This window comes from Lemur catta, chromosome 1 (genome assembly GCF_020740605.2).
Source record: "Lemur catta isolate mLemCat1 chromosome 1, mLemCat1.pri, whole genome shotgun sequence".
NCBI classification, from domain to species: domain Eukaryota; kingdom Metazoa; phylum Chordata; class Mammalia; order Primates; family Lemuridae; genus Lemur; species Lemur catta.
The window spans coordinates 74,514,213-74,646,850 of NC_059128.1; the positions used below are offsets into that span (position 1 = coordinate 74,514,213).

General features: G+C 36.3%; 1 protein-coding gene and 1 pseudogene across 2 annotated transcripts; one reads left to right on the top strand and one right to left on the bottom strand.

Moving 5' to 3' along the window:
• The first annotated feature begins 16,575 nt into the window (after window positions 1–16,575).
• LOC123623290 lies at window positions 16,576–17,483 on the top strand (annotated as a pseudogene). Its single transcript, XR_006729828.1, has one exon. The product of XR_006729828.1 is annotated as a 60S ribosomal protein L6-like (transcript).
• A 39,158-nt stretch (window positions 17,484–56,641) lies between these two features.
• LOC123633251 (fibrous sheath-interacting protein 1-like) lies at window positions 56,642–119,816 on the bottom strand. The gene is made up of 11 exons (XM_045544376.1): window positions 119,610–119,816; window positions 112,056–112,188; window positions 108,199–108,382; window positions 104,355–104,509; window positions 103,049–103,142; window positions 85,204–85,302; window positions 82,637–82,761; window positions 80,994–81,104; window positions 66,935–67,093; window positions 56,776–56,913; window positions 56,642–56,677 (listed from the first exon to the last, which is right to left on the bottom strand). The coding sequence occupies exons 2-11, from the start codon at window positions 112,185–112,187 to the stop codon at window positions 56,642–56,644; spliced, it is 1,233 nt and encodes a 410-aa protein (XP_045400332.1). The 5' UTR covers window position 112,188; window positions 119,610–119,816.
• Window positions 119,817–132,638: the final 12,822 nt, after the last annotated feature.

The window sequence follows — 132,638 nt, forward strand, 5'->3', positions numbered from 1 at the left end:
TGATGTTTGTTTCCACTGTATTAGTCTTATGCAAAAAAATCTTACTCTATTCTTCTATTTCTTCTGTTCTTGGAGGAAATATTGGCACACCTTTAATGCAGTAGTGAACTTCCTGTGTTTGGGGAAACTTAAATAATGTTTATAAAAATAGCAAATAAAGTATTACTCCACCATTCCTTCCTGAAAATAATACGGTACAGTACCAAATTCCATTCATTCTTTCACTTACTCATAAAGCAAATACTTTGGGAGCACCCATGATATGCCAGCACTGTGTTATCCTGGAGGCCGTAAAAATGAAGACAACCAAAGTCTCTACCCTCTGATCATAAAATTAACATGAATACAAATCATGGGCAGCAGATGTTGGCTGAAGTGATTATGTCCAAGAGTATAAGAAAACGCCAAGAATCATGAATTATGAGTAAAAAGAAAGTTACTAAAGAAAGGGGTGTCTGTACAAATATATATGAAAGAAAATAGGAACAAAAAAAATTCTGAAAATGTCTAATTAGGGCTTGGGCCATTCATTCAAAATCAGTGTATTTAGTAGAAACAGTGATGGATGGTCATCACAAAAACTCTGTGACAGTAACTGAGTTTACAACTTAACAAAAGAGTATCGACTACGTACTTTTGTTTTTGACTATGTACTTTTGACATAAAACAAAATACGTGGATACAGTTCCACAATTTTAATATTTATATGGTGTTATTTTACCTTATCCTTTAAAAAATAAGGAATCTATTAATGTTAGTTATCAGGTTATCACTTCAGGCAATGAAATATGAATAATCAATGCAAATCAACCAATATTTTACTAAGAAATTTGATTCCTCTTTCAGCCTCAGCAGACATGACAGTCTATTCCTTTAATCAACATATACAGCCAAATTAGTCTTACTAAATTCTCTGTAATTACAAAATAAGAATGTTGCATTAAAATAAGATTTTTAAGTTAGATATAGCAATACTTATCTCATCTCAAATAATCTAATCCCAAAATCCTGCCTATATTTGATTGCTTCCTATTCAGAAGTTGTACTAAAAGTCAATAAATTCTTTGAAAAGCGAACCTTAGCATTGCCATATGACCCAGCAATTCTGCCCCTAGGTATATACTCAAGAGAGCCAAAAACTTATCCGTGAAAACTTGTATACCAATGTTCACAGCAGCATTATTCATAATGGCCCAAAAGTGGAAACAATCCAAATGTCCATCAAGTGATTAATGAGTAAACAAAATGTGGTATATCCATACAATGAAATATTATTTGGCAATAAAAAGGAATGAAGTACTAATACATGCTACAAAATCAATGAACCTTGAAAATATTATGCAAAGTAAAAGAAAGCAAACACAAAAGACTACATATTGTATAATACTTTTACAAGAAGTGTCCAGACTACGCAAATCCATAGAGACAGAAAGTTTAGTGGTTGTGGCATGGGATAGGGAGTGATTGCTAGTAAATCTGGGGTTTCTTCTGGGGGTGAGAAAAATATTCCAGTATTTGATAGTGATAAAGGATGGACAACTCTGTGAATATACTAAAACCACTGAATTGTGCACTTTAAAAGGATGAACTTCATGATATGTGAATAAATAAAGCTGCTATTGAAAAAAAAAAAGATAATGCCCTTTCAAATGCTTCCTGAAATTTGTTGGTCTCTTCTTGCCATTTCTTATTTGTGATTGGTTTAGTTCCTTGTGTATAATAAATAAAAAACATTACGTGAATAAATATGAGTGCTTTGTCAATGTGTGTAATACTCCAACATTCTCATTCTGGAATTTTACTGCAAGTTTACTTCCAAAATTGGAATACTTAAGTAAAATTTTATTTATTTAGGATAAGAAAACTGGAAATTAGTCATAAAAATTTTTAATATCTGCATCCTAAATCTTAGTGAATTTGCTTATGTAGATACCCTGATCCAAAAGCAATAATTAAGAAAATTAATCATTTGAACACATATTGCCTTCTCTAGTGAAAAAACACAGTAGATTGTTGGTTTGCAAACTAGGGACTTAAAAATATTAAGGAGCTAAATATTTCCCTTGTAATTTTTTTCTCTCACTTATTTTCTTAACAAAATTCTCTTTAAATATGTAGAACACGATGAACTTCCACTTAACATCATATGTAAATGATGAGATGGCTTTCTTTATACAACAGATCTAGATAAATAGTTGGGAAATAGCATCTGCTACAAATTTTGACTCATCTGAGCCAAAGGCTACTAGCTTAGCCAATGTAAAAATTTCCCACTGAAATCAATCCCAGATTCTTTTGTACAATCTTATTATTTGGATCACTTTTTATACTAGGACCTAAAAACATGATTACCTTGAGAAAAATCTGAATGATATGAAGATTAGAATGTAATTCAAAAAGAATTTGGTTCATGCACCTTAAACTCAAGACGGTTGTATTTTTTTCTGGACAGTGTTGGTGAAAATTCATTTTGGCAAAATTGCTAAAAATATGACAATCTAGACTCAAAACACTATGGATTTAGTTACAGATGCCAGAACTAATTTTATTACTTTATTCTTTCCCTTAAATCATACACAGAGAATATTTGCCTCTGTAAGAGATAACAGCTTCCTAATCACACATACTAATTTTTAGGCCATATCAAGTAGAGTACTACCCCACTGGAAATCATTCCTTTTTCCACTAAGATTGCTTGGTTTTAACATTACTTGAAGATATAAAAATATTATTTAATCAGCCATTCAGGAGCCTGCTCTCCTGCATTCCAATAGCACCTTAATACAGGGTAAGCACTGTAAATGTTATATTCTTACACGGGCCAGGATGTCTTTGAAAAATTATTAGATCTCCTACAGAAGGGTACTATAACACAAATGAGTGAGTCACAGGACTAACTAGAAGCAGGGTAGTATCCAGTTTTCACAAGTACTATTGATGATAATATTAAAAGACTTCTTATCTAATGTTCAACTGCCAACTGCTTACCTCTCTCTGGCTGGAGTAGGAGTGGGAGAAAGGACTGTAAGGAGGGGGGAAGATCATTATTCAAAGAATATTAAGCAAAAAACTTAGGCAAGTTGTATTATTTTAAAATATTAATAAAGTTATACTGGTTAGCAGGAGTCTAGATGTACTGTGTCTGAAATAAATCTAATCAAGCCCCCAAAATTATAAATATAATTTATAATCATAAAGTTTTAAAGTTTAGAATAAAGTTTAGAAAAGTTGAAAATCCAGCACCTAAAAAGATTCTTTAGAAGATGAATTATCATGAGGCTTCCAGCATGTACCCAAAAAGGAGAATGAAAGATTTAGCAGGTATGATGTTTTGAAATAACAGATGTTCTGGAAATTAAGGGTATATAGTCACAGGCCCTGAAACTGTTTTCTCAATTAATTTACAGAATGTTGCTCAATGAAAATAATGAGGTGGACACATTAATAGCAGTAAGGTCTTCTTCAGCCTTCCACACTGAACAGTACTGGGAAATCAAATTGACTTCCTTCTGCCTCAGTTAGACAGGGACGATTATCTTACCATCCAGCATTAGACTGTAAGGTTAAGAAAACTTCATTGTCACAGGAAAAATGGAATCCAATTAATACTTTGTATTAATTCACTTTAAAAGGCAGTCCATTAACTAATAATAGAATGAAGTGTGAAGTCTTATTAAATAGCACCTAGGAAAACAAAATTCCCTGCCAATTGCAAATATAAGGGAATATGGTTAATGTCATAAAATAGGAGACTATAAATCAAAACACAGCCAAAACGTCACTGTCTCATGTACTCTATACATTTTCTCACTGGCAAAGAACTTATCCAGCAAAAATACAAAATGACACATTAAAAACATAATCTTACAAAACATCTTTGCTAAACTCAAGCAAGCTCGCTTATTAAAAATGTGGTTTGAAAATATTAATTCCGCCGAAAACTTGAAAGATTCATAATGTGCAAAATAAAAACCCCTTCTCCTCACTGACAACATCGTTTTCAAATCCTCTAAACACCATATAAGAGCGACTAAATTTAATCCAATTCCCACTTGAAAATGAGTGAAGCACATTACTATACCCACTTACACTTGTGCATAGTTTTTCAGTACACCACAAATAACTGATATCACAAGGGAAGAAATTTACTCCCTAGAGAATGTAACATATGAATATAAATAAATATATATATTTTAATTTGTATCTAAGTAAATACAAATAATCTCTATATCTATTTGTATTCAAATCTAGGATAGATATACCCAACTCAACACCCAGTCCAATTTAATTCTGACATGCAGTAGAGAGAAGGTAATGAAAATTCACTTAGGCCTCTATGGTAGCTGCAGTTATATTCAAATCAAAACAATAGGAACTGTACTTGGCACACTCATAATACAGCCTTATAATATAAGGTTAGGAATGAAAATGGACTAAACCATTTTCATTGAAGGTAACTTGGGCAGAAGTAACAATGTGCAATGTATTGAGAAAAATAAGGTGTGAAACAAAAGGGGTTGCAGAATTAATTTCCAGGATAAAATACTGTCCAAAGGGAGATAAAAAAGGAAAGAGAGACAAAAGTCTCAAAGGGATAACTAGGTTTTTAAAATGTTTCTTAAAGGCATTATTCAGTGATCCTATGCTCTATTTAAACTCTACTTCACTGGCAAGAAAAGAATTTCATGGAGATAGATATTGTGCAATGGAATGTAACAAAGCATTGTACAAAGGTATGGTTTATTAATTTCTGTCACTGATTTTGGATCCATTCCTAATGGTAACTAAAAGCTTTTTGAATTGAAAACATTAAAGGGCTGTTAAATGAAACACATGCAGAGAGCAGTGCAGCCCAGGAAATAACAGCCCAGGGTGGGTGGGGGAAGGGTCTTCACATTTGACAGCACTGGCAAAAAAGCAGGGGTTTTTTCATACTACTAAAATCATACCAGTCTTCAAAAACTAAAAACGTTCAGCAGTAACAGTTTCACTTGATGTAATTTATTCCATTTAGAAAAGAAGCCTGATGAATTGATATGTCAATTGAAAAGAGGGTGAGTCATATATGTATCATCAATTTGCAAAAGTCTTTCTGCTCAAAAATAATTAGAATTAAGAAATCTGTTATAACTTTGGCTAAATGAGTATATTTGAAAGGGTTTTTAAAACAAACATTTGGGTTCCATCAGACCTACATAAAATTGGTCAAGAATCTATCCATTCGTCACATTTATTTGCAGCTAACCAAAACCTCAGTCCTACAGGGCTGTATCTAAACCCAGCAATCAACCAGTAGCCAAGGAGTTGAATAATCATAGAGAAAAATCAAATAAGCAAGAGGATTTATTTTATTTTAGATTAACGATCACCACCTCAAATGGACACTCAGCCCTGCTATATTTCTCATAAGCATTCACTCCCATTTCAGATAACTGTGTCACACCAGCTCTTCTCTTCTTTAACTACCCCAGCACATACACTTGACTCCAACCTTAGCTGATGGCCTCACACTTTGCTGGGAAGATAAAACCCTTTAGATAAGAGCTCTCCCCAAACCCCACAATCCAGTTCCCCTGTATCTGTCGTGTTTCTGGGGAGAGGAGTCCCTCCTTCAAACAAAACTAAGCCCCCCGACATGTGCTTCTGACCTTCTGCAAAGTGTAAAAGACCCATTATCCAAGGACAGAAAGTACAGAGATGGCTAGACATGACCTCCCATATCTCTATCTGTAAAAATACTACTTATGTTTTCAAGGTAGCTATTTCCTCCCACTAGAATATAACGTGGAAGAGTGCCCATATATAGTAGGAATGCACTAAAAATTCCTTGAATATTTGTTGAAAGTCACATCTTCTGTTCAGCTTGTCCCTCTCCCACCACTCCCACTGGCAGGATCATTAATTAGCATGACCACAACGGCATCCAGAGAAAATTAAGCACTACATCTTTTGGGCTCCCATAACATTGTATCCTTCCTACAACACAACAGGGATATTTTTATATACTGTATATTCTCCCTTTTTCTGACTCTCATTCCACACTATAAAATCAAACACTATAAGGGGAAAGACTGCCTTATTTACTGTTTATTGGATTCTAAATCAATGTCTAAATGAGCTCAAAGAGTCTCTTTAACTGAATTGAGGGGAAAGTCCACACTACTTTATGAATTAATTTCTAACTTGTCCCCTATTTTTTCCACAAGAAATATGTAAGATAAAATACTTATTTAGGGGCAAATAAAAAATACCTATTTAATAAATAACAAAAACTTACTTTCATTTGCAAAAGTCACTTAAACATGTAGATAAGTAGAGTACCACTTCATTTGATGGAAGGACAGTCTAAGTCTGTAATCAGAAAGCTGAAAATATTTTTCTCCTCAAGGTCATAGACTGAGACCATGGGCAAAGTCAATTAACTACTTTATCTCACCACCACCAAAAAGAGCTTTCACTTTCATCAATCCATATTCACAGATTTTAAGATCTTTATTATTACAGAGTTAGTTGATAATTTTGTCTATTAGTAAAAGTGGAGTAAAGTTTTAATTAATTATGCTAAATAAAATGCAGGGGAGGGGGAGCTATTAAAAAGAACACACAGATTTTTCTTCTGGGCCATACTACACAGAACTAAACAAAAGCCACTTTTAAAAAACACCCTCAGAATACAAGAGCTGCCTTTCTCTATGGATTTGTACAAAAATAATGACTATACAAGAAAAACACCTAATATCCCTTTTTTATTGAATTCTTTTATTTCCCATGAGAGAGTACATTCACAATGTGGAAAATGAAGCTCTTAAAAGAATCTCACATACTTATTAACTCCAGTAAACTTAAAAATTAAATAAAATACAGTATCAGCAATTTGGAGCCTCTGGTTAATTATGAAGGAAATAAACAGTGAAGCAAAAAACTTGTTAATCAACTCTATCGATCTGTCAATCCATGTTTCCTCAAAGTGAAATTGGCAAACTATACTGAAAAATAAAATAAGATAAACCTCTGTGAGACTAAACAATTCAGCCAGCCTAGTTTCTGGTTCAGTTAACATACATGGCAGAATGACACAGTCAAGACTTGAAAAGACTAACATTATCTATAAGCTTGTAATTTATAAGAAGTAATTTGAATAGTAATATAAAGAAGATAAGAAAAAGTTCCAAATAAAGTTATTCTCATTATGATTTCAATATTGTTACTTGCATGAATGATTATGAACTACCTTTTAGTCCCTTAGTTCTGGCATTCATATACAGAAACTACTGGAATGTCACAGAGGCAATAATTAAATTAAACTCCAATTATTTTAATGTATTCAAAGTGAAAATAAATATTCATATGGAAAGCTTTATAAAGTACATAGTTTCAAAATAAAACAAAAAGATAAAATGCCAGTTAAATCACATTATCAAAGTGACATAAATTTTTAAATTTTTCAGACTAAATATATAGAGTCCCTCTCATTTTCAGTTGCTCCACATCTCACTGTTCTCATGTTTTCTTAAAGACGCAGTGTTGAACTTCAGAGTCAATCATGTCCAATTTTTAGGATGCCTTTGGAACTGAAGTCTTAAGACCACAACTAACAAAAAGCAAGCACTTTGCTGCTTCACAGCAGGGTGCAGATTCCTTTTTCTAAGCAGAATTCCAGACATTCCATGAGTTTCCTATAAAAATAGATGTCCACTTTAAAGTAGGCCAGCCTGAACTCATACTGACATGAAATAGCCAAGAAACGTACTCATTACTAAGAGGTTTATATTTGCTCTTGTAAGCAAGGTAGAGATTTCCATTCTTCAGTTCCACCTGTAATCTTCCACGTAGCTCTTCCTAACTCTCACCAGACACTGCACACTGTAAAGAGATGGCCTTGTGGTTCACAGAAAAACAATATATTAAGAGAACTTTTAAGAGAAAACATGGAAGAAGTACTTGATTCTCCAAACTGCTCCCTTAAAAAAACTGATTCAATTCAAATAATAATTATTTAAAGGTTATCACTTCGCATAATTCAATGACTTGAATAAGGAAAACAATTTTTTAAGTAAATCAAAAATACCAAGAGTTTTTTAAACATGATATGAACAGCATATTCTAAACATCTTGAAGGGTACAAAGTTTAAGCAAAGATAAGAATTTTTTTTAAGTGTAGACATCAGAGTAAAGACCTGGTTCCAGTCTTTGTGGTAGCATATGTGTGTAAGCAGGATTTACACTGGTCTCTGTCCATCCTTGGAGGGCCCCAGCCATGAGGTGGGAAGCATGGGCTGGTCAGAAAAGGATTATGTGATCCTTCTAAACCCTGTATTCAGAAAGTTTCTTCAAATCCCTTCCCTGTGCCAGGACTGTGCTTGACAACTGTGAGCCAAAACAGACCCAGTCACTGCCCTTGTGGAGCTGCAGTCTGCTGGGGCAAATAGACAATCACACAAATAAACATACTACTACTTTTTGTGATCAGTTCTAGGAGGGAATGTTAGAGGAGAATAAGACAGAGACCCAATTTAGGCTAGAGTTCAGCAAAAGCTTTCCCAAAGGGAGTAATGTTCACACCAAGCAGAAGTAAAGCAGGCATATAAGGAAAGGGAAAGGGCATTCCAAGGTCAGAAATCAGTGTGGGCAAAGGCCAGAAGCAAGAGAGGCAAAGCCTGCCAGAGGACCAGGAGCAGCAGAAGGATGGAAAGGCAGGTGTGGAGGGTTTGGGTTTAGTTATGACAAGGGTGAGAGCTGAGGCTGGCAACAGTCAATACTGAGTATTTTCGGCTTCATTAAAGTCCTGGGAAGCAGGGAATAACACCATCAGAATTTCTGTAGAGTGAATGGGTTGAAGGAGGGCCTACAATAGATCTGCGGCAAATAGTGGCTAGCTTACTGCAGTAAACCTAGGATAATAACAGTAGCCTAAACCAGGACGGTGCAGTGGAAAAGAAGGAACTGGACAATCTTTAAGGAACACAGATCTGGAACTTTCAATGATCTTCTAATGAACTAAAGCATTAAAAGTCAAAAAAGGCACAGCCCATAATAAGAATCCCATGAATATTTGTTGATTCACTCAATCTTTTTCATTCCATGCTTCTTCTTCTCCTCATGCCTGTCTGGAGTGGCCCCATATTGGAGAAGCAATTTCTCCTCCAGAAAAATCTGCCAATTCATTTTCTAATACGTCAGCCCTAAAGGAATGAGAGAGATACAAAGGAAAAATACTAGGGAGAAAATTTCTCTCTGTCTTCAAGTTCAAATCTTCATTTCTCTAACCAACATTTTACAGCTTGACTTGTTTTGGGTATTTAAGAAAATTAGCCTATATTGTGTTTCCTGCTATGAACACCAGGCAGCATACTATGTACTTTCATCTACACTACTTAATGGATGCATCGACTTCATTCCTTTTATTGCTAGATCAGCTCCCTGAAGGTCACAGTGACCCAGTGACTTGTCTGCTCACAGAGCCAGAGAGAACATGAACTGAGAGGTCAGGACAGTTGAAATCTAAACTAGTTTACCACACTAGTTCTTGAGTAGCTACAATTCCTTCTTCTCACTTTTTCCTAACATACATTGATTGACCACTCATTTAAAAATAATAAATATGTCCATTACACCATGATGTTAGTTCGATGAAGGCTAGGAATAGGACACAAGTTGTTCTTTCTAGCTTTGCCCAGAATTAACCACGAGATCTTAAACGAACAATTTTGCTTACATTTTTTCATGGGTCAGATGAAGATAATGATATAAGTATAGAAAATTTGAGTATTATTGTTTTGTTACTGATGAGAGTCGTACGTGGTGGACAGAGAGTTGCCCCTCGGGGCCTTGAAGAAAGGACTTTCTGCCGGGCTATGGGGTGGGTGGTCCACAGGCAGCAACTTCAGAGCCAGCCTCAGCCTGCAGGGTGCCGTTTGCCTGAGGTCACACATTTGCCAGAAAGGCCTGCATTCAGTGACTGAGCAAGGGCCCAATGAATTTGGCAGATGAAGACTATGCAGGCCACTGCTGATGAGGAACCTTGCTGTGTTCAGAGGCTCACTAGGCCTGCATGACAGTTCAGCTTCTTCCTCTGTCCAAACCTGCTTCCTCCCACTTCCTTTTACAAGTGATAATTCCTACTAAACATCCTGCACCCCAAACTCCATCTTGGCACTGCTTCTAGAGAACCCAAATCGTCACACTCTACTTACTTACTCTGGAGATATTAACCAGGTAATCAAAAAACTTAACTGCTAATTTGAAATGCCAAGAACAGGCCTGTTGAGTAATTTGATTTGAAGTTGTTGTATTAATTAACAGAAGTATATCTTTATTTCATATTTTAAGCAAATCGGGTACTAGCTGATACTTTAAAAAAAAAATCTCAAGTTTAATTTAATTATATGCCAAGTTTGACCATTCAACTTTTTATCCAAAACAACTTTGGAAGAAAGTTACAAAGCTGAAAATAAAAGGATAAAACTAAAATGGCATACCTAATATAACTGTAGTGTCACTGCAGTGAGACTGCTATAGTACCACCGTATGGCTGAGATCTACTGTATTAAAAATAGGCAATATTCCTTCTGTAACCACTACAGAAGGGACCTTTTAGCCTCTCTACCATCTGCATATCTAATTCAGAAGTCATATATTTAGGGAGTTTACAGTGAAAATTTCCCTTCATATCATATATCCTATCAAAACAAAAAAAGTGTACTTAAAATAGCAATAACACATGTATTTTCACTACAATAGATTATTTTGGGTTATCATTCAAAGAACTTGTCATTCTACTCTTACAGAACATAAATTTTAACTATATTTTGAGAAAATAAATTCTGAAATATAAAAAGAGAATTAATAACATCAATAGGATTATTTTTATAGGTACATATACACTTACATGATGTAAAAGAATATAAAAACAAAATAACCAAGGCATTTTCAGTCTAGCTTTTAATGTATTACACAAAGCTGGTACTATAACTGCTTGACATCAATAAATTAACAATCAGCATTTCTGCCAGCAAAGCCAGCAACATGTATATAAAACCAACAAGGGATAGTAGATTCACTCATGAGTTACTGCCAAAGCTTTATGCAACCAGAGTCACTAAATTTAGTTCTCATATCAGAGTGGAATCATGCTTATCCTGGGAAAGTTTTTTTTCTAACTCTCCTAGAAACCAGAAATGAATATGTTTACCTGCTTGCTTATAGCCAACACCACAATTTTATCTAAATCTGGAGGTAATGTTTAAAGACAGGAATTTTAAGCTATCTAAATGAGCATAATTTTTAAAACATTACATCGATAGCCACGACCTGAAGGGAAATGTTCATTCTAAACCCCCAAATAATATGGTCACTGAATTAGATATGCAGAGAAGCCAAAAGGTCCCTCCAGTGAATGTTCAGCACTCATTCATTCAAACATTAGTTATTGGGTAACTCCTATGTGCCAATGAATGTCTGGGTGAACAGATCTATTCTAATAGTGATTACCTTGTTTGGTGAACAGAGACAGAAATTCAGAAAACAAACTCTGCCAAAAGATCCCCACACTTAAGAAATACCAGAAAATGTATTCCTACATACTAAAAGTAAACTAAAAGAACCACATATCAGAGGTAAACTAAAAATTCATGATTATTACTTTCTTAATGCTGTCCAAAAGAATACTGAAAAAAGGTAACCCTGGAATGTTGAACCTCGCTTCTTTCATAGGCAGAAACAGCTGTCAGCTTTTGGTCAACTGTTATCTTACTAAGATAAGTGCTTAAACGAAAAAAGCCTAATAGGGCTGCCATAGCATACTGTATGTTATGCAAATGTTACCAATAACTTAAATTCACCATAAATACTTAATGTTTTGGGATGTTATAGAAACTCTAAGGCGTCACAAACTTCTAAATGTGTTGTAAACACTTATACAAATAGAATCTGAGAAGTATGATATTATTTTTCATTTCAGAATTCAGTCATATTCCTCACTGAATTCAAAACCAAACCAAATATACACTACTCAAGCAAAAGGGAGGCTGAAAAAATAACACTTGACAAACCAACAAAAAAATGTCATCTCCTGCAGAGAATTAGAGGTGTTGAAACAAATCAGGTTGATTCTTGTTTTTATTAATGTTTAATCATTTACAGGACATACTTCATTTGCAATGAAAATACTTGTTCAACAAGTTGAACGACAAATGATAGTTGCTTTTTGAGCATTTTATATTAACTGGATTAAGGTAAGGAACTAGCAAAAGGGCAAAAAACAAAATTTAACAATTCTTCCTAAAATTTCTGTGTCTCTTTTTGGTGTGCTGGAAAAGGAAAGAATTTTAAGCAGAAAATTTTTATTCTTTTATCCTTCAGCTAATTATGATAAATTAAATACTTGGTAGAAGCAGAAAAGTAGACTATCTTTTTATGTTGAATTTCTTTTTCAAAAAACCATCTGTCTGAGATGAGAGAATCAGGGATTCATTCTATAAAGACTATGTTAATGTTTAATTTGGTTGTGTTTTAAAGAACCTGAAGGCTCCTGCAGACTGTTTTCATTCTATGCTACTACCCTACTCCTGGGCACAACCACCAAATTTTAGTGCCACCCCCATAAAAGCTAAGGGAGTAAGTTTATTTTTCCCAAGGTTTAACAGAGATCTCTTGTGCTTAGTATGAGAGCAGCGGATTCCTGCATTAATGCATATTTTTATTAAGTGCTCACTTTATTTCAGCATGCTACAGATATTTTCCAAAGGTTTTTATAAACCTTCTAGTTTTCTGACTTAAAAATTCAAGATACAGTCATATACCCCACATATCTAAATATTCCTGCTCCAAAGTGAATAATGCAAAAATCTCTTAAACCTACCATTCTTAGCATTAAATCAATTTAGACTTAATTTTCAGTGGAAAATGACCAAATAGCCCCTAAAGTTTCCAGAGCCTCTCTTCCCTAAGCAGGGAGCTAGCTCTCCCAAATAGCACAGAAAACTCAACTAGTCACCTACCCACTAGGTCTCATCAGGTACAACCTCCACATACTTTCCCGAATCCAGAAATAGGGGGAGATAAACACTCTCCAGGGACTAGCATCTGCACAGGCAACGGTTATGACTGTGGGTTTTGAAGTCAAGGAGACCAAGTGTCCCTGGTTTTGCTAATTACTATATGACTTTGGGCAAGTCTTTGAACCTCTCCAAGCCTCAGCTTCCCTGTTTCAAGATAAAATTATTAAGATGAAGGTCTGCTTTATGGAATTTGGCAAAAATCCAGCAAGATGCTGAGGGTAAGGCACGCAGCACAGTGGCTGTCCTAGAGGTGCTCTGTGCTGAGGAAATTGCTATGATCATTACTGTGTTCTCAGCACTGTGATCAGCCCAGACACCTCCATCTGTCAGCTGTGCTAGGAAGGGCTTGGCTGTCAGCAACATGATTGCCTGTCTCTCCCTTCTCCCCAGAAATAGTACAGACAGAATAGAAAAGTCACTGGTTGAAAACTAAGAAGTAAGAATATTTTGGCACTGTGGTTCTTTTAATAAATCAGCACCTGTAGCTGGGAAAATCAAGGGATTTTCTTTCAAGGGAAAATCTAGATCAGTGGCTTAAAACTGCATCCAGTATACTTGGAGATGCAAAAATTAATTTATATAATGGTGATATGATAAGACTAATAGTAATAACAGATACAATTTAACACTCACAACAACCTCAGAGAAAATGTCATACAAATGTCTCAGATAACTGACACTCAGAATGGTTATTAAAATTTCTAAAGACCACACAGCTGGTAAGAAAAGCCAAGATTAAAATCAAAGTCTGTTTCATTTCAAATGTTCATAACCACTATAATACACTACAAATGTTCTCCTCACAAGCTATAAGCCACACACAACAGCACTACATGATGGAATGAGATGTATAGGATGGGGTAGGATGAAAATTCATCACATATCCAATACAGAACTGTGTGGCCTAAGTAACCAAAAGAAAGGGTCAGGCCCTCTATACTCTCCAGAACATTCTGTGCAATGTCAACCTAAAATGAGAGCCATTAATCATCTGGTAATTTTAGGACTAAACAACTGAGAGCATGAGATAATAATGGAAATTTTCACTCCTAGGATGTGCAGACCCTAATGTACATGTGAGATATGACATCAAGTTTCACAATCAAAAACTGCCCAAAGGTCTCTAAAGAACAGGAACTGTTCAGGAGTGGTGGCTCACACCTGTAATACTAGCACTCTGGGAGGCCGAGGCAGGAGGATTGCTTGAGCTCAGGAGTTAGAGACCAGCCTGAGCAAGAGCAAAAGCATGTCTCTACTAAAAAAATTAGTAAAGCAACAGAAATAGAAAAAAATTAGCCTGGTATGGTGGTGGCGCCTGTAGTCCCAGCTACTCAGGAGGCTGAGCTAGGCTGACGCCACAGCACTCTAGCCCGGGCAACAAAGCAAGACTCTGTCTCAAAAAAAAAAAAATGGGGAACTTAATCAATAATAATGAGGAACAAACATGGGCATTTTAAAAGAGCCTTTTGAATATCCTAGGAATAAATGCAACACAGTCTCATAATGGCAAATATGAAATTTCTTTTTGTTTAAACTACAGAGTTAATCATAATTCTTAGTTCATAACACATATTTTTATCTCTCCTTAATGGTCCATGTGTGGCCCACTTTTCTATTCAATTGTTTTTATGCATATTAATGTATGTTTTAGATAATATAATACACCCTTATGAACCCTCCACCTGACACAAGAACTAAAACATTAACAAACAATTTATATCTACCAAGTGTTTCTCTCTAATCCATCTGCATTAACTGTTATCCTGAATCACATATTTATCATTGACTTTTTTTTAATATATACATTTATCATATATATGCATATCTTAAAAGTATATTGTTTAGTTTTATTTTTAATTTTAACACATAAGTTTAAAGAAGAAAAGGATGTCATATCAATAAATTTTAAAAAGCATTTGGTAAAATTTTATGTGAATTCTTGATATAAACTCTTAGTAAATTAGGAATAGAGAAAGGAACATCTTTAACTTGATTTAATTTTTAAGAAACTATAATATTGGCCAGGCACAGTAGCTCACGCCTATAATCCTAGCATTGTGGGAGGCCGAGGCAGGCATATCGCTAGAGGTCAGGAGTTCGAGACCAGCCTGAGCAACAGCAAGACCCCATCTCTACTAAAAAATAGAAACAAATTATCTGGCCAACTAAAAATACATATAGGAAAAAATTAGCCGGACATGGTGGTGCATGCCTGTAGTACCAGCTACTCAGGAGGCTGAGGCAGGAGGATTGCTTGAGCCCAGGAGTTTGAGGTTGCTGTGAGCCAGGCTGAAGCCACGGCACTCTAGCCCAGGCAACAGAGTGAGACTCTGTCTCAAAAAAAAAATAATCGAAAACAAAAAAAAACACTATAATATCACACTTAATAGGAAAACATTAAAAGCACAGTCTTTAAAATCAAAATCAAGAAAATAATGCCCATTATCATTACTTCTCAACATTATCATGGAATTCCTAAACAGTATAAGAAAAGAAGGCAAAAGGAATGGAAAGATGGATATTAAAATGTCATCTGTGCCTGTATACATAGAAAATCCAAAAGAATCTACCAATAAATTATTATTTTAAAAAAGGAAAATTTAGCAAGATGGTTAGATACAAGATCAAAATACAAAAAATAATCACATATCTATACACCAGCAATAAATAGCTAGAATTTAAAAGACATGATTTATAATAGCATCAAAAATATCGAGTAACTAGGAATAAATATTTTTCAAAGAGATGCAATATTCAAACACAGGAATTTTTAAAACTTTATTAGTATACATTAAAGAATGTCTATTAATGTCTACTAAATTGAGAGATATATCAGATTCATAATTGGGAAGACATAGTATCATAAAGATGACATTCTCTCCAAATTGACCTAAAATTCCAATATCATTCTAACCAAAATCATAAGAGGGTTGTTCATTTTTAAATGGAAAAATATCCAAGATACCTCAGCAAAAGAATAGCAAGGAGAGGTGCTACACTGTATCAGATATCAGGACTTCTTATGAGGCTAAGACAATATAACTCTGAACAGGAATAAACATATTGGCCTATGGAATAGAAGAGGGCCCAGGAAAAAAAAAAATCCCATATAAAGTTTATATGTATATAAACTTTGATATATGACAGAGGCAGTGAATTTGTGTGATAAAAATGAAGACTTACCCTCTATTTTACATCATACAAAAATTAATTCCGGATGAATCAAGAACTTAAAATATTAGAAGCAAATCTTCAAAATTTTTAGTGGAAATTATGTTTTAAAAACTTTTTTCTGACATGATAGAGAAAGCTTTTTTAAAAAGACATAAAAAATGCCCATTATAAAATAAAAGACAGCATTAATAAATTACACTCTGTTAAAAGCAAGGATGTGTGACTATCAAAAGTCACCTTGGACAAAGTACAAAGACAGTTACAAACTGGGAGAGGGTAGCTCCCATCCATATAATCACCAAAAATTTAGAATCAAGAATATACAAAGAATTTCTGTTTTCCCATCTTGCAAGATGGCGGGTGAAAAAGTTGAAAAGCCGGATACTAAAGAGAAGAAACCTGAAGCCAAGAAGGCTGATGCCGGTGGCAAAGGGAAAAAGGCTAACCTCAAGACTAAAAAGGTTAAGAAGGGGAAGCCCCACTGCAGCCGAAATCCTGTTCTCGTCAGAGGAATCAGCAGATATTCCCGATCTGCCATGTACTCTCGGAAGGCCATGTACAAGAGGAAATACTCAGTGGCTAAATCCAAGGTTGAAAAGAAAAAGAAGGAGAAGGTCCTTGCCACTGTTACAAAACCTGTTGGTGGTGACAAGAATGGTGGCACTCGGGTGGTTAAACTTCGCAAAACGCCTAGATATTATCCAACCGAAGATGTGCCTCGAAAGCTGTTGAGCCAGGGCAAAAAACCCTTTAGCCAACATGTGCGGAGACTGCGAGCTAGCATCACTCCCGGGACCATCCTCATCATCCTCACGGGGCGCCACAGAGGCAAGAGGGTGGTTTTCCTGAAGCAACTGGGCAGTGGCTTGTTGCTTGTGACTGGACCTCTGTCCCTCAATCGAGTTCCTCTGCGAAGGACACACTAGAAATTTGTCATCACCACCTCCACAAAAATTGATATCAGCAATGTGAAAATCCCTAAGCATCTCACTGATGCTTACTTCAAGAAGAAGAAGCTGTGGAAGCCCAGACACCAGGAGGGTGAGATCTTCGACACAGAAAAAGAGAAATACGAGATTACGGAACAGCGCAAAGTGGATCAGAAAGCTGTGGACTCCCAAATTTTACTGAAAATCAAAGCTGTTCCTCAGCTCCAGGGCTATCTGCGATCTCTGTTTGCTCTGACAAATGGAATTTATCCTCACAGATTGGTATTCTAAATTTTTACAAAGAACCTAATTAAATAACTGAAAGATAAAAAAAAAAAAAAAGAATATACAAAGAATTTCTATAATAATAAGAAAAGCTCAGCCAATCAAAAAAAAACTAGGCAAAAGACATGAACAGGCATTTTTTTTAAAAAAGAGACTATATATGGCAGTAACTATTTGAAGAAATATTTAACCTTATTAGTGATCAGGGAAATGCAAATGAAATCATCATAAACCTACATAGTTGGCAAAAATTTAAAAGTCTGATAATACCAAGTGTTTCAAGAGAATATGGATGAACAAGATTTTTTAAGTGTTGCTGGTAGGAATGCAAACTGGTACAACTACTTTGGAAGGCAGTGTTGCATTATCTCGTAATATTCAGATACTCTATTATCCAGCAATTCCACTCCTAGTTGGAAACTAGAGGAACTCTTGTACACATTTAAGCAGGTAACATGTACAAGAATGTTCATGACAATAGCATTCATGATAACAAAAATCTGGAAATAACCCAAATGTCTAATTGGGAAAACATGGAAATCAATTTAGATATATTTCCACTACGGAATTTTATATATCTCTAAAAAAGAGTACACTACTGCTGTATGCAAAAATATAGATAAATTTTGGCAACATAATACATACTGAAAAATTAAGTTCCAAATGATTATCAATACCAAGATACTCTTTCATCAAATATAAACTTAAATATAAAATGTAAGGATATATTAAACCAGGAGTCAAAATAACAATTAAACTGAAAACTCTAACTCACTAAAAACTTCTCCTAAAGTACAAAACTCCAGAATTTTAATGGTGTGATATGCAATCTTCTTCACTTATTTCATTTTCTACATAAAATTATGCACTTCATCAAGATTAAAAGAAATACAAATGGATAAAACCACAAGTGTACAGTGGTAGATGTTATTACCATCATTCATTATTTATTAGGAATAGTTTGCTTGTTCATTTAAGGATGAATATCATACACTCAGTCATAAAGGCAGTCTTGAGAAACTCTAGTGGACCAGAAAAATATTAGGTATATTATCCTGAAAAAGCACACTCTGGAAAACAGCTCAGTCACATAATTTATCTTGCCACACTCAGTACAATGTCCATCTGTGGCCATTTTTGAGTGAATGGGGAAGGTCATACATTTGCTCAAAGATCAGTTTTTGAGCCCAGTAAGGAAATCGCTTTAGCTCCTAAATTAGAAGCCAGAGGAGCTTGGCAGCCTTCACATGTGGGAAACCTATTGAGCAGTGAATAGAATAATTATTCGCAAGGACTGTGTGTTCTGGACATGGGAATGCAGCTCAATGCTCCATGAAAGCCACATTTACCCTCCCAACTCTCAAAGAACACTAAAAATATGGGGGCTTTCCCTTCCTAAATGTCATTAGTGTATTCTGGTGACAAATAATTGTATTTGATTGCCAAATATTTAATATGCTAGTTATATAGATGTACGCAATCAACCTACTGTCCTCAAAACTGGAAAATCTGTTCTTTCTATCCTGAAAATTAAGGCAGTACATAGTAAGTACTAGAGAATCTATAAATTAAATGTAATAGCATTACCATGAGTTTTTACTCCTGCAGCTATTTAGGTTCTACTCTTATATGACTTATCCACATTTATAAATAATACACATAAAATAAGGGTCTTTCTGCCTTTGAAAAAGAGAACAAAATAGTGGTAAAATAGTTTTAAACAATGTAAGTTCAGTATGATTTATTAAATGTTCCAAGTGTCAGAGTAGTGATCTAGTTGTCAGTGGCAGAAAGCATAAAGACATTAGGAGAACATGGTAAGAAGCCCTTCCATAAAACTATAGAAATGAGAACATGATATAATATAAATGTAGACTGATGTCTTGTTGCAGAAATGATGATACTGAAATGGATTAGGTTTTCTAGATCAATAATGTCAAAAATTATTAGGTATGTGAATCACGAAATACAACAACCAAAATAAAAATATTTCTTATTTCCTAGAAAGCATTCCACAATGCACTAATTTCAAAAGAACACACATACTCATTCCAAAACTACTTGCATATATGGGCAATGTTAGTGACATGTAAATTAATACAACGTTCCCACAGAGGACAGGCTTGAGCTTCATCATATATGTGTCTGTCTCCCAGCTAGACATGAGTTGAGAACAGGGACTGCATCTTATTCATTGTTGTATTCCAAGGATGTCATACAATATTGGTGCTTAGAAGATATTATTTGACTAAATTTTTTGAATGAACTTGGCATTATATATCGAGCTTTTAAAATTTTTTCATACCCCTTTAAGCCAGTAATTCTACTCCTAGGAATTTATTCTAAGTAAATAATCAGAGACACAAAGATAAATATACAGATGTTTGTTGCAGCATTATTTCTAATAGCACAAAATCTAAATATTCAACCACAGGGGAAAGGTAAAAAGTCATAAATGACACAACATAATGCAGTACTACATAATTAAAAAGTGTGTTTACAAAGTATAATTATTTACAGGGGGAATTTTTGTAATATAAAATAATATATCCAATATATAATGCACATATATCTATACATGTAGATTCTAATTTATTACATAGGTATGCATGAATATATTTGAATCCATAGAAAAAGAACTTGTAGCAAGAAAGTACACCAAAATGTTAAAAAAGTTAACACATTTTACTAATAAGTAGAACTTGGCAGTCAATATATTTATAAACTTAAAAAAATAACTAAAATTATGCTTAACAAATGAAATTCAAATAAATTTAGTTAATAAATATACTCTATTTTTTGTGTTCTATCTAGAAACTACCCAACAACTACAAAAAAGTATTTGATATTTAGTCTTGTAAGTCAGAAATAAGACATTCATAAGGGAAAGGAAAATATGCAAATATGGTTTAAACACCACAAGAGCAACTCCACCAAAATGAGCACATACTTTAAAAATAGTCATGTAAGTAAAATATCTCATTGGAAAGGTAAATATTAGCAAACATTTTGTTTGAAATATAGAAGCATTCATATGTAGAGTAATATAATGGTGAAACACACTTTACAAAAATATTCTAAAATATTTTAAAATAATAAATACCAGAAAACAAATACAGCTGTTTCCAAATTTTACTTTCTAAAAATAAAATTCTTATCAAGGGTATGAGGTTTTCCTTTTTTAATGTTGTTTTATCACTACCTAAAGTTAATAACTGTATCAGAATTCCAGGCTTATCCGATAAAAACATCCCATCCCTATAGGAAAACAATCTGAAATCACATACCCTGGGTCTGCCTGCCTGTATAATCTGTCCACACCAAACCACAAAAGCTGCTGAAACTAAATAGTGGAGACTTGATTCACTGATAGGTAATCAAAAGGTTTTCAGGTCTTTTAATTCTTTGGGTATTATTTTATTGTTGTATTTTTTTATTTATTTGATCTAGGAAAAGTCCCCACTATAAAGGTTTCCAAGCAGAATGCAAAAGCAAGGATGGGTCTCGTCTGGATACTCAGCTACCCATACGCACACGTTCATTCTTCAGCAGAGTTGACTAGGCTGTTTTATGTCTTTGAATCAGATTTTCTTTTTATTAATTAAACTAAATTACTTTTCATGAAATTTTAGGAAGTTCTGTACTTGGACAACCTACATTAAAGTTTTAAGAAAGATGAAGTATTATATTCAGAATAGTTATTACAATAGCCAAGGAGTCCAAAAAGTCTAAAGGTTAAGCAACGAGGAACCATGAGTACCTTAAAATCCAGCTTTAGAGACCAAACAGATCTAGGCAAATACTGCAAGGCCTTATACATTTGTCTGACTCATTGCCCTGGCAAACTGATGTGGGGAAAAGAATGTCTGCTCGATTAACACCCAAATTCTGATCATAGGCTCAGCTACCATTCAGTGAAGACAACCATGGAACCTAATTTAAAAATAGAATTCTGCTATATCTGAGATTGCACAGAACCTTGTATAAATATAACCTGATCAAACAGGAGACTTTACCACCATATGCAAGAATATTGCAATTACTGACAGGAATATTTGTGCCAAAGTATTTCAATGATTAGTCAATGCCAAGAAATATTAATCTATTGAAGGGCAAAACAAAATAATGTCAACATAAGCAATGTCACCACAGGTGTTTCCCTAGCTATATAATTTTCCTTTTGTCACAGACCCAAATTTTACCATTAATCTATGAAATAGTCACAAAGGTACCAAAACTATTATTTGTAAGATTATAAACATTCAGCTTTTTCAGGTCTGAATCTTTTAGCATACATCTGAACATTTATAATTATGTAACTGAAGTCTATGAACATTAATCTGAAGTAGTAAAACTCTTGAGCCAGCTCCCACAGTACTTGACTAATTTCAATGAATAAAGTATGCCTCTTAAAGCATGCAATGATAGAACTGGTAAATGTGAAGAATAGGCCCAAAATTCTACACCCTGGAGAGGTCTTGAAGCAAGAAAAAAAAAAGCAATGTTAGAATAAAAGGAAATAGTTCTTTCTACAAAAGTTTAATAAACATATGACAATCACTAACCCAAAGAATTAGTAAAAGATGAAAATATAGGCCAGGCGCGGTGGCTCATGCCTGTAATCCTAGCACTCTGGGAGGCCAAGGCAGGAGGATCGCTCGAGGTCAGGAGTTCGAGACCAGCCTGAGCAAGACTGAGACCCCGTCTCTATTAAAAAATAGAAAGAAATTAACCAGACAACTAAAAATATATAGAAAAAATTAGCTGGGCATGGTGGCACATGCCTGTAGTCCCAGCTACTCGGGAGGCTGAGGCAGTAGGATTGCTTGAGCCCAAGAGTTTGAGGTTGCTGTGAGCTAGGCTGATGCCACAGCACTCTAGCCCAGGCAACAGAATGAGACTCTGTCTCAAAAAAAAAAAAGAAAATATAAACACATTTACAAAGATGTCTGATAAATGCATAGATAATAAAGCAGGAACTAGTTCTTAAAGAGAGCATATTCACAGCACCTGCCTTACCTCAGAGACAATGCTATCGCTGATGTGACAGGGACTGAGTTGTCTCCCAATGTCTCTTCTCTTCCGATTTGGTATAAGAATTTTTAGTTGGCCATATGGCCACTTAGCTAAAGACTCATTTCCCAGCCTCCCTTGCTGTTGGGTATGGCCATATGACCAAGATTTGGCCACTGGGATATGATTATACATATCATATGCAACTTCTCAGTCATGATCTTCCCCCAGTTGGAATGTGATTGGAATGGTCAGAGCTATAGCAGCCATCTCAGACCATGAGATGATAGATAAATGAGCATCAAGGTGTAAGGAACCTGGGTCCTTGGTAACTATGTAGAACCATAGTCAGCCATGGACCTTCTATCCAGCCATGTTTATATCAGAGAAATAAACTTCTATCTTGTTTTCACCGTGATTATATTGGTTTTCTCTATAAATAACAATCTATCATTAGTCAAAATAATACAACAGCTAACATTTATTCAGTGTTTTCTACATATCAGACACTGTACTAAATGTTTTACATACAATCTCTCATTTGTTCCTAACACCACTTTTAAGCAATTATTACTATCCCCAGAAAACCAGGCCTTATAGAGAAGAGGTAAGTTGCCCAGAGTCACTTGGTTACCAGGGCTTGAACATAGGCCTATCTGATGCCGATCCCATGGCCAGACTGTGAGCCATGATGCCTTACATGATAATTTCCTTTGCCTGGTATGGACAGCAACCCTGATCCCCTACTACAGAGCATTCCAAGAACATAGAGTTCTACGTCTCTCAGATTTGACTGGCATACCTTCAGGACTGTGAAGAAAAAGAAGTAAAAATACCTCACAGCATAGAAATGAGAAAAAGTTATTTAGCCAAGACTCACAGAAGAAAAAGAAATCATTCCCACTGCTACTCCAATATAACATAACTTAAAGTCACGCCAAAAAGCTATACACCAAATAATTTATGGTTTTTTGGGTTTTGGTTTTGTTTTGTTTTGTTTTGTTTTGTTTTTCTTGGAAGGAGGGGATTATAGATGACATTTATTTTCTATATTATATATTTCTAAAATATTTGAAATTTGTATAATCATCCAGTATTACTTTTAGCATCTGAAGAGACATAAATATTTCTTAAAACATGTCATAATGAGTATCACAAATTTTCCTACTTGGAATTTTATCATTTAAGAGAATGCAATTGTAAGTTAGAAAAAGTGCCAAAGTGCTAGAGAAATGTAATTATGTAGATGAAATAATAAAAGAAAAATAAGGCAATTTTTAAAAATTCTATATCCAACTATATTATTCCAGTATGGATTTAAAGCAGCTTATAACAATAATTATAATATAGCATGGGAGGAGAGTTAAGTGAAAAAATTGAGGCAAAAGGAAAAGTAAAAGTGAAAGGAATAAGATGAAAATGATTCCAGACACACAGTCAGTGTGTAAAACACATGGGCTAAGGTTTTGTGGCCTTGTTAGAGATGGACTGGATTTTTTTTCTGAGCTTCCTAGCAGACAGGGCAAAAAAGAGCTCAGACTATCAATCTGTTACTAGGAAGTGAGCAGTTCAGAAGGAAGCACAATTGATTTTGGCACCAATCTACTGAGATGCTTTCTCTAGTGAGTCCACAAAAGGAAGGCACTTTTTCACATAATGAATTGTGTCTCCCAACACAAACAGGATTTTTGAAATTCTGAGGCCCAGTTTCAAGTATAAAAGTTTAATAATTTTAGGTCAAAATTTGAATAACTAAAAGCTGAAACATATGCATATATATAGAAACTCAAATAAAATGCTCTCAATGTAGTTGCTGGACTAGTCTCCAGCTACCTTCTTTACATAAATGATATATTGTAATTTACTTTCCATAATTTACTTTCTCTGCAGATACTAATATCTTAAATATTACTGGCCATTTTAAAATATGCAGCACTAAAATCATTATGGTCTGACATTTTTATGTGCTTATAAAACACATTTTGTTCCAACTGTTTTTATTAGAAGAAATGTGGCCTGCTGAAAACTAAAACCTACATATTTTACTTTAAAAAAAAAACGCAGCTGGAAATATAAAAACCCACACATTTGTTTTTAACACTGCTTGGGAACTAAAACCTATAATGTGTACTTCACATCTATTAATGGTTTGCTCAAAGAAACCGAGACTATGTTTTAAGAGAGCAGCACTCTGATCTCAGGCTACAACCCATGGCATTCTCACTGCTCCCCAGGAAGTGGGTGAGTGGTGTGGCCATGTGAGCACTGAAGCTCCTGGGATGAGGCTCCCTTTCATAGGCATCTCTGTACTATTGTGTCTCCAGACTTAAGAAATCAGAAACAAATTCCTTGGAACTTAGCCTCTGGGGAGGCAAGCAAATTACGTTAACCACAAGCAAACATCTATATTACTTTCTGGTTTGTTTTCATTACCTTCCAAAATAAATTGCCATTTAAAATCAGATCTTAGAAGACTACATATGACAAGACATCCATATATTTTCTTTATTTGCCCCATGAAAGGACAAAAATTGCAAAAAAAATTTATTTAATATAATTTAAATATTAACACTCTAATCACAGATAAGTGTTTGTTTCTTAAATTATAATTTATCCCCAAACTCTCCTGCTATAAATTAAAGCATAAACGGAAGAAGGAGATGCCCACAGGTGACCCCCAATAAATGGAAGTTCCTGGTCCAGTATAGGCAGGGAAAGAGAATGCAAATAAATATAAGTTGACAGAAGAGATGAGGCAAAGTATATTGGCAGTAGAGCCACAGTTGGTCCTGAGAGGGTTCTTGGGAAGCAGGTCAGCAGAAGCTAATGGGGTGGTCAACAGCCCAAATAATTAATTGTTTTCCAAAATATTAGCCCAAACATAAGTCTACATGCTCTCTGCTAGCCGATCCCTTATTAGACATTTCTAGCTGAACTTCAAAACTTGCCACAAGCCACGGCCAAGTGGGCTTTGTCATGGGAATGCAAGACTGGTTCAATGTTCAAAAACCAACCAATGTAGTATACCAGGTTAGCAGTTTAAGGAAAAAAATTATTATCAATTGATGCAGAAAAGCATTTGAAAAAATTCAACAACCATTTGTGATTTTTTTTTAAAAAAAAACTCTCCACAAAGTAGAAATAGAAGGAAACTTCTTCGACCTAATAAAACCTACATCTAACACCATACTTAATGATGAAAGATTGAATGTTTTTCCCCTGAGATCAGGAGCAAGGCAAGAATGTCCACTCTCACCACACCAATTTAACATTGTACTGAAATTTCTAGTCAGTACAAGAAAAAAGGCAAGGAAAAGAAATAAAAGGCATACAGATTTGAGATAAGTTATTCCTATTTACGGAAAACATGGTTGGCTATGGAGAAAATCCCAAGGAATTGGGGGAAAAACAACTGTTAAAACTAAGTGATTTTAGCAAGTTCACAGGATAAAAGTCAACGCAAAAATTAATCATATTTCTATATCTACTAGAAGTATACAATTATTATAGAAACCAAAAAATACCACTCACTGGTATTTTTTGAAATAGTTCCAAGAAAATAAAATATGTAAGTATAAATCTCAAAAAAGCACATACAGGATCTATATGCTAAAGATGACAAAATTCTGCTGAAAGAAATCAAAGACAACTAAATACATAGAGAGGCATACTATGCCGATGGACTGGAAGATTCAACATAATAAAGATGTCAGTTCTCACCAAATTGATCTATAGATTTATGCAACTCCAATCAAAATCTCAAGATGATTTTCTGTATAAATAGACAAGCTGATTCCAAAATGTGTATGAAAAGACAAAACAACTAGAATAACCAAAGCAATTCTGATGAAGGGAAAATAAACTTGGAGAAATCACATGACCTGATTTTAAAATTTAATATAAACTTATAGTAATTAAGACAGTGTGGTATTGGCAAAGGGATAGATGTATGCATGTTTGAAACTTTTCATCATAAATAGTTTTTAAAAATAAAACTAAAAATAAACTAAACATCAGGAATCTGGAAAGGACACTGAGGCACATGGCAACAGTATTAAAAGTTCAGAGGACATAAACTACAACTGTGATTCTTGCCTGCCTCACTCACACAAACACAATGCTTGGCACATAGGACATAGTCTATGAATAGCTGTTGAATGAATAAAAAATTAACAATGCACAAAAGGAGAGCCTATTCTTTGTCCTTAACCCTATAGAAGGAAATAGCACCAAGAACCATAACGAATTAGGCTCCTGAATTAAAAACCAAATAGGGAAAACAAGTTTAAAATTAAAATTTATTTTGGAATGTTCAAAATCCAGGTCCATTCCTCATTCCTTCTTTTCCAAAACATCCCAGCCTACATTGGTTTATCGTTTGTAAGTCCTCTAGTAAGTGTCTGAAAAATTTCTTACTTGATAAAACATAGTGCTGAACTGTCCTCTCATGTGTGGTGCCTAAGCTTTGGCTTCTTCACCAGACAGTGAGGATGGGAAGAGCTAATGTGTACTGAGTGTCCACCATATATTCAGGCACTATTCTAAGCGCTTTCCATTCAACCCTGCAAGGCAAGTTATTATCCCCTCTCCCAGATAAAGAAATTGGAGCACAGAGAGGTCAAGTAACTTCTCCAAGGTCACACTGCTAGCAAGGGGCAGAGCGGGGACTCAAACACAGGCAAAGTTGGCTCCATACTTGCCTCAGTACTGCCTCCTATAAGTACCTTGAGAACCCACACTCCACCACACTGTTTTTGTATTCATCTCAGCAACTAACTACTACCTACTACAGTATTGAGTATGCAGCACACACTTGAAAATCTAAAGGACTTGTATGCTATCTGGGCTGTCCGCAGATTCAGAGAACATCTTTAGGGAAAGCTTTTAGCCAAAGTCTGCATTGTTCTGAAGAGCCCTTGTAAAGTTTCTATGTTTTATTTAATACCACCATGAGGATTTTCATGACAAAAAAGTATTCATTTGTAATAAATATAAAATATTAGTATTTATCAGATGTTTAGATTTTTTACATAAATATTGCCCAAAACAATACCAGTAAACTAAAAATACTCCTGGGGAAAATTATTTTATATCTCAGGGAAAGTTCTTTCCTACAAATGCTCCCCCCACAACACACACACACACACACACACACACATACATACACACACACACACACACACACACACAGCCTTTGATAACAAAGGAAACTTCAAAGATATCTTGTCACTGATGAGAGAAAATATACAATACCCTCCAGGAATTTTGATCATTCTTAAGATCTCTGTCACTAATAGTTTATTTTGGAAAATCTCAATACAGGTATTTGTCACAATTCTGGATTACATGTGGTTTAAGGGTAAAGAAACGATTGTTGAATATTTCTCATCTGAAAAACAAATTTTTTACAAAAGAAGAATTTTCCTATTGATCCTTTTCTTCTACAATATTCTAATAAAGAGAGGTCAATCCTAAAATAACAAGAAAGGCTTTTAATGAAACCTCACTGCAGCTGGCCACCACCCAGGCTGCGGTTAGGTCCCACACACTGCAGACGTCCTGCATGTTCTCTGTGTATTACATGTGAAAACGTTTCAATGAAATGGTAAAATATGACTAAACTATGATTTTCAGGTTTAATCCAAATTTTTGCTGACATTATTAGCTAAAAATATTAGCAAAAAGGATACCAAAAACTATCCAGCTAATACAACTAATTTCAAATAATGATTTTGAAGCAGCAAAACTTTAGTGACCATAAAGATAAAAAATTTTATCCTATCAAGGACAACAATATGCTAATCAATTTCACCGCTTACATCTTACAGGGGTTCTCCAGGAAACCTACTGGCAACCAACCACTGGTAGCCAATTTCCACTGGCAAGAAAGAGTATACAGACATGACAATGTGACCACTAGGTGGCACCTCCACACTGTTGCATCTCAAAACCGTATTTCCTCCTTTACTCTGACTTTCCCAAAGAATTAGCAGTGCAAAATTTAAAACAGGTGCCTCATTTTAACAAAGAAAACAAATAAAAACAAATTTATAAAACATTTTTAATAAAAATTCTTCCTGTAACTTCTACATACAATGCTTTGGTATACAGTCACGGAAGAATATCTCACTAAACTGAATTATAAATTGGCATTCTAACTCCCTCATTCTTTGGCAATGTGTTAATATCATTCTAGTATTACAACATAGAATTGAGACAAATTTATTTTCATTCTTTCTTACCATAATTATCTTCTAAATGTACATGAGGAATCCTTTTTGTACCTCCCCATATAAGGTGGTTATTCGAGAATGAAATCTTCCATACAGAGTGCTGCTGTCTTTAAAATGCTTTGACAAAGGCCATTAACTGAACTAAACTTCTTTACTTATAAATACACACAAAAGGACTTACCAAAATGATTCTGGAGACTGTTCATTTTATGGAACTTGGTTTGATACAGTAGTTTTGACTGTGTGTGCAATTGAATTAAAATAATTTCAAAAGCCCTGGGAGCCGCAAGGCGCAAGGCTGTGTCTAACTGAAAAAAAAAATGGCAGCCTCTAACACTTCTTGAGTCTCAGCCTAGGACGGTAAATTACAAGTAACCCTGCAGATTGGGTAGAATGTATATCATTTCTTCAACCATTTTAAATAAACACTGTAGAGGTTGTAAAAGGTATTTTAAAACAGGTCTCTAGACTATAACCTTGTGGCACCAACAATCAGCAAATTTCCAAAAACTTAGGTGATGTTATTATATCTAAAGGGAAAGTTTGAATAATGGGCATTTTGTGTTTTTTTTTTTTTTTCTGGTAGCAGCATATGAGACAGGCGTTTCTGCCTATTCATTTGTATTTATTTGCAAAATATCAACTAAGTTTCAGGTAGCCACAAATAGGCTGTGTCCCAAGTAAAATTTTAAAATGTATATAATTTCTCCTTGGCAATCTCAATCTCTCCTTTACTTCCCCAACCTGTGTCCTTCCCTGCTTTGCAGCCTCTTGCTCAATCACACCTCCTGCTTTTGATACTCAATGGCCTTTCCTCTCTCTAAACTGACCAAGGCAAAGGTCTAGAATCAGCCATTGCCATTCTAAGGTAAGTATGTAACAGTCATTTGCACAGTTGGCCCCTACCTCCCATGTGGTCCCCTGGCACTTTGTATCTACAGCTATTTTAGTTTGGATACTTTTAATATCTCACATTATAATTATCTGTCTACATCAGGGTCTGGTCTCCTCCACCAGACTAAAAGTTTGTCAAGAAAGAAGACCAGGTCTTAATATGTATCACCAAACCTACTATGGTGTTGGCAAACAGTAAGCCCTGAATAAATGCTTGTTTAATGAAATGTACCCCCTTGCCTTGCCCTGTTTACATTTAAAGACTCTTCTCGAATGGATTAGTAAACTGTGGTATATGTATACCATGGAGTACTACTCAGCTATAAGAAATAACGATGATACGACATCTCTTTGGTTCTCCTGGAGAGAGCTGGAACCCATTATATTAAGTGAAGTATCCAAAGAATGGAAAAACAAGCATCACATGTACTCACCAGAAAACTGGTTTCCCTGATCATCACCTAAATGTACATCAGGGAAGGATACCAATTGGATATCAGACTGGGATGGGGGTGGGGGGAGGGGATGGGTGTATGCCTACATGACGAGTGCGTTGCACACCCTCTGGGGAATGGTCATGCTTGAAGGTGCAGACCCGGGGAGGTGGGGGGGAGGGGATGGAGGTATGACTACATGATGAGTGCCAGGCGCACTGTCTGGAGAATGAGAACGGACGCGCTTGGGACTCTGACTCGGGGGGATGGGCAGGACATGGACAATGTATATGACCTGACCTTATGTACCCCCATGATGAGCTGAAATAAAAAAAAAAATAAAATAAAATAAAGACTCTTCTCTAATTGTGGAAATAAAAGCTTTACCTCCATTTAATATAGGAATTCTTAATTTTAGAGCTCAAGAGCAGGTTTTTATGTACATATATATATATATGAGTATTTTTCCAGGAAAGAGGTTCATAGCTTTCATTAGATTCTTAAAGGGACCTGTAACCCTAGAAATTTGGAACCAAATCATGCTAAAGAACTTGCGGTACTAGGAATCAGAAGGGAGGTATATTACTAGGCAAAGGAGCCTTCCAAGCATTCATGGAAACATTTTGATAGGCAGCTACCTACTCTGCTTATAGGTGATGTCTCTGAATACAAAATAGACAGACTAGCCCCTACTACGAAAACCAGACCAGTTGATGCAACCATATATAGTCACAAAATAAGTATTTAAAAGAAACCACAACTACAGGTAGAAGACAATGGTTAAAATACAGATGCTCCTCAAATTACAATAGGCTTATGCTCTAATAAACCGATTGTAAATTGAAAATATCATAAGTTTAAAATGCATTTAATACACCTAACCTATTGAACATCATAGCTTAGCCTAGTCTACCTTAAACGTGCTCAGAACACTTACATTAGACTACGGTGGTGCAAAATCATCTAATACAAAGCCTATTTTATAATAAAGTGTTGACTACCTCATATAATTTATTGAATACTGTACTGAAAGTGAAAAACAGAATGGTTGTATGGGTACTCAAAGTACGATTTCTACTGCTTTTGCACCATTGTGAAGTTGAATAATCCTAAGTCAGAATATCTTAAGTCAGGAACCACTTGTACTGTGATTTCTGGAAAGTCACAAGCTTTTAAAACTAAGTATCAAAGGTATAGGACTGTACAGAAAATATCTGTTTCCATCTCAGATTCTCAGTTCTGTGCTGAAGCATAGCTAACTGTCACGTTGTGTGTTCAAATACAGGCTTCTTCCTCTAACACTCTGCTTCATGTAGCTCTGATCCAGCAATCAGTCTTTTTGCCAAACACCTGGGGGTGAGGTAGCGTGCCTCTCCAGCTCTGCGCCTGCTAAGGAGGGCCCACCGCTGGAAAGATTGTCATAGGCTCGGTTATAGTGAATTACTAAGAGCAATTTAAAAATGGGACAGTGTATTTTCTCTAAGCAGCATTTTTGGTGATATTAAATAGTTTGGATGAGTTATTTGATATATGATATATGAAGATGTCGGTTCAACACAGCCCAGGCCTCTCTCATACCTCTGACCATTTGGCTATAAATCAGGGGTTCCCATGATCCACTCCTTGACCTCAACAATTTGCCAGGATGGCTCACAGAACTCAGGAAAATAGTTTACTTACTATTACCGATTTATTATAAAGGATACAACTAAGGAATGGCCAAATGGAAGAGACGCATAGGGCAAGGCATGTGAGGAAGGGGCACAAAACGTCTTTGCCTTCTTTATGCATGCCACCATCCCAGCACTTCCCTATGGTCACCAACCCCATTGTATAGGGGTTTTTATGAAGGTTTCAGTATGTAGGCATAATTGATGGTCAATGGTGATTAACTCTATCTCCAGTCCCTTTCCCCTTCCCGGAGATCTAGGCCAGGGCTGAAAGTTCCAACCCTCTAATCATGCACGGGTCTTTTTGGTGACCAGACTTCATCATGAAAATATCTAGGATCCTTCAGATACCAGTCATCTCATGAACTTGCAAAGATACTCTAATTACTCCAGAGACTGCAAGGGTTTTAGATGCTCTTGTGTCATGAACCAGGGACTAGGACCACATATTATAACAAAAGTTGCTCTTATCATCTCTATCACTCAGGATATTACAAGGTTTTAGGGGCTCTGTGCCAGGAACTGGGAACAAAGACTAAATGTATATTTCCTAGTATATCATAATATCACATACACTTAATCAGATTACATTTATAATAATAACAAGAGTAGTTATCAAAATGTCCAAGTGACATATATGACTGACGTCCTCAAAAAGAAAATGTTGGAAATAAATAGAGAATCATTTGGGTACCCTATTATTTTATTTCTACCTTTCTTTTTCTGATAAGTTGTTTATTTCTCATGTTGAAAATACACTCTTCCACTCTCCCTTTAACAACATCTAAACCATCAGCCAAAACCAGCCTTTCAGGTGGGAGGCCAGGACATATGTATTAGGCTCTCAGGTTTGAATTCAGATGGTTTGGAGTGGAGTTTTCCTGTCATAAAGGAGAAGATACTAGAATATACCTTTAACAACGAGAAAACGGGAAATAACATGCAAAGACTTAATGGCACGAAGAAGCTTTGTATGTCAGAGAACAGCAAACAGTTCACAGTGGCAGGTGCAGTGGGCAGACTGGGAGCTGCTGCAAGAGATGAGGCTGCAAAGAGAGGCCATGACCAGAGAGTGAAGGCCCACATGTACCCCACTAAGAAAGCTGGGTTTTATCTTAAGGGTTACAGGGCCATTATAAGATATTAAGAAGGGGAGTGACATATCACATTTGCATCCTAGAAAGATCATTTTTGCAGCAGTGTGCAGTGTGGAAGTGCACTGGAGAGACTGGATGCAGAAGGATCAGTTCATGTGTGCAATAGAAATAAAGGATTTGAAAGATGCTGAGGAGGAAGAATATACCGCCATGACTCCATAACTGTGGGGTAAAAATACAGTTCCATCTCTTATTTTCCCAACTCATTGTTTTTAAGGCCCATAAACCTATTCCAGTTTCTCCCTCCAGAAGCTGCTCATCATCCCTGCCCCCAAATTGTTCAAAACTGTTGTGGTCTGTCCTGCCTCCAAACCTCAGGCTGACCCAGAATGGAAAGTCTGGTCAATCCAAAATGACTTCACATTTCTAGCTGCTGTGACTCCTGGTAAAGCCAAAGAGTTGCCATTATTGTCCACTGCTGCCATAAACCCTGGTGTTGTAGAGCTCTACAAAGACTACAGCGGTGTCTCACACTTGAGACCCCAGGGAACTGCTGATTTACCTTAACTCACATACTCTGTCTAAGGACCAGTGCTGACCAGGACCCCATGCTCAGCCACAAGCCCTCCTGCGTGAGCCTAGAAAGGCCCTCATGTTAAGCCTGGGTCACTAGTTTCACCTCCTCTCTCTTCCACGGTGAATTTCCCTTTGGGCCCCTTGAAATCCTTTCCTTCAAAGATACCTCAGCTGGGGCAATATCCACCCAGACAGGTTCTAGTGAAATTAAGCCAAAAAAGAGAATGGGGTTAGAGTCTGGTTCCCTTTCCTCCCAGGAAGCTTCTTCTCCCCCGTTCAGGTAATCAGGAACGCGTACTAAGGGATACTAGGAGTGGTGACTTTTTCTGGCCACTGATTTGTTGTCAGTCTTTTCCCAGGATAATGGTTACTTATTCGCCTTACATTTGCTTAATTAATAGGGTCCAGTCAAGTGTTTAGGGAAGGGTGACTTTCCATGTCCACCTAAAGAGCAAGGTGCCTGGACATTCCTCTCCATTTAGAGAAGAAAAGGAAAAGCCAGGTACCTGTAGTCCCAGCTACTTAGGAGGCTGGGGAGGAAGGATCACTTGAGCCCAGGAGTTTGAGACAAGCCTGAGCAACATAGTGAGACCCTATCTCAAAAAAAAAAGAAAGAAAGAAAAGAAAAAAAAATGTGAAGTGTCTAGCCTTGCTGACTAAGTAGATGGTAATGCAACTGCTCCCACTCTGAGTGCCATCAGTGGGGCAGTGCCCATATAAAGGATGCCTTTGGGTAAATTGGAAAAGGTGCCCCCAGATGGAAGCAACCCCATTGAAGGACGTGGCCAGTGACTAGCACCTTCTGTGTAATAAGCAGCGTGCCAGAGAGCACAACTCATCAAGTGAAACACAGTGGCTTTCAGCCCCTTCTTGTCCTTAGCTAGTCACCTCTGGGCAGTCCACAGCAACCCAGTGGCCCTGCCTGAGAGTGGCAAGGCTGAACGCTCTTCTCCAAGAAGCTAATTTTTAGTATGAGTCTCTGACCTTGGCAAATAAAGGTCCTTTCCACAGAGTCTCATCTGTTAAAGAAGAGAGATCCTGATGAGGTAAGATAAAGACAGCAGCAGAATTTGATGGGTGCACATTATATTCATGGGAGCGGGGGAAGCACTGGCCTGGAAATAACGATGTCTCTCAACCAGTTCGCTTCTTTCCTACTCCGCTCTGAAAAGGGACTGCATCTGTGTGATTCCATCCCCCACTCTGAACAGCCCGTTCTCAAGGGGATAGTCATCAGCCTGTCTTCTTTAAAATTCTTTCAAGAAGCTTGAAGCCCTGTGAGGTGATAGATGACAGATAGACAGATAATTTTTTTAATAATCTAGGATAGCAATTACTTGCCAAAGAGAGAAAAAAAATTCTGATTTTATGCTGTCAGTAAAATGTAAAATTTTGCAGAATGCCCACAAATGATTCTCTCAAAATGCTGTAAATTATGATGATTTTCCACAAAGTCTAACAGAAATATAAAGAATGCTGATAGGAAAAGATAATTCTGTTAGGAAATTTATAAGCATGTAAGCTTAACGGGGCGAGGGGGGGGGACCTCCAGCCAACAAGCAGCATGAAGTGGAAGGAAAGAGCCCCTCAAGGGAAGATGGGATGTAAGTGCCAGCACCAGCAGTTTTACCAACTAACTGTGTGGCCTTCAGTAACCACCTCACGTTAATCCCCAAATTACCCACGTTGAGGGTTATTTAAACACCAAACAAAATAGTTTGTGTGGGAAATGCTTTGCAAATATAAACCATTATTCATCTGTAAGTATTATATAATCATGTTCCTACAAATTGTGCTTATCATTTCACAACCCAAAAGTACCTATGCATTAGACATCATTTTACAAATGTAAAAAGGACATTATAAATTTGGAATTACACTCTGGTGAGAAGAAAATACACAGCTCTTTAGGAGAAAAATAATGCATCATCCACGTCTTCAATTCTACAGTCCCAAATAAACGATTTAATCCCATCACATAACACAGCAAAGCCTGTTATCCTATAAAAGGAAAGTGCTAAACCCTCAATTTAAGGACTAGTTACAACTGATTAAAGTAAGGATACTTATAATTTAGTGCGTAAGAATGTATGCTGCAATATAATTAGTGCCTATGAATTAAAGCAGGATGGATTAGGCTAATTTGTGGAATGCTGTTAGAGAGAAGACCCTAGGTTTAAAAAAAAGAAAGAAAGAAAAGAAGGGGAAAAAACAATGATCCTGTGTTTGCACAGCAGCTAAGCCGCTTAATGTTCCTCTAATGGATCTGAATGGGAAGAAAGGGGAGAAGGGGAGCGAGGCCCTCTCCATGGCGTCAGCCCACACTACGCCTGCCTGGCACTGCAGCCCTGGAAACCTGGGTACAAGCAGAAGGGGCTGGGCTGCATGCCCTCAGCTCACTTCCCAGCTTAATTTATATGATAATTAGAGCTCTGCTGCCAGAAGGGAGAGCATCTGCCAAAAGTAAAGTCCTCACAATAACAAATCTGACATACGCTGTGATGCCATCAAAGTGCTGACTAAGAAATTTCTTTTATCTCCTTTTGAAGCCATAAAGTGCATTCATGTTATTACTAGCTGGGAATTTTTAACAGTCTTGCACTGACAGCAATTATTTAACACATGCACAAAACAATAGAGTTTCACACCACTTAATAAACCTTTGAGCTCTCTGACTTCCAGTGCTCTCACTGGCTGGATTTTATGGTCTGGTAGCTTCTGAACCGTCAAGTGTACAAGACACAAAAACAGTATAAAAATGATTTGAAACAACCGTTTTTTTGTGTGTGTGTGTGCCCTTGCAGATCTATTTAATGACTGAGGAACACTCCATTATCATGGGCCAATTAAAAGATTTGTCTGCTCACCTTATTCTCTGTGCTTAACTGCTACAATAAATCTCTGTGAAGGAATCATGCTGAATGCATGCTTGTTGACCTATCCCTACATCTAATTCTTCAAAACATCTGCCAAGGTAAGAGTTAAGTATTTTACCAAATCTATGTAAGGTGGAGCTACATTATTACCTTGCTTGGGAAAAGAATTCATTCCAATACTGTATTTGAATACAAATTCTTCTAAGGCCTGAAATAGAATGGCACATATAAAGAAGAAAATGAAGACTACCGCCTTCTAATATCATCTGATTGAGGAGCTATCATCAAATAATGGTGATACAGACCATACGTGTTTAAAGAACTCTCCTACAAGGCAGGAGATGTGGGTTATGGGCAAGTCACTGAAGCCCTGTGTCTTGCTGTCCCCACCTGTAATATTACATTGGTGCAAAAGTAATTCCAGTTGTAGCATTGTTGAAATTTACTGTTTGATATTGGAATACATTCTTAAATAAATGTGGCTATGTTATATATCATTTTAATGGGTATTTCTCGCTTTATATTTTTTGTTAATGACTTATGACTTGTTTATTTTATATTTATTTTAGACTATGGAAATGATGTTAGACAGAAAGCAAATCTGAGCAATTTTCTTATGCGAATTCAAAATGAGAAGCAGTGGAGATAACTTGCAACATCAACAATGCATTTAGCCCAGGAACTGCTAATGAATGTACAGTGCAGTGGTGGTTCAAGAAGTTTTGCAAAGGAGATGAGAGCCTTGAAGATGAGGAGCACATTGGCCGGCCATCGGAAGTTGACAACAACCAATGGAGAGCAATCACTGAAGCTGATCCTTTTACAACTACAAGAGAAGTTGCAAAGAACTCAATGTCAACCATTCTACGGTCGCTTGGTATTTGAAGCAAATTGGAAAGGTAAAAAAGCTTGGTAAATGGGTACCTTATGAGCTGACCAAAATAAAAAAAAAAAATTGTTGTTTTGAAGTGTTGTCTTCTCTTATTGTATGCAACAACAATGAACCATTTCTCAATCAGATTGTGACATGTGACAAAAAGTGGATTTTATACAAATAACCGGCAACAAAATGACCAACTCAGTGGTTAGACCAAGAAGAAGCTCCAAAGTACTTCCCAAAGCCAAACCTACACCAAAGAAAGGTCATGGTCACTGGTGGTCTACTGCCAGTCTGATCCACTCCAGCTTTCTGAATCCTGGTGAAACCATTTCATCTGAGAAATATGCTCAGCAAATTGATGAGATACACCGAAAACTATAATGCCTGCAGCTGGCATTGGTCAACAGAAAGGGCCCAATTCTTCTCCATGACGATGGGAGACTGCACATTGCACAACCAAGACTTCAAAAGTTGAATAAACTGGGCTACGAAGTTTTGCCTCATCTGCCATATTCACCTGACCTCTTGCCAACTGACTACCACTTCTTCAAGCATCTCAACTTTTTGCAGGGAAAACACTTCCACAACCAGCAGGATGCAGAATATGCTTTCCAAGAATTTGTTGAATCTCGAACCACGGATTTTTACACTATAGGAATAAACAAACTTATTTCTCGTTTGCAAAAATGTATTGATTGTAATGGTTCCTATTTTGATTAATGAAGATGTGTTTGAGCCTAATTATAATGATTTAAAAGTCTGACACCGCAATTACTTTTGAACCAACCTAATAATAGAGGTAGTGACAGCTATGCCACCTACCTCCAAGGTTTTCAGGAAGAGCAAACCAAAACTGCAGGAACATAATAGATTTTAAATGTTCTCATCACAAAAAAATGATAAATAGGTAAGCTGATGGATATGTTAATTCGCTTGATTTACTGTTTCTACAACAAATACATACATCAAAACATCACATTGTATCCCATAAATGTTTACAATTATTATTTATCAAACAAATAATTTTTTAAACTCCAGCAATAAGCACTTTGAAGACTATGATGCACTATATAAATAAAGAGAATGATTATTCTCTGCAAATAACACCAAGTGATTTTTCTTTTTTCTTTTTCTTTGTCTTTTTTTGTCACTGATTCAAGGATTTTTGATATGAAGCCATTTTAGCCATGGAAGTCTTGAAATCACCTTCATTTACTATGAGTTCTCACCAGGAATTCCCTAACCCAATATCAAGAATATAAAAATTGGACCAGGCACGGTGGCTCATGCCTGTAATTCTACCACTTTGGGAGGCAGAAGCAGGAGGATCGCTTGAGGTTAGGAGCTCGAGACCAGCCTGAGCAAGAGCCTGTTTCTACAAAAAATAGAAAAATTAGCTGGGCGTGGTAGTGCATGTCTATAGTCCCAGCTACTTGGGAGGCTGAGGCAGGTAGATCACTTGTGCCCAGGACTTGCACCCAGGAGTTTGAGGTTGCAGTGAGCTATCATGATGCCACCACACTGTAGTCCTGGCAACAAAGTAAGACCCTGTCTCAAAAAAGAATATAGAAATCAGAATATCAAAGTTTTAAGAATTATGAAATTTGTCTAAAGGGAATCTATGGTTTAAAATGGATGGCGAAAACCAGCAAGCATTATAAAAACAAAGTCCACTTTTAAAAGATCCAAGTTATATATACAAAATTCTCAGTCAGTATATAATTTAGTGCCTTTATATGCATTTATGTGCAAAGTTTGAATTATATTATGATCCATTTTTTAAAGACATTTTTAGTCAACTAATAAAAGAGGTTAAAACACACCTAATGTAAGTTAGGGGCCATAGAAAAATCACAGCCAATCACATAATCTCTTTTTTTAGCCCATTTATTTGCCCATAAATTTGTAGTAGAGATGCACTGTCAGTAGGGTTTACATTTTTCCAGCAAGGAGGATCATAGAACGATAGTTTCAGAGCTCTGTCTTGCTCATGTGCATGTTGTACTTCTCTAATGTTTGCATATGTCCACATTTTACCAATTTTCTCAAACTGCATGCAAGAGCCATGCCATGCCCACCATTTTAAAAAGGTACTAGCTGCCCACCTGAGGTTAGCCCTTGACCTCTAATCAAGATACACTTCTGGTCACTGCCTTTGGTATTCTCTGCCAGCCTTCCATTCACTGCTGCCAATTCCCATCTATATCCTTGTGGCACCCAGTACCTAATTGTTCCTCTTCTGCTTGTCTCACTCCACTCCTTCTCTCTGAATAATAACTCAAGCTCTGCCTATAAAGTTTTCTTTGCTATTTGCCAAAGCATCACATTCCACCTTCCATACTTCATCCTTCTAAGCCTTTAAATATTGTTTAATACTCCTACTGGTTATATTTATTTGTCTTGTGTCCTCTATTGATTTTAAATTCTTAAAGGTGCAGAGTTAATGTTAATACGTTTCATAGTCAAACTTAATATTACCACATTATTATCATACTCAAAAATAAACAGTGGGTAGATTTTCCACACTATGGAAAGCCCTGTTTTCTAACAGGTATTTAAATCTCAGTACACTTTTAGGAGTTCACTGAAGACTGGACTCAAGTAGTTGGCTAAGAAAATTTTCTGACATATAATCTTAGGCCATTGATGTTGATTATCTGTGTTTACATATAATGTAGAGAAAGAATAATAAAAATAAAAAGAGTGAGTTTACTACTTCTCAGTTAACATTAAATTTAAATATTAAAAGCAGACTCACTCAAGAAAAAAATTACATTCTTCTATGTGTTTAATTGTCACTGCTTATCTAAACCTTAGATCCTAAGAACTGTAGCTAAGAAGAGATTAGCAGCAAACTTCAAAGCTAGCAGCAGGCACTTTAGCAAGAACATAATTAGATGGTTATTTCCTTGACATTACTTACTCAAAACATACTCTAGAGATGATGCAGGGCTTATACATGAAAGTATATAAATACTTTTGATGGATCATTTCAAGAAACACAAAGCAAGTTGCAACACCCAACATATATTTCTTATAAATGACTCCATATGAAAATAAGATGGAAAATGGCACCTTGCAAAACTTTCTAATATTGGAGAACAGTAAATAGAATTAACATTTTGAAAATAGTTAAGTCTGTAACATGCAACAAAGAGTATATGTTCTAAATATATATAGTTTTTCAATAGAAAAAGATAAGAATATCTTAATTAAAAAAATGAACAAAGATACAAACAAGCAATTCACCAAAGAAGAAATAAAAACTGCCAATAAACATTTGAAAACATGTCCAAATTCACTAGTAACCAAAAAATATAAATTAAAGCAATGACACCATTTTTAAATTATCAGATTGGTAAAAAGGATATTAACATTATAGGCATAGATATGGCACTCTGGAATACTATTAGTGCAAGTATAAATTAGACATCCTTTTCAGAAGGACAATTTGGCAACACATAGACAAACTCTTGGCACATACACTCTCAGCAATCCCACTTAAGAACATATCCTAAGAAAGTAATTTAAACAAACACAAACAATGATGTTCACTGCATCATGATTTATAACAAGAAAAATAGTGGACATAACTAGAAATGAAAAAAGAGAGGCCTCATTCAATAGACACTCATAGTAGCATATATTAAAAATAATGAGGTATGTATATACTTTATTAGCATAGGAATTTATATTAAGTGAAAGAGTAAGCTATAAAATGTATGTAGAATATCATCCTGGTTTTATAAAAAGAAACAAGGAAGCAAGGAGAAAAGAGGGAAGGAGATAGAAGAAGGAAGAGAGAGGTTATATGGTGGGGTGGGGGGTGTTGCCGAGCTGGGGGAGGGGTGAGTATGTGGGGAGTGTGTGAATAGGAAAAATATCAGGCAGGATAATGGCCAAGGGTTAACTCTGGTTATATGGGTAATTTTTCTTTTCTTCTTTATATTTTTCTGGGTTGCCTGAATTCTCTAAAAAGCCATCTTCACTATGAAAATAAATTTAAACCATAATCATGTTTGCATAACCACTTTATAATTAAAGAGAAATCTTTCAACAAATTTCCCTTCCTTATCTTCAGAGGCAGTCATCTATTATTGGCAACACATAGAGAACCCTTTGTATTCACAAAATGTGTTTCTACATATACTAAAAAAAGAAACCTAAAACTTGCTGTATGTCCACAGAGATTCTTTAAAAATGTTCTCTACTACTTCCGGTGGGAAGTGTTTTAATGGAGGCAATGTCTAATGGAGGCTGGTTGGCCAAAAAGAATAAAGAGTTAAACATTCTTCTAAAATACTTCATTTATTAAAGGACCTTGGATAAATATTAAAATAATCACATTAGCAAACAGTGCCCAAAAAAAGATTGTTGAGATATTTTAACTTCAGGAATCAAATACAAAGAGTTGATATCAAGCTCAACAGCTAGAAAAATAAAATAAGACAGCCTTTCCTGTCTGTGTCCCTCAAATTTGTCTTCTTTCATCTCTCCTAATTTAAGGAATGGAAAAGCCTGTAATACCAGAATGGCAGAAAAAGGAAAGAACATTTCTGTCATTCTAGATAGATATTGTGAATAATTCTAAAAAGACACTTTCCCATTTCTTAATACCCAAGAGGTGAAATTGAGAGCATTCTTTCTTTCTTTTCCAAGATTACACATGTGGTTTCAATAAATCTTTGATTTCAATATTCATTTCTTGGCCACCATCTTCTAGATCAAATCTATTAATAACAACCCACATCAGACTCACTTTAAGAACATAAAGCTACACACAATTCTTCACCTTTTTTAGACTTTTTTCTTCACCATTTTTAGACTCTCCTACAAATTTACTAACACCTTTTTCTTCTACAACCCTAGAAAACAGAATTTGATAAAAATGTTACTTTTAAAAAATAAACCAATGTATCTGCATACTACAAAAATCACTTTCTTCTCTGCAACTGCTCTGTCCTAGTCACTAGACATCTGTGGCTATGGAGCACTTGAAATGTGGCTAATCCAAACCCAGGTATGTTATAAGTGTACAAAACACACTGGATTTCAAAGATTTAATATGAAATATATAATATTTAATTAATAATTTTATATTAATTACATGTGACAATGATAATATTTTGGATATATTGGGTTAACTATAATTTTACCTGTTTCTTTTTACCATTTTAAAATGACTATTAGAAGATTTAAAATTACTTAGGTGGTTTGCATTGTATTTCTATTCGACCATGCTGGTCTAGAATGTTACTTCATCATGTCAGGGTTCTTATTACCATCTGTCTAACTGCAAATACTCAGTATTCTCTTTAAATAATGGTTCTTTGTCAGTGGCATTCTGCAGGAGATTTATTCCCGCCACAACACTTTGCAAAACACCTCTCACTAATTATTCATTTGCCCCAAAAATGACTTCTATGCTTACTGGAAGCTCCAGATCTACTTTGAGCACACTGTGCTCCTTGTGATGAGTGTTTTCCACCATGCTGTTCTGCCCCTCTGTGCCATATACACTTGAGAAATGGAGAGCAGTTATAGTCTGCTATTGATGGTGGAAGGTGTAAGTTTCATTTTGGGGTTCAAACTCACTTCCCACGGGGCAAACACACTGAGGTGCCATGGCACTTCCCCAGCAAACCTCAATTAATTCCCTGAATTCCTCCAGCACACCAGCAGGAAATGTTAATCATTTTATACCTGCCAGGTAGGTTGCTACTATATCAGTTAGGATTGCTTCCATAAAAGAAACCCAGCAACCTGCCTGGCATAACCAAGGTTGGTTTATTTTTCTAACTTAAGAAATCAGTCAGAGGTAAACAGACAAGAAGTGATGCAATGGCTTCATGATGACATCACTGCCCCAGCCTCCTCTGTCTTTCTCCTCTGCCCTGGTGGTCTCAAGATGCCTCCTGAAGGTTCAAGGAATATTTGTATGCTTCAGACAAGAAGAGAAAGGATGAAGGGCAGAGGGCATATGTCAACTGAGTGTTTCTGTTTTTATCTGGAGACTTTCGCTTTTACCCATTGGCCAGAACTGGTTCACATGGCCACCCTAGTTACAGGGGAGTCTGTGCAGTGAGTATTTTAACCAGGCACATGGCTATCCCAGAGTTTTATCAGTAAGGAGGAATGGCAAATGGATTTGGGGTAGGCAATTGGTAATGGCTACCACAGCTACATTTTCACAAGTATTCTTGCAATTCTGTTAGACAGCTAGGAATAAATGCCTAGAGAGAAGGAGATTACAGAAAAACTCAACAAAATCCACAATCTTAATGTTGGACACAAAGTTGGAAGAATGGAAGCTTTGAGAATATAATGTCTATTATGTGAATCATTTAATTTTACTAAACTTATATTTGTTTGAATAGTTCTTATAGTAACTTTCAGCATGTATCTTTGTTGATAGTAAAATCTACCTGCCAACAATAACTTTTCTAAAAGTTCAGTTCAGATCATATCAAACAGCTGCTCAGAAAATTTTATCAGCCAGTCATAGCCTGCTATACAATATGGCCCCATTCTACTTTTATAATAATATTTCCCTCTATTTCCTTCCACCCAAACTGGACAAAAGCAGACCCTCAATATTAAAAAGAGTTTTTCCCAAGTCATCTGCAAAATTCCAAACTCATGCCACCAATTTGATCCAATAGCAAATTCAACATTCCATTCAAATTTAGGAAGCATTGTTGTTGTTGTCAATAAGTACCATTGTCTTTGGCCTCTTTGCTTTTTAGTCACTACCACTAGAAGACTTTTTTTGAAAAGACACAGAAACATAGCTTTTAACACCTCACAAATGTTACGGCCCATGCCGTGCCAAGTTGAGAACGGGTGAGCTGCGCTGGCTGTGAATGCTGGGCCCTCAGCTAAGAGCACTCACTCACTCACCAAGTGACTCATTCCCAATCAAAGCTCTGCAGAAAGCCTGACACAAATTCTTGCTTTAGCAAAATTCAGGTTTCTAAAATGTCATGTATCCTTATGTCCTTGACAGAAAGTCAACATTTTATATGATTAATCCATAAATGTGACTGATCTTTCTGTTCCCTAAAATGGCCCAAGCTTTCCCAAATCTGGCCCTTTTCCACAAAATGTTTTCTTTCTATAAAGCCCATCCCCATCTCCACCAAGTGAAACCCTACTCACTCCTCAAGGTTCAGCTCAGATTTCACATTTTCCACAAAGCCTTTCCAGATCCCTCTACTATAACTGTTTTCTATTTTAAACAAATATACCATTATCTTTGTGCTTCTCTCATATCATTTATTTTAGTCTGCCTTACACTTGTTTATTAGTCCCAGCCTCTCCCACTGGATCAAAAGCTTGACTCTATACTTTCAGCAGAGAGTTTTATACATAGTAAATACACAGAAATTTGTTTGCATTGAATTAAATATGTATTTGTCTTTTTCTATTTGACAAAACAATTAAAAGTAATCTTGTAACATCATTGACCACAGTGGTTTTTAAAATCTGGTCATGAATTATGACTCTCAAATAATAATCAGCCCATTGATTTACATTTTGAGGTCCAGAGAAAACTATTACAAATGTCTGAAGGGATGTCCCATGGCTTTGGGCAGGGAGGAAAGTGTCTATACAAAGGACTCACTATGCCACAATGCAACCCACAGGCCCCACATAAACTCAGCAGCAGAATCTAGTTAAACAAAGATTCTCGAATATCTGCAAGGATAGATAGAATTCCTGAACCAAAAAATCAGAACACAGAATTTTTGTACCATTCCCAGGTGAGTTCCCATTTAAAATGTAGCTTTAAGTGGCAAGAAGTCTTAGAATAGCTGGGACATTTCAATGGTTGGTAATGAAAGCAGTTGAAACCAAAGCTATATTTGAAAATTGAGGCTGTGTGATTATAACATCTACATCTGCTTTTGATTCCAATATGATCTTAATTTCTAACAAGAATCATCTCAAACACAAAATAATGGTTTGTTGCTGATGAATAGTACATATGCAGAGAACTGTGGAGAAAGAACTTTGGTTTCTATTAGGTTGAACTATACAAAATTGCCAATATTCTATTATTTTTTGACCTAGGAAAAGAGCAATTACATATGGTCCAAACTAATTTTTCTAAACTCTGGTATTTCATATTTGCTTTTAAATTATATTCTAGAAGTTTTTTATTTGTAACAAGAAAAAGACATAGCCCCTGAAAGCAGGGGAAAATGTATCAAACATTAAGAGAATGAAAAGACAAGCCACAGACTGGGAGAAAATACTTGCAAAACCCGTATCTGATGAAGGACGTATATCCAAAATATACAAAGAACTTTTAAAACTCAACAATAAGAAAATAAACAAGCTAATTTTAAAATGAGCAAAAGATCTAAACAAATACCTCACTAAGAAAATATACAGATGGCAAATAAGCATATGGAAAGATGCTCAACATCGCTTGTCATTAAGCAATTGAAAATTAAAACAATGACATAACAATACAGACCTATTATTATAGAATGGCTAAAATCCAGAACACTGACAACATCAAATTCTGGCAAGGACAGGAAGCAAGAGGAACTCTTATTCATTGTCAGTGAGAATGCAAAATTGTACCAGCCACTTTGGAAGACCGCCTAGCAATTTCTTACAAAGTTAAACACAGGCTTACCATAGGATCCTGCAATCATACTCCTTATATATATCCAAATAAGTTGAAAACTTATGTTCACACAAAAACCTGCACATGAATATTTATAGTTACTTTATTCATAATTGCCAAAACTTGAAAGCAACTAAGATGTGTTTTAATAGAATATGAATGTGGTACATCCATACAATGGAATATTTCTCAGTGATAAAAAGAAATGAGTTATCAAGCCATGAAAAGACAAGAAAGAATCTTAAATACATATTGTTAAGTGAAAAAGGCCAATCTGACAATTCTATACTATATTATTACAACTATATGACATTCTGGACACGGCAAAAAGACAAGTGGTTGCCAAGTGCTCCTGGGGTGAGAGAGGAGGGATGAATAGGTGAAGAACCGGGGATTTTTTTAGGCAGTAAAATTATTATTTTATACGATACTATTATGGTGGATACGTGTCATTAGACATTTGTAAAAACCCACAGAATCTGCAAGACAGAGTGAACCTAATACAAACTATAGACTTCAGTTAATAATAATGTATCATATCGGTTCATTGATTACAACAAATGTACCACACATTGCAAGACATTCATAATAAGGGATAAAGGAGGTAGTGATAAGAGGGTATATGGAAACTCTCTGTACTTTTTGCTGAATTTTTTCTGTAAACCTAAAACTGCTAAAAAATATAATCTGTTAAATTTTTTTAAAGAGCTACATATTATTCCAAGTGAGTGATATTTTGGAAAAGGTAAAACCATAAAGAATAAAAAGATCAGTGGTTGCTGGAGGTTCCAAGGAATAAGGGAAGAAATGTATAGGTGGATGTGGAAAGCATTATGGAGATACCTTAAACAGATTCAAGTAGACCTACCATTCGATCCAGCAATCCCATTATTGGGCATATACCCAGAAGAACAAAAGTCATTCTATAACAAAGACACCTGCACCCGAATGTTTATAGCAGCACAATTCACAATCGCAAAAATGTGGAAACAACCCAAGTGCTCATCAATCCACGAATGGATTAGTAAACTGTGGTATATGTATACCATGGAGTATTATTCAGCTATAAGAAATAACTGTGATACGACATCTCTTTCGTTCTCCTGGAGAGAGGTGGAACCCATTATATTAAGTGAAGTATCCAAAGAATGGAAAAACAAGCATTACATGTACTCACCAGAAAATTGGTTTCCCTGATCATCACCTAAATGCACATCGGGGAAGGATACCAATTGGATATCAGACTGAGACGGGGGGTAGGGGGAGGGGATGGGTGTATGCCTACATGAGTGCGTTGCACACCATCTGGGGAATGGTCATGCTTGAAGGTGCAGACTCGGGGAGGTGGGGGGTGGGGGGAGGGGATGGAGATATGACTACATGATGAGTGCCAGGTGCACTGTCTGGAGAATGGACATGCTTGAGGCTCTGACTCAGGGGGATGGGCGGGACACGGACAATGTATATAACCTGAGGTTTTGTACCCCCATGAAGAGCTGAAATAAAAAAAAAAAAAAAAAAAAAATGTATAGGTGGAACATGGGATTTTTTCGGACAGCAAAACTATCCTGTATGATACAGTAATGATAGACACATGACATTATGCATTTGTTAAAATCCATAGAACTATACAACACAAAAAGTGAACCCTAATGTAAACTATGGATATTAGTTAATAATAATGTATCAATATTGGTTCATCAATTGTAATAAATGTACTATACTAATGCAAGATGCTAACAATAGGGGTATATGAGAACTCCGTGCTTCTTGCATAATTTTTCTATAAACCTAACACTGCTATAAAAAAAATAAAGTCTATTTTTAAAAGTTTAAATATATCAGGGAGCACACGTATTTGTTAAATCTGGTATATGTTCCTATTAAGAAACTGTTCAGTGTACAAAGTTTGAGTAATAAGAACTAACACTTTAAGGAACTAAGAGCTGAAGTTTAAAAGGGCAGTAAACGAGGCAAAAAACAGTTGGAGAAAATCTCTCTCATTCGGAAAAAAAATAACAGTGATGTATTCTTGCAAATGTCGGTGTGTGTGATTATAATTTATCTCCTTTTCTTCCTTCTGCCCTAGGGCTCAAAGGCTGATATGCTGTTCTAGAAAAGCTACATAGCAACTTTTTCTGTCACTAGTTTGAAAATATTGATGCTATTCTCACTAGAGAGATGATGCAAAGTTTTAGAAAAGCTATAGAACTAGATGAGAGGAAAATAGATGTGAGTGCCTGGATCTTCTACAAGGGATCAAGGAAGGTCTAACTCCAAGAATTTCCACTTAACATTATATTTTCATTTCTATGAGTTCTATATGGTTCCATTTCAAATCTTCCTTTGTCAGACTCTCAAAAGTTCCTTTTATTTCTTTAAATATATTCAACAGACTTATTTTACATTCTGAAATAGACCATTCCAAACTCTGCAGTCTACGTGGAACTGATTCTATGATGTGCTTTTTCTATTAAATCTTTCTCATAGTGACTTATTTCCTTATGTATTGGAGGTGGGGAGAGTTCTTTATTGTAGACTCATGGTACTTAAATTTTATTTGTGGGAATTCATTACAGTCTAGATTTAAATTGCGTTCTTCCAGAGAGATTTCCCTTTCCTTCTAGTAGGCGCCAGGAGTACTGCCAACCTAAGACAACCAAATATTCACCTTGGGTTTTTCAGGCCCTGCAAGTAATGTGGACTCAAACCCAAAACCTACCTTCATACAGGCTTATAGTTAGAAATTCTCACAAGAGACTTTTTTTCCCATTCCACCTACAACTAAAGCAGAGACAGTTATACATATATCCCCACCGCTCCCTCCACAAAACAGGGTTTTTCTCCTTCATCCACTGAGGTGTTAACCATTTGGTGTGCCAGTTCTATGTGGGATTTGACCTCTCAGTTTGTCCTGGGCTCTGATTCCTGAGCCCCCATACACGGCCTGTTAAAACCCATGCTTTAGGCCTTTGGAAATCAACTATGGGGACAAATGATTCTTCCAGTGGTCACTTAGCCCTCCTGATTCATATTGTCTTGTCATTTTTATCCTCCAAGGAATTCTCTTACTTTTCTGCCAGCTCAGCCATGCTATAAAAACTTTTTTTAAAATACATTTTATCCAGCATGTTTAGGCTGCTCTGCTAAGTGAGTTTCTCTAAATGTCTAATCTGCCATACAGCTAGAACTACCAATCTCCCGTTCAGAGATTTGCACAGGGGCTGTAAACAGTATTACTATCCCATGTTAACAGGCAAATTACAGGCTTAATTTTAACCTCCAAAATTGTCCTAATTTTTAACTACATATACATTCTACTTTTACCTCAATAAATGCTATAATAGTTAAACGTGATTTGTGCATTGCATATTATAATTTTTATAAAACTTATATAATTATACTTAATAATCATATTGCTTATTTCTTGAAGCATGTACATGTACTTGTTCCATATAATGTAACCACATCCATGTCACGTGGCCTTCACCAATGAACTTTGAAAACTAATTCAGAAAGCAAAAGGTGAGTTATGCTAAAAACCTAACTAGCTTTATTACCTGTTTCTGAACCCTCTGCTCAACAATAAGGCTTTAACGAAAAACAGGTAATACTATAAAACAGAGTTGTCATCATAATTAAGAAGCCTTTCACCATATGGCATATTATCACTCACAAACAGCACAATACCTACACCTTCTATGATAATATCAGGTCTGCATTATTAGAATACATGTGAAGAATCGTGATCTAGAAGCAAATATCCTTAATAATTTTAAAAACGTTTTTATAATATAGGTAGAATACAAAGTATATTTATAACCCCTCATTTGTTCCAAAATGAATTTGAAACTGAAATCTACTAATATATTTTATAAATGGATTAAAAATTATAGTTGAAACAAAATAAGTTAATGAAAAAACATCCAATTCCTTAAAATCTTGGTCCCAAAGTGCTCCAGCTCATTGTGTTTTCAATTTATTCTAAATTATATGGAAATATTATACATAGCCAGTAACTTTTAAAAGGTTACTGGCTCATTTATTCATTCCAGAGTACTTCATGAATATCAGCCATGTACCTATAACTGTACTACATGCTATTTCTCAACTATTAAATGTTAATATTCTGTTTGCAAGGAATTTTGTCAAGATTTCTGTATCAAATAATGTAGAAATATACACCCTAATGAAAATTTTATGCTCTACTTACGTGTTTCAAAATGTACCTATAATTAAGAGCACAGATTTTTAGATTTTTTTAAGTTTATCTGCTAATGTACAAATCTCACTCTCAGAATTTCATAACCAAATACTTTGCATTATTATTGCACACACCTGCCATCACCTATAGAAGGAAGAACAAAAGTACACACTTATAAAAATGCCAATTTTATGTGGCAATGTTATTTTATCCATCTTTCTAAAGGCTATTCCAAATGAAAAAAAAGATTAAAATAATTTCTACAGTTCTAAACAATGACACCAAAGAGAGAGTATAACTATTTTTCCAATTCAGGCCTTAGTTAATGTATGAATACCAAAGCACACTAGTTGGTCTTCCTGTTTAACCACAAACATGTCAGGTTTGTTTTGTTGACTTTGGAAAACATGTATATCTGGTTGGTAACAGCTTAAAGGTTTTAGAATGAAGCTTATATTTGTGGGTGGCCACAAATCTTAGCTGAAAATTGGCTGAACTATACAGATGTGACTTAGAAAGGTCAGATTTATTGAAATGTTCACAGATTGAGGTGTCAGAAGAATTGGGCTTCTGATGATTTTTGAAAATCATTTAGCTGTTCAAGACTTTGGTTTCTAATCCATGGAATTGGCCCACATGACCTCTAAGTCCCTTCAGCTCTCACATTGTAGAATTCTGATTCTATAGCATGTTTAACAATTGAAGGTAAACCCTCCATCCATTCTCTGAGCAGAAGAAATTCTCCAGTCTTCTGATTGGGGTCCATATATTCTTATACCAGGTTAAATGACAGGAGCATGTCGAAATAAGAATCAGAATGCAAGGATTTATCATCCTTTGTGAACCACATTCTTATCTTCAATGCTCAGCAACAGGGCTTAGAGTGCTCAACATTTTGATGCAATAATGACAATACAGTTCACCAAAGAAGGCCAAGCTCCGTGGTTTCCAGGAAACTGAAAAGGGAAAGAATGTGGATAGAAATAGCAGAGAGTTCAGATGATAAAAAAAAATGAATAAAGTTCAAACTGAGAATCAAAAAGAGACACAATAAAGACCTGAAAAGTGTGATCAATGCATTTGGAATGACTGGAACCACGAAAAGCTTTTCCTGACAATACTAACAAAACAACTTTGAGTATGTTCTTTTCATTAAGGGAATCAATGGGATAAAATCAGGTTGATGATTCTTTCTTTAAAAATACAAAAACTAAAATTTGGTTCTTTTGATTTGTAAAAGGTAGAATTATTATGCAACTTTATTAAAGGCAATTTTACCTAACCCTAGAAGTTAAAAATGTTCCTTATTTTTAAAAAAATCCTATCATCACAGTACAACACTCAATACCTCAGAGAAATTAGAGAAAACATGAATTATTTTTACTATTTAAATTACCCAAAAAGCCCATCATTATATTAATGGGTTAAAATATCTATAAACAAAACAATGAAATAATAAAATTATCCCCTTTAGTAACAAAAGCAATTTAATAGAAAATAATCTAATAAAGCTAAGCTATTAGCACATATTCTATTGCCCTTCAGATTGTTTTTAGCATATATACACTAATACATTAATGCACATATATACATTACACAGTTATAGTTAATAAAATCTATCTTGAATTTTTATTTTTATGTTTCATATCATGCATTTCTAATTAAAAGTCCTATATTGACAAAATCCATGTACTTGTCATTTTTATCATCTTACTATAGTATTAAATGGGTTAATATTGTATAAGTTGCTTTGGCATTGCCTTAAGTGACAGCATTTAAGTTGTTTCCTCTTTTGGTTTTCCTTGGGTGCTGTTACTTTGAAAATATCCCTAAAAGTGTAATTATACAGGTCAAAAATATAAATAATGTTATAGCTGTTGTTATATCTATTAACCAATTGCTTTCCAGGGGAAAAAAAAAACAATTTTAAAAGCTACCAATAATGTTCAACTATTGCTGTCCCCGCCTCTATCCCCCCCAGCTAACCCATAATTATCTCACATTTGTCATTATTTCCACGGGTCTGACAAGTGCATATAGTGCCTGTTTAAATATGAATTTCAATTTCTGGTAAGGCTGAACATCATTCCTTGTGACGACTCACTGTTTTTCTAAATGTATAAAGACCACTTATTGAGAGACAATAAGATCTTTTGTATACATCAATGCTTTCCACATTTTTAAATATTAATTTTTTCTGTTTATAAACATAACACATGTATATTACAGAAAGTCTGGGATATGGAAAAAAGCACAAGAAATAATATAAAAATCACTCATAATCCCAACACACTTTTCCCTTTAAGTAGTGTGTGTTATAAAAAGTGAATCTCCTTTCTTCGCCTCCCCATCCATCCCCATCCCCACTAAAAGTAATCACAGCATCTGGTATTATTCCAGGATTTTCTATGACTCTCTTTATAAAAATGGAATCACACTAATCATTTTCTTCTGCAACAGGCTCTTTTTCTTTAATGCTCTATCACAGACATCGTTTCTTTTGATAGCCATATGGTATTCTATTCTGTGTATGTACAATAAGTTATGAAACCAGGTCAAAGAGTGGCAAAGGGGTCCCACCTGATATCTGGGGTACATACATTACATTTATTTCTTTTTATCCAGTTATGGTCTCATAGGTACCTACCACCTGTTCCCTTGCCCCCTTCATCTGCCATTGCAACCACCCGACCTCTCCTCACCCCTGCCTCAACTCACCACTCCTTATCTCCAGCTTTAGTGAACTGCTGAGGACTGTCAGAGAAGGCTCCCAGCCTTGCTGACTGGCTCCATTTCACAACGGGGTTTCCAACCTCAGCTGGGCGACCTTCATTGTTCACCAGTGCTTTTTTTCTCATCCTCGCACGGTCTATTCCACTCCTTTCCTACCCTTCTTCAATCTCCACTGTACCCTCTTACTCTGACCATATGGCTTGATCTCTAATTGACAGAGCAAGTAGAGAACATTCAAGCATTCTCACCTTCTTGTCATCTCTAAACCTGCCTTTCTTGGCCCACTTTTCCTTTCTTTCATCCTGAGTCAGGAAAAGGGCATCTTGGTTCTTTCCCAAGGCTTACCCCTCCGTCTTTAATTCTGTCCTCTATACTATATCCTCCCCTTCCTTACCCTAGAAACAAGCTTATGTAAATTCCATATTAATAATAACTAAAAATTCCACACATGCTACTTCTAGCAGCCATGACTCATCCTTCCTCTACTTATGAAGCTGCTTTTCAGGGCCCCATATGCCTGCTGAATTGCATATTAAATTTGAGCTTCAATCTCATTTCACTGTGTCTACTTCCCCTAGCTCCTAATGCCTAAATCCATTGATACCAACAATACTAGCACTACCTATAGACTAAATCAAATCCCACTTTCTCAACCAATCTTGACCAAGAAAAACGTGTATCAGCAGCCTCAGCCTGCTACTATCTGAAACACAGAATTAAGTTACTTTTCCAGCCTTTACTGACAAATCAATCCTAGGATCCAGGTGTCTCCAGTAATATCCATCCCTGGGGCTCCTATATCGCCCTTAGCTCACTCCTGCTCCCTTCCATCTCTAAGACCAGATATGGATATGATCCTTAAATCACCAATGGCCACAGATTACCTCTTTTGCCCAGCCAGTCATTTTGAATGGATGCTCCACTGCAGGAGGAAGAATATGACAAAACTGCAAAATTAGCCATTTCTAGAAGCTATCATTCAGAAACCATATTCTCTGGTTGGTAGACAACGGACTAATTTTTATATATAAAAGACAATCTCACATTCTCCTAAAAAGTGTTACTAAACTTCCAAAAGTAACTTTCAATAGAAGATTTAAGCCAATTCATATCAAATATTTAGGAAGCTCATAAACTGACCTTTAGATACCATATGTTATAAATAACATCACTTCTCATCAAAAATAAGTATGTCAAGAATCACAGGCAAAAGAACCAAGGTCATCTAGCATGACTGCCTTGATCTCAAAGTTGTAATGAAACAAAGTCTTTGAGAAACTAAGTGATTTATTCAAGGTCACAGAGCAGGCTATTGATAAAACTAAAACAAGGACTCAGGCCTCTGGATTCCCAATCCAAAAAGTACCTAGATGTCTATGAGGTACAGTGAGTTTGACAGAGTATGAAATGAACACAGCACCATCCCTTAAAAAGTCACATGGTACACAATATGACTCCATAGAATATCATGCAACACTAAGTAATCAAAACATAAAAAAAATACAGATCAACATTCATGTCCCTTTATTGTTCAGATAACAGCCTCTGAAAGTGTTGACTTAAAACACAAAATTGTGAAATTAAAACTTATACGGGGAGGCCAAACATTTTATTCATGAATATTACTGGTTATAACAAATTTATCATATTTTAATTAATGAAAAGCAATATTAACCATGAAAAGAAAAGCAAATGATAATAATTACCAGAAAGGCAGTATACCATAGTTGCTAAAAGCTAACCATTTGAACCCTGTCCTCCACTTACTAGCTGTGTCACCTTGAGTAAGTTATTCAATCTCTCTTTGCCTCCATTTCTTCAGCTATAAAATGAGAATTGTGGTATACAACTCATAGGGTGGTTCTGAAGACTAGATAACCTGTATTTGTAAAGTACTTGGAACAGTGCCTGACACATAGTTGGTATTCAATAATTGCTCTTCTCCATTCACATATTATTCTTTTCCACTTAGATAACAACCAACTCTTTCCCACTTAAATAAAAACCAACTCTTGATACTTATATCCCTTTAAGTGTAGCTAAACCTCATAAGGCACTAGAATAATATATAAGATTTCTTACAGGCCCAGGTTTTGAACCAAAAATTAAATGATGGTAGAGACATGGTAGAAAGAACAGATACATGTCCCAGACATGTGATAAACGGTCAGTGTCTCAGTCTGTTTGGGTTGCTATAACAAAATACTATAGACTCAGTGGCTTACAAATAACAGAAATGTATTTCTCACAGTTCTGGAAGCTGGGAAGTCCAAGATAAAGGAGATGGCAGATTCAGTATCTGGTAAGGGCCTGTTTCCTGGTTCATAGATGGAGCCTTCTCACTGTGTCCTCACACAGTAAAAGGGGTGAATGAGTTCCCTTGGGCCTATTTTGTAAGGCACTAATTCCACTCATGTATGCTCTACCTGCATGACTTAATCACCTCCCAAAAGATCCCACATCCTAATACCATCACCTTAGGGCTTAGGATTTCAACATGAATTTTGGGGGAACATATTTATGCAAACTATAGCAGTCAGAAATCTGGAGAATGAGTTATAGAGATGGAAAGGCTTTCCCTGCCTTGGATTGGCAGACGTGGCGTAAAAGGAAGTGCCAACAGTTTTCAAAACCATCAAACTACAGATATTTTATCACATCAAGTATGCATTATCCCATCACCACCACAACTACTGGCCAAGAACCCCTATACACTTCCTTACCATTCCTACTTCTACATCTTGACCATATCAACACAGTCGGGGGGTGAGGGAATCCCTCAGAAAACAGAAATAGAGGTCACCCTGAAATATAATTCCCATGAAATTTCCCATAAGCAAACAAAACTGAGCTACAAAGAGAAGCACCATGTATTTATCCCTTTTGGATCTGTTGCCTGACTCTCATCATGTGGCCCTAGATCTTTGTTAGGCTCTGAGTCAGTGCTGCCGTCCTTGGCCAGCAAGGGGTGAGAGCACTTCAGCTGGACACAATCACGAGGTGTGAAGACTCTGAGGATTGTTGCACACTCTTGGGGGCTCTGAGGAGGTCATAGCTTAATCATAATCACTCACCTGGTATTTACCCATGGAGTAGCATATAAAATAGAATAATAAGAGAACAGAGTGACTGGATTCAAGAAATCCCGCAAAGACCGGATTATAAGTGGCTAGTCACAAGGTGACAATGCTGAGAGAAGGGTGATAAAAGTGGGGACAAAAAAATATTTTGAAAGAGTCATGAGAGACCCTGGCAGGATATGGCAGCACATTAGCCATATTGGTCAAAACTTAATGGGGCTTGAAGATCACTTAAGATGACAGGATTTAGGAAGAGACAGAAAGTGGTCACTGCTGGCAATTATAGCAAGACCAGCCCTGCAAGAGAGAGGTAGGCAGATCACAGCTCAGCCTTGTCCTGTTTAATTTTAGGTAAAATCCAAGCATCCAGATAAAAACGTTATCGGTAGCTAGAAAATCATAACATTATAAAGCATTTCTAATAGGTTCAGAATATCAACCAGTTCACAATTTAGGTGATTTAAGAGCTTTCTCTCATCAGTAATGATGTCTTTAAATGATGAGCAAGAAAAACATGAAGGAGGCTCATGAAGGATTTAGAATGTTTTAAAAGTATTTAATGATTAATAATATATTATTAATTATAAACAAAAAGTAGGAGTATTTAAGCTATAAATTCAAAACATAAGAATGGCTTTATGAAGACTATCAAACTTTTCCACACACACACTAAAAAATTTGTGTCACTGTGAGACACAGACACAGAATATTAGGATTATGGATCACTATTCCGACTTCAGATAGTATGCTTTTTATGTTATATAAATTATCTTTATGTCATAAAGAAAGGTTTTTTATGTTATATAAATTACTTAAATTAAGAATAATATTACTTTAAGTTTTATGAATCATATTTTTAGGTTTTAGTCAAATTCTTGCTGACAAATTTACATGCTGATTTAACTAACACATAAGAACAGTCATAAAACACTCAAAGAAGACTGAAACCTTTTTTGGCACAATTTTTGGTTCCAATTAAACTATAAATAAAGAAGACTTACCACATTTTCCTTCATCTTTCTCAGCTTTTCATCTATCTCTCTCAGCCGGTTTTGCTGATCCCGTTGCTCTTTGGTGTTCCTAAGTACCTTTTCTCCTGGAGTTATTTCCATAGTTCTTTCAACATCAAGTTCATGCTCCTAAATTTTTTTAAAAAAAATTCCATTAATGGGCTGGAAATGAGCGTCACATACCACTCCAAAGCAACTGAGCCTTGAGGGTCAGCTTTGCTTCTCAAACAAAATTTCCTCCCTTTAAAACAATATTTGTAACTCTTTAAAATCTTCCTATTTGAGGAGGTAAAGGTCCAACTGTACATAAAATAAGTAGAGAAATGAACTCAACTTCCACAATCATCTAGAAAGCAGGAAGATACAGTGAAAAGAGCCCTGGCCAGGAAAGCAGGACCTGGGTTCTGGTCTCTGCTCTGATACTTATCAGCTTGAGATTCTGGACTTTTCTCTGACTTCAAATTCATCATATATAAATAATAAGAAAAAAATGCTGCCCACCTATGTTATTAGAGCTAGCTGTGTAATAATGGGAAGAAAGCTGGACTTGACAATGGGAGCTTTGAATCTTGGCTCTACCTGGTTCCCTACTATGATGACCTGAGGGAAATCAATTAACCTCTCTGAGCTTCAGTTTCATCATCTGTAAAATGATAACAATAATAGACTTATGCTAAAAGTCATCAGAGCACATAGTAGGCATGCAACAAATCTTAGTACCGAACCAATGTGAGCAGAATATGTTCTTTGGAAACAGTAAGTATTATAGAATGAAAATTCTTCATTATCTGTAGTATTTGTATTGACAGAATCATATTCTCCCAAAGTTAATGTTTTTTCTAGGTGATAAAAATAGGCATATCTTGACAGTAAGTAGACCTATATCCAAGACTAAACTTCCTCTCTTCTCTCCCACAGATCTACTCTGTGTTGCCTCGTAGGTAACTGGCAGGAATGACATTTTTGAAGTTGCTCAGGCCAGATTCTACTCCCTCATTCCTCACATACCGTTGGTCACCAGAAATACTCACCATTCCAGTTGCTAATACCTCTCTAATCAAGGTGCTTCTTTCTTTCTCACTGTCTTAGTTCAGACCTCCTCATCATTCACCAGTAGTTTTCAAACTCTGGTGTGCTTCAGAATCACCTACAGAGCCTGTGCAAAAGTGCAAAGGTCCAGCCTCTCCGCCCAGGAGATTCTGATTCAAAAGGTAAGAGCTAAAGTAAGGACTGAACCTGAAGCACAACTACTTGAGAATTTGAGAACTACTGACTTAAGTTACTGCTGGAGCTTCCTAACTGATCTCCATGCTACCAGTTGACCTGTTCACTCCATCCTTTGCAGAGAAGCCAACAGAACAAGATGCAAAGTCTTCACAGTCTGGGCCCTGCTTATTTCTTCAGTCTTACCTCCCACTGCTTGAGTCTCAGACTCAAAACCTCAGCAATATTCACTGCTGCTCATTCCCACCACTCCATGCCTCCACCCTCCAACTCCTTGTGGAAACTTTAGCCATTTTGAGCTATAAAATATTCCACTATAAAATATTCCCTGACATAGCCAGGAAGGACAAATTATTCTCTCAGCCATGCCACATGTTCCTTGATTGCACTTTCCACACTGTCACTGCCTACACAGTGACATGATTGAACCTATTCTGTATCTCAATGCAAACTATAATCCTGAAGCTGGAAAGCACCTGCCAATAGATTGTAATTTTGGTTCTCAGAACTTTGATCACAACTAATGTTTGACTGACCTAGTAATGAATTTCAACAAAATTCACACTGTATATAATTCCAGTGAACCAACTATCAAAGAGTGCATCAATTTCAAGAAGTGATTCTTTGACATTTTGCTTCACTCCTCACTTCTGGTAGTTTTCAATCTCTAGAAGCATCCAGAGGCTAAATTATTATCAGAAATATTAAGAAGGAATATTACCAGAAATATTAAGAAGTAAGAAGGAAGACTAATGTTAGGGAGGAGTTTGGAAAAAATGGTATCAAGGTCTCTTTGCAACTCTAAGCATCTAGCATTTTATGAACTTTTATGAAGACATATCTGCTGTGAAGCAGAATATATCATGATCTGAAAAACGCCCACATTGGGTTTCATTTTTGAATAAAAATCATTTTTAAAAAAATAAAAAAGGTATCATTTTAATAATCTACAACTATGATTTTAAAAATCTTGGGGCAGGTAAAGAAAAGATACAGAAAAAAAAAAGTTATAAATTGGACTTAACGTTTTTAAATTTTGCTTATCCAAAACCACCATTAAGAAAATAGACAAGCCACAGATGGAAAGAAAATGTTCCTAACACACAAATCTGACAAAGGACTTGTATGTAGAATATATAAGGAACTTCTACAACTCAGTAATAAAAATAATAAAATAGACAATAATAATTAATAAAAAAGACAAAGTGTATAAAGACTTAAACAGATACTTTATAGAAGCAGCTATGTGTATGACAAATAAACAAATGAAAATGTCCTCAAGACCATTAGTCATTAGGAAAATGCAAATTAAAACTACAATGAGATATCACTAAGCAGCCACCAGAATGGCTCAAATAAAAAAGTTTGTTAACACCAGATGTTGGAGAGGTGTGAAACAAAGGGAACTCTCATACGTTGTTGGTAGGAGTACAGAATGGTATAACCACTTTGAAAAACCAAACAATTTGGCAGCTTCTTAAAAAGTCAAACATTTGTCTATCCTATGACCCAGAAATTCCACTCCTGTGAATTTATCAAAAAGGAATTAAAATACATGACTCAAGCTTTGGACACAAATGTCCACAGCACCCAAAACTGAAAACAGTCTAGGAGTCTATCAATGGGAGAATGATAAACTATGGTGAGCATCCAGCACAAAATGAGACAATCAGAGTTTTTCTCTTTGATTTCAGTCTCCTGGTTAGGTCCAGGGATGGGGAACCTGCAGCCTCAGGGCCACATACGGCCTCCAGGATCCTTGAGTGTGGCCTTTTGACTGAATCCAAATTTTATAGAACAAATATCAGGAGACTGGAGGGAAGAAGGAGAGAAAGCTTGGAGTATTTTCCCTTTCACCTCCCTGATTTGGCACTACAGTTTTGGCCGCAATGCATCCCTGAGGTGTGCAGAGTTCTCTTAGATTCAACTAAATATTCACGCTCAAAGACTAACAGAGGCCACATTTAGAGCCATTCTACTCAGAAGGATCTAGGACAGGAAACATAGCAGAGCAGTATCAGGTAACCATTTTCAACGGGAGTGTTTGCTACAGTCCATGTCATAACAATAGAAGTCCAAAGGGGCAAGGAAGCCGTCTTTAAATCCTTATAGCCCCAGAAACCGTTATCTCTCGAAACAACCCCATAGGCACAGAGTTCAGTGACCTGGCAAGAGACATGCTCAGCCCAAGAATCACTGCACTTGAAGCGCCCAAACTATGGCTTCCCCATCAGGTCAAATCATTTTTACCATAAGCAAAGTTACCTCCTAACATAGTTGGCACTCCAACTTCTATGAGCTCACCAGGGAAACAGAGCTAGGGAATTAACTGCAGCATAAATTCTCATGCTCAAGGATGGCAGGGCTGGCTAACTTTTTGCCCATGCTCTCTGTTACTACAGCTTCAGATGGCCCGTTCTACCACCATGACTCCACATCTCACCCCGAGCCTGTAACACTTTTCTCCCCCTGTTCAATGTTGCTAGTCTCTAGGTTTCCCTGTACCCCTTGTTAGTTCCTTTAAATCTATAAAAATAGTCCCTTCACTTAATTATCTTCAAAACCTAAGCAAGGTGTTCCTTCTGCTTCTTGTCCAGAACTCTAACTGGTATATCATTTATGTGTCTCTGTGTATGTGTTTAGAGAACAGACTCGGAGGAAATTTAATAATGATTAACTTGGTAAAAATCTTGATTATTTTATCTTTTTCTTATACTTTTTTTGTAGTTCCCGAATTTCCTACAATAAACATGAATAAATTTAATAAGCATAAAAGTCATTTTTTAGTTTTAAGAAAATATTCTAACAAGGCTATTTTTGTTTTGCTCTGACAATGTGACTCTCCATACCCAAGAGGTATATAGATGGGCCCAAAGATTAGATTTCAGCTCTGGTTCAGCTGGTATAATCAGCTGTATACTTTTGAGGAAGTCACCTCCTCTTTCTGGGTCTCAGTTTCTTCTGAGAAAGTTTCTTCAACCTCTAATAGCTTCTACCTCTACAGTTCTCTACAGTTAGGCCCAAAGGATATATGATATCTTTCTTCAGTCATGGTCTCTGATAGCGTAGTGGTATAGTTCAAATATTTGAAGAATATCATGTGATTAAAGCAGAAGCCAAGAGAGAACAAGAAAAGGTAGCCATTGATGCTGGCAAAAACCTCTCAGCTGCATATTCAAAAAGCTCTGTGGTGCCAGGAGAGGTTCTTTTCTCACAATAAAGTACCAACCAGTGTTGTCTATTTTCATGATCATTAGGAAATATCTTGATTTCCTACAATAGAAATAGTTAAACAGATTCTCTGACCAATATAGCATTTCTGTGTTTCTAAGTCATACAAGAATGCTTTCATGGAGAATTCAGGAAATCTCTCTCCAATACACACAGAATGTCTAAGGAAGCAACAAGAAGAGAGCGGTCCCTGAGTTCAATAGATATTTGTTGATTTGACTAATTGATTGCCAAGGGATTCTGAGTTCATCCTTAGAAAAATATCTGTGGTGTTGACTGAGCCAACAGGGGTCTTTGAAGCTAAACAAACTCCTTTTCAAAAGTCAAACACAGAGGAAATTACCCAGAGCTTCATAAGTTATCTGATATGCAAATAAGGCATGTATTAAGGGCTGGAAAAATACAAGCCTATCTAAATAAAGCCAGTTTGTGCTGCATTTTCAAGCTAATGCTATACATTTCCATGGCCTACTGCTATTTCCTGTCATTAGATGGATCATTTGCCTGACAGTACCAACAGTAGGGGGAAAAAAATCTTTCAGGCAGATTGTTTTTATCCCCTTGGAATATTACCATGAAACAAAAGAAACCTTGACCACACTGAAGGCTTAACATAGAAAGACAAAGAAATATAAACTTCAAAGTAATCTATAAAACATAGGTGGCAAGAACAATTTCCCTGATTAACTGTGAATGTCTGGCAGGTTGGCATTAGAAACAAGAACCTCTGCAGTACCTTCTTAATTATTCCTCAGTCCAGAAATCCATGCCCTTGTGACACACTTCTATAGGCTTTGGACACGAGCAGATCGTCAATAAGATTTCTGTGCCTATGGTTAGCACACGTTTAAAAATTCCTAGATTTCTGCCCTCAACCAGTCTATTAAGCACATTTGAGATCAAGTGGCCTCTATAGCCATTATTGGAACCGTGCAAATCCTTGGACTCTATAATAAAACATCTTTCAGTATTATATGTCAAACAATAGTCAATATGTTCTCAGTTTTAACTAATATTGAGACAGAAAGAGACCAAAAAAAGTTAATTGTTGCCAACAGCAATAATAGCGTGATCTTGGCAAGAAAAGAGATGAATACAACTACATTTTTCCTCAATCAAATGTTTGCTAATATTCCGTTGATCTTACCAAATTGTGTACAACTAAATCAACATTTTAAGAATAAAAAGATAAATCAAATTAAGGAAGAGCTTTATATTCAATTAAATGAGTTGGTTTAAGAACAAAGAAATACCTCTTGTCAATGACGGCCATTTCTAAAGACCTTCTCCCAACCAGGGAAAAAATAAAAAAACTAAGCATGAACTGGAATTCTAGATTTAGTAACACTGATTGCATGAGAGATGAATAAACTACGCTTTTATACAAGAGCCAAACTGAATAGAATTTATTATTGAATCCAGTTGCTAAGGATTTAAAAAAATGATTGCTTACATAACTCCTCTATCTTAGATATTTCTGGATTACGCTGGAATCTAATACATCTACAAATAAGAAATACAGTAACTAAATTATGGAACATCACTCAATTTTATGGTGGGATTTACAATGCGCGGAAAGAACTAACTGATTTGTTGGAGGGTTAGGAGGTGGATACAGAAAGGTATGCACAGTTAAACCACAGATCTTAAGAAAAAAATTGCTTCAATTAGTTCTCTTTTGCTAAGATGAAATGAAAATAAAAAGCAGATGTAAAAACTGCAACCACATGATATTATTCACATTACAGAAATAGCAGTAATATGCCAATCTTTCTTTCAAATGTGACCACATGCTGTTTTACACAAAGGAAATCAGATATATAAAAAGCCAAATGCTGCTTTTAAAACATTGCCATAAAGTTAAGTGCTGGGCCAGGGCACCTATTTGAGACATCGCAACCAGCAAGCTCATAAGGAAAAGGAGATTTCTTATCTGCCCTTTTCACTATGACCAACACTTCCTTAATCTCTGAGCCACATTTCCAGAGTCCTTCAAACTATTCTGACTCAGCCACATTTATAATCTTAAATTTATGTGCCTACCAATTTAGCACCTTATAATTACAGAAAAGAAAAGAGAAGAGGAGAGGAGAGGAGAGGAAGGGAGGGGATGGGAGGGGAGGGAAGGGGAGGAAATCTTCAAAGAAATTTTTTAAATATGCCTTCATCAAATAACGTTTACTGGCCGGGTGCGGTGGCTCACGCCTGTAATCCTAGCCCTCTGGGAGATCGAGGCGGGTGGATCGCTTGAGGTCAGGAGTTCGAGACCAGCCTGAGCGAGACCCCGTCTCTACTAAAAAAAATAGAAAGAAATTATCTGGCCAACTAAAAATATATATAGAAAAAAATTAGCTGGGCATGGTGGTACATGCCTGTAGTCCCAGCTACTCGGGAGGCTGAGGCAGTAGGATCACTTAAGCCCAGGAGTTTGAGGTTGCTGTGAGCTAGGATGACGCCACAGCACTCACTCTAGCCCGGGCAAGAGAGTGAGACTCTGTCTCAAAAAAATAAATAAATAAATAATGTTTACTTTTTATATGCTCCCATAGAATACACTTTCTGTACTTTTCATAAGATCAGTGCCCATCCTGTGGTTCTTCTTGTTGCATTGATTGTATAGTCACTCCACAACTTACTCCATCTTTCCATCATATCCTGTAGTATCCTACAAGCTCCTTGAGGCCGGAAACAAAGCCTCATACCAGTCTGGATACTCAACATTAGCCACCACAACATCTTCTATGACATAAGAAGGGCTTCAGAAATCTACCAATGGCCTGTGTAGGGGCTGAACAAGTAACATGAACACATGAAGTGAGCCTCAGCGTCTGCTATACAACATGGAACAGTGGATACCGCAGCAAACAAGACACTGTGCCCCACAGAAAGAGCAAATGCTACTCAGCTCAATCCAGTAGCTGCCAAGGAAGGATTCAGGTCTAATGTTGCCATATTTTCTAAATTTTTCAAGAAGGAAACTAGAAATCTGAATTTTTGCATGAGTTCACCTAATTTTTAAATGTTGGCCTAAAAAAAATTTAAACCCTTTGTGGGCTAAAGGAAACCCACCTGGGAGCTTAATTTGCCCACAGACCACCAGTTTGCAACCTCGTGATGTATAGTGGCAGTCTTGCCCTGCGTCTCTGACCCTTCTGCCCCCTTCACTGGTTCCTTTTCCTCCTCTTGTCCCTCACTTAAGGAAATGGACTTTCTGGATATTGCCTGGATGTGCTCTGTCTCTCTGCTCTGAAGCCCCACAGCACTTTACTTAGAGCCTTCTGCAGTGCTTACCTATGTTGTCTTGTACCACAGTTATGTAGTATACTCAATGCCTCCCATAAGGAAATAAGTTCCTTAAATCAATTATTATTACTATTATATCATCATTGGTCAAGTTCTGTGTCAGACACTGTGCTAAACCCTTTATGTCTACTATTAATACTCAGCTACTCTTTATAAGGATCCTAAAGAATATTATTACTATTTTATAAATGAGGAAACTGAGGTTTAGAGAGCTTCTAATTCATGCCCAAGTTCACAGAATTAGAAAATGTTAGAGCCAAAACTTGAAGTAAGGCTTTTTCACTCCAAATTATTATATTTGCCTGACTCATCTTTAAGTTCCCTACGATTCCTTACATCCAATGAGTATCAGCTAGTATTTGTTGAATTGATTGTTTAAAAACAGAAATTTATATTCCACTTAAAAGACATGCTTTCTTAAGAATCATGGAAAAGAATTACTTAAGAAAGTTTGCAGAAGAGTTAAAAATAAAAATAAAGTGAATATGCACTATGAATATTTGTGGTTCAGCAATAGATTGGAGTCCACTCATCAACTAAATAGATACACAGGTTTTATCCAAGATATAGTGTATTAATTCAAAAAGTATTCCAATCCAAAAATAATATGCATAAAATAATTTGCCATGTTACTATTTCTGCTTTGAAAATTCAATGTGCAATGCTGGTTTTAGTTAGAAATGAGGAAATTCCAAGAGGAAATTGAACAAAAGCTCAAAAGATATTCTTTTCTGCATGCAAGAAGCATCAATTATTTCTTTTCAACAACTATGATGTCACATTTCTGTTCCTGCATCTACTGGGAGTCCCAAAATGCAGTTTTCTCTTTTCTTTCTAAATACATGTTGTTTCACATAAAAATACATAATCTAAGTATGTAACAAAAATGTCACATACTGATTTTCCCTTTCATTATGTTTTAAATAGCTGATCTGAACCATAAATGTGAACTCTGAAAATGCTATTTGGATGACGATGATGATAGAATCTGACCACATTCTTGTTTTATTTAAAGTCCTAATGGCTAAATAAATCTCTAAATTCTCAGTTTCTTTCAAGAATAATATTTGACAGCCATAAAAAAGACATTTTCTATCTTTAAGACCATTGTTCAGCTCTGAGATTTCAGCTATCCTTGAAATCTAACAACAATGAAAAAATCAGCTGAAACAAGAAAAGAACAAAGAATATCTCCAAATAATTTTATTACCCCATCTAGGATTCCTCCTTTTAAGAAATAGAGCCCAGTAACATAAATAAACCAGCCTAACTCGTGTCAAAGTCCTGGGGTACATTTGGGTAGCAAAAAAGATTCCAGTGCTTTCTGTTTTTCAAGAACTCTGATCCCAATGCAGAATTTAAATTAATGGTGGGAACACCACCACCACTACTGCTGTCTAAAGGGATCAGGAGCAGCTATGCCTGTTTCTTAGAAACATAACTGAAGCAAGCTGAGAGCTCAGGCTCCATAAAGGCTTTGACAGACAGTCACCCCACTTTCTTTGGAACATCTTGATACTATTCCTTTACCCTGAGATAGTTTCAAATGGCCTAAAGCGACATCCCTAACCTTCAATTGATAGCTTGGAGAAAGAACTCACTATAAAGCAGAAGTATTACCTATGGGCTACTGATATTTAAATCTTTTGATGGACCAAGAAAATCACAGCTATCTACAATTATACAGAAAATGATTCAGCAAAACTTTTACAAAAAGCTGGTAGAGGTTAGCAGAAGTGCAAAAGATCAGATATTTTCTCTTCAGTCTACCACCCAACCCCAAATTAGATTCTATGAAATACTGAAATATAGGAGCAGGGGGGAGAAGTTTTCTTTTCCAAAGCTGGTACTACTCTGTTACTCTATACCCTCTACCAGTTTTGTAAAAGAATATTTGAGAGAAGGAACACATTCCTTTCAAAACTCTCACAGGAAAGGAGTCATCAACATCATGAGCTTCCCTGCTTGATGTTAAATTAAAGGAACCAGAAGAATACAGCAGAGCAAAGGACAAGTGGCTACCATTGTTAATGCCTAGTATCAGAGGAACAAAGGAAAATAAGGCTCTCAAAGGACTCATGAGTGCTATATCAATTTTCTTCCCTCTCCTCTCTCCTGATCACAATCAAGAATCAGCTTAAATTATGGAGATATAATAATATTAAAATAAATATTTCCTCAGTGACCCTATCCCAGAAAATTACCAAATGAAAGAAAAATGAGTAGAAAGTGGAACTAACCAAATGAAAATATACACTATTATAGCAACTATACTTACTGCAGTTGTAGTCATGTAAAAAGCAATTGGTTAACACGCAGATTGCAAAATTGTGTGAACTAGCTTTAGTGCACATAAGTCTGGACAGTCTGCGTGCTCTTGAATTAAATATACCTGATCATTCTGATTTTCAAGTCTTAGAGAAAAACTGGAAATTGCTGGGGAGGCTGCAGACAGTTCTTGGAGTTTTAAATTGATTTCAGCAAGCTGCTGATGCTGGGTGACTGCAAGTGTATATCCTTCTCCTGGAACCAGCCATCCAGACTGATCCCCCTAAGAGGAAACAAAGGTTACCAGGTCAGCTCCATGCTACATTTTTGCCAAAATATAACTTCCAGACAGTTGTGTTAGTGCTCAAGACTTCACAAAAACAAACAAATAAATAAATAACCAAGTTAACACTGGGGTAGTGAAAGAAAAAATTAAATAGTTTACATTTTTTATCTGCCAACCCTGTGGGTAAAATATCTTCTTAGATTTTGTGTGTTTTTTCACCTGTGGAATAAATCTCTTAGTCTAGTCTCATAGCTTGGTTCTCCTAACATTCTCATTTCTCTACTTCCAAAAAAATGTTTTATGATATGTTAAATAGGAAGAAATAGGTTTACCCTATAATGGGACATGATATTTTCAAACTTTGTCCCTTAAAAGTTACGTAGGGTCTATAAAGTCAGTTGCTTGGGTTTCATGAACTTAATTGATCATCTAACTCTCATTCAACTAACATTAGTCTTGTATTATCTTTTAAAACCCATTCATAAATCTCATGCTGAATGCATACTGTGCACAGGTATTATGCTGGGCACTGGTGAATCAATATGAATCTTATGAGGCTCTGCCCTCCAGGAGTTCTCAATCTCTTGGCAGCAACACCTTTAACAAGGTGCAAAGAGTGCGGGTAAGCCCTGGGCACCATGGGAACCAGTGAGAGTCAGCTAACCTGTGTGGGCAGGAAGGAGCAAGGCTATGAAGTGGTTGGAGAAAGCTTCCTGGAGGAAATAGGACCTTAATGAAAGAAACATGATTGGTTCCGTACTTTAAAACAAGAACTAGTGAGGCCAAGACTGAAGGCAGAAAAACCAGTTAAGAAGCAATAGCCATAATCTAGAACAAAAGTGATGAGTGCCTGAGCTAAGGAATGTTTTCTGAGGACGCAGAACATAGAAAATATTCCAGAGATACTTAGGAATTAGAATTTACAGAACCTGGAGATAATTTTATGGAAGAATAAAGGGAGAATTGAAGATCAAGGATAAAAAGCAAGTTCTTGATTTTGTGAAGTAGGTGGATGGTGGTCACATGATCTAAACTAGGGAACGTATATGCAGTGGGTTTGAGGAGGAAAATGACGAATTGTTTGGGATCTTATGAAATTCACAGACATCCCTAGGATATCCACAGATTATGTTAGGCAGTTAAATATTGTTATCTGAAGTTCAAGACTGAGACTTGGGATTGAATAAGTATTTTGGACTCACCATATATCTACAGTGATTCAAACCCTTGGGACTATGGGAATGGATAAGGTCACACAGGGAAGCAGGTAGTACAAGAAGAGGAAGGAAGAATCATGAAGAACATTTAGAACAAAGGGCCAGGTGGAGGGCAAAGAAGCTTAAGAATTTCATACCCTTTCCTTGCATGATGCTAATACCAAGAATCAGTCCCTAGGTGGTAACCAGAACTACAGTAACAACTTATGCAGAAAGGGTTTTATATTTGTCTCCTCCTGAACAGTGTTGGTAAGGAACAGATCCCTACCAGACATTCCTTCTACTTATCCACTGGCATCAAGACAAGCAGATCACCTAGGTTCAGCCAATCAGAAGAGAACACCCTAAATTTTGAATCTTGAGGGATAGATGCAAAGATGCAGGGAAATGACTAATGGTGACAGTAGCAGCAGTGAGAATCCAGCATTGGCAGCAGTGATGGCAGCAAAAGTGACCATCTATCAGGGGTAAGTGTCTGGTGGCTGCGGTGCTGGGACAGCCCCTAACCAGCCTGTTCCCAAGGAGCTCCTATAGCCATATGTTTCTGGCTAACTTGACATCTGCCTGATTTATACACCTGGCTCTCCAAACTTCCCACTAAGACTGTGAACTACCCAGGTCTCCCAATAAATTCATTTCCTATCATTTTAGCCAAAGTCCATCTCTGTTACTTGCAACATAGAACATTGACTGATAATCTTTATTGTCATTTATTTATAATAAAGAATAAATACAAAAAGCCCAAATGTCTAAAAACAGAGGAAAAGTGGGTAGATTACAGTATAACCATACAAGGATAGGATATAGTAATAAATATTTTAAGTATATGTGTAAGTTCACATAATTATTTTAAAAATATATTACCTAATTACTCACAAACAAACATTGGTAATTTTTCCTAAACAAAAATGGCATAAATACTGTATGACCTAAATGAGAAATAATAAAGAATCACAAAAAAGTAAGAAATCAATGAATAATGGTTAACAAATTTTAAATCCTTGTCTAAATGGGATTTTTTTAATGATACTGGAGTTAAAAGAGCATGCTTGATTAAATTAAACAAACATTTAAATTTTTCATGCACTATGCAATTACAGGAAGAAATTATATGTAATAGGTAGTAGTAGGTGGTGTCATTTTTTTCTGTCTAGCACCTTCTAGCCACCCTCGCTATTTATGGGGAATTTCTGGCTTTTAGGAATCTTACCTTCCCAAGACAGAAACCAGAAAATGCTCTTAACCAGCCTCCTTTACAGCTAGAGTTCAGGCTGGTACCCAACGGTTCACCAACCAGACTTACCCATTCAACACCATTAGAGTGAGTAACCTGAGTTCTGATGCAAAACCCATTTTGCTGGCAAGGGTGGCAGTAGAGACATCTGGCTTACAGGGTGCCACTAGTTGCAAGTATGAGTTCCCAACATAGAAGGAAATATTTTTAAAATTCTAAATAAATATCCTAGAAATATTCAAAAGACTATTATGTCCATAAAATTAAATATGCCACTATAAAGAACTACTGGAGTCCTGGGGAATTAAAACATAATTATCATTTTAGTCATCTTCTTTAAGTTGTATCAAAGACGAGGTTGGAGGGCACTCCATAAAAGAAAGGAAATTTGGAAGAACACGGGGAATTTGAGGAATGGCAAGAAGTTTGGTATGGTTTGAAAATACAATAAATAGGCCCTTTCCTCAAAGTTGTCCTAAATTCTTTCTGCTACACTTCTTATCTTCCTCCTCTGAATTTCTATTCTAACATGTGTCACCATCTATGTGGCTTTACACAGAATTTCTGTATTTTATGGTTTTCACCCACACCAAATAATAAGAGGACTTGCAAAAAGAATTCTCAGCAAATATTAGTGTAAAAAAATAATAATTGTAAAAAAGAAATCTCAGATGAAGGCTGCATGGCTAAACGGCAGAATAGACATGGTTGAAACTCAACTTGCAAAACTGTGAAATTAGCTCACATGAGCCAAATGATAGAAAAAAAAAAAAGGTGAACATTATGAGAAAAATGTTATAAGACCTGGAGGAGAGATCCAACAGGTGCTATTTCATATCCACCTGTGGCAGACACTGTCTATTGACTGACCTGATCCCCTCTTCTAGTATCCCTCTTCCTTGCCTACCTCTGCTACAAAAAAAGAGAAAGCAATATACCTGAATCCCCCTTCTCCTTTGCAGCACCATACAGAATAAATGGCCGTGTGACACAGCTTGGCCAGTGAGATGCAGGTTGAAGATACCATACCATCCCAAATGAAAAGCCAAAGCCTCAGAGGAGGGTCTCTGCCCTTTACAGGGGCAATTTTGCAAACCTAAAGACAAAAGCCACACTAAGAATGTAAAACAGGAAGATAGAAAGACACTAGCTACTTATTCTTGGATTTCTTGTTACTGAAGAAAAATAAACTTCTTAATTCTTTAAGCCACTGTTTATGAAGTTTTCTGTTACTTACAGCCAATCACATTCCCAACTGATATCACATTTTATAGGTATCCCTAAAGGAAAAGAGATGATGGAAGGGAAGAAATAATAGCAGATAACTTCCTGAACTGAGGAAGGATTTGAACTTTCAGATAGAAAGGGCCTACAAGGTACCTGGCATGAATAAAAATGTTTTTAAAGACACATATAGATATCATCAGATAAAATCTGTGAGCCCCAAAATAAAGAGAAAGTCCCACATGCTTCCAGAAAGAAAAGATTTTAACATCTAAAATTTAGTCACCTCCTAAGCTAACATTCAAATGAGGAAAAAATAAATAAATTTTTAAATGTACAGCACTCAGAAATTATCTACACGCCCCTGTTTCTTGGGGGAAATTTTTTCAAAAAAATTCCAAAAATAATTCAAGGAAAATGATTTATATAAGTATATGATAAGTTGAATCCAAACACAGTTAAAGATGTAGCTAAGAATTTTGACTAAATTTGGTTGAGGAAGATTCCTAAAATACAAGAAGCATACTGTTTTTAAAGGTAAAGGAAAAAACTTATAATGTTCTAGAACTAAAATTCCAGATGATTTCAATACATCTTAGAGGAGAGGAAATGGAATAAAAGGGAAATAAAAGCATACCAAAGATCCAATCTTGTTAAGATATGAGATTATAGAAACTAATTATTAAAGTTGAAAAGAAACTATGCATTTTAATGTATTTTTAAAATTGAGGATTAATAGTATCAGATCAGAAATAGGATTCTGAATTTCCAAACCATAATAGGAAAGGGATATAAAGTAAAAAAACAAAACAAATATGATATATAAAATATAAAATTTGACATCAGGAAAAGACCCAAAAAGTATAAGTGGTCATAATAAATATGAATAAATTAAAGATGCCCATTATCATATAATAAGGAAATAATAACAAAAGATAAAGAATTAAAAACACAACAGCAAAAACAAAAATCTGGCTACACAGTATTTATAAAAGATCTACCTAAAACTAAAATGATAGAGCAGAGTCTAAAATAAAGAGAAGATCAAGACATAATACTAGCAAAATAATATGCCAGAGGCACATTATTTAACAAAAATTCATTGTTAAAGCATTCCTAGAATGTATAAGGAAGATCCATCCTGCCATACTTTGATACCCAGAGAGACAGTGGGAAGCAGTTTGCCCAACTTTACAATTAATAACAAAACCAGAATGAAACAGATCCCTTAATTCTTACTGTCATCTGAGCTTTTGTTAGTACAATAAACAAATTACAGTCATATGTCACTTAATGACAAGGATACATTCTGAGAAATGTGTTGCTGGGTGATTTTGTCATTGTGTGATCATGGAGTGTACTTACACAAACCTAGATGGTATAGCCTATGACACATCTAGGCTATATGGTCTAGCCTATTGCTCTTAGGCTACAAATCTGTACAGCATATTACTGTACTGAATACTGTAGGCAATTTTAACACAATGATAAGTATTTTTGTATCTAAACATACCTAAATATAAAAAGGTACACTAAAAATAATGCATAAAAAATTTTTTAAATGGTACACCTATATAGGATACTGATACAGTCTGAATGTTCATCCCTTCCAAATCTCATGTTGAAATTTGATCCCCAATGTTGCAGGTATGGCCTGCTGGGAGGTGTTTGGGTCATGGGGGCAGATCCCTCATGAATGGCTTGGTGTCATCCTCACAGTAATGAGAGTTTTTGCTCTATTAGTTCAGTTAAGAGCTGGTTGTTTAAAAGAGCTTGGCGCCTACTCCACTTTCTCTTGCTCCTCTCATCATGCCACATGCCTACTTCCCCTTCACCTTCCACCTTAGATGGAAGTTCCCTGAAGCCCTCATCTGACGCAGATGCTGACACCATGCTTCTTGTATAGTGCAGAACCATGAGCCAAATAAACTTCTTTCCTTTATAAACTACCCGGTCTGCGGTATTCCTTTACAGCAACACAAAACAGACTAAGACAGGCACTTATCATGAATGGAGCTTGCAGGACTGGAAGTTGATCTGGGTGAGTCAGTGAGTGGTGAGTGAATGTGAGGGCCTAGGACATTACTGTACACTACTGTAGACTTTACAAACACTGTATACTTAGAATACACAAAATTTATATAAATATTTTTTCTTTCTTCAATAATAAATTAACCTTGGTTTACTATAACATTTTTACTTTATAAACTTTTTAGTTTTAACTTTTGACTCTTTTGTAATAATACTTAGCTTAAAAAACACACATAGCTATACAAAAATATTTTCTTTCTTCATATCTTTATTCTATAAGCTTTTTCCTATTTTTAAAATTTCTTAATTTTTTTTCACTCTTTAAACTTTTTTGTTGAAAACTAAGACACAAACACACACATTAGCCTGGGTCTACACGGGGTCGGGATCATCAGTTTCACTGTCTTCCACCCCCACATCTTGTCCCACTGGAAGGTCTTCAGGGGCGATAACATGCATAGAGCTATCATCCCCTATCATAACAATACCTTCTTCTGGAACACTTCCTGAGGACCTGCCTGAAGCTGTTTTATAGTTAACATTTTTTTTCTAATAAGCAGAAGGACTACACTCTAAAATACAACAGCTACGACGTCACTGGGCAATAGGAATTTTTCAGCTCCATTATAATCTTTTTTTTTTTTTTTTTTTTTTAATTTCAGCTCATCATGGGGATACATAAGTTTAGGTCATATACATTGTCCATGTCCTGCCCATCCCCCCAAGTCAGAGTCCCAAGCGCGTCCGTTCTCATTCTCCAGACAGTGCGCCTGGCACTCATCATGTAGTCATACCTCCATCCCCTCCCCCCCCACCTCCCCGGGTCTGCACCTTCAAGCATGACCATTCCCCAGAGGGTGTGCAACGCACTCGTCATGTAGGCATACACCCATCCCCTCCCCCCACCCCCCATCCCAGTCTGATATCCAATTGGTATCCTTCCCTGATGTACATTTAGGTGATGATCAGGGAAACCAGTTTTCTGGTGAGTACATGTGATGCTTGTTTTTCCATTCTTTGGATACTTCACTTAGTATAATGGGTTCCAGCTCTCTCCAGGAGAACCAAAGAGATGTCGTATCATCGTTATTTCTTATAGCTGAGTAGTACTCCATGGTATACATATACCACAGTTTACTAATCCATTCATGGATTGATGGGCACTTGGGTTGTTTCCACATCTTTGCGATTGTGAATTGTGCTGCTATAAACATTCAGGTACAGGTGTCTTTGTTAAAGAATGACTTTTGTTCTTCTGGGTATATGCCCAATAATGGGATTGCTGGATCAAATGGTAGGTCTACTTGAATCTGTTTAAGGTATCTCCATATTGCTTTCCATAGGGGTTGCACTAGTTTGCATTCCCACCAGCAGTGTATGAGTGTTCCTGTCTCTCCACTTCCACGCCAACATGTGTTGTTTTGGGATTTTTTGATAAAGGCCATTCTCACTGGAGTTAAGTGGTATCTCATTGTGGTTTTGATTTGCATTTCCCTGATGATTAGGGATGTTGAGCATTTTTTGATACGTTTTTTGGCCATTCTTATGTCTTCTTTTGAAAAATTTCTATTCATGTCCTTTGCCCATTTTTTGATAGGATTGTTTGATTTTTTCTTGCTGATTTTCCTGAGTTCTAAATAGATTCTTGTTATCAGTCTTTTATCTGATGTGTAGTATGTGAAAATTTTTTCCCATTCTGTAGGCTGTCTGTTTATTTTCGTGACTGTTTCTTTGGCTGTGCAGAAGCTTTTTAATTTAATCAGGTCCCAGTCGTTTATTTTTGTTGTTGCTGCGATTGCCTTAGGGGTTTTCTTCATAAATTCTTTGCCTAGACCAATGTCTGTGAGAGTCTTTCCTACATTTTCTTCTAGAATTCTAATAGTTTCCCATTTAAGGTTTAAATCTGCTATCCACTGTGATTTGATTTTTGTGAGAGGTGAAATCTGTGGGTCCTGTTTCAGTCTTCTACATGTGGCTATCCAGTTTTCCCAGCACCATTTATTGAATAGGGACTCTTGTCCCCAGAGTATGTTTTTGTCTATTTTGTCAAAGATTAGATGGTTATATGAGGATGGTTTTATATTTGGGTTTTCTGTTCTGTTCCACTGGTCTGTGTCCCTGCCCTTGTGCCAATACCAAGCAGTTTTAAGAACCACAGCTTTGTAGTATAGTTTGAAGTCTGGCAAATCAATACCTCCCATTTTGTTTTTATTGCTTAAGATTGCTTTTGCTATACGGGGTCTTCTCTGATTCCATACAAAGTGTATAATTATTTTTTCTAAATCTGTGAAAAATGATGTTGGTAATTTAATAGGAATTGCACTGAATTTATAGATTACTTTGGGTAGTATAGACATTTTAACGATGTTAATTCTTCCAATCCATGAGCATGGTATGGATTTCCACTTATTTACGTGTTCTGCAATTTCCTTCCTTAGCGTTTCATAGTTCTCTTTATAGAGGTCCTTTACCTCTTTAGTTAAATATATTCCTAGATATTTTATTTTCTTTGTTGCTATTTTGAAAGGTATTGAGTCCTTAATTTGGTTCTCCGATTGAATGGTATTGGCATATATGAATGCCTCTGATTTGTGTGTATTGACTTTGTAACCTGAGACATTACTGAATGCGTTAATTAATTCCAGGAGTCTCTTAGTTGAGTCCTTGGGGTTTTCCAGATACAACATCATGTCATCAGCGAAGAGTGAGAGTTTGATCTCTTCTGTCCCTATTTGGACACCTTTGATTCTGCTCTCTTGTCTGATAGCTCTCGCAAGGACTTCCAATACTATGTTGAAAAGTAATGGGGACAGTGGGCAGCCTTGTCTGGTTCCAGTTCTGAGTGGGAATGCTTTCAATTTTTCCCCATTCAGTATGATGTTGGCTGTGGGTTTGTCATATATGGCTTGTATTATTTTTAGGTAGGTCCCATTTATGCCTATGTTGTTAAGTGTTTTTATCATAAAAGGGTGTTGAATTTTGTCAAATGCTTTTTCTGCATCTATTGAGAGGATCATATGGTCTTTATTTTTGCTTCTACTTATGTGGTTAATTACATTTATAGATTTTCGTATGTTGAACCACCCCTGCATCTCTGGGATGAAGCCTACTTGGTCGTGATGAATTATTTTTTTAATCAGCACTTGGATACGATTTGCTAGGATTTTATTGAGAATTTTTGCATCTACGTTCATGAGAGAAATTGGTCTGTAGTTTTCTTTTTTTGTTGCATCCTTTCCTGGTTTTGGTATCAATGTTATATTGGCTTGGTAGAATGTGTTGGGGAGAATTCCATCCTTCTCAATATTGAAGAATAGTTTATGTAGGATGGGCACCAGTTCATCTTTGTATGTATGGTAAAATTCAGGTGTGAACCCATCTGGACCAGGGCTTGTCTTTTTGGGAAGGTTTTTTATTGCTGTTTCAATTTCAGTTCTTGATATTGGTCTATTCAGGAATTCTATTTCTTCCTGATTGAGCTTGGGAAGGCTGTGTGTTTCTAAAAATTTGTCCATTTCCTCCTCATTTTCCAATTTGTGTGCATAAAGATTTTTGTAATATTCATAGATAATGTCATGTATCTCTGTGGCTTCGGTTGTGATTTCTCCTTTAATGTTCCTGATGGAAGTTATTAAAGATTTTTCTTTTCTGCTCTTGGTTAGTCTAGCCAGTGGTGTGTCTATTTTATTTATCTTTTCAAAGAACCAACTTTTTGTTTTATTAATTTCCCTTATAGTATTTTTGTTGTCTTTTTCATTTAATTCTGATTTGATCTTAACAATTTCTCGCCTTCTGCTGAGTTTGGGGTCAGTCTGTTCTTCTTTCTCCAGCTCTTTGAGTCTATTCATTAAGTTGTCTATTTGTAAGTTGTCTGTCTTTTTGAAATAGGCATTTATGGAAATGAATTTTCCTCTCAGGACTGCTTTAGCTGCATCCCATAGATTTTGATAAGTTGTGTCACCTTTGTCATTTAATTCAAAGAATGTTTTGATTTCTGACTTAATTTCTTCCTTTACAAAATTGTTATTCAGAAGAAGGTTGTTTAGCTTCCATGACTTTGAGTAGGAATGAGAGTTCCTGTTAGGGTTCATTATTACTTTTATTCCATTGTGATCTGAGAAGATGCAGGGTATGATTTCTATTTTTTTAATTTTTTTAAGACTTGCTTTATGACCTAGGTTATGGTCAATCTTAGAGAATGTTCCTTGAGCCGATGAGAAGAACGTATATTCAGTGGATTTCGGGTAGAATGTCCTGTAGATGTCAGTCAGGCCCATTTGTTCTAGCATTCTGTTTAAGTCTACTATGTCTTTGCTTATTTTCTGCTTGGAGGATCTGTCCTGTGCTGTCAGTGGGGTGTTAAAGTCTCCAACTATTAAAGTGTTGTTGTCTATCATGTGGTTTAGATCGAGTAGGATTTGCTTTATGAATCTGGGTGCACCTAGATTGGGTGCATATATATTAAGTATGGTTATGTCTTCTTGTTGAATTGTGCCTTTCACCAGTATGTAGTAACCGTCTTTGTCTTTTATTACTTTTGTTGGTTTAAAGACTAAGTTATTGGAAATTAAAACTGCCACACCAGCTTTCTTTTGGCTACCATTTGCTTGAAATATCAAGTTCCATCCTTTTATTTTCAGTCTAAATGCATCTTTGCCGGTTAAGTGAGTTTCCTGAAGGCAGCAGATACTTGGTTTGTGTTTTTTTATCCATTGGCCCAGTCTACGTCTCTTGAGTGGGGAGTTCAGGCCATTGACATTTAGTGAGAGAACTGATAATTGGGACAGATTTCTGTTTATCTTATTGGGTAGAACTTCTTTGCTATGTTTTCTCTCTTGAGCCATTGTGGTGGCTAGAATTTGATCTTTAGCTCTTGGGTGGTTTTACATTCGTGGGTCTTTGTTGTGATGATCCGTGTGTAACTCTCTTTTGAGTACTTCTTGGAGGGGTGGTCTTGTCTTGGTGAATTCCCTCAGTCCTTGTTTATCTGAGAATGTCTTAATTTCTCCTTCATATAGAAAGCTTAGCTTAGCTGGGTACAAGATTCTAGGCTGGGCATTATTCTGTTTCAGAAGAGTGAGAATGGGGCCCCAACTTCTTCTTGCTTGTAAAGTTTCAGTTGAGAAATCTGGCGTAATTCTAATGGGTCTCCCTTTGTATGTTACTTGTTTCTTTCTCCTTACAGCTCGAAGAAGGGTCTCTTTAGTGGATATTTTGGTCAGTCTGACGACTACGTGGCGTGGTGTTTTCCTATTTGCTATGAATCTACCAGGGGTTCTTTGAGCTTCTTGAACCTGTATATCTAAAGTTTTAGCAAGGCCTGGGAAATTTTCTTCTATTATGTCTTCAAATAGTTTATCCAGCCCTTGCTTATTATCTTCTTCACCTTCAGGGATGCCTATAACTCTCACGTTAGGTTTCTTCACATAATCCCACATTTCTTGAAGACTCTGATCTTTTTTCTTATTTCTTTGCTCTATCTCTGTGACTGTCTTATTTAATTGGAAAGAGTTATCTTCGATCTCTGAGATTCTGTCTTCTATTTGATCTACCCTGTTCTTGAGACTTTCCACTGTGTTTTGTAGCTCCCTGAATAAATCCCTCATTTCTAGGAGTTCAGTTTGGTTTTTCTTCAATATTTCTATTTCTTTAGTGAATTTTTCTTCCAAATCCTGGAATTTTTTTGCGGTTTCTTTGCGTTGGATATCAATTTTTTCTTGTATATCATTCAGCTTACTTATAACCCAAGACTGAAATTCTTCTGGCAACATGTTGGTATTCTGAAACTGGCTTGTGCCGATTGGAGGAGAGTTGGTATTTCTCTTTGGGGGTGAGGTTTCCGTTTGGTTTTTTGTGCTCCCCATATTTTTCCGCTGAGCCCTTCCCATCTGGCTCTATCGTTAGATCTTTTCTCACAGCTTTAGTCTAGTTAACAGCACGTCTTGTACTCTGTTCTTAGGCTGTGAAACAGTCTAGGTATGTTGCTTCCTTTATCTAGAGGGGGAGACTGTTGTGTGTTGTTTAGAGTTTTTTTTTTTTTTCTATCTCAGTTGGGAGACTGCTTCTGATGGGTCCACTCCCAGAGGGTTGGCTTGACCTAAGACCAGTTTGGCAAGTTAAATCACTGTGTTGTGGACTTTCAGTTAGTAGGCAGGATTCACACTATTTGCAAGCAGAAAGCCTCTTCTCCCTCTCTTTTTCTTTCTTTTTTTTTCCCCCCCCCTGACTTTTGGTTCTTCCTCTGGATGTGTGGTTTCTGTCTCTTTCTGCAGGAAAGACACTGGCTAGGCAGAGGAGGCAGTGCCCTCACTCCCTCAGTGCCCCAGCTGCTGCAGCTCCCACGGGCAAAGGTCTACACTGTCCCAGTGTTCCCAAGGTCCGGGCTCCACACTCTTGCGTCTGGGGAAGCACTCAGTGTTCACACCTGAGAAGGGGACCTCGGTGCAGGTCCGCGTCTGTCCCTTTAAGAGATAGGGCACCAGAGACCCGCCAGAGTCCAAGGTCCTTTCCGCTTAGCTGTGGGAACCAAGATGGCGACCACGCATCCCCTGGTTGCAGGCGCCGGGGGAGAGTGTTCCTCCATTATAATCTTATGGCAGTTCATTGTTGACCAAAACATCATTATGTGGCACAGGAATCAGCAAAGCCAAAACATCTCAGAATGATGTAGGCATTTAGCTGTTTGCCTTATCCAGCCCTTCTTCACCAGCCTCAGACATAGCAGCACCTTCATCCGTTCCTGGACACAGTCCCCACTGGGCCCTCATCATCTCAAAAAAGATTATTTAGAAGTTGTAATCTATGATATTCTGTAGATTTGCTTTTGCTTTGGGGTGAAAGGGAGAGGTATTTTATTTGCCCACCCAGAACTTTTTAAAATGGGATTAGTTGTAAATAATTTAAAAGTTTAATGTTTCCCATAAAAATATGAATTTGTAGCTTCTCTTGAAAAAATGGAGAATTCAGGCAGCCCTGGTCTGGGATTTCCACATGGCAGCCACCAGCTGATGCTGAGTGTTGGCTCCCATTGGGCTGGCACAGTGCCTCCCCGCCCATTGGCCACAGATATCACTGCACATGCACTGCTTTTGTACCTATGGCAAAAGCTATCCTCCGAATTTATGTGTCCCTAGACACAGAAACAAAGACAAGGATTCTTTTTCAAGTGACTCACTGGGGGAGTGCCTTTGGGATCAGGGATATTAGAGAAACAGGCTAGGACAAGGGCACAAAGCCAAGCAAGGATGTGGTCTCAGCTAAAGACCAGCTTCAGTCTGATCCCTGGGGAAGCTCTGGAGGATACATTGCATCACAAACCAAATCCCATCCTAAGGTGAGGGGACTAGGGTGGCGAGGGGGTGATATCCTGGGTTGTTTGACTCCCATTTGGCTCAGAGCAATTCTCCAGGGAAGGAAACAGCTGCGTACCCTGAGCACAAGGATGGGGATGGATGCATGAACAGGTGCCAGGGAAAGGGGAAATGGGCAGGGTGCCAGCAGCATTCACTCCATCATGTCTCTATTAAACACAGGGGAATAAAAGCTAGAGAATAGGGCTAAGTGCTTCAAGGAACACAGGAGAGTGTATTTCTTTGTGGAAGTAAAGAATATTCCTATAAGTTTAGTATGTAAAAAAGTGCAAACACTGGGCCACAGCACTCCTTACTTAGGTGACCTTCCTAGGCCCTATAAATACCTATGTTTGCACCACCCCACCCTCATTACATGCTGTTCCCCCATTTCAGCTCAGTCTGTGGTCCCCCCAGCTCTTCAGGGAACTGAATGCACAAGGTTAACTGGGTGGGAGCTGGATGGTGTTTTTTAGGATTACTGAAGACTATACCAAAATACCATGAAGCCAGTTTAGGGATAATAAGAAAAGGATACAGAGAAACACATTCACAGGTCATCAGTGACTAATCGCTGGCTGAGGTTATTATCATGATGACCAATGTGTAGTCACTCTTATGATGACATAAAATAATGCTTTGAAAGTCAATAATGAACTGACCAAGAATAAATCTGAAAACTTCAATAAAAATAAATGTGTAAAATAGGATTTTTTAAAGTCATAGAATATTCTCTCAAAATCTGAAAATTTATTGTAATTTTGTGCTAATGGGTCAATAACATGATTTAAAAAATCAAAATTGAGAAGTAGAGAGGTCCCTGACTGTCAGCGTTTACATACCTCAGAACTGGACAGCCCCGAATCTTGATCATCCAAGTCCTTCAAAAGCTCAACCAGCCTCTTCTTCTCTCTGTCAATCATAACCACTGGGTTTCCTGAATTCTTGGCCAACTACAGAATTTATTAATGGAAAACATTAAATGCTCAAAGCAATTCATAGTTCAGGAAAATTAAAATGGGACCTAAGGCTTCCACAATACAGATATATTTAGGTAAAATTTGTGAGATTAGGTGTTTTACATTTGCTAGATATTTTTATTTTTTGCCAAATATTTTATATAGGGCCATTCTCCAAGCAAAGACATTCCCACTATAAGCACGCCCTCTTGCTAACCATTCCAATAAACATTTTATAAAAAAGTAATAATAAAACAAGCAGTTTTCAAACCTCTCTTTATATTATTTTATATATATAATGTGTATTATATACATATATATGCAAAAACACATTTGCTGAGATATGTGGAAGGAAGCTTCTTATCACTTTCTCTGTGGCATTTATCCACTACATGAAACTGCTTTTAAATTTCAAGACTGTCATATGAGGAAGTTAAAGAAACATTCAGTTACTATTGCTAAAGGGGAAAGGGAAATCTATGGTGGATCTGCTGTCTGTGTCAGCAAGAACTTAGATATGGGGGACACTCTACTGCTTTTGGAAAATTAAACAATAAACAACATACAAAAACAATAAACAACATACAATGGGCCAGTGCAAAAACAGAGGCAGACCATGTTAGAAAAGGTTTCCTGAGGAAGGTCATACAAACATGAAGCACAGAAAAATCAAGAATCCCAGAGGCCAGTCCTGGTAGTGGCAGGCTGCCCCATGAGTCCAGTCTGCCTGGAAATGATATGCCAATTGTGGGGGAAGTATCACACTTGAACTGTGAGGAATTACTTAACTCTCTTCTCTTGTCAATACTTCACACTCACCAAGGTGACTTTCTAGGGACTAGTTGCTCAAGTGGTTTGCCATGAGCTTCTGTCCACCTCACTACATTTCTTGTTGTAAGTTAATTAATTAGCACTCTGGTCTAATACAGGAGACCCTGTGCCCTTGGTTAGTCTGAGTCTATCTTGAAGACAAACCAAGTCAGGCTGCAGGGCCTGTAAGACCAAGGACAAATACCTGAAGGAGGAGCTAATCAAAGCTAGTGACTAGCTGCTCAGAGGCTCAGCAAGGGGCAGACAAGTTGGCCTCTCCAGCCCAGCCCTGCTGCTCTGCCAGGAGCATTTTCCATTCAACGTTCTAAATGCACTAGCTATAAAATCAATCTCATTATTTTAAAAAACCAATTTTACTAATATGCAATTTGAAATCTGGGAAACTATCCAAAGCTATTATCTAAATAAATGTTTTTCAAACTGTAGGAACCAGACTATTTCTGGATAGTGAAATAAATGCTAATTGCAGCCAGCATTTTTAAAAAGGGATAGGATAGAATAGGATATAATGGAATACAAAATATAAAATAGTGAAGTATTGGTCTATAAAATTTTCTTTCAGTTATATATGCTGATTCAATTACATATGTACTTATCATAGTCAAAAAAGTATTTAAAGACACTGAACACAATAATTACCATTTTTGCAACCCATTTAGTCTGAAATTCTGGCTTCTGAATTTCTAAGTACATACCTCAATGTTTCGCTTAATAAAATCCTGGTTGTGTTTACCCCTGAGCTCAATCTTTTCTGTATTTGAGAAAGATTTCTTTTCTGCTTTGATCAATGACTCATTTCTTTCCACATCATAGGTAAAATCTAATATTAAAAAAGTTCAAAATTGTTTCATAATTATAATTATCAATTATGCTAAAAATTCACTTTAAGCATACACTATTAATAAAATATATAAAAAATAAAATACACATAGAAGAACTTCTAAATTCCAGATCCAGAAATATAACATATCTGGAGATTTATTCTTAAAAAGATAAATGTGCTATCATAACTTCTAATGAAATTCTCATAAAACTTTTTGTATTATTCATTATCATATATCAAACTTCTCCCTGTTGATTCCTTGGAAATGATAGGAAATATGAATAGAACTGCAAGTCACACATGCAAAGAAGAAATCTCTGAGGTTATAGGGATATAAAAATACGTATTTTATTTTAGCCTTTATAAAAAAAATTTCCCTAAAGACTAGGTCATTTCCTGCTAATCTATTAATTTGCCATCACTCTTTCTGAACAATAAACTTTTTGTTCAAGTCTGACTTTTAAGCAAGATCTGGAGTCATGTGTCCCGGATGCTGTACATCCCATGTGCACAAACCCCTAGAGCCCATCCTCAGTTTGTCACTTTTGCTCAACCTTTGATAAGAGGCATGAGTAAACTTCTGATATATTTAGACCCTAAGTTCTCAAAACAAGAGTAAGAAAAATACTGTGGACTCTTATTCCCTTCATTAAATATCTTGTTTTTACTGTGTCATACTTAAAGCTTTCAAAACAAGATTATGTGAACCCTTTTTTTATTATTTATTTATTTATTTATTTTAATTGATACATAATTGTACATATTCATGGATTACATGTTACATCTTGAAACAGGCACACAACATACAATGATCAAATCAGGGTAACTGGGACAAGATTCACCTGAAACATTCATCATTGCTTTATGCTGGGAGCATTTGAAAACTTCTAGCTATTCTGAGATACAGTAAACTATCATCAACTATAGTTGCCCCATTGTGCCACTGAACATCAGAACTTCTTCCTTCTATTAAACAAAATTACCCCTTCACCAGCATCTCTTCATTACCCCATCCCACCACCCTGACCAATCTCTAGTAGCCACCATTCTATTCACGACTTCCTTGAGATCAATTTTTTTTTAGGTCCCATATTTGAGTGTGAAAATGAAATATTTGTCTTTCTGTGCCTGGTTTATTTCACTTAAAATAATGTCCTCCAGATCTATCCATGTTTCTGTAAACCTTTGTTAAAGCTCTAAAAATAAGCATAAAGAAGAGTCTCCATAAATGACAAATGGAGTTCACCCTACAAATAGGACAAATTGCCACATTGAAGTTCAAAATGGAAAAAAACACCAGTCAGTGGCTCAAGCCAAATAAGGTTTACTTAAAAGTTACCTTTGTTTTATAAGAGAGGTTACCTCGATAAAAAAGGATTAAGGGAGCTATCAATTGGTATATTTATAGTTAGTTATCAAAGATTCTATATAGATTTAACCAATAAAGAGTAAATTTTTATGAAAATAACTGGAAAGAACAAGGAAAACAGTAAGATCTCTGGATTTAAATTCTTTTCAAACAAAAGTAGATTTTAGTAAAAAAAAATCTTTACTCAAATTTAAGTTATACAAGTTTCTAGGCAAATCTATGCTTTAAAACTAGGGTTTTATGTTTTAATCAATGACATGATTATTTTTAAATCAATGACCAATAGCTAAAGTATGAATTACTTTTTTGGTGAGTGGCCACATTAGATATAAAATATATCACTTCTTCCCATAATTCAAGTTGTACATAGTCTTTTTAGTTGAAATATGACATTTATTCAGTTGAAGTTTCACATAGTCAAATAATACAACATTAAAATAACTCAAATTAAATGCAGCCATGTTTACATTTATAATAGAGTTTCTTTAAAATATACTTCTAATAAATCGTAGGGAAAAAAAACCTTAAATTATCTGGCCAGAACTGTCTCACTAGAAATTGATTCTTCTCCTCTCCAGTCTGGTGGTAATATAGCTGCCATATTCCCATAGTGACCCCAAACCCTGCTGGGTTGGACAAGTCGGTAGAGCCAGGGGTAGGCACCTGACCCAGCTGGGTCAGTTCCTAGGTTTATGAAATTGAGCCAGCCTCTCAGTGGCTAACCATAGCATATGCTCTTTGGAAACAAAGAAAGCTGTCTACCATCAAGATCATTTTCATAAATTTTTCTTGGCTTAAACCAGGTTCTCATTACTTGCAGCTAGCTTTTTAAAAATTCTTTATTATACAAAATTTCAAACATCCAAAAGTAGAGAGAACAGCATAACGAACTCTCAACAACTAGACTCAACAACGATTAACTCATGACCAATCTTGTGCCATCTTGAACCCTGCCTACTTCCACTCACCCCTAGAAAAAATGAAATCAACTCATTTAATTGCTGAATATTTCTGTATACAGCTAACATTCCCTTATGACAATGTGTATAATCACACAAATTAAAACATACCTTGACTGACATTCTGCATCTGCTTCTCATATTTTTCTGGAGGGACTTGAGTGTGAAACACAGGGAAAAAGGTGTCTTCATCCTCATAACAAGAAGGATCTATTGATTCAAAAAGTGATTTGTTCAATATTCACAAAATAAATAAGGAATTGTCTACACAGCTGTTTAAAAAAAGAGATTTAATATTCTCTCCAATGTTCCTCAATCCCTTCCACACACACAAACTTCATAAGACAATATCATTGTCACTTCCAAGTAGAAATGACAATCATCTGTGTATACATGAGCCTACAGACTCATGTATACAAAGTTGTATACAAACTACAGAAGTCAAAACAATCAAACAGCATGTCTCTAGAATTTAAGCACAAAAAGGATATACAAGGGTACTAAAATATCACATTAACTCTCCAGAGATAATGTATCCAAACCTCAATATTTGTAACACAGCGGATATGCACAATGAGTATCTGTAAATGTGGTTTTCTTTTTTCTTTTAGATCCCCAAGGTATAGATTTCAAATATGTGGTCAGTCATTAAGATAAAACAATGTGTTTGAAAGACATAATTTGGGAGGCTCATAGCAGGTTAGCTTTCTTCTTTTGTGATTTATTTTCTCAGGATAATAGCCATAAAGAAAATAGTACTTTCTGTTTTTCAACTTTTTTTGTTTCAATGTAATTTATTTTTATGCTCTCCTATTAGCTATTTCAGACACTATCTATGTATAAGAAACTGCTAACATAAATATCTTTTTTTTTAAGTTTGTCTCTATACCTTAAAATGAGAGAATCTGCCAGGTGTATGGCACAGAAATGGTTTTGCTTCAGAAAATATGACAAGTCTTGAAGATATTACAGGATCTACCACTTCTCCGTGAAAACAAACTTGGTTAAAACACCCATTCTGGGGCAATACAGGCAAAGGAAACAAGCAGAAGATACATTCACCCCAACACACAATCACCAAGTTCAAAACATACAACCTCTGATATTAAAAACTAATTCATAAATTCCAGTTGTCTAATTTGGAATTCATAATAATGAATTATGAATTGGTATTGATATTACAATGTTAGTCTTTGTAAATTCTTTGATGAGTTAACCAAGGAAATTAGCTACTCAGATGACAAAAAGGTTGAAAGTAGTTTCTTGAACTTTAATTTTTTTGGTCCAACCACTATTATCAGGGATCTCAAATAAAATTCATTAAAACAGGCTCAGCAAGTCAGCAACTTGGCAACATTTTATTATCAGTTTAAGTTATAGCATATTCTTGAAATGGTAATATATTTATTTTCAATCCCATTATTCCTTTTTAATGACAGTTTCACTCAATTTTACACTAAAACACCTATAAAGACACAAATACATAGAAACTTATAATACTGAAAACTATTTAGCAAGATGATATTTGAAGATTTTAAACCTAGGAACCTCTCTATGTTTAAATCACTCTCCTGTTTACATTACCCTAGTGACCATGTGGCTTTTTGCCATCATCCCAGTGGTGTTCTCTGCCACAAAGAGAGAGGTGGGTACAACACAGAACAAAGGTGCTATAGCTCAGCTTTGAGTTTAAAAGACAACAGTTTTGAAAGTCAGGCATTCAATTGCAAGAGCTTAACCCCTGAGGAAAAAAACCCGTTTTCTGAATTCCAAAAGTCTCCCTTTAGAAAGTTCTTCCTTATTGTTAAAAAGGAACTAATTAATGTAGAAGAAATGATGGAATTAGAAAATAACCATTCAGTAACCATCATAATATTAATTTATTCAGATAAGAATCATCAATGAATGATCAAACTAGTGGGTGAAGTTTGAAGAACAGGATAACAGCCTCAGAGTATCTCCCCACAAGATAACTTCTTACTTCCAAAAGGAAAAACAGTAAGGTTACTATGGATATTTTTCCCTTTCTCAAATACATGTGGAAAAACCTGGCAGACACCATCTGAACCACGTGGTCCAAGTTAACACCACCAGGGACAATCAATATTATGCACTTCCTGACATGAGGTACTGAGAAGCACACACTGTCACTTCTAGGGAATCAAGTAGAAACAAACCAACCCAAACTGGAGGACATTCTACAAAATAACAGGCCTATAGTCTTCAAAAATGCCAATGTCATAAAATACAAAGAAAGACTAAAGAGCTATGACAACTAAATACAATACATGACCTGCCATTTTCTTTTGCTATAAAGCTGCAGTCCCCATCCCCCACAATGCAGACCAATACCAGTCTGTGACCCATTAGGAACCAGGCCACACAGCAGGAGGTGAGCCAGTGAAGCTTCAGCTGTATTTACAGCAGCCCCCCATCGCTTGCATCACTGCATAAGCTCTACCTCCTGTCAGATCAGCTACAGCATCAGATAGGAACACAAACCCTACTGTAAACTACACATGTGAGGGATCTAGGTTGCACCCTCCTTATGAGAATCTAATGCCTGATGATCTGAGGTGGAGCTGAGGCAGTGAAGCTAGTGCTGGGGAGCAGCTGCACATACAGATTATCATTAGCAGGGAGGTTTTATTGAATGATAAATGTAATGTGTTTGAATCATCCCAAAACCATCCCTCTCCTCACCCCACCCTGGTCCACGGAAAAATTGTCTTCCATGAAACTGGTCCCTGGTGCCAAAAAGGTTGGAGACTGCTGCTATAAAGGATATTAGTGAGGGAATTGGCAAAATCTCAAGAAAGCCTATAGACTGGATAATAGTATTATATCACTTCCTGAAATCAGGAAATGGTAATGGTAATTTCTTGGTTGATAGGTGCGTGTGTGTGTGTGTGTGTGTGTGGGTGTGGGTGTGGGTGGGTGTGTGTGTGGGGGGTGTGTCCTTGTGGGGAGAGGGAGAAGGAGAGGAGAGGGAGATTAAGGGAGAGCGAAAAGAGGAGAATGTGGTAAAGAGTTAACATTTAGAGAATCTAGATAAAGGGTATTTGAGAATTCTTTGAACTGTTCTTTTGAATTTAACCCTGAAATTATGTAGAAATAAACAGTTAATAGGAAAATCTTTTAATTCCCTGTAGAGATAAAGAGCCAAAGCTCTGAGGTTTGAGCAGAGTTTTTAATAAGAGCCCTGAAAGGGGAAAATTGCAGGATGTGATTTAAGTTGTTTCCTGCCACCTAGGGAAGAAATTAAAGTCCATCCCAGATAAGGGAGGAGGACCTATAAGAGCATCAGAAGGAATGAGTTTAGTTAGAGAAGACGCAAGTGACACAGTATGAGGCTGCTTCCTGGCACACATGCACTGGAGGTGCAATCCTGGAGTCTGGAATCCTTAAGAGGATGGGGAAGCCCAGAGCCACTGCACACCTGAAACTCTCGGGAAGACTCCACACACAGGCACACGGTGCCCCTCAACCACCCACGACAGCTTCAGAGCTGTAATGGCAGTGCAGCATGTTTACAGGGAGACGGGGCATGGGGTGTTCACACACACGCGCGCGCACACATGCGCACACACACACACATAATTCCCTATGGCTGGCCTGTGGCATGAAGGAGACCAGAAGTTCTCACATGCTCCTGTGGAGAAGACCAGGGTTGTATGAGGTGGTGGCATAGAGTGCAAGGTCTGGAGTCTCTATATACAGAGATAGAGAATAAAACAGGTCACCTGGGGCCGGGTAGGAGGGAGGAAATGATGAGATGTAGGTCAATGGATACAAATATTTACAGATATGTAAATGAACAAGCTTAAAGATCTAGTGTACAACACAAGGACTATAGTTAACAATGGTTTATTGTACTAGGATTTTTGCTAAATGAGTAGATTATGGCTGCTCTTGCCATGGGGGAATGGAGGTTGGATAACTATGTGAGATGATGGATATGTTCATTTATTCCACTATAGTAAACATTTTACTATACATATGTATCTCATAACATCATGTAGTATATCTTTAATATGCATAATAAATTTATTTTTAAAAATATCAAAACCATGACCACAATATTATGGAACTCTATATTAACTAGCTTTCAAAATATAGGGCTTATAAAAATTCTGGAAAACAAAGGAAAGGCACCATCATGTTCCAAATAACCATTAGATCAATGAGAAATAAAAATGTAATAACAACCTGTGGATACTAAAGAAAATGATGACACCACATACAAAAGAATGTATGTAAATGTAAAGCCATATTTAGAAACAAATTCATAGCGATGATGCCTTAATCATATTTTAATGGAAAATAAAATGATCTTAACTAATTAACCTGAAGAAGCTAGAGAAAATTATAAAGCAAATTCAAGATAAGGGCTAGAATTAGCAAAGAAATTCAAAAGTGGTCCTCGAAAGCATAAAAAGAAAAATCTGCAAGTATAATTTTAAAAAGAGAAAACATTAAAACTATAGTGATCAAGACAGCATGGTACTGGTAAAAAAAAAACTGTGGTATTGGTAAAATAATAGACAAATAGATCACTAGAACAGAATAGAGAGTGCAGAAATAGACTCACAAAAATATAGATACTGCTCCACAACAAAAAAACAAAACTCACAATGATAGAGGATGTCAAAGGAACAGAAGAGTCAACTGAAAGAGCTCCCAATGGGTAAAGCTGGAAAAATTTGAGCAATGAACCCAAGTATAAAATAAATATCCACAAATATATACTGATACAAATAAATGCTTGAATAAACAAATAGGTACAATAGATAAATCTCCTATGCAGAGCAATTCAAAATAATTAATGTAAATATTCTGCCCTCAAGTAGGTAAAGTGTAACTCCCCACTTCCTAAGTGGGGGCTATACATAGTAATTTCCTTCCAAAGAGTATAGTATGGAAGAGAGAGGAAAATAGAATAAATAACTTTAGAGTGGAAAAATCTGACAAACATCTCCTCAGGCAGGTGATCAAAGTTAACATTATCAGCAATGTTATATTAATAGTATGACGTAAGGTAATGAAAACAACACTTTAAGTCTGTGGTTTTCCTCCCAAAAACACAAAATCTCAGTCTGATCATGAGAAAAGCATGAGATAAATTCCAGGTGCTACATGCTACAAAATACCTGCCCAGTACTCCTCAAAACTGTCAAGGTCATCAAAAACAAGGAAAGTCTGAGAAAGTGTCATAGCCAAGAGTAGACTAAGGAGACATGAGTACTAAATGTCATGTGGAATCTTGCATGGGATACTGGAACTGGAACAGAAAAAGGTTATTAAATAAAGATTAAGGAAATCTGAATAAAGTTGTGCTTTAGTTCATGATAATGTATCAATAGTGGTTCACTAATTGTAACAAACTTACCATACTAATGTAAAATGTTCATAATAAGGGATACTGGGTGTGAACAGCCTGAGAGACAAATACTAAAGGCTGAGATCAAACCACCCATAATGGTAGAGGTCAGATAGAGAAAAGGTAGAACAAATACTCATTTGAGGGATTGTTACTCAGAGAGGAAATCTCTGTACCAACTTCATAATTTTTCTGTAAATGTAAAACTGTGCTCAAATAAACAGTTTAAAAAAAAACTTCCAGATTAAAAAGAGTAAGGGAAAACATGAAAAAGATTACAAATAGGAAGGGGATATATAGACAGTAAGAAAAATAATTATTATTTTAAAATACTATATGAGATTTTATGTTAATAAATTTTTAAATCTTGGTGAAATGGATACTTCAAAATCTCAGTAACATGGATGCATTGCCAAAATTGACTCCAGGAAACTAGTAATCTGAAATAGAATAGTAAATATGAAAGACACTGAGAAAAGACTCAGAGAATTGCCTCCAAGAAATTATTTGAACCAGATGGCTTCTCTAGCGAAATCTTTCAAATTTTTAGGAACAGATAATCCCCATGTTATATAAACTGTTTCAAATCATAGAAATAAATGAGTAGCCACCCCCATTCATTTTATAAAGTTAACACAGTCTGACAAAGCAGACAGACACACATACCTACAATCTCCACCCCCCAACTATACTCCCAACACCGTAACACACATTCACACACACAACCAATCTCACTTATAAGTACAGATGCAAAAATTCTGAATAAATTCAGCCATTCGAACCTGGTACTAAATTAAAAGAATAATCCTCCATAACCAAGAAGAGTTGACCAAGGAATAAAAGACTGATTTAGTATTTAAATCTATTAATTTTAAAACATTAAATACATTGGTCATGAAAGAAAAATTTATGATAATTTAAATAGATATTGAAATGCATTCAATAATTTTCAATACTAAGTCCTTATAGTTCTCAGAATCGGTGTAATTATTTAAAAGGACACAAAAATTATTATTTTCTGGTATATATTCAAAAACTAACAAGACCCAAGGCAAACAACTAAAGATGATTATAATTAATAAGATAATTTAGTTAAATGTCCAAATAGGAAACAAATTAAAATATGTAAAAAGTCACTAGCTTTTCTCTATGTCATTAATAATTCATTAAAAAATATGATAGGGTAAACCAATCAGGGTAATAATGAGACATATGAGACCTATGAATAGCTAATAAATGTATGAAACCTGCAAAAATTCCCTGATATATGAAAGATAGTATATGAGACACGTACCACATTCCTATTGATGTTGTCTAGTAACCATAGGAATACTAATAATAGCTCAATTTATTGAACACTTCCTGTGCTCTTTAGAAGAAGCCAAATGCTATGTTGTGATCACAGGAAAGCATCCTATGGAGGGGTTCATGGATTCATGCAGTAAGAAACTAAGATCTCCAGGCAACAGCCAGCAAGAAACTAAGGTCTGCCAACAACCAACCATGTGAGTGAGCTTGGAAACCGATTCTCTAGCTCCAGAAGAACCTTCAAATGACTGTAGTCATGGCCAACAGTGTGACATGAGGGATCCTGTCATATCAGAACTGTCCAACTAAGCTATTCCCAGATTCCTGTCTCACAGAAACAGTGAGATCGTAAATGTTTATTATTTTAAGATGCCATGTGATAGGGGCAATTTGTTACACAGCAATATATAACTAATGCAATAATCACAGAAAGAAAATAATGATGATGACAAGACTGAAAGCTGTTTGAATAGCCTGAGAGACAAATACTAAAGGCTGAGATCAAACCACCAATAATGGTAGAGGTCAGACAGAGAAAAGGTAGAACAAAGACTCATTTGAGGAATTGTTACTCAGGAAGGAAATGTAAAATAATGATGAGGGAGGAACTAAGCCCAGCTCTTGAGTTTCTTGTTTAGACGATGGGATGGGAGATGAAACTATTAACCAAAACAGAGAAAACATACAAAAGAAGGAGTAGAGAGGAAGAAGGAAGGAAAATAGAAGAGAATCAGCAGAGAATAATGAACATAGGAAAAATTTTCCTATGCTATGAAAGGTCAACTGTGTCAAATTCTACAGAGATGTCAAGTGCAATAAAAACGGGAAGTATGCCATCACATTTAGAATTTAGGAGGACCACTGATGAAGTACTTTCTGTAGCAAGATAGGAGAAAATACAGATATTAAAGAGTTGAGAAGTAAATGGAATTTGACCAAGTAGCACCAGTAAGTGTGAGCTATTCTTTAGGAGAGCAGGGAAACTGAGCAGTACATGCCTGGGAGTAAGGTGAAAATGGAGGGAAAAGGTTTATTTGTATGTTTGGTTGGTTCGATGGCTCTTTGATTATGTTTTAGAACTAGAAGGTTTAAACACAGTAAGTTGAAGGGAAGGAGCCAGAGAGAAGGAGCCAGAGAGATTGAAGCTCTAGATGAAAAACAGAAAGATTAATGCCAGGAGCATGGTGAAAAGGATGGGTTGTTATTAATTTTGGCCTTGGTGAATAAGAATCTTCCCTCAATCTAAGGCTAGAGGGAAGGGTCAGGGGATGGATAAGCACAGTCAGGGTGAAGTTTAGAAACAGAAGGAAAGAATGTGAAAGGGATTCCCACCCTGTAGATCCATTTTCTCTGGAAATAAGACCAGCTGCCAGAGTAAAAATCTTGCAAAAGAAGATGAGAGGTTAAGCACATAGTAACAGTTTGGAATAGTCATTTTGGAGAATGCAAAAGAAATTACTAAGCAATGCTGAGACCCCAACAGAAGTTAAAAAACAAAAATCCTTGGCTGTGCCAGTCAGCACAGCTATGTGATTCCCTTCCTCAGTCCTCTGAAAATCAGAGTAGAAAGAGACTACCAGATTTTCGTCGAGTATTTAATCCAAGCATTCAAGAGCAGAAGTATCATGTATCTGAATTTTACAGAAAAAGCACCTAGAAAGAAGTATTCTCAAATTTGCAAAACTCTAATTGATTAAGATGTCAATGTTTTGTGCTCACTTGCATTTATAAATTTGGAGCTAGAAACACAAGAGAGAAATGTGACAAAGGCAAAAAAAAATAACCTCTATCAAAAACACTAACAATAAACAACCCTATCAGCAGATGTATTTGTCTCAAAGAATATTAAATTCTACCTCTATTCATTAGATAAATGCTAGAAACTAACAGAAAACTCCTGATGGTATAAAGAGTTATGATTTTCACAACATTTCTCTAGAAAAACCTAGAGGAGTTGCCTCAATAATGGGATGGAACAGACTTGAAATATTTCAGAGATCTCTAGCAAGTGCAATATTGTTTACTTCAAAATCTCATTACTTAATCTTGAGTTTATTATGTCTTGATTATAAAGTTAAAATCTGGTATAAATCAATTTACTGTAGTTTTCATCTTTCTCTTAGAGTGAAGGCCTCATTTGTTTTTAGTACCTATAAATAAAACTAAATGCACAACCCAACAACCATTATCTTTTCATTTATTTACTGTTAGTTATTTGTGATGTTAGAATGAGACTGGGATGGATGTGTTTTAGGGGCTGGAAAACAGGTTAGAAATTGCCATTCAGTTGCCAGCACAAAGTCCTTAAAGTTACTCTTAGATAAGAGGATAAGGAAAACTGACTAGGGTCAACAAAGAAAAATATTCACCCTAAGAACTGACCCCTTTGTTTAAAGGGAAAAAATGAAAAGAAAGGTAGAAAGCAGGTTTTGGTATGTTTGTGAGTGTATGTTTAAAGTTCAAGTTGAAATAGGTCTAGCTATAAGCACTTTAAAGAGGCTTTTTAGAGGGAGAGGGAGAGGTGGCCAAGCAAGATGGCCTAACAGAAGCCTCCAAGGATTGTCCCTCCACACCCAAGAAGACATGATCTCACAAAACAAACTAAATAAGGTATCAGTGACCATTCCTGGAATGATAGAGATATGTGACCTTTCAGACAAAGAATTCAAAATAGCTGTCCTGAGGAAGCTCAATGCATTTCAAGAAAACACAGAGAAGGAATTCAGAAGCCTATCAGAGAAATTTAACAAAGAGATTAAAATAATAAAGAAAACCAAGAAGATATTCTAGAGCTTAAGAATTCTCTTGACAAACTGAGAAATGCATCAGAGTCTCTCAACAGCAGAACTGACCGAGCAGAAGAGAGTATTAGTGAGCCTGAAGACAGGCTATTTGAAAAGACAGTCAGAAGAGAAAAAATAAAATAAAAAAGAATTAAGTATGCCCACAAGATCAACAAAATAGCCTTAAAAGGGCAAATCTAAGAGTTATTGGCCTTAAAGAGGAGGTAGAGAGAGACATTGGGGTAGAAAGTTACTCAAGGAAATAATAACAGACAACTTTCCAAACCTAGAGAAAGATATCCATACCCTGGTACAAGAAGGTCACAGAACACTAAGCAGATTTATCCCAAACAGGACTACCTCAAGGCATTTCATAATTAAGTTCCCAAAGGTCACAGATAAAGAAAAGTTCCTAAGGGAAGCAAGGAAAACAAAACCATATAAAGGCACTCCAATACATCTGACAGCAGACTTCTCAGTGGAAACCTTACAGGCCAGGAGAGAGTGACATGACATATTCAAAGTGCTAACGAAAAAAACCTTAACCCTAGAATTTAATATCCTACAAAAATATCCTTCAAACATGAGGGAAAAATACTTTCCCAGATAAACAAAAGCTAAGGGATTTCATCAACACCAGACTTGCCCTACAAGAAATGTTAAAAAGAGTTCTTCAATCTCCAAGAAAAAGACATTAATGAACAATAAGAAATCATCTGAAAGTATACAACTCACTGATAACAATAAGTACACAAATACAGAATACTCTGTTGAGTATAAAGACTAAAAGACAAACCTATCAAAAATAACCACAATAACTTTCGAGATAGTATAAAAAGTATGGATAGAAACAAAAAAAGTTAAAAAGTTGGGGGAGGGATGGAGCTAAAGTTAGAATTTCTGTTAGATTTCTCTTTGCTTGTTTATTGTTTGTAAGCAGAGTTTTCACGTTTGAAATAATTGGTTATAAAATGTTTTTTGCAAGCCTCATGGTAACCTCAAATCATAAAAAACTACAACAGATACAAACAAAGGAAAAGCAAGAAATTAAAACACACTACCAGATAAAATCACTTTTAACAGAGGAAGACAGAAAGGAAATAAGAAAGAAAGAGAGGACCACAAAACAACAAGAAATCAAATAACGTGGCAGTAATAAGTCCTACTTATCAATGATAACATTGAATATGAATGGACTGAACTCTCCAATCAAAAGACATAGAGTGGTTAAAAGGATTAAAAAAACAAGAACCAACTATGTTTTCTATAAGAAACATACTTCACCTATAAAGACACACATAGACTGAAAATAAAGGGGTTGAAAAAGATATTACATGCAAATGGAAACCAAAAAAGGGCAGGAGTAGCTATACTTCTATCAGATAAAATAGATTCAAAGCAAAAACCATAAAAAGAGACAAAGAAGGCCGTTATATAATGATAAAGGGGTCAATTCAGAAAGATGATATAACAATTCAAAATATATATGCACCCAACACTGGAGCACCCAAATATATCAAGCAAATACTATCAGACCTAAAGATAGAGATAGACCCCAATATAACAATTGCTAGAGACTCCAACACTCCACTTTCAGTGTTAGACAGATCGTCCAGACAGAAAATCAACAAAGAAACATTGGACTTAATCTGCACTATTTACCAAATGGACTTAATAGATATTTACAGAACCTTTCATCCAACAGCTGCAGAATACATGTTCTTCTCCTCAGGTCATGGATCATTCTCAAGGATAGATCATATGTTAGGCCACAAAACAAGTCTTAAAAAATTCAAAAAAATTGAAACCATACCAAGTATTTTCTCTGACCACAATGGAATAAAACTAGAAATCAATAACAAGAGGAACGCTGGAAACTATACAAACACATGGAAATGAAATAATATGCTCCTGAATGACCAGTGGGTCAATGAAGAGATTAAGGAGAAAATTTAAAAATTGCTCAAAACAAACAAAAATGAAAAGACAACATATCAAATTATGGGATACAGAAAAAACAGTAATAAGAAGAAAGTTTATAGCAATAAGTGCCTCCATTAAAAAAGTAAAAAAGTTTCAAATAAACAACTTCAGGATGCATCTCAAAGAACTAGGAAAACAAGAGCAAAATTAGTAGAAGAAAAGGAATAATAAAGATCAAACCAGAAATAAATGAAATTGAAAACAAACAATACAAAAGATCAACAAAAGTTGATCTTTTGAAAAGATAAACAAATTGACACACCTTTACCTAGACTAAAAAAAGGAGAGAAGACACAGTAAATAAAATCAGAGATGAAAAAATAGACACTGCAACTGATAGTGCAGAAACCCAAAGGATCATTAGAGACTACTATAAGCAACTATAAGCAACTATATGGCAATAAATTGGAAAACTTGGAAGAAATGGATAAATGCCTAGACGCAAACAACCTACCAAGATTGAACAAGGAAGAAATCCAAAACCTGAATAAACCAGTAACAAGTAAGAAGATAGAAGCAGTAACAAAAAATCTCCCATCAAAAAAAAGCCCAGGACTTGATGGTTTCACTGTTGAATTCTACCAAGCATTCAAAGAAGAACTAATACCAATCCTATTTAAACTACTCCAAAAAATCAAGGAGGAGGGAATACTCCCAAACTCATTCTATGAGGCCTACATTACCCTGATACCAAAACCAGACAAAGACACAATAAAAACAGAAAACTATAGGCCAATATCTCTGATAAACATAGATGCAAAATTCCTCAACAAAAGGCTAGCAAACAGAATTCAACAACACATTAAAAAGATTATTCATCCTAGGATGCAAAGATGGTTCAATGTATGCAAATCAATCAATGTGATACATCATATCAACAGAACAAAGGATAAAAACCATATGATCATTTCAATCGATGCCAAGAAAGCATTCAATAAAATTCAGTATCCATTCATGATAAAAACCTCAAAAAACTGAGTACAGAAGGAACTTAACATGACAAACACCATATATGACAGACCCACAGCTAGTATGACACTGAATGCAGAAAAACTGCAAAAATGTTCCTCTAAGATCTGAAACAAGGATGCTTACTTTCACCACTGTTATTCAACATAATACCAGAAGTTACAACTAGAACAATCTGACAAGAGAAGAAATTAAGGGCATCCAAATTGGAAAAGAAGAGGTCAAATTATCCTTGTTTCCAGATGATATGATCATGATCTTATATCTAGAGAAAGCTAAAGATTACACAAAAAAAAAACTATTAGAACTGATAAACTCAGTAAAGTTGCAAGATACAAAATCAATATACAAAAATCAGTAGCATTTCTATATGCCAACAGTAAACAATCTGAAAAAGAAACCAAGAAAGTAACCCTATTTACAATAGCTACAAATAAAATAAAATAAAATACCCAGGCATAAACTTAACCAAAGAAGTGAAAGATCTCTATAAGGAAATACATAAAACATTGATGAAAGAAATTGAAGAAGACACAAAAAAATAGAAAGATAGTCCATGCTCATGGATTGAAAGAATCAACATTGCTAAAATGTCCATGCTACCCAAAGCAATCTACAGATTCAATGCAATCCCCAAGAAAATTCCAATGACATTCTTCAAAGAAATAGAAAAAAATAATACTAAAATTTATATGGAACCACAACAGACCCAGAATAGCCAAAGCCATCCCAAGCAAAAAGAACAAAACTGGAGGAATCACATTACCTGATTTCAAATTATACTACAGAGTTGCAGTAACCAAAACACCATGGTACTGGCATAAAAACAGACACATAGACTAACGGAACAGAATAGAGAACCCAGAAATAAATCCACACATCTATAGTGAACTTATTTTAACAAAGGTGCCAAGAACATACAGTGAAGGAAAGGACAGTCTCTTCAATAAATGGTGCTGGGAAAACTGGCTATCCATATACAGAAGAATGCAACTAGAGCCTTATCTCTTGCCATATATAAAAATAAAATGAAAATGGATTAAAGACTTAAATCTAAGACCTGAAACTATGAAACTACTAAAAGAAAATATTGGGGAAACGCTTTAGGACATTGGTCTGGGCGAGGACTTTTTGAATAATACCCAAAAGCACAGGCAACCAAAGCAAAATTGGACAAACAGGATCACATCAAGCTTAAAAGCTTCTGCACAGCAAAGGAAACAATCAACAAAGTGAAGAGACAACCCACAGAATGGGAGAAAATATTTGCAAACTACCCATCTGACAAGAGATTACTATCAAGAATATTTAAGCAGCACCAACAATCAATATGAAAAATCAAATAATCCAGTTAAAACTAGGCAAAAGATCTGAATAGACATTTCTCAAAAGAAGATATACAAATGGCCAACGGGTAAATACAAAAATGCTCATGATTAGTTATTAGAGAAATACAAATCAAAACTACAATGAGATATCATCTCACCCCAGTTAAAATGGCATTTATCAAAAAGACAGATGATAATGAATGCCGGCAAAGATATGGAGAAAGAAGAACCCTCCTACACTATTAGTGGGAATGTAAATTAGTGCAACCACTATGAAGAACAGTATGGAGGTTCCTCAAAAAACTGAAAATAGAACTACCATATGACCCAGCAATCCCACTGCTGGGTATATTCCAAAGGAGAGGAATATAGTATGCCAAAAATATATCTGCACTCCCATGTTTATTGCAGTAGTATTCACAAGAGACAAGATTTGGAATCAACCTAAGTGTCCATCGATGGATGAATGGATAAAGAAGTTGTGATACATATACACAATGGAATATCATATAGCCACAAAAAAGAATGAAATCCTGCCGTTTGCAACAGCATGGATGGAACTGGAGACTACTATGTTAAGTGAAATAAACCAAGCACAGAAAGACAAATCTCACATCTCACTCATATGTGGGAACTAAAAATTAAGAACAATTGATCTCATGGAGACAGAGTAGAATGATGGTTAACAAAGGCTAGGAAGTATAGCAGAGAGTGAGTGATAAATTAACGATGGTTAATGGGTACAAAAATATAAAATATAGTTAGATAGATATCTAATGATGACCAATGAACAATATTTGATAGCACAACAAAGTGACTATAATCAACAATAAGTTAGGCTATACATTAAAATAACTAAAACAGTGTTATTAGAATGTTCCTAACACAGAGAAACGATAAATGCTTGAGGTGATGGATAACCCAATTGCCCTTATTTCATTAATTCACATTGTATGCCTATATCAAAATATCACATGGACCCTATAAATGTATACAACTATTACGTACCCATAATAACTTTTTTTTAAGTAGATTAGGGGTCAAGTGCAGTGACTCATGCCTGAGGCTCATCTCTGTGATCACAGCACTATGGGAGCCTGAGGTAGGAGGATTGCTTGAGGCCAGGAGTTCAAAATCAGCCTGGGCAACATAGGGAGACCTCATCTCTACAAAAAATTTTTAAAAATTCAGCCCAACACGATGGTGTGCTCTTTTAGTCCCAGCTACTCAGGAGGCCGAGGCAAGAGGATCGCTTGAGCCCAGGAGTTTGAGATTACAGTGAGCTATGATCACACAACTGCACTCCAGCCTGGGTGACAGAGTGAGACACTGTCTCAAAAAAAAAAAAGAAGAAGAAGAAGAAAATAAGTAGATCAGTGTGCTTTCAGGTGCTGGGGGCGGGGAGAACAGGGAGCAACTGTTTAATGGGGACAGGGTTTCTGTATAGGGTGATGAAAAAGTTCTGGAACTAGATATAAGGGATGGTTGCATAACATTGTGAATGTACTAAATGCCACTGAACTGTATACATTAAAATGGTTAAGTAGCAATTTTTTTTTAAAAAAAGAGGCCTTTTAAAGTATGTATTGTAACTAGATGCTGCCACCTACTGGACAATTTATAAGTGCCTTGTGCTTTCCTGGTAAAAAATTATAGAGGGAACCACAGCAAGAGATTCCCATTTTCCTGATAACACTTATAGAAACATTTTACTTAAAAATTTACGAGAATATTTAAGTTTGATCAAAGTAATTTTTTTAATTTTTTATATTTTTAATTAAGATGAGTAGGCTGAGGATCAATGAGTAATGGGAAAGAAATTCATCTCAGAAGGGAACAGATACAAGCAGCTTCACACTATCTTACAATATATGGCTATGCCGGAATAGTACGAATATGAGACTTTCAAAAATCAATGCTTTGTGGTCAAACTGAACTCTTGCATTTCTACTCATTTCTTTTACACTTGCAATGAAAATACTCTGCTAATAATACCAGTTTTAAGCTGATGATTCCAAAAGTTTCCTCTTTTAGAATAAGGTAATAATTATGTAGTATAAAATATAAAAAGTAAAAAAAAATTATTACGCTAATAACATATCCTAAAGTAAATACTCCTTTTTTGTTTTTTCAGATTTTAAAAAATCATATATGTGTGGCAATAAATGACTGCTAAATACATGCCTGCAAAGTAAAGGGCCAACAAAAAATTTCATTAAGGAGTTAAGGAGTTAGAGTCATCAAAAAAGTCACCAAAAAAGACTCTAATTAAATCTGAAGAAGACAGGAATACAATAATATTATCTCTTCATTTTGGTGAACTGGTTAAGTGTGAACTAATCAAGACAGCCAGTAGCAAGAGTGAAGGGCAACAGACATTTAATTCACATAACAGAATCTTTTATTCCCATTGCCTTTCACATTGGCCCTACTTTTGCATTTTATCTGCTTTGCACACACTGCCAATACATAATAATTAAAAATTTGAAATCTCAAAATTGAAACTTTAACAACGTGATAATGTTTAAAGCAATGATTCTGAGCATAGCTTTCAAGTCCCTTGCAGCTCCAGCTTTCAGTTCATTAAGTCCACTTAATTTCCATGTTAGAACATTAGCACTGTCTACGCGCATACCACCCTGAATGCACCCGATCTCGTCTGATCTCAGAAGCTAATTAGGGTCAGGCCTGGTAGGTACTTGGACAGAACATTAGTACTAATATGACATTACCCTAAGTATCTGCTCAACTCAAGATCCTTAACTTAATCACATCTGCAAAGACCCTTTTTCCAAATAAGGTAACATTCACAGCTTCTAGGGATTTGACCTGGATATCTTTTGGAGGGCCATTATTTCAGCCTACCATCGAAGGCAATAATTGCAATAATTACCTAAGGATGTCACTGCAGCATTATGTATAATTGAAAACATTGAGAACTAAGAAAATAATATAAGTATTCAACAGCAGGGTATTAGTTAAACAAATGATGGTACATCCATCTAATGAATTAACGTACAGTTGTTAAAAATAATGCTAATGCAAATTGTTCCAGTTATCTACTGCTGCATTAAAAATTCACCCAAAATTTAGTGTCATACAGTAATAATTATTGCAGGTAAGATCTACTGATTGATGCTAAAATTAATAGGTAAAAACTCAAGGAGAAACAGGACATTTGCATAGTCTTAAAGTATCTCCTCCAAGATATTTATTAATTGCAAGAGGAAAAATACCAAGTTTATAGTGGAAAAAGGCAGCAGACACTACCTTAACTAAGTGATCAAGATTAACATCACTAGTAATATACTTCAACATTATTTACCCTGAGCATGATTGACTGAGAAGGGTGCATAACTTCCAAGATATGCTTGCCAAAAATGCCTAACTTTCTTCTAATCATGAGAAAATTTCACACCCACCAAAATTGAAAGATATTTTACAAAATTACTGACCAGTATCTTCCAAAAGGATTAAGATCATGAAAGACAAGGAAAGATTGAGGAACCACCACAGATTGGAGAAGACTAAAGAGATATGACAACTAAATGCAATATGGGATCCTGGATTAGATACTAGAAAATAAAAAGGATATTAGTGGAAAAACTGGTAAATTTCTAAGGAGTTTTGTAGTTTAATTAATAGTATTATAACAATGTTGATTTCTTGGTTTTGATCATTGTACTGGTGTTATAAAAGATTGGGGAAGCTGGGGGAAGGGTATACGGAACTCTGCATTTATGCAACTATTCTGTAAATTTAAAATTATTTCAAAATAAAAAGTAAAAACAAAACTTAATGGCATACAAAAACATATTAAAAGTGCTCAACATCACTAATCATTAGAAAAATGTAAATTAAAAGCCACAATGAAAGATCATCTCACACCTATTAGAATGTCTACTACCAAAAAGACAAAGAGATAATAAGTGTTGGTGAAGATGTGGAGAGGCTGCATCACTCTTATACATTGCTGGTGGGAATGTAAATTAGTACAGCCATTATCGCAAACTGTATGAAGGTTCCTCAAAAATATAAAAATAGAATTACCATATGAGCCTACCTAATGTGATCAATTATTTCCCCTAAAGAAAAGTCAAATTCACAAAGAACAAGAAGGAAAAAATGGATTGGGAATTTTTTAATCCAAATATTCTAAGACTTTGAGATAAAAACAAAAAAAAATGACATCTCCATCTACTTACCAACAGTTTCTTCAGACACAGCAGTCAAAGATAAAAATTTTTTTGTATTTTCCATCTCCTCATTACTTTGCAAAGCTTCACTATTTTTTGCAGACTAATGAAAGAAAAATTAAAATTTAAACATGGGCAAAGGTGGCAACTATACTCATTGATGTTTTTTATTTCAACATAGTTCCCAATCATGTACATGCAAACAAGAAGAATCAAGCCATTTTTATTTCCTTAGTTAGTAAATGTGTAAATGTTTCCTGTTCCTGCAAAATTCTGTCAATGAGAATTATCAGATAAAGTTGTAGTATACGCCTATCATTATGTGATAATTACCTTGCTTAAAGTATCCTAAAGTTTCTGCTTGATATTTTTGTAACTAATGAGTAATCTAAAGGTATACCATTCAAATTGAAATTTCAGACATTTCAAGACTGGTACTATATTTTATTACACTTCCATTTATAATTTTTGTTTTAAAAGAAATAAAAATTTGCTTTGAGATTCAATAGGAAAAAGTGATAGGCTAACTTTTTCTGCTAAAATCTACAGAAGTCAGTCAACTGATCAAGGAGGGCTTTATCAAAAACAACCAATCTCTTCTTACAGGTTCCTTATGTAAAGGTCCTCTCCTCTGAGAATAAAATTCAAATATGAGCCAATGGCTACACATCAAGTTAGTGCCAACATCTAGTCAATTCAACCCTTCCATACTATAGAGAAAAAGACATATAAGGAGGCCAAGGAAAGTTAATCAAGCACTGGAAATTTGTTGAGACAGAAGCAAATGGAGTATGGTCCCAGACCTCAAGCATTTTATAGCTTCCTGAAGAAATCTTGACCAGCACATGAAACAGTAAACTCCCAAACTTGTTCATCACAAAGTTTTGCTCAAATAACAATGCTATCCAGAGGGTTAAACTTTAGTGTATTTGTCTCTTTATCTCCAAACTGGAAGGTTGATGAAGAAAAAGCAGATATACATACTTGATGAAAGTAGCCATTACCTTCCTTCCTATTCCGGAGACAGAGGAGCCCCAGCCTGACACTAAGAAGAGCGGTCTACTGGGCCCATCCATGGGGGAATGAACACACCAGTGCAGTGCCCGAATCTGGAATGCTGCAGACTAAGCTAACTTCTCTGGTTCCAGAAAATTATCACCCCCACTCTCCCCTCACCCATACACATATACACATCACTGCCACTACCTTCACAAAATAAAGCAATAAAAGCAGAGCACATTAACACCATGCTTTTCTTACTCATCTTGGAGGAAATTGTTTCTTACATTTCAGCGTAAGGTTAGAAAATTCTTACCTTAAGTTCTTCCCATAGCTTTATTCTCATTTCTAGCCCTTGCTTCTTAATTTCCTTTTCTCTGTCTTGTCTCTTCAACAATATTTTATCAAGTCTCTTCATCTTCTGAATAGCATCTTGAAGTTGAGAATCTAATTCTTTTAATTTGGGTTCATCTATATTACGTTGAAAGTAAGAATAGGTTTGAAATTTAGGAAAAACATGAAGTTTTGTTTTGCTTTTACTATTTGTTCTTTCATTCAATAAATATTTATGGCCGATGATAATAACTACTACATTGGTGTCATGTAGCTTGATTTACAAGGCAGTTTCATGTGTATTCTTTATATATTCATCTAACAACCCTGTGAAATAGACATCTCTACTTTACAGTTGAGATAACTGAGTCTTTTCAAATAGCTAATAAATTATAGCATTGGACTCAGAAATGGGTCTCTTAGGATTTTAAATCTGAAATTCGTTCTCCTTCATTCTGCTATACCTTCTATATTCATGACTAACAAATAGGAAATAAGGAATAAAACACAGACCCCATCCTGAAGCTGCTTCAGAGTAACTGAAAGAGAAGGCATGTATACAAATAGCTATAGTAAAAAGTAGTATGTAAGTCACACAAAGTGGTTCCAACATATAGAAGAGACAAACTTAAACAAGTACTCCATGTAGCTAGATATCTTTTTTCCATGCTCCTTCTAATTTTTCTAATTTCTTGAAGTATCTATTAATAAAAGGTTCTTGAGTTGTAGATAACTGACAGGAACTTATTTGAAATTAAGGACTCTTTAGAACTTTTGTCATTCAAGTTTTAACTGATGATTAATGATAATGGTAACTAACATTTATAGAGTTACCCAATAGACACAGTTTTAAGTGCTTTATTTATATATATTATTTCATTTAATCATCATCATAACCCTGTGAGGTGGTATAATCATTGTTCTCATTTTATAAATTAGTAAACTGAGCCTAATTTGTAAATACATGTCCAAGGTGATACAACTGTTAAATGGCAGAGTCAGGTTCCACCCAAATCTGTCTGACTCCAGAGCCAAAGCTCTTAGCCACCAGGTGGTACTTCCTCTGTGAAATGTGATGAAAGCTGATAATCTGGCAATTAGCACGACTGCTCAGATATTAAGTCTCAGCCACCCCAGGTTAGACCATTAGAACTGGCATATTGTGCTAAGTAAAGCCAAATTCAGCAACTTTTGAAAATCCAAAGAGTTCATTGATATTTCCCAATGATGTATAGCACTTCCTCCTGAAGGAAAAAAAGGAGATATTGTTTTGAGGTAAGAAGCTTATCCAAAAAGAATATTGATCTTATTAATAAGGAGGCTCTGCCAATCTTATTGCTCACGTACTTCAAAAGTAACAGCCTCTAGTTCTATTATAATTCCCAGCTGTCAATCCTAGCATTCTCAGGCTCCATGTATATAGGTAGTCTATACATACGGGCATTTTGAATTAATTCATCCAATACTGAAACAATATAAACAAACACAATATAAACTGGGCCAATAGTTAATCTCAATTATGATGGCTTGTTTCCTAATAACTGTAATCCTGAGTCACCTGACCTAAATTTGAGAGCTGAGCTCATCCCAAACATACTCTAAATCAGCAGTCCTCAAATGTTTTATCAGCTCACCTTTACAGCCTTAAAAATTACTGAGAACTCAAAGTAGTTTTTATTTATGTGGGTTATATCTATTGATAACTACCATATTAGAAATTAAAACTGAAAATATTATATTCACTTAATTCATTTTAAAATAATAATAAGCACGCTATTACTAATTAGATGTTAACATAAATATCATATTTTTATGACAAATAACTATACACTCCAAAAAAATATTAGTAAGAATTGCATTAATTAATTAAAAATTTATATTAAAATTTTTATTTCATTAAATTAATTAAAACAGGTGGATTAATAGAAAAAAGCTGGATTCTCATATCTGCTTCTACAGTTAATCTATTGAAATCTGCTGTTTTGTTTGAAGTAGATAAAGAAAGTATGACCTCACATAGATATGTAGTTGGAAAAGGAACGAGAATGTAATCGCCCATTCAGATAATTGGATATTCTTCTTTGATACTACACCAAAACTTGACAGGAATAGTTTCTTAAAGATTAGTTGTAATGTGAAATCTATAACCATATCAGTGAGTTTTTTGTATTTGTTCATTAAAATGCATGGATCCATATTTCATGCAAAGAAAGGATCTTTTACCCTGCATCGATCATTTGGAAAATAGTAGTTAAGTGAATTAACGCAGACCTTCAAAATATTGACACATTTCATTATATAATATTTTAAAATCACATTTGTTAATATCACCACTGATTTTTATAAAAAAAGTCTAAGTATTAGGAAGCTATCAAGCTCACAGTGACATACACAAGTTTTCCAGAATTCTAATTTTCACTTGAAAGCTCAAATTTTATCATTGGCAGCAAATAACAGGCTCACTTCATTTTTTAAACAAGAAGTCTGCGAAATACCCAAGTCTGAATGGTAATAGCTTGTCCGTCTGTCGTTCTTTCAAGTAAAAATGGTGTTCCATTAAAAACGTAGCCAGTACAGGCCTCAACTCAAATTATCACATGAGTACTTTTCCTTAAAACAACTTTCACGCTTCGGTATATGGCAGCATTGCTTTATGCGTACTTCCCATTTTGCCACACAGGATATTAGGAAGATGCATATTCAAGGGCCAAGATTTAATAAAATTAATATTTTCTATCGTTTCATCAAGGACATGCTTGAATGACACTGGCTATTTCTTTCTCCTGCCAATGCTTGGATGCAAAGAGTACAATAACTACCAGTACACTTTGGTGCCATTGTCTTGACTCATGCTGAGGCACTAGTAATTTTGCCCACCATTACTTTTGTATGATGAGTGCAAATGTCAGTACAGTAGGCAAAGAGGCAAATAGCATCTCAGTGTTACTATGAAAACAGTTTTTATCTCGCAGAGCCCCTGAAAGAGTCTTGGAGACAACCACCACCCCCAGGGCTCCACAGAGCACATTTGAGAACCAGTGTTTTAATTCAATCTGACCAGAATTATAATAACGTAATACGCTAGGAAACAGTAGTCTTTCAAAATCCATATATTTTTACGATTGAGTGGGACTATCCCCAAAAAGGCATTTACAAATTACAGGATATATTTTATGGTACAATTTCAGTCATCAAAAAAAATCAATAGGCCGGGCGTGGTGGCTCACGCCTGTAATCCTAACACTCTGGGAGGCCGAGGTGGGTGGATCATTTGAGCTCAGGAGTTGGAGACCAGCCTAAGCAAGAACGAGACCCTGTCTCTACTAAAAATAGAAAGATATTATCTGGACAACTAAAAATATATAGAAATAATTAGCCGGGCATGGTAGCGTATGCCTGTTGTCCCAGCTACTCAGGAGGCTGAGGCAGAAGGATTGCTTGAGCCCAGGAGTCTGAGGTTGCTATGAGCTAGGCTGACACCACGGCACTCTTGCCAGGGCAACAGAGCAAGATTCTGTCTCAAAAAAAAAAAAAAAAAAAAAATCAATAAATCATGCCACAAAAAAGCAGAAATACTTCCTTCTTGATTAATGTATTAATAAAATGACCACAATAATAATCACATAAAATAGCATATTTTATTTCTAAGTATATTTAAGGGCTCTTAATATTCTTATAAATAAAAAGTGATTGCTTGCTCACAAAAAGTATGTCTCCCTTTTTTTAGTTTATTATTTCTACTTAGCTGATAAAAACACATCTAATTCTAATACTTTAAATATATCATCTGTAATTATCATTAGCCAATCACCTACTGATTATCCTACCTGAACACTCAAGGATTATCTGATGTTGAACCAAATCCAGGTCTTCATCTGACCCCTCTTTGGCCAATTTTATTTTCTCAGAGTAATTTTCCCCTTTATCGCTGTTACTATTTCTTCTTCCCTCCGTATTACTGCTGTCTGAGTGGTCCTCTTTATCAGAGTTCAACTTGCTTGCAGTATCAACCTGAAAATAATTTCCCAAAAAACAGTTTCAAAAAAATAATTTATTTTTTAAAACTTTATATTTCTAGAATATTTTAACACTCATAGAAGCATATGTGAGAACACACATAAAAACATACACTAGCATTAAGCATTCCAGAAATATAAAACTTATTATTAAATGTAATTTAACTACATAATTAAATTTAATATTTATACCATTCTCTAGCAATAATGGAAAAGGGTCTAAATCAGACCTGAAGAGAACTGCTACCTGCCAGGCTCTGGGGCTGAGGCATGCTGGACCTGCTCCTTGAGCTTACACTCGGATGGAAAGTCAGAAATCTAGAGCTGAGCTGTCCAATATCAAAGCCGCTTGCCACATGTTGCTATGAATGCTTGAAGAGTGGCCAGTCTGCACATGCAGAAGAATGAAAAAGGACGCCTATCTCTCGCCATATATAAAACTTAATTGAAGATGGATTAAAGACTTAAATGTAAGGCAAGAAACCACAAAAATTCTGGAAGAAAACATAAGAAAAACTCTTCTAGACAGTCCTCAGCAAAGAATTTATGACTAAGACCCCAAAGGCAAATACGGCAGCAACAAAAATAAATAAATGAGATTTAATTAAATTAAAAACCTTCTGCACAGCAAAGGAAATAATCAACAGACTAAACAGGAAATGGGAGAAAATATTCACATACTATGCATCCGATAAAGAACTATTATCCAGAATCTACAAAAAACTGCAACAAATCACCAAGGGGGGAAAAAAAAAACATTAAAAAGTGGGCAAAAGACATGAACAGAATTTTTTCAAAAAAAGATAGACAAATGGCCAAGAAACATGAAAAAATGTTCAACATCACTAATCATCAGGGAAATGCAAATTAAAACCACAATGAAATACCACCTTACCTCTGTCAGGATGGCCATTACTAAAAAGTCAAAAAAACAATAGAAGCTAGCACGGATGCAGAGAAAAAGGAACGCTTATACACTCTTGGTGGGACTGCAAACTAGTACAACCCCTATGGAAAACAATATGGAAATTCCTCAAAGAGATAAAAGTAGACCTACCATTCGATCCAGCAATCGCACTACTGGGTATTATCCAAAGAAAAAGAAATCATTTTATCAAAAAGACACCTGCACAATTCACAATTGTTTATTGCAGCACAATTCACAATTGCAAAGATAGAGAATCAGCCTAAGTGTCCATCAATTCATGAGTAGATAAAGAAAATGTGGTATACGGAGTACCATGAAGTATAACTCAGACATTAAAAAAATGAAATAATGTCTTTCACAGCAACTTAGATGGAACTGGAGACCATTATCCTAAGTGAAGTATCTCAGGAATGGAAAAGCAAACACCACACGTTCTCACTAATAAGTGGGAGCTAAATGAGAGGTACAAATGGGCACAAAGAGACATAAAGGACAATGTAAAATAAGAAGGGAGTAGATGGGGGCGGGGGAGGTTAAAAACTTCCCTACCAAGTACGATGATACTATCCTGGTGGCTGGCACACTGAAAGCCCTGACTTCAGCATTATACAGTATATCCATGTAACAAAATCATTTGTACCCCCTTAATATTTTGAAATTTAAAAAAAATAAAAGTAACTAGTCTGAATTGAGATACGCTTCCTAATGAGAGCCTTCTAATCAGAATCCTGTGCTTTGGTAATTCATTTATTTTTATGCTAGTCACAGTTTTTCTACTTCATTTTGGTTTCCCTTTACATTTTAGCAAAGTTCATTCTGAAAACACCAGCTTGGCACAGCTGTTTTCCAAAGGGAGAATAAAAAAAGATATCCATGGCTGGGCCAGGAAAAAAATGGGGATCACGGACCTAGGGGGTCTACGCACAGTGGTGAGAGTAACAATGGAAGCGAACACAACCCAAGGGAGAAGCAAGACCTCAAATGCAATATGTATGATAAAAACCAGACTGAAAAGCTACACGATTCCATTTACATGACCTTCCAGAAAAGGAAAAAGTAAAGGGAGAGAAAATAGATCAGTAATTGTCAGGGATTAAGGGTGAAAGGAGATTGTTTGCAAAGAAATAAAATGAGGAAATTTTTTTGAGGGATGATGGAATTGTTTTATATCTTGATTGTGATGATGGTTACATCACTCGACCTATTTGCCAAAATTCATAGAACTATACACCAAAAGGTGAATTTTACTGCCCATAAATTTTTAAATTAAAAACTGAAAGTTAATAAGAAATAAAATGAGATACAATGTTAACAGATGTAAAAATTTAACATCATAAAGTTAGAAATTATCTCCAAATGAATCTACAAAATCAAAGCAACTTCAATCAAAACCCCAACAGTATTTTTCAGGACTTGAAAAATCAATCTTAAATACATATAGATGAGCAAAAAGCCAAGTATAGCTAAGATATTCCTAAAAAATATATACAAGACAGGAGACCCGTCCTACCAGATATCAGTGATTATTACAAAACTATAAGAGTTAACACTGTATAGTAATCAGATGGAGGCGGGGGACAAAAAAATAAAAAAATAAAAAAACAACAAAAAAAGAAGAGTTAACACCATACAGTAATGCAGGATTTGATGAAACAAAACAGAGGTTCTGGACTTTAGGATAATCCAATTAGATGTACCTGCACAAGACTTAGAAAGCAGATAGGAGGTAGAAGCTTCTTCCTAACTTTCTGATAGGAAGTTGACAAAAAATATCAAAGGCAGGCATCTCTGCATGTCTAGTCACCAGCTTTGTGGTCTGAGAGTCTTGTGGCAGTGCCAGAAGCAGCAGTAGCAGCTTTCTGCTCTTTTTCCAGCCATGGTGGTATGTGGCCTGGGAACAAACAGTCCAGGAGAAGCCTCCTCCTTGGATTTCCTTTCCTGCTGGCCTTCTGTTGGTTTTGAGGAGCTGAATTCTTGTACTCAATCCCTTTCTGCTTGAAATACCTAGAGTGCTATTTCCTGCACTAAATCATGATAGACAAAACTTAAGAGTTCCCTAATGCTGAGTCCAGTCCATCAATCAAAAGAATATATGAGTATGGATTAACTTGCAAAGATTTTTTTCACTATAATGTTCGAAATTTTTGTTTCCTACAACTTTGAAAGCAATAAATTGTACCACATCACAAATGAGAAAATAGATGCTATTTTTAAAACATCAAATTTACATATTTTAAGAAAATGGAAAAGAGCCTACTAAAGAAAATAAGGTCATGGCCAGGTAATACACCTAACAACTATACACCTATACACCACATGGCCTTTACCAAACCATTTTTTTTAAATACTGAATCTTTTTCAGTGGTGGAATATTAGATGTTAGAATACAAAGCTCCCTTATAAAGAAAAAAAAGTCAACACACAAGCCTTAACAAAGTACAATGTGGACAAATAAACAACACTCCAAAAAAAGAAAGAAAAGAAGCAAGGAGGGAGAGATGAAGTGAAGGAGGAAGGAATTGAGGAGGGAGGAAGGTGGGGGCAGAGGAAGGAAGGAAGGAAACAGCCAGAGTACTTCATATTAAATAATCTGGAGTAAAATCCAAGATATCTGCGAGTGTTCCCTGAACACATGCTCTAAAAGCAAAACTTCAAATGGGATGTTAACAACAACCTTGGTTTCATCAATTGCTGAAATTTGGGGAAAAGGAGTTTAAATCATTTCCAGGCAGCAAATTACCTTGAAAGACCCTGGTTCTGGTGAGAGCACCTCCAAAGAAGCATTTGAACTATTGCTCCCAGGACGTGTTCTTGAATTTGAGGCTGGTTTTGAAATTCCATCTAGGTTTCCCTTTATAATATCCATTGACATCCTGAAACAAACAAACAAAAAATTAAAAAATGACTTGGATATTTAAATGTTTCATTAGTTAGTGTTAACATCCAATTACTCAGAGCCTTTGTTTTCAGCATTATGTTACTACCAAAGTCACACTCAAGGGTTCTCCAATTTCATCAAAAGACATCTTGTATAAATGTTAAATCTTACGCCACAGTAGGCACAAAACATACTGCCCAGGATGTTAGATACTAAACGTGGCTAAAGAGAATGCAGAAGTGAATGCCATCTCAGTGGCTTCTTCTGCCCCCAGGAGAAAACATTTGCTATGTCCTCGGACTTTCCTGAGGGAACACTCATGGGGCATCTCTGCCTCTCAAACAAAATGGACTTCATCTTAATGATTTGCTAAGGCCTCCCTGCTACCTTCTTCTGGTTTTGCCTTCCTTATTCTAGCTTTTCCCACTCTAGCTCAGTCTTAATTCTGGGCTTCCCTCCCAGCTCTGATTTCTCCTTTCCTTCTGGCTGCCACATTTTCACGAAGTACCTATCTCCAGGGCACTGCTCTCATTTTATCAACCCTCCCCTTCTAAAGCCCATATTCTACTTCTGCACTTTGAGGCAAGACAACAAAACCTACTTCCTTTGTTAGGGACAGACTTTCACTATATGCCTACACATTGCCAATCTCTTTTAACTATTTTTCATGTGACAACATCCACAGGCCTCTCACCATCCTGACTGTTCTACTCCCAGTGCTGTTTCCTGAAGCAAGAAATATTAGGCAGGGTGGCTTAAGCTATCGGGAGGACATGGGCAATGCAGGCACACTGATTCTTCCAAACTGCGCCATTGATCAGGACCGTTCCAGATTCATCCAGTGATATTGGGGTAACTAATATGCATGCATAGTAAAATGGAAGAAATAGGGATAATTCCATTTTGCCCTCTCAGTACTTAGCTTTACATGTGAATAGATGCCTTCCAACAAATTCTTTCCTAAATTCCTATCAATTATGTATTAAATCATTTCTCTCATCACAAAATGAAGAAAGACAATTGCCTCTACTACAACAATGTCCTTTTATTAACCTACAAAATGACTCATCTTTCTTTCTTTTTTTGAAGAGCAGAAGCAGAATCCAGAGAAGCTTTGGGCATAGGAGGAAGCACAAATATATTATTAATAAACAACCTGAAGTGCCTGCAAGGTCCATAGAAGGATAATACAGTTTGGCCTCCAACCATTCAATGCACGAAAGCTGATGCTTAAGAGATCAGTTTCCCAGTAGGTCAACTCTTCCCTTCTCAGCAAATGAAAAAGGCATTGATTGATCTCAACACTATTCAAACTCTGCAAAAGGGTTTGGGCTCACTCAGGAAGGCACTGACATTATTATTGTGGGATGATGGATCACTCTGGCCCTTCACATCACAACCAAAAAGCATAAGTCACAAAAAGGCCAAATGTCTTGTAAATGCCCTAAGCAGCCTGACAAGGGAGACTTATTGCAGCTCACAGAGGGAGCAATGAGACAGAAGCACAGCAGCACCAGTATAATACATGTCAATAAAGAGAGAGGCACAGGGAACCATCAATGACCTGGATCATTTCTGGAGCTAAAAGGCTCCAGAAATCTTTCAATTTGCTTTAGAAATAGGTCTGTTCTATTATGTTGACTCCTAAAAATAATAAATTAAATTAAATACAGTTCCTGAGATAGATGGGGATGCATCTAACAGGCTACCTTATGAATGTGGACAAATAGAAAAAAGTATAGATAAAGGGCATTGAAATAGGATCTTATAGATGCATCTGAGTGTCTGAGAAGAAATCTTAATTGCCATGTGGAAATTACACAAGAAAAATAAAGCATGTACAAGAAAAAAAGCAATCAAAGAATATGTAAATAGTTATAATTACATAAGCACTGCATGTTGACGTAACCAAACATTTTACCTCAATCATATTGAGTGTATGTAAGGAGAAGTGTACAAAAGGAAGGAGGTAGTGCAAGAAATCTAATTTGTTATGATAAGAAATAAAAGAGAATGTCCAAAAGTTGATAAAGGCAAACATTAGTTAAACATAATATTTAAGAGTTCAAGATGGTTGCCTCTGGGGAATAAGACCAGAGAATGTTCTTTTTTCCCTCCATTGTAAATGTTGTTGTATACTTTGACATTTTTTGACCATATTACTTTAATAAAAGTAAAAATTAATTTTAAAAGTAATAAATAAATGTAAAATACGAAATCTCTAAGGGACTGGAAGGAAACATAAAGATAATTTGCATAATTATAGAATTAAAAACTTATTAAGCATAATAGTAAGAACATAAATCAAAAAGGAGAAGACTAATAGATTTGATTTCATAACATTTAATGCTCGAGTCTCAAACATAAAAACAAATTTTAAGTGAAATTAAAAGGCACCTGAGAAACTGAGGAAAATATATGCAACAAAGATGATATACAAAATGTTAATAAACTTACATATTTATAGAACTCTTACCAATCAGTAAGAAAAAAAATTCTAATAGAAAACTAGTGGCCGGGCGCAGTGGCTCATGCCTGTAATCCTAGCACTCTGGGAGGCTGAGGCGGGTGGATCGCTTGAGGTCAGGAGTTCCAGACCAGCCTGAGCAAGAGCGAGACCCCCGTCTCTACTAAAAATAGAAACAAATTAGCTGGCCAACCAAAATATATATAGAAAAAATTAGCCAGGCATGGTGGCGCATGCTTGTAGTCCCAGCTACTTGGGAGGCTGAGGCAGTAGGATCACTTAAGCCCAGGAGTTTGAGGTTGCTGTGAGCTAGGCTGACACCATGGCACTCACTCTAGCCAGGGCAACAAAGTGACACTCTGTCTCAAAAAAAAAAAAACAAAGAAAAGAAAACTAGCTAAGTTGGCCTGAATTCCAGAGGCGGAGGGAAAGAAAACTAGCTAAGGGCATAAACAAGAATTCATATATCCAAAAATAGAAAAAAAGAAAGAAATATAAATTGTCAATTTAAAAAGCCCAATTTCTCTAATTAAAGGAATATACAGAAAGGTACCTGAAAGATGATCACTCATCAAGGAAGCAAGAGTGGTGGGTTTTGGATTGGTGAATTCTTAGATGTTCTTCTGCCCTTTTTTTTAACCTTTGGCTTATCTGTATTTTCTGGTTTTCTAATTTTTTTAATTCCAGATTATGGGGGTACAAATGTTTTGGTGACATAAATTGCTTCTGTACCATTTGAGTCAAAGTGTGCCCATCCCCCAGATAGTGTGCATGTACCCATTAGGAGTGAATTTACTCATCCCCTCCTCCGCCCTCCCACCTGCCTGATTTCCAATTAATGTTATTTCCATATGTGCACATAAGTGTTGACCGATTAGTTTCAATTTAATGGTATGTGCGGTGTTTGTTTTTCCATTCCTGCGATACTTCACTAAGAAGAATGGTCTCCAGTTCCATCTAGGTTAATACAAAAGGTATTAGTTCATCATCTTTTTATGGCTGAGTAGTACTCCATGGTATACATATACCACATTTTATTAATCCACTCATGAATTGATGGGCACTTCGGTTGTTTCCACATCTTTGCAACTGGTGAACTGTGCCACTGTAAACATTTGAGTGCAGATGTCTTTTTTACAGAATGTCTTTTTTTCCTTTGGATAAATACCCAGCAGTGGGATTGCTGGATCAAATGGTAGTTCTACTCTGAGGTATCTCCATACTACTTTCCATAGAGGTTATACTAGTTTGCGGTCCCACCAGCAGTATATGAGTGTTCCCATCTCTCCGCATCAATGCCAACATTTGTTGTTTGGGGGATTTTTTATAAAAGCCATACTCACTAGAGTTAAGGGATATCTCATGTGGTTTTGATTTGCATTTCCCTGATGATTAGAGATGTTGAACATTTTTTCGTATGTTCCTTGGCCATTAGTCTATCTTCTTTTGAAAAGTTTCTGTTCATGTCTTTTTTCCACTTTTTAATGGGGTTGTTTGACTTTTCCTTGTTGATTTGCTTGAATTCTTTATAGATTCTAGTTATCAGCCCTTTATTGAATGTATAGCATGCAAATATTTTCTGTAGGTTGTCTATTTGCTTTAATAATTGTTTCCTTGGCTGTGCAGAAGCTTTTTAATTTAATCAGGTCCCACTTATTTATTTTTGTTGTTGCTGTGACTGCTTTGAAGGTCTTCTTCATAAACTCTTTGCCTAGGATGATGTCTATAAGAGTTTTTCCAACATTTTCTTCTAGAATTCTTTTATTAAGTATATCTTGTATTCATAATTAAAGAATTTATTTATCGTTGAAAGATTTCTGGAATTTACTAAAAAAAATTCAAAAATAAATAAAAATCACCCAATGAACATCCTACCACGCTGACCTAATCACTATTGGTACATTTCTTTCCCATTTTTGCTCTATGTCTTTTTCAACAAAGTAGAACTCATATATTTCTAACTTAACACTACCTGATGAGCACTTTCTTATGACATTAAAATACTTCAAAAATAGAATATTATTTACTTCATGATACTTGATTGAACAGATAGATATAGGACCAGATTCTAAATTGCAGCAAATTACTACTAACCAACTTTTTATAACATTCATTTAAAGCAGATTAAACTTTTTCATACAGGGTTGTGACAAATGCAATCATCACAGATGATTTAAAGCCAAATTGGGGACATATGGCTACAGGAATTTGATAATTTTGGATGAATAAAAGGATTTTTAAAAATGAATCTTCTATTTAGTAATTATGGATAGTAAGCCTTAAAAAGTGGAATTAATTTATTTTCATGATTTATGTCCAAAAATTATTTATGGTCAATTTTTATGTTAAATATTTGTTTATTACATAAGGAATACTTGCCCATGAGAAAAAAATAACAAATAACAGAGAAGAATGTAAGATGACTATAGTTAACAATGATGTATAGTTTCAAATAGCTAGAAGGAGTATGTTCTCAACACAAAGAAATGATAGGCCGGGTGCAGTGGCTCACGCCTGTAATCCTAGCACTCTGGGAGGCTAAGGTGGGAGGATCGCTCAAGGTCAGGAGTTCGAGACCAACCTGAGCAAGAGCGAGAACCTGTCTCTACTAAAAAAATATAAAGAAATTAACCGGACAACTAAAAATATATATAGAAAAAATTAGCCGGGCATGGTGGCACATGCCTGTAGTCCCAGCTACTCGGGAGGCTGAGGCAGTAGGATCGTTTAAGCCCAGGAGTTTGAGGTTGCTGTGAGCTAGGCTGACGCCACGGCACTCTACCCCGGGCAACAGAGTGAGACTCTGTCTTAAAAAAAAAAAAAAAAGAAATGATAAATGTTTGAGGTAATGGAAATACTAATTACCCTAATCTGATCAACATACATTATATGCATCAAAATATCACTATGTACCCTATGAATATGTAGAACTACTATTATCTATCAATTAAAAATGTTTAAAAACAAAAACCCCATAATATATGAGAATATCATATTTAGAAGTGAGCACACAGTAGACGATAAAAATACTTCCTGATTTATTAGGAAGGACTCTGAAGCCTGTAAGATATGGATTTCTTAGAACTACTGATATAGGAATTAAAACAGCATATAAATGATCAATGGCAATAAGATCAAGACTCATAGAGGAAAAAAACTTACTCAAAATGGGTAGTAGACCTAAAGTAAAACTTAAAACTATAAAATATGTGTGACTGTGGGTTATGCAAAGATTTCCTGGAAACAACATCAAAAACACATTCATAAAAGAAAATATTAATAAATTGGAATGCATCAAAATGTAAAACTTGTACTCTTCAAAAGATATGGTTAAGAAACAAAACCCAAGGAGTGGGAGCAAATATTTGCAAAACATATATCTGACAAAGGACTTGTATCCAGATTATATAAAGAAGTATCAAGACCCAATAATAAGAAAACAAAAGGTTTGAACAGCCATATTACCCAACATGATGTATGAATGGCAAATTAGCACATGAAAAGATGTTCAACATCATTATTCCTAATTAAAACCACAATAAGATACTACTATACATTTATTTGAGTGGCAAAAATTAATTTTCTAAAAAACTGACAATACCAAGTGCTGACAAAGTTAGGAAGCAACTGTAATTCTCATATATTGCCAGTGAGAATGCAAAATGAAACAATCACTTTTCAAACTTCTTGCCAGTTTCTTATAAAGTTAAAATACACTTACCATATGACTCCACAATCTCATTCCTAGACATTTACCCAAGAAATGAAAACTTATATTCACACAAAAACAACCTGTACATGAACATTTATAGTGTCTTCATTAATAATTGCTAAAAACTGGAAACAATCCAAATGTCTCTCAAGTAGGGAATAGATAAACTAGGGTAAATCCGTACAGTGGATTACTACTCACCAATATAAGGGAACAACTAATACATGGAACATGGATGAACATCAGCTGCATTATGCTAAGTTGAAAGAAGTCAGAGTCAAAAGTCTACATGAAGATTGCTTCCAACAATATGACATTGTGGAATTGTCAAAACTATAGGAACAGAAAACTTTTGAGTGGTTCTCGGGGCTGGGGCTAAGAGGGGTTAACTACAAAGAGTACTAGGAGATTCTGAGAAGAAAATGAAACTGTTCTGTAACTTGATTGTGGTAGTAATTACATAACTGTATGCATTTGTCAAAACTCATAGAACTGCACATTAAAAGGGTGAAGTTTACCATATGTAAATCATACCTCAATTTTAAGTTACCATCTTTGTACCAATCTTTCTTTAGTTATGCTCATACATCCATAAGATAAATTAGAATTGCTGAGACAAAGAACACTTGCGTTTCAAATTTTGGTAGTCTGCCATATTGTCCTCCAAAAAGCCTGTGCCAAATTACACTGCTACCAACAGAGTATGATGACATGAAAGTGCCTGTTTGCCCATACTGGCCTGGGGCCCATCTAGTTAACGTCAAAGCCTTTTCATCTTTGACAACCTGATAGGTGTCAAAAGGTTTATGTAGGTTTGAGTTACATTTCCTTATGAGAAAAGTTGTGTCTCTAGCCAAATGTTTACTGGCCATCTTTTTTTTTTTTCCTATGAAATACCTATTTGTATCCTTTGTCGTTTAAGTCTAGCTTAAACAGACTGATGATTGTTTCTAGAACTTAGCGGCTGTAAGGCACAGGAAGATGGGAGTCCTCGGTACCAAACCTAATAATGTCAGGAACATGGGAGGCCGGCGTCCAGGGTATCCCCTCGCAGAGGCCGAAGGCCGCAGGGCTCAGACTTGCGCGCTTTCTTCACGGCCTGGCCCCGCCCCTGCTGGGCCCGCCCCCGGGATAGGACCCGCCCTCCCATTGGCCCTGCCCGCTCTCCCTGACAGCCAGTCTCACTGGCGAGTCGCGCGGCGATGGAGCTCCGCCCCTCACCTGTGCTGTCCCTCACCTTCCAGTCAGGGCCTCGGAAAGCTGGTGGCCAGTCGTCGGAGCTCTGGCGGGCGCAGAAGCGTGCCACTGACAGTCTCGGCGTCACCCACTTCTCCCCAAAGGGAAGGGGTCTTTCCCGCCACCAGAGCTTCTCTGGAAGTGGAAGAAACAGCCGGTCCCAAGCCCGCCTCCTGCCTCTGGGAACGCCGTTCCCCTGGCAACCAGAAACACAACGTTTCGGTCTCGCGATAGGAGAAAAGGGCTGCACCATCCGGAAATGGAACGTGGGGGCAGAGAGTGCGAAGAAGACCGATAGGGCTGTGGGAGCCGGCGCGGATATGCCGTGGCTTTCTGTCTTCGCGGAGGGACGGTGGGGCTGAGGAATGCTTTGTTCGTATTTAGGTTGGATTCGGAGCCAGGACATCTGGGCGCTTGTATGGCTCTGTCCCTCACTATTGCCGTCCCCGCAGGCCAGCTACTCACTCTGAGCTCACTTTCCCCCTCCGTAAAATGGGGACGATAATAATTCCGTCCTCACAAGACTGTTGTGTAGCTCGAGGAAATCATGTATGTGAAGCTCTAGGTAAACTGTGGGTGCTATGTAAATTTTAAAATATTAATTTTACACAGATTGATTACGCAGTACAAAAAGGATAAATGCTACTTGCCCCTTCTTTTATTTCGTAGTGTCTCTAATTCTCGGCGCATGAAAATTATTACCCTAGGTTCCCAAACTGATTTCCTTCATCTCCGGTACTATCAAATTTATGCTGCTTTCCAGTCCGAACAGCACATTACACTTTACAAGGCATTTTCACATTGATGGCCCCTTTGTCCTCATTGTTTTAGGTAGGTAGGATATGTATTTTCAGCAGAGCGAATAGTCATAGGTTAAGTGAGTTGCCCAAAGAACACAGCTGCAGTCTAGGCCAGTGCTGGATGTAAAACCTTCTGGCTGTGAATGCCATCCATCTGCTGCTGAATCCAGCACTCCTATCTCCAGCCCAACCCTCTTCCTTGAACTCCAGACACCTTTAGCTAACTGCCTATTTGACATTTCCTCTTAGATGTGTTAAGAAACTTAGCACATCAAAAAACAAACTACTTCTCCATCCTCTCTCACCCCATCCCAACCCACTCCCTATCCATCTCAGTAAATAGTAATTCCATCCTGCCAGGCTCAGACCAAAAACCTTGGAGTCATCCTCAATTCCTCTTCCTCTCACACTCTGCAAATGAATTATAAATCCTTTCAGCTCTACAATAAAAATATACCCGGAATTCAAACACTTCTGACACCTTCAGTGCTTCCTTTCATGTTCATACTGACATCATCTCTCACTTAGATTTTCAGCACAGCAGTCTGAATTATGCTCTCAAAACCTAGGCCGAACCATGTCACTCTTCTGCTCTGGAATCTCCATGACCCACCATTTCACTTAGAGTCCCTACAATGCCCACAGGTCCTAAATGACAAAGCTGTCTGTTACTTCTTTTACCTCCAGTCCTACCTCCTTCCCCCTGGTAAACTTTGCTCCAGCCTCGCTGTCTTCATTGTTAGTGTTTATATACAGGAGTTTCTTTGCAGCATTTCTCAGGAAATTTTACATATTTTTCCAAATATCAAATTCAAAAAAAAATTGAGAAATCAAGAAAATGGGAGAAACTAATTCTCCTATGAGGATTAAGACTTAGCAGTCAGCATAGAGATGTTGAAGATACTGAAGAAATCCACTAATGTCAAGTTGAAAGCAAGAGCAAGAAATGCTGACAGTCTTAAAGTCAGCATTTCCAGGAACCAGCACAGAAGCACCTGGGAAAGACATGGTCACAATCTAATCAGTCAGTCTTGCTTGTAGCTGGTGCCACGTTTGTGTATGGGTTCCTGGCCCGTCTACTGCTAGCAGTCATTCTTGTGAATAAAATAAATATGAAAAAGTTGATAGTCATCGTATACTTTATATAATACAAATTTTAAGAGCAGTATTCCAAGAAATAATTGCTTTGGATTCAAAATCCTTAAATTGGCAACTTCCAACCTGTGATTCTGTGTAATATTATTAATCTTGCTAGGAGATTTTTATATTACATTATTCCAGTACTACCCAATAATGTTCTCTGTGTTTTCCAGTATATGAATATTTGGTATAACCTACAGTTCTTATAAACACTTCTAAATTTACTACTTCTTATGCAGATACTCATAATGATGAGTAAAGAATATGAAGAAGATTGGAAATATTTTAAGAATAACTTAAGATTTTGAGAACTGGCAATTCTGATTTCCTCTTTCTGCATCCCAAAAATTAATATTTGCTGGGAATTTGGAAACACTACTCCTTGTTCTTGTTCCTCCAATACAAATAATTACACACATACACACACGAGCTTGCTGCTTCCTCTGCCTGAAATACAATTTCCCAGCTTTCCATATGTCTTGCTTCTTCTCTTTCCTCAGGTATCTGCTTGCTTAGGAGGGCTTTTTCTAACCACTCTTTATGTAATAATATAGTCCCCATCTCCACAGTCCCTACCTTCTATCCCCTCAACCCTGCTTTACTTTTTTATGAGGCGGTGAGATGTCATTATTTGGATTCTGATACTAAACAGCTGGGTGATCTTAGGTAAATCCACAAACTTTGGTGGGCCACTATTTCCTCATTTGAAAAATGAGCTTGGGATAGTTTTGCAATTCTTGACTCTATTGCACATTAGAATCACCTGGGAGATTTCATAAGTTACTCATCCATGGCTGTATCTTGAGATCAAATGAGTCTGAAACTCTAGGGCTGCTGAAACTTTAATGCACAGACAAATCACCAGGGAATCTTGTCAAAATCCTGATTCAGTGTCAGGTGGGACCCAAGTCTCCAACAGGCTCCCAGGTGATGCCAGTGCTACTGTTCCATCAACAACTGCTTGAGTAGCTACAGACTAGATCATCTCCAAGTGCCTGCCTGTTTCTTATACGCTGTGAGGAAAGGCCCCTTCTTTCCAGTTTTTATTTTTGGTGACTGAAGATGTCCATTAAGAAAACAATACATTTCAGACTTCTTGATGGGGGTGGGGAGGTACTAAGAAAAAGCAGAGTTATGATCAATGCACATGATTACTTGTGTTTTCATTTTTTTTAAACTGTTGTATTTAAAATACATGCGACATAAAACACATATAAAGTAAGTGAAAATAAAATTCAGATTCAATAGAAACTTTGTATCTTTTCACTTTAAACATGATCTCCTTCTGTTGCCCAGGCTGGAGTGCAGTGGCATCATCATAGCTGACGGCAACCTCAAACTCCTGGGCTCAAGCGATCCTCCTACCTCAGCCTCCCAAGTAGCTGGGACTACAAGTGTGTGTTACCAGGCTCTGCTAATTTTCCTTTTTCTTTTTTTGTAGAGGTATGGGGAGTGGGGTGGGGGGTGGGTCTCATTCTTACTCAGGCTGATCTCGAACTCCTGACCTCAAGCAATCCTAACACCTCGGCCTCCCAGAGTGCTAGAATTATCAGGCACTCTTTTCACTGTTTGTAACCTTTCCAGACGAAGTCCCCATAGATTATATTTTGCATAAAACTCATGTCATCTTGAATTATTTTCTGTGTCTGTAATTCTCACTTTGTTTATTTACCTCCTGCTGCTTAATTTTGTAACCCACTGAGAGGCTGTATGTGTCTTGAGGCCAAGCTTTAATAAATTGTATTTGTTGGCTCATGCCTGTAATCCTAGCACCCTGAGAGGCTGAAGCGGGAGGATCGCTTGAGCCCAGGAGTTTGATGTTGCAGTGACCTATGCTAATGTGGCTGCACTGTAGCCTGGGCAAGCATGAGACCCTGTCTCCAAAAAAAATTGTATTTGTTGTGTATTTGATTTTAATTTCCTGAAATATTTCTGTGTCAGCTATTGTAGATAACACCCTCAAAATGATTACCATTCAGACATGTCAGAGAGCATCATATTTTACTATGCTGTGTTTTCTTAAGTTCTGTGTTCAAAAACCACAAACATATTCTAGAAAGTGCTATGCCTTTCAAAGTAACTCATAAAAATTTCTCCCAGAGTCAAGATATTTTAAGCTAAAATTTTTCTGGTCTCATTCCAGGTTGGTGACATATGGCAGTGTTGGTTTCAGAGTTCACTTTTGTTTTTGTTTTCAATCTCTCCCTACTCTTGACATCCTCCTTCTGAGTGGAGTCAGATGGGAATGAATGGAAGAGTGCACATTGTTTTCCATCTAGGCTCCAACTACCATTTCCCTTTTCTCACCATAAACTTCAAACAAGTGTAACAATATGATAGGAAAGTAATCTCATTAAGCCTCATATCACAGATTCTACAAACTGGATTAAACAGCCATTTCTTTTGAAGGGCAGAGAATAGTGTTTGCCACTGGACAGTTCCTATCTCCTGTGAATTTCTGCATAATGTTATTAAAAAATTACTTTTACCAAGTGTTTAAGACATGCCTTAGATGGATCATTTCACATCATTTCATAACATTCTATGAGCTGGCACTATTATTATCTCGATTTACAGTTGAGAAGCAGAGCACCAAAATGATTAAGTAATTTTTCCAAGGTCATTTGTGAACTAACTAGCCCTGGGGTTTGACTCAGGTTCCAACGCCTGCTCTCTTAACCTCATCATTGATCTGAATTTAAGAAAAGAGGTTATTTGTATCCACTAGATGGTGCTGATTGTCTTCTGTTAAAGAAAAAACTGCCTTCACTCTTTGAGACACTCTCACTTTCCTTGGATTTTAGGTGTGATTCAAGAAATCACAGAGCCAGAATATCCTGTATGTTTGAACTGTGCTTGCGTGTATTTTTAAATAGCTATGCAAATAGGAAAAGTGAAAATTAGATCTCAAAAAAACAGAATGGATTTTTAAAAATATCCTAGTACATACTATAAATATCTAATATCAAATAACCATTGATGACTTTAAGAGACTGAAAATTCTTGCACATCTGTATGTATATAACATCAGCAGACTTAAAAAGAAGTCCATGTTTCATTCCATTTACCCCTTTTATACAAACTTCTCTCCCTGCAGCGCCTCCCAAGCCTGCTTGGCTACAGGGCCATCCATGTAAGCAGGGGCCATGGACAAGGAAATAAATAACGCCCTAAAGAACAAAAATCAAGTTCTGGAACAAAAAGTAAAATACACTTTAAGTATATGTTTAGTATGTGTCTAGTACCTTTTTAGTAGCATTTTAAAACTTAAATGCTGTGAAATAAATCTGCTTCAAATGGAATCTCAGATTTTGTTGTTCGTAAGGATCAGTTCAGGTATTATTAAAAATGTTGACTCTTAGTCCCTGTTACCTGATTCAGTAGGCCAGGAATCTGCATTTTAACAAGCACCTTGGTGATTCTGGTGTGAATGAACCATGAGCTTACTTTGAAAAACAAACCTTAAGTTTGTGTTTTAGAGGGTAAATGGTGATGAGGTCGCTGCTTCCAGAGGCACCATGGAGCTCTCTGCAGTTGTACCACGTGGGGGCTCTGAACTGTGACATCCAGCTATTCTTTTATAAATGGTAAGCTAGAAAACTGAAAAATCTCCTCCCTCCCCACTTCCTTGATTCTGAACCTTTCCCCTCCGCTTCCTATCTCCTGTGGAGTGCTACACAGATTTAGGTGCTGATCAGTGGATGTCCCCATTTTTTAAAACATCAGGAATAAAAAATTTAAAAAGCTTGCAACTTCTCAATGCCTATTGGTCCAAAAACATAACCATACCTTTAAATTTTTTTTTAAGTGAAAGGTGTTAGCCCATGCATTGTCATATAACCTTGTTTAACTGGTTCAAGTGATAAAAAAATGTGGGGGGAAAAGCTGTGCCAGGAGATTGTGGAAATGTGTAAAAATCAGTGCGAACACACGCAGACACACGCACACACAGAGCAGTGCAGCTATATGTTTATGGCCCAGAAAGCTTGTAGAGACTTGTTTTTAAAGATAGTAAAGTAAATCAATGAAAACAAAGATATGCTGTAATATCCAGAGTGATTTAGGGGGAGAGAGATCTCAGTCTGCCCTCAAGAGATCGGCTCTGCCAAGTGAGTCATTCATACCAGAATGTGAGAAATCTGTTTCTCCAAGTAACAGACTGCTTAACTTTCTCACATCGCTGGCTCCAAAGTTTGGTCGCCTGCAGCAATTCTGTAGCTGTAAAGAATTAAAGAAGTGCTGGAAGCTTCCCGAGGCTAGCTGCCGTTTCGGTTGCTGGATGCCCGCTGAGATGACAGTGTTCTGCTCCTGGCATTGGCCTCTGCCAGTGGAATGGATGCGGCACTGCTTGTGGATAATGGCTGAAGAGAAATTTAATAATTTCACTGCAACAGTCAATACTGGGCTGGAACCCCCAGTTTCTGAACATAGTCCATGCTTTGGAGTGTCCTGCTTCATGCTTCAACCTACTGGCAAGCTTGTCTTTGAGCCAAAACATAACTTCTGTATTGAACTTGGTCTTTCTGATCCCACAGGGGTTTGTTTTTTGTTTTAAATAGGGTCTCCTGAACTAAATACTTGTGGTGAACAGGTATATGCAAACCTACCCCCAAAGGCCAAAAGAGCTGAGAGGCTAAAGAGGCTGAACCGCATGTTCTCGCTAATAAGTGGGAGCTAAACAATGGGTGCACATGGACACACACAGACATAACAGACATCGCAGACTAAGCAGCGGGGAAGGTGGAGGGGAGGGATTAAAACTTACCTATTGGGTACAGTGAACACTGTTCTGGTGGTGGGCACGCTGAAAGCCCTGACTTCAGCATTGTAGAGTGTATCCATGTAACAAAAATTTTTGTACCCCCTTAATATTTTGAAAAAAAAGAAGCTGACAAATCCAGTTTCTCAGAAAGAAATATTTACTAAGGACTTACAAACTGAAGTAATGTGTCTGGCAGCAGAGAGGGTGGATCCCCATACCACCCTCTCAAAAGTATCCTTTATATAGCAAGCTTTTAGAGTAAAGTCATGCACAGTTGGTCATGCCTCAGACTTTCTTATGAAACTTGTGACCACTGGGGAAGTTAGATAAACATCTGTATGCAGGGTTCTCTGTGCGGTAGGCATTGTGTCTTTATGAGGGGTTATCTATGCTACAGAAACACACTGGGTCATCATGGCAGTTTCACTTCAAGATGGCGTCACTCTTGCCATTCAACAGCCTATTTTCCTGCAATACTACAATGCAGTTTTAAGTACCTAAGTTACGTAAACCTTTGTTATCATGTAAACCTTTGCATATATTTTCACACGAAGTTAAAACAATTAAGGTAGCATATTAGAAATATATCCAAACCAAATATTAAAGGTCTTAAGCAGCAATGTACAGAAATGGTTTTTCTCAGAGATAAAGAAGTAAACAACCACAGGATTTGTTCATCAGTCATGAGTCAGGCTGCCATGGTGAATAAGCCCATTCTAACATTCTTAGCATGTCACTTTATTTCTTATACATCCTTTTTTTTTTTTAGTTTAAATTCAAAGTAATGTTTCTATCTGAACATACAGTGTGTTTGTTACACAAGGAACTATTCATCATTTTGATAACTATTGGTTTTCTTGTTTAAATCTTTTTTTAAATTTCATTATCCAAATCCTTATTTAATAGAAACTGGCTTATTTTCCCCTCATTTTGCCATCATAGACAAACTGGGAATTAGTATTCTGATTCAGAATTTGCTATGTTTTATATTTTTGTAACTCGTACGTCAACACACATTTTACATTATGCATCCTTGGATTCTTGTCCTTTCTGTCAAGAGCTACACAGCCTGGGCCCGGTCTCTTAACCTCTTTCAATCTCAATTCCTTCATCTAGTAAAATAATGGGGTGGATAAAGGTTTATACGGCTACTTTCAGCTCTAACATTCTGTGATCCTCCAATTTGAGTAGTCTCTTCTGTCCTGGAAATAACCTACTCACGTATCTCGGCCTGAACTGAAACAACATTCATACCAATGTAAAAGACACCTGCTCAACATGCTGGGCAGGAAGAATTGCTTGTTTGGAAACTTTTGGGCAATGGTAACAGTGGTCTGTCTTGTCCCTGCAATCTTTGAACAAAGAATCAAGCAAATCAAAGCCACAAGAAATGTGCCCTATTTTTATGTACAATATATTTATATATACAATAGAATGGATTGAGAACTAATTTAGGTTTTATGAGATTTGCATTCGTATCCTACCTCTATTATAAAAGGACAAGTTTCTTTACTTCTCCAGATTTCACCAGCCTATGTGTCAAATAATGGGAAGATAACTCTCTAGCACTTTCCCTTATTTTGTCGAAATAGAAAAATTAAAATGTTCTTGAGACAATATACTGAATGTTTCATTGCAACTTTTAGAAAAATGAGTACTTCTATTTCAAATAAAAATAACTATCTGATCTGTGCAGGAGAATGAAAAAAAGGTGAATTATAAGGTGCAATTTACATCTGTTATGCATTAAATGCTCATTTATCTTGTATAGCTTGCTACAGATGATGGTATTTTTGTGAAAATTGCCAACTATTTGGCAATTTTGTTATGAATCTAGAAATCATTACCTTGGCCCAAATTTATGAGAATTTTGTTTTCAGGTAGCACACTGGCACTCATGCATTCATCTGTCATTCATTGGTCACTTTTTCTGGGTCAAAGCCTCTAGAAAGCTATTTCTGGGCAAGTGAACCTTTCACAATTTCTCTAATCTAATCTGAGTGTAATTGCTCAGAGATTCTGACAGAGGTTGGAGCTAAATGGTCACATGAATCTTCTCCAACTCCTCACCTCCACTCATTTTAGATAGAAAGTATCAGAAGTCAGGAAGATTTCTAGGTGCTAACTACATAATAGTTACCTACCCTTCCCCAATAATTAGCAGTGAGCAAATGGAAGGCCTTAGTTAAGGAACTATTTATTTATCTTCTCAACCTACTATCTACTGAATTATTTAAATTTCATCATGAAAAAGACATTTTAAGGCATTGGTTTCCATTATCCATATTTTGTTTATGAACTAGGCATTTTTTTAAATCAAGAGTTCTGGTGCATGATCCTAGACAAAGCACTTAATCTCCTGGGCCTCGATTTCTTTATATTAAATTACAGAGGTGGTATATGGCTAGGCTAAAATCCTCCTAAATTCTAAATGCTATCACTATATAAAGTAAATGGTCGTTTTATGGAGAAAGAAATTTTCTGAACCTAAAGGAAAACTTGCCATCCATCAAACAAAATCATTCAGGAGTATGTACATTCTCAATAAAACACAATTTTCACATTCCTTCTGTACTTCTTGTCAGCACTTGATCATTTACTTCTCTCTCTGTTGTAGTTTTTCCCCACTAAACAGTCTAGAGAGCAGAGACCATATCTTGAACACTTTATATTCCTTTATAATAGCATACATTAAATGCAATGCTATGTACTGTTATGAGTAAATGAATCTTAATGTTTCAGATACTTACAGGGAAGAGCATGTGCCCCTCAGGAGCATGGGCAATGCGTGAGAGTGATTTGATGGCAATGACTCTTCAAGTACAATAAGAGTAAACTCAGTGCCGAATTAACAAGGAGGACTCAAGGCACGAGACAATGGCTGTGAGTACTCTCAGCAGAGCAATCTCAGTCTTGGCTGTCCTTTAAGAGTTTCTTAACATGTATTCTAAACTGAGCATCTCTACAACAAAATAGGGGAAATCATGAGGCAGACGTAAATTTGGAAAATAACATTGAGAAAAACAGCTGCCAGGCATCAAGGACTTTAATCTAGTCCCCAGTACGGTACAGTTTAATAATATGTGCCAAGTGGGTATTCAAAAAATAGTCATGATAATGATCATCAGTACTTTAGAGAGTGCAGTAGAATCGGGCTTTAATGCCTTCTGTACTGTTTTTAGCTCTAACTTGCTTCATCTCTTAGGACTAATGACATGGCCATCTGTGCCTCTAGCTTCCCCATCTGCAAAAAAGAGATCATATCATTTCCTACAGAAAGTCTGTGGGCTGTGCTTTAATATCCTCCAGGGAAACATCATGCATCAATACAAAGTAGGCAATTGCTACCATGGGAGTAAACTTTAAAACAGAGAGTATTACAAATTAAAATTAATTAAGAACTTCTAAGTAATATTCTAATGACTTGAAGTGGTTGATGCAAAGGTACTTACATTGCATTCACTTTGGATTTTTTGAAGTAAATGAGAACATAAATTATAATTAAATCTCAGGATGCTTTGACTCATTAAACCCAATATTTTTATACATATTTATCCAAAATATCATGGGGTTCTCAATTAATTTATAAAGCAAACCAGCAGCATTATTTAAATTTAACCTACTGCAACAAAGTAGCAATAATTCTTAAAAGCACTGTAATAAATATGCACAAGAATAAAAAGGAAATATGTCTCCATGGTTATTGAGAAGATATGGGGAAAAAATTGAATTTAGAGTAGGCCCATGATTGCTTAGTTTATACAGCCAGACCAAAGGCATTATCTGAGTAAATTGACATGATTTGTGTATATCAGCAAAAGCTATTGGTTACTCTGACCCTGACAGCCTAAATTGCTTTGTTTTTTCAATTTCTTTTGTTTACTCTGATGGTACATTGCAAAATTCAGAAGTTTTTTAAAGTTAATTTGTATTTTTATCAAAATAATACATGTAGATGATTTTAGAACATAACTAAAAGGATTAAAACAAAACAAAACAAACACAAACAGAATCCCAGAGGCAAGGACCTGCAATAATTTTAGCTGTCTCTTCTGGCAGTCATCACACATCTCCATATTTCTAAATATTAATAATTCATATATTTTACTCTCTTTTGCATCATCCATTTTGGACATAATATGATTGCCTCCTGTCATGGTAGATGAAGATATTGCTCTTTTGCATAATCATCTCTACTTCTCCGCCTCTCTCCCAATATTATTATAGTTTTTTTAAATCAACATTCAGTTGTTACATTAATATGTCTATGAAAATATTATTCACTGATAAGAATTATAGTCTGTTAGTGATTATATTTCCTTTCTTACCTTTTATTTTTCCTGAAGCTAATAATTGCCTTATTGTTTCCTTTGCTTAGTTCTCCTAGTACGCACTGCTTCCCACACCTCCCCAAAGTCTCTCTCTGCACTGGGTCAGTGGCAACAATTAATCTGTCAGTTGCCCTCTTTTCTTGCAATTCCTCTCAAAGAATTCCATCCTCCTTGTCTCTGGACTGGTTACTCTCTAGGTCTGTTGCACATCATCCTGATTTCCCCTCACGTTATCTGAAAAGTGCCCCCAGCCGATATCCTGAGTTAGTTCCCTGTTTCCTGGATTTTGCATCTTCCTCTTTCATGCTTCCACCCTCTTTTTTGTTATAAGCACAGCATCCAATAACTCCATCAGACTAAAAAGACAATATAATGGAAGAGGAAATGATAGCCTTCAGCATACTTCAGCATATATCTCTCAGGTCACACTACTCCAGCATATCTTTATTGTACCTTCCCATTTGAAGTTTAGTTGGGTACAGAATTCTAGATTGGAAGTGGTTTTCCTTCAGAATGTTGAAGGCACAGTTCTATTATCTTATAGCTGCTGGTATTGTTGAGAAATTCAAGACCATCTGATTCCTCATCCTTAGTCCATGACCTGTTTCTTCTCTCTGAAAGTTTGTGGAATCTTTTCTTTGTCCGTGATATTTTGAAATTTTATAATGATAACGGGCTTATTTTCATCCATTTTGTTGATACTCAACGGTCCATTTCAGTAGGAGAAATAGTGTTCTTCAGGGCTGAGACACTCTGTTGAATCATTTCTTTGATGATTTTCTTCTCTCCATTTTGTCTCTTCCCTCTTTCTGGAATTCCTATTATTTCCATGTTGGACCTCCTAGATGCCTTCTCTAATTTTCTTATCTCTTATGTTCTTCTCTATTTCGCTATCTTTTTGCAATATTTTCTCAGATATTTCTGCTACTCAATTTCTATTAAGTTTTTTGTTTATGCTATCAAGTTCAAAAATCCCAAGAGCTCTCTTTTGTCCTTTGAATGTTCCTTTTCAAGCCATGCAATATTTTCTTATGTCGCCCTGAGAAAATTAAGGATAGGATTTTGTTAAGTTTTCTTCTTCCTGCATACCCTCTTTTTCCTCCAAGTTTCTTTTTTCCTGTGTGTCTGTTTTAACATTTGCCTTTTATAACATGAAAGGACTCTTTGCTCAGATGACTGGTAATCTTTGGTTGGAAGGGGCATGTTGACTTGTAGCTTTACAATAGGGCAATATGGTCGGGCTGTTTGTTGGAAAACTGTTGTTAGGATCTTTAGGTCTTTCTTCTTGGGTTGGTCTGACTCCCCAGAAAAAGATGCTTCCAAATCTCCTCCTTGGAGGGTAAAGTTCTGACAGCCAGGGTTCTGGGAGTGGAATGTGGGAAGAAGCCTGGGAGGTTTCAGATGGGGGCAATCCGGATTGAGGTAGGGATGGCCTGGCAAGGCAGGACAAGAGAACAGATCTAGCTGGGGCTCTAATTACTTCTCAGAACAGCTGTGGACCTCCCCAGCCTTATCTCCCATTTCAAAGGCACCTGGAACAGCCAGTCCCTTAGCCAAGAAGTACCGTTGTCAGAAAAAACGGAAAACAAAAAAACCCTCTAGCATGAAAAGTAGACACTAAGACAAGCCCACAGACAAGAGTTATCCTTAATATCCTCAAGAGAGATAGTAAAAAATATTTCATGCCCTTAAAAAGGAATATCCAAAGAACAAAAAAATAAAAGGAAAAAATAAAGCTCTCAGGAATTTCTTAAGTGTGCTGCCAAGTCATTACCTCTATCCATCTACTTTCCAGCTTCTAAAATGTGTTGCTGTTTAGGCTCACCTGGAACCAGAGTGCTTTGTCTTCTCTCCTAGTCCTTGCATCCTTGTGGATTTGTGACTTTTATTTTTAACCCCTTAAATGGAGTTTTAATGGGGTTTCAGTAGGAAATAAAATTAGATATGTATAATCAATGGGCCATCTCTATACCAGAAACCACAAATGGTTCCTTTGT

Excerpts from the sequence above, each read along its gene's own strand:
- LOC123633251 (XM_045544376.1), bottom strand. The coding sequence starts at position 112,187 with ATGTCAATGGATATTATAAAGGGAAACCTAGATGGAATTTCAAAACCA. Across the intron at positions 108,383-112,055 it reads CAGAACCAGGGTCTTTCAAG|GTTGATACTGCAAGCAAGTT; the intron begins GTAATTTGCTGC and ends AATTATTTTCAG. Across the intron at positions 56,914-66,934 it reads TTGAAAATCAGAATGATCAG|GAGCATGAACTTGATGTTGA; the intron begins GTATATTTAATT and ends AAAAAAATTTAG.